This window comes from Melospiza melodia, chromosome 27, assembly GCF_035770615.1.
Source record: "Melospiza melodia melodia isolate bMelMel2 chromosome 27, bMelMel2.pri, whole genome shotgun sequence".
NCBI lineage: Eukaryota > Metazoa > Chordata > Aves > Passeriformes > Passerellidae > Melospiza > Melospiza melodia.
This window is the reverse complement of record NC_086220.1, coordinates 8,720,757-8,853,836: the sequence shown is the minus strand read 5'-3', so window position 1 is coordinate 8,853,836 and position 133,080 is coordinate 8,720,757. Positions and strand designations below refer to the sequence as shown.

Here is a 133,080-nt window from a genome sequence, read left to right as displayed (position 1 = left end):
CAGCTCTGCCACCTGCTCCCAAATCCTTCAAAATTGGCTAAAAATTCAATTTATTTCACACTTCTGCTCAAAGGAATGGATCCATTTGGGAAGCAGATCCTTGATTTTGGGTCCCTTGCATAAAACGTGGAATTTTTGGATATTCCCACTTACGTTGAGCCCAGATCCTCTCAAATCCCAATTTCCCTTCAGATTTTGGTTTAAAAAACCCATTTATTGCATTCTACTCAAATAAATGAATCCCATCAGGAAGCAAATCCCTGATTTTGGTTTCCCTGCATCAAATATGGAATTTTTTTTGGTATTTCCACCTACCTCGAGCTCGGATGCTCCCAAATCCCAATTTCCTTTCAAAATTGGGTGAAAAACCCCATTTATTTCACTCTTCTACTCATAGAAATCAATCCCATTGGGAATCAGATCCCTGATTTTGGTTCCCTTGCACAAAAAAATGGAATTTTTATGGATATTCCCACTTACCTTGAGGCTTGAGAGGAGCCCGGATGCTCCCAAATCCCCTTCAAATCTGGGTTAAAAAAAATCCATTTATTGCACCCATCTGCTCAAAGAAATGAATCCATTTGAGGAACAGATCCCTGATTTTGGTTTCCTTGAACAAAACACAAAATTTTTTTGGATATTCCCACCTGCCTTGAGCCAAGATGCTCCCAAATTCCAATTTCCTTTCAAAATTGGGTTAAAACCTCATTTATTTCACCCCTCTGCTGAAATAAATGAATCAATTTGAGGAGCAGATCCTTGATTTTGGTTCCCTTGCAACAAAAAAAATTGGAATTTTTGGACATTCCCACCTACCTGGATGCTTGGGAAGAGCCCAGAGGCTCCCAAATCCCAATTTCCCTTCAAAATTGGGTTAAAAAACCATTTATTTCACACTTCTACTCAAATAAATGGATGCATTTGGGAAGCAGATCCTTGATTTTGGTTCCCTTGCATAAAAAATTGGAATTTTTGGACATTCCCACCTACCTGCAACCCGGATACTCCTAAATCCCAATTTCCCTTCAAAATGGGGTCAAAAAATCCATTTATTTCAACCTTCTACTCAAATAAATGAATCCCATTGGGAAACAAATCCCTGATTTTGGCTTCCTGGTATAAAAAATGGAAATTTTGGACATTCCCACCTACCTGGAGCCTGGATACTCCTAAATCCCAAATCCCCTTCAAAATGGGGTCAAAAAATCCATTTATTTCACTCTTCTACTCAAATAAATGAAACCCATGAGGAAACAAATCCCTGATTTTGGTTTCCTTGCACAAAAAATGGAATTTTTGGACATTCCCACCTACCTCAAGCCCGGCTGCTCCTTCCCTTTGCCACGGAGCAAACAACGCTTTGAAATTTATTTTATTTTTTTTTTTTTTGCTTTTCTCCCACCAAACCCTCAGGATCAGGGGCTGGGGCTGGGAAAATTGGGAGCAAAGGCACGAAATGGAGGAGCTGCCATGGAGAAGAATGGAAAGGAGCAGATTCCAGGGGGAAATCCAGGTGACAGCAGCAGGGACAGAGGCTCCATTGTCGCCTCCTCCTTGTCCCTTTGTTCGGGATTTTTTTTTTTTTTTTTTTGCTCCCAGCCCTCGCCTTTTGTGCTCCTTTCAACCCACAGCAGCTAATCCCACTCTTTAAAGAAAAAAAAAATAAAAATAAATGAAAAGAAATCAGGATTTAAATCGGGAATTTCATGCTGAGTAAAACCCCCATAATAACAATAATAGTAGCAGTAATAATAATAATAATTTAATTATTTTCATTAAGAAAATGAATTTTTTTCAATTTTTTCTAGGAAAATTGAATTTTTAAAAAATTTTTAATGGGGAAAAAATAAAAATAGAGGGATTGGGAGGAGGAGAGGTGCAGAGCAGGCAGCTGAGCAGGGATGGGTTGGGAAAGTCCTTTGTGGTTGCATCTGCTGCCGGTCAATTAACAGCGAGCGCTGATTAAAGGCAGCAGCTGCTGGGCTAAATCAGCAACTGGCAGGACAAGAAGGACTCGAGCTCTCCCGAAAAGGGGTCACCATTTATTCCTTTCAAACGTTACAGCTTTTGTTTGGTGGTTTGGTTGGGTTTTTTAAAGTGATTTTTTTTGTCCTTTCTTATTTTTTTTTTTGTATTTTTTTTACAAGTTAGAAAATTGCAAATCAAGCGTTTATTTTTTTTTTTTTTGGCCATTAAAAAAATTATTTACAGAGAAAAAAAAAAAGAAATAAAGAAATAAACAAGGTTGGCTTCACATTTTACAGCTGGTAGGGCCCCCTGTGACCACCCCACACCCTAAAATTATCCCTTAAAGCAGAATTAAACACAGCGCACTTACAAGCTTTATGGTTTTAAGCCAATAGAAGACATTATAAAAAAACTAACCAGATTAGCTTTTGGAAACCATCGATTTCTAGAGAAAAAAAAAAAAAAGGAAAAAAAAAAAAGGAAAAAAAAAAAAAAAAAAAGCACGAAATACTCGAAATGAAAAGCCAGAACCGGGAATGTGAACTGAGAAACAAAGAGAAAAATAAAAAATAATGAAAAAATAAATCAAAAATCCCATGGAACAGTCAGTGGGAGCGGGGGGAGAGGGGACAGTCTGGAGGCTGCAGGGATCCAGAGCAGGATTTGGGTTCTTAAACTGTAACTCCAGGGGCGTCCGGGACAGATCTTCCTCCCCACTTGGTTGATTTTGTTGTTATTGTCGGGGTTTTTTTCCATTTCCCAAAGAATTCGGCTCAAACTACTCCAAGTGGCGGCGGCGGTGGGAATCCAAACCAGCTTTGACTAACGGGAACGGGGAGAGAAAGAGAAAAACCCAGCGAGGGAGGGCGGGGAGGGAGTGCGGGGCGTGCGGTCAGTCCGGGACGGCCCCGGAGAGCCCGGGGAGAACGGGGGCGGTGAGAGAGCCCCCGGGGAGAACGATCCGGGTTGGTGTGAGAGCCCCCGGTAAGAACGGAGGGCGGTGAGAGAGCCCCCGGTGGTGACGATCCGGGACCCGGGTTGGTGTGAGAGCCCCCGGTGATGGAGATCCGGGATCCGGGTTGGTGTGAGAGCCCCCGGTAAGAACGGAGGGCGGTGAGAGAGCCCCCGGTGATGGAGATCCGGGACCCGGGTCGGTGTGAGAGCCCCCGGTGGTGACGATCCGGGTTGCTCGGGCAGGGTCCTGGGCAGTGTGAGAGTCCCCGGTAAGAACGGAGGGCGGTGAGAGAGCCCCCGGTGATGGAGATCCGGGACCCGGGTTGGTGTGAGAGCCCCCGGTGATGGAGATCCGGGATCCGGATTGATGTGAGAGCCCCCGGTGATGGAGATCCGGGACCCGGATCGGCGTGAGAGCCCCCGGTGATGGAGATCCGGGACCCGGATTGATGTGAGAGCCCCCGGTGGTGACGATCCGGGTTGCTCGGGCAGGGTCCTGGGCAGTGTGAGAGTCCCCGGTAAGAACGGAGGGCGGTGAGAGAGCCCCCGGTGATGGAGATCCAGGACCCGGGTTGGTGTGAGAGCCCCCGGTGATGGAGATCCGGGACCCGGGCTGGTGTGAGAGCCCCCGGTAAGAACGATCCAGGCTGCTCGGGGATGGTCTAAGAGCCCCCGGTGAGGACGGAGGGTGGCGTGAGAGCCCCCGGTGAGGACGATCCGGGCTCCGGGCTGCTCGGGGGGGATCAGGGGCGATGTGAGAGCCCCCGGTGAGGGTCCTGGGCAGTGTCCGGTGAGAGTCCCCGGGCTGCTCGGAGAGGCTTGGGGTCGATGTGAGAGCCCCCGGTGATGGCGATCAACGATCCGGGCTGCTCGGGGAGGGTCCTGGGCAGTGTGAGAGTCCCCGGTGAGGACGGAGGGCGGTGCTAGAGCTCCCGGTGAGGGCGATCCGGGGATCCGGGCTGCTCGGGGGGAGATCGGAGTCGGTGTGAGAGCCCCTGGTGAGGACGATCCAGGCGGCTCGGGGAGGGTCGAGGACGGTGAGAGCCCCCGGTGAGGGCGATCAGTGATACGGGGCTGCTCAGGGAGGGTCGAGGGTGGTGTGAGAGCCCCCGGTGAGGGCGACCCGGGCTGCTCGGGGAGGATCGAGGGCAGTGTGAGAGTCCCCAGGCTGCTCGGAAAAGGGTCGAGGGTGATCCAGGCTGCTCAGGGAGGGTTGAGGACGGTGAGAGCGATCCGGGGATCCGGGCTGCTCGGGGAGGGTCGGTGTGAGAGCCCCCGGTAAGAACGATCCGGGCTGTTCGGGGAGGGTCGAGGGTGATCCGGGCTGCTCGGGGAGGGTCAGGGCGGTGAGAGTCCCCAGTGATGACAATCCGGGGATCCGGGCTGCTCGGGGAGGGTCGAGGACGATCCGGGCTGCTCGGGGAGGGTCACGGTCGGTGTCAGAGTCCCCGGGCTGCTCGGGGGTGTCCCCGCTGAGGACGATGCCCGAGCGGTCTCTACTCCTCCTTCTGCTCCTCCGGGCTCGCCGCGGGCTCCGACCCCGCTCCTTTCGAGGGCTCCTCGGCTTTGGCGGTGTCTCCGTGGCTCTCCCCTCCCTGCTGCTGCTGCTGCTGCTGTTTCTCCTCCTCCTCCTCCCGGCTGCCCGCGGCTTCTCCGCCCTCCTGCCCCTCCTCGGGGGGCGCCGAGGGCTGCAGCCCCCCGGGCGGGCTCTCCTCGCTGCCGCCCCGCTCCTCGGTGGGCGACGAGCCCGAGGAGTCCCCGGCCTCCTTCTTGTTCTTGCGGAAGGAGATCCCGCTCAGCTTGAAGGGTTTCTTGAAGGAGAATTTCTTCTTCTTTTTAGGGGCGTCCTCCTTGGGGGTCGCGGCCCCTTCTTCGCCCTCGGCGGGCTCGGCGGCGGCCGGGGCGGGCTCGATGCTGTCGGCGCCCCCCGTTTCGCCCTCGATCTCCTCCTTGGGGGGTTCCGCCGAGCCGTTCCCGTTCTGGGGGGCAGCCTCGACCCCCGCCTTGGGCGTCATGTCCCCGTTGGAGATGACATGGCCGTTCTCCTGCGGGGGGGGAGCGCGTCAGGCACCGCCGGGACCCCCGAGCCCCCTCCCCAAATGCCCCGCACGCCACAAAGGGAAAACGGGGGGCACCGAGCCCGGGGGGGATCCAATGGGGGGCACCGAGTGCGGGGGGATTCGCCGGGGAAAACGAGGAGAATCCACCGGGAATGGGGGCACCGAGCACAGGGGAATCCACCAGGAATGGGGGGAACCGAGCACGGGGGGGATCCCCCGGGAGAAAGGAGACGGGGACGGGGGCACCGAGCACGGGGACACGGGGGGTTTGCAGCCGGTGGAAACGGGGAGCACGGGGCACAGAGCGGGGCTCCCCCGAGGAAAGGAGCCACAAAAAGGGGGTGCAAAGACCCCGCGTTGGGGTCTCACGGGGGGATCCGCTCGGTGTGGGGGGGGGGGGGGGCCCAGCTCGCCACCACCGGGCGGCGCCCGCGCTCCACTCGCGGTACCGGGGCGCGGCGGCGGACGGGACCCGCCCGGTGCCGGGGGGAGCCCGGGGCGCGGCGCGGGCGGTGCCGCATCCCCCGGTACCCGCGGGGCTGCGGAGTCCCCCCGAGGGGCTGCGGGGATCCCCCGGCTCCATCACGGCTCCATCGCCGCGCCCTCCCCGCCGCGCTTTGTCCGCGCCGCCGCCCGTCCCGGCGGAGCGCACGGAGCCCCCCGGCGCCCCCGGTACGCACCTGCCCGTTGGCCTTGGCGGCGTCGGGGTCGCCGCCCGCCGCCTTGGAGCCCTGGCTGCCCATGGTGCGGCCTCGGGGAGCTGCCGGCCCCGCCGCGGCGGCTGCGCTGGGCGGGAGTGGGGCGAGCCCCCCGCCGGCCGCTGATAAGGCGAGGGGCGGGGGCGGGACGGGGCCGAGCCCGCCCCGGGGGCGGGGGGAGAGCGACGGAGCCGCCGCCCCGCCCGCACCGGGGGGTTCCGGCCCGAGCCGAGCCCCCTCCCCGCGTGTGCGGCCCCGGGGGTCGGGGCGGGTGGGGTGCGGTGGGGCGGGGGTACCCCCGTGTCTGGGCGGGGTCTCACGGCAGCTCCGTCACCCCCGCGGTGCTGCTCGCCCATCGCTGACAGCTTTGGGGTTCAATTCACCCCATCCCTGTCACCCTCGGGGTGCTGCTCCCCCCAGGCCCAGAACCCCTGGGTGCCCCTGCCCCAATCACCGACACCCTCGCAGTGCCCGTGCCCCCAGCCCTGTCACCCTTGGGGTGCTGCCCTGTCACCTTTGGGGTGCTCTCACCCTGTCTCTGTCACCATTAGGGTGCTGCTCACCCATCCCTGTCACCCTTGGGTGCTCTCACCCCATCCCTGTCACCCTCGGGGTGCTCTCACCCCATCCCTGTCACCCCTTAGGGTGCTCTCACCCAGGCCTGTCACTTTTGGGGTGCTGCTCACCCCATTCCTCTCACATTTGGGGTGCTGCTTGCCCATCCCTGTCACCCTTGGGGTGCTGCCCTGTCACCCTTGGGGTGCTCTCACCCCATTCCTGTCACCTTTGGGGCGCTGCTCACCCTGTCCCTGTCACCCCTGGGGTGCTGCTGACCCATCCCTGTCACATTCGGGGTGCTGCTCACCCCATCCCTGACAGCGTTGGGGTCCTGTTCACCCCATCCCTATCACACTTGGGGTGCTCTCACCGCATCTCTGTCACACTTGGGGTGCTCTCACCCCATCCGCGTCACCTTTGGGGTGCTCTCACCCCATCCCTGTCACCCCTTGGGGTCCTTTTCACCCCATCCCTGTCACCCCTGGGGTCCTTTTCACCCCATCCCTATCACCCTTGGGCTGCTCTCACCGCATCTGTCACACTTGGGGTGCTCTCACCCCATCCGCGTCACCTTTGGGGTGCTGTCACCCCATCCCTGTCACCCCTGGGACGGTCCCACGGTGCCACTTGGCCCCCTCCTGTCCCCCCCAGGACTGTCTTGGTGCTGTCACCCCACGGTTCTGTCACCCCAGGGTGTCTCATCCCAGGTTTTTGCTCATTCCAGGGTCCCGCTCATCCCAGCCCCATCATCCCCGGGGTGTCCTGCTGTGGGGACAGGCTGTGTCACCCTGTGTCACTGCCCTGAGCAGCCTGGCACACGCACAGCGAGGTTTTCCCCCTCTGGGTGATTCCTCCTCTCTGATTTCCCGGAACAGGAGAGCTGAGGGGAAAGGAAAATGGAATAAAACTCGCGGGCTGTTTGCACTGGATCCCTGCCAGGACCCAGCAGTGCCACTCACTCCCCGCAGCACCCAGCCCGTGCTGCATTCACTGAGAGCTCCCAAAAATCCCTTTTTTCCCCATTCCCATCCACCAACACTCCCTGAGGACACCCCCCGAGTTCCAAACCCCGAGCTCTGCACTTTTCCTGCCCTTTGCCCTGCTCCCACCAGGGCTGGCAGCACCCGCTGTCCCCTGTGCCCAGCTGTGCCACCAGCCCCGCAGCATCCAAGGCCAGGCTGAGAGGGGAAAACAATGTCCCGCTGTGTGTGCAGCACCAACAAGGTCATGTTTTGTCTCTGGCCTCCCTCCCTCCCTCCCTGCGCGCTGCTCACGCCCGGCAGAGCCAAATTGCTGTTAATTAAAACAGGCGGCATCCTCCTGATTGACTTTTGGGTGCCAGTTGATAAAGAGCCCTTGGCGGGCTGCCGGGCTGGCCCTGAGGGCTCCGAGTGTCCCCACGGCAGCGGGGCAGGGTGTTCCCTGCTGGGAACAGAGCTCGGGGATGTTCCTGGCTCGGGGAGAGCGGGGCGTTGTGGGCACACGGTGTTTGTTCACAATCACAGCCCCGGGCCGGTGTTCCTGGGGGAGGGAAAAGGGCTGGGGAGAGCTTGCTGCTGTACAGGAGCTGTTCAGCCTTGGGAGATACCCACGGTGAATTCACACTTCTCTTCCCACCTTTATTTCATTATGGAATGCAAACAGGCCTTGTGCTGCTGTGCCATCCCATCCCATCCCATCCCATCCCATCCCATCCCATCCCATCCCATCCCATCCCATCCCATCCCATCCCATCCCATCCCATCCCATCCCATCCCATCCCTATTCCATTGTGTTCTACTCCATCCAATTCTGCCCCATTCCCATTTCATCTTGTCCCATAACGCCCTGCCCCATCCCATCCTGTCCTCTCTCATCCCACACCCTTCCCATCCCATCCCATCCTGTTTGGTGCCATTCCCATCCCATCCTGTACCATCCCCCCTTATTCTCTCCTATTCCCATTTTATCCCATCCTATTCCATTCCAATTCCATTCCATCCCACCCCATCCAATTCTCTTCCATTCCCATTTCATCTTGTCCCATATCATCCTGCCATCCCATCCCATCCCATCCCATCCCATCCCATCCCATCCCATCCCATCCCATCCCATCCCATCCCATCCCATCCCATCCCATCCCATCCCATCCCATCCCATCCCATCCCTGCCCCATTCCCATCCCATCCCATCCTGTGGATCCTCTCCTGTGAGGGCTGTGGTTATAAATAACCAATTCCCGGTGGATCCTCCCCTTCCAGGGCACATCTTTGTCCGTCTGTCCTTCCCTGCTCCTCCCTGCCCGGATCTGCTGCCCCTGGAGCTCCGGGGGTGGCCCTGGCTGTCCCCAGGCACATCCATGGCTGCTTTCCCTGCTCCTGCCTTTTCCATCTTCCAGCTTTCCCAGTCTTCCCAGCTCCCAGTTTTCCCAGCTCCCAGTTTTCCCTGCTCCCAGCTTTTCCATCTTCCAGCTTTCCCAGTTTTTCCATCTCCTAATTTTTCCATCTCCCAGCTTTTTCAGCTTTCCCAGCTCCCAGTTTTCCAGTTTTCCCAGCTCCCACCTTTCTCAGCTCCCACCTTTCCCAATTCCCAGTTTTTCCCAGCTCCCAGCTTTCCTAGCTCCCAATTTTCCCAGCTTTCCCAGCTCCCACCTTTCCCAATTCCCAGCTTTCCCAGCTCTCAGCTTTCCCAATTCCCAGTTTTCCCAGCTCCCAGCTTTTCCAGCCCCCTGCTTTTCCCATTTCCCAGCTCCCAGCTTTCCCAATTCCCAGTTTTTCCCAGCTCCCAGTTTTCCCTGCTCCCAGCTTTTCCAGCTCCCACCTTTCCCAATTTCCAGTTTTCTCAGCTCCCAGTTTTCCCAGCTTTCCCAGCTCCCTGCTTTCCCAGCTCCCTGCTTTTCCCATTTTCCCAGCTCCCACCTTTCCCAATGCCCAGTTTTCCCACCTTCCCCAGCTCCCAGTTTTCCCTGGTCCCAGCTTTTCCTGCTCCAAATTTTTCTATCTCCCACCTTCTCCAGCACCCACCTTTCCCACCTTTCCCAGCTCCCAGTTTTCCCAGCTCTCAGCTTTCCCAGCTTTTACAATTTTCCCAGCTCCCAGCTTTCCCAATTCCCAGTTTTTCCCAGTTCCCACCTTTTCCAGCTCCCAGTTTTCCCACCTTTTCCAGCTCCCAGTTTTCCCAGCTTTCCCAATTTTCCCAGCTCCCAGCTTTCCCGATTCCCAGTTCTCCCAGTTTTCCCACCCTGAACCAGCACCGCCGACCCCTCCAAGTGCAAACCAGCGCCCACCAGTCCCACGCTGGGTCCCACCCCTGCCCCGCTGCCTCCTCCAGGGACCCGGGGATGCTCCAAACCCATCAGGAGCTCGGGAATTTGCAGACAGACAGACAGACAGACAGACGGACGGACGGACAGATTAGGGTCTGCCCGCTCCTCCGGCAGATGGACAGGCAGACAAATCTCTGCTGCTCCTCTCGGATGTTGTTTTCCACTTTCCAGACCTACTTAGAGCGCGGCTGATCATTAATTTATGGGGCGCGGGGGAGCTGCAGGGGCAGAGCTGGGAGCTCCGAGGAGGGACGAACCTGCCCCGAATTCCCCCGCTCCTTAACGAGCAATTAGGGTAATTAATTATTCACGATCCAGGCTCATCCTCGGCGGGATTTTATCCCGAGTTAAAGGAGCCCGGCCGGGGCGAGCGGCAGCGCTGGGAATGAAAGCAGAGGGATTTCCACGTTGATTTATAAATAGCGAGGGAAATGAACTAATTAGAGAGAATTCCAGCAGGGGAGAGCTGGGCTGGAGGGATGGGGGAGGATTCTGCCAGCAGGGCAGGGATGGGGACAGCCCAGACTTGATTTAGGGTTTGGGGGGTTCTCCTGCAGGGTCTGGGGGCTGCAGTGATGGGGACAGCCCTTGGGGACAGCCAAAGATGCTTTAGGGTCTGGGGGCTGCTCCTATGGAGTCTGGGGGCTGCAGTGATGGGGCAGTCCTTGGGGACAGCCCAGAGTTGATTTAGGGTCTGGGGGCTGCTCCTGTAGGGTCGGGGGGTTTTCTTGTTGGATTTGGGGGCTGCAGTGATGGGGACAGCCCTTGGGAACAGCCCAGAGCTGATTTAGGGTCTGGGGGCTGCTCCTGTAGGGTCTGGGGGCTGCAATGATGGAGACAGCCCTTGGGGATAGCCCAGAGCTGGTTTAGGGTCTGGGGGCTGCTCCTGTAGGGTCTGGGGGCTGCAATGATGGAGACAGCCCTTGGGGATAGCCCAGAGCTGGTTTAGGGTCTGGGGGCTGCCTCTGTAGGGTCTGGGGGCTGCAGTGATGGGGACATCCCTTGGAGACAGCCCAGAGCTGATTTGGGGTCTGGGGGCCACCCTTATGGGGTCTGGGAGATACCCCTGTGGGGTCTGGGGGTTCTCCTGTAGGGTCTGGGGCCTGTCCCTTCCATCCTGCAGCACTTTGGCCCTCGCAGGACGTGGAAATTCCCCTGGGATGTTCCGGATGTGCATCCCATGGGGTTCAGCGTGAAGGGGCTGAGCTCCCTCAGCTTCAGCAGGAAAATCCTCAGGGGCTGGGGGATTCCTGGTGGGAACAGCAGGAGGAGCAGGGATCTGTGACCTGAGCCAAGCAGGGAATTTCTGATCTGGGCCAAGCAGGGATCTCTGATCTGGGCCAAGAAGGGAATTTCTGATCTGGGCCAAGCAGGGATCTTTGATCTGAGCCAAGCAGGGATCTCTGTCCTGTTCCAAGCAGGGATCTCTGCCTTGTTCCAAGCAGGAATCTCTGCCCTGGGCCAAGCAGGGATCTCTGTCCTGTTCCAAGCAGGGATCTCTGTCCTGTTCCAAGCAGAATCTCTGCCCTGGGTCAAGCAGGAATCTCTGATCTGAGCCAAGCAGGGATCTCTGTCCTGTTCCAAGCAGGGATCTCTGCCTTGTTCCAAGCAGGAATCTCTGCCCTGGGCCAAGCAGGAGCTCTGGGCACAGCTCCTGAGCTCTGATGTGCACCTGGGAAAATCCTCCTGGGGCAAGCCCAGCTCTCCTGGGAATCCAGCAGGGTTCCCAAATCCTTCCTGCCCCGGGCAGGGCTCCAGCCCGGGAGGCCGTGCAGAGGCTCTGCCTTCCCATGGAAACCATGCAAGGGCCCCTTCTTGTGTTTGCCAGAGCCCCAGCCGTGTCTGGTTGTGCAGGTCCCATGGCAACCAGCGCCTCCTCAAACTGCCCTGCTCTCCTGGGCTGCTTCTCTCTCCTGTGGGATCATCCCATGGGATCAGCCCTGCTCCTCTGGGCTGCTTCTGCCTCCTGTGGGATCGTCCCATGGGATCAGCCCTGCTCCTCTGGGCTGCTTCTCTCTCCTGTGGGATCATCCCATGGGATCAGCCCTGCTCTCCTGGGCTGCTTCTGCCTCCTGTGGGATCGTCCCATGGGATCAGCCCTGCTCCTCTGGGCTGCTTCTGCCTCCTGTGGGATCATCCCATGGGATCAGCCCTGCTCTCCTGGAGGTGAGCTCTCCCCTCGCCTTATCCTGCTCCTGCTGGAGGTGCTGGGAGTGACAGAGCAGGGAAAGAGAGAGGAATCTACTCTGTGTCTTATCTCGGAGCCCATCTGCTCCTCCCTGGAGTCAGGAGTTGGGATTTTTGTAAACAGAGCCCGGTCCCCAAACTCAGAATTGGGATTTTTGTAAACAGAGCCCAGCCCCAAACTCAGAACTGGGATTTTTGCAAAGAGAGCCCGGTCCCAAACTCAGAATTGGGATTTTTGCAAAGAGAGCCCGGCCCCAAACTCAGAATTGGGATTTTTGCAAATAGAGCCCAGCTCCAAACCCAGAATTGGGATTTTGGCAAACACAGCCAGGTCCCAAACTGAGAATTGGGATTTTGGCAAACACAGCCAGGTGCCAAACCCAGAACTGGGATTTTTGCCAACAGAACCAAGCCCCAAACCCAGAATTGGGATTTTTGCAAACAGAGCCCAACCCCAAACCCCAAACCCCTCCAGGCTCCCCCTCAGGCCAGACTGTGCACCCCAAGTGACAATGGGGACACCGTGTGACACTCTGGGGCATTTTGGGGATCAACACCCCCACACTTTCCTTTCCCAGCCCGCAGATCCCTCTGGCACAGCACAGGAACCCCCCAAGGCCCTGGCCCTGCGCTCATCCCCCGTCCCTTATCTCCCTCTCCCGGCTGATAAGCGCTGCCTGACCCTGAGCTCTGCGGAGAGCCGGGAGTGTTCACCCAGGGGGCTGGGAGGGCACCGGGCAGGGACAGCGTCCCGAGCATCCTTCCTGCCCACGGGGGAGTTGAGAACGGGAGCGGAGGCCAGGCCCGCTCCAAGCGCGGCTTTTCCCGGGCTGTTTCCTGGCCCCCGCACGCCATGGAGGGACAGGGCAGGGCAGGAGGGGTGGGTGTGATTTGGGATCCCGATATTGCAGCCAGCCCCACAGATCCCATGGATCACACAGACCCTGCAGACCCCACAGATATCACAGACCCATGGGTTCCATAGATCCCACAGATCCGAGAGACCCCATGGACCCCACGAGTCCCACAGACTGCACAGACCCCAGAGATCCCACAGACCCCACAGGTCCCATGGACCCCACAGATCCAGCAGACCCCACATAATCCATTGGCCCCACAAGTCCCACGGACCCCACAGGTCCAACAGATCCCAGAGATCCCACAGGTCCTGGAGACCCCACATATCCCACAGACCCTATTGACCTCACAGGTCCCACAGATCCCACAGACCCCCACTGATCCCACAGGTCTCATAGACCCCACAGACCCCAGAGATCTCACAGGTCCCAGAGATCCCACAGACGCCATGGACACTCCAGACCCCACAGGTCCCACAGGTCCAACAGACCCCACAGGTCCCATGGATCCCAGAAACCCCCAGAGATCCCACAGGTTGCACAAACCCTACAGACACCACAGGTCCCACGGCCCCACAGACCACAGAGATGCCACAGGTCCCACAAACCCCACAGACCCCACAAACTCCACAGGTCCCACAAATCCAACAAACCCCACAGGCCTCACAGACTCTACAGACCCCACAGATCCCATGGACCCCACAGGTCCCATGGACTCCAGAGACCCCATGAACCCCACAGACCCCGCAAGTCTGACAGATCCCACAGACCCTACAATCCCCACAGACCCCAGGGACCCCAGAGACCCCACGGGCCCCACAGACTCCGTAGGTCCCATGGATCCCACAGGTCCCACAGGCCCATGGACTCCACAGACCCCAGAAACCCCCAGAGATCCCACAGGCCGCACAGACCCTACAGACCCCACAGGTCCCACAGAGACCCCATTGACCCCATTGACCCCACAAACCCCACAGACCCCTCAGACGCCCCTCCCGCCCCTTTTGCCCGGTGCCGGTGGCCGCCATGGGCCGGGGGTGGGCCTGGAACCGGGCACTGAGGGACAGGGAACGGGGCAGGGACCGGGACCGGGCACTGAGGGACAGGGAATGGGGCAGGGACTGGGACTGGGCACTGAGGGACAGGGAACGGGGCAGGGCCCAGAACCGGGCACTGAGGGACAGGGAATGGGGCAGGGACTGGGACTGGGCACTGAGGGACAGGGAATGGGGCAGGGACTGGAACCGGGCACTGAGGGACAGGGAACGGGGTAGGGACCGGGCACTGAGGGACAGGGAACGGGGCAGGGACAGGGAATGGGACAGGGACTGGGCACTGAGGGACAGGGAATGGGGCAGGGACCGGGCACTGAGGGACAGGGAACGGGGCAGGGACCGGGCACTGAGGGACAGGGAATGGGGCAGGGACCGGGCACTGAGGGACAGGGATCGGGGCAGGGACCGGGCACTGAGGGACAGGGAACGGGGCAGGGACCGGGACCGGGCACTGAGGGACAGGGAACGGGGCAGGGACCGGGCACTGAGGGACAGGGAACGGGGCAGGGACTGGAACCGGGCACTGAGGGACAGGGAACGGGGCAGGGACCGGGCACTGAGGGACAGGGAATGGGGCAGGGACCGGGACCGGGCACTGAGGGACAGGGAATGGGGCAGGGACCGGGACCGGGCACTGAGGGACAGGGAACGGGGCAGGGCCCAGAACCGGGCACTGAGGGACAGAGAACGGGGCAGGGACCGGGACCGGGCAGGGCACTGAGGGACAGGGATCGGGGCAGGGACCGGGCACTGAGGGACAGGGATCGGGGCAGGGACCGGGACCGGGCAGGGCACTGAGGGACAGGGATCGGGGCAGGGACCGGGCACTGAGGGACAGGGATCGGGGCAGGGACCGGGCACTGAGGGACAGGGATCGGGGCAGGGACTGGGACTGGGCACTGAGGGACAGGGAACGGGACAGGGACCGGGCACTGAGGGACAGGGAACGGGACAGGGACCGGGCACTGAGGGACAGGGAACGGGGCAGGGACCGGGAATGGGGCAGGGACCGGGCACTGAGGGACAGGGAACAGGGCAGGGACCGGGACCGGGCACTGAGGGACAGGGATCGGGGCAGGGACCGGGCACTGAGGGACAGGGAACGGGGCAGGGACCGGGACCGGGCACTGAGGGACAGGGAACGGGGCAGGGACCGGGAATGGGGCAGGGACCGGGCACTGAGGGACAGGGAACAGGGCAGGGACCGGGACCGGGCACTGAGGGACAGGGATCGGGGCAGGGACCGGGCACTGAGGGACAGGGAACGGGGCAGGGACCGGGACCGGGCACTGAGGGACAGGGAATGGGGCAGGGACCGGGCAGGGACCGGGCCCGCTCTGCCTCCCCCGGGAGCCCCGCCGTGTGAGGGCCCCTTTCTCCCCGGTCTCAATGCGGGTTTTTGTTGCGCTGCCGGGGCCGATAGCGCCGAGCGGGGCCAGACAATAGGAGCCATTGTTCCCTTTCAGCCACATCTGACGGGCCCGGGCGCGGGGAAGAGGCCGCTGTGTGCCCGCCATGAGGGGGGAAGGGACAGCACGACGGACAGGGACGCACAGACCGACCCTGGGTGTCAGCAGAGGGATGCTGGAGCCTAAAATCACCTCGATGTGGGTTGGAAAGGAGTTTGAGGAGCGTTTGGTGGGTGGGATTTTGTTTGTGGTGCTGGGAAATCATCCCCGAGAGCCGCGGAGTTCCCACCCCGCTCATCCTGGTGGAATATTAATTATCAAATTAAACCTGCGACACCGACACCACCAACGCTCCCCTTGCTGCTCCCTCTCCCCCAGGTCCTGAGGGAAATCCAGGGAAAAACCTCACCCCGAAATCCCAAAAACCCCGCACGGGTGGAGTTCGGGGGCTGGAGAGGAGCCGTGAGCGGAGCCCGGGCTGGGGAATCCCGGCCGTGCCAGGGCTGGCTGCAACTTCCCACCAGAAATCCCCTCCTTCCCTCCATGCCGGGCTGTCCCCGGCCGGCATTGCTCCATCGCCGCCCTCACAATTCCCCCTTGGCCTCCGAGAGCTCAGGGGGTGTTTTGGGGGGCGCTTTGCCCTCCCAGCCGTGCCCTGTGAGCTCCATCCCCCTGCGAGGGGGGCACGGAGGGGGTCCCAGCCCCCCCATTCCCGCTCGGCTTTCGGGGTCGGGGGGTCCCCACCGGTGCCCCCCGGCTCTGGGGGAGCCCCCGAGGGGTCTCCAGGAGGGTTTGGGGTCTCTCGGGCCGGGCTGGGGGCAGCGGGGCCGTCCCCGCCCCCACGGCTCGCTGGGATGCAGCGGCGGATGCAGCTCGGCCGTAACCATGGCAACGGCAGCGCGGGGGGATGCGGGGGGTGGGAGGGGATGCGGGAGAGCCGGGGGGGACCGGGGGGACCGGGGGGAACCGGGGGGACCGGGGGGAACCGGGGGGACCGGGGGGAACCGGGGGGAACCGGGCAGAGCGGGGCGGCAGCGCTGCCATCGCACCCAGGGCCGGCTCGGCCGCCTCTGGGGTCACCCCACATCTGGATTTGCTCACATCTGGATCCGGCTTTTCCCGGGTCTGGATTCACCCATTTTTGGATTCATCCACGTCTGGTTTAACCCAGGTCTGGCTTTTCCCGGGTATGGGCTCGCCCAGGTCTGGTTTTGCTCCCCATCTGGGTTCCCCCCACATCTGGGGTCACCCCACATCAGGTTCGTCCCCCCACATCAGGTTCGTCCCCCATCTGACCTTTCCCAGGTCTGGTTTTGGCTCTCCCCAGCTCTGGGCTCACCCCACATTTCTGTCCCCCACAGGTCTCCCTTCACCCCACATGTGTCACCCCCCCAAACCCTCCTTGTCCCCTCTCCGTGTCCCCCCGGGCGGGTTCCCCGCCCTCCGCAGCGCCCACACGGGGTGTGCCCCCATCGTGCCCCCATTGTGCCCCTTTCCGGGGTCCGGGGGGGTTCAGAGGGCACAGAGGGCACCCATGGGTGCCCCCAAAGCCGCCAAAGCTGTTTGCTTTGGCGCGGCCGCGCTCGGGCTCCTCGCTCCCTTTGACCCGCAGGACTCTGAACCTCGGGGTGCTGCCCTGAACCTCGGGGTGCTGCCCTGAAAATCGGGGTGCTGCCCCCCTTAACGCCCCCAACACCACGGGAGCTGCAGAGACCCCTCCCCACAATCTGGAACAGCATCCCCGAGGGGATCGCGCTCCTCCCCGCTTTGGGGACACCACGGGGACGCTGGGGGTGGCAGCGCCAGCCCCGCGCTGCCCACCTGCCCGCCCCCCCTTGCCCGTGCCAGCCCCAGCGCCGCCAGCCCCGGCCGCGTTTGGCAGCGCAGCGGCTCAGCTGGAGAAAAGCCTGCGGCGCTGGAGTGACCCACTAACCTTCTTCTGCTGAAAAATGCATGAAATGCAGGCGGGGGCTGCACACGCAGCGCGGCGGGCACGGCAGGGTGGGCACCGGGGCGGGCACGGGCGGGGGCTCGGGTGGGCACCGGGGTTGGAACGGCGGGGTGGGCACCGGGGTGGGCACCGGGGTTGGAACGGGAGGGGGCTCCGTGGGCACCGGCGACTCGGGTGGGGCACCGGGCTTGGCACGGGGGAGCCCCTTAGGGAACGGAAGGAGGGAAAGGGGGGTGCGATGCTCTGGCTGCCCAAAATTCGCAGCAAATTTTGGGGTGAGGTTTTTCCCCCTGGGGCTGGCGGGGTTTGAGTTGAATTTGGCGGGGGTGGCACGGCGCCGCTGGCAGCACCATGTGGGCACGGCATGGCAGAGCGAAACCCCCCCCCCCCCGGAATGTCAGCAGAGAGCTCCAGGGACACCCCAAAGCGCCATCCCAGCTCCTCGGTGCCAGGGAGGGTGGCACGGCAGGGTGGCACGGCCCTGGCACAGCCATCCCAGCCCTGACCTCGTTTCTCTGCGGCTCCTCCTCGCCTCCAACACGCCCGGAGCAGATGGCAGCGAGCCGGGAGGGGCAGCGGGGGGGACACCGAGCCCCCCGTGTGCCCCCCCGGGCTGGCAAGGGTTAACATGAATTGAATTCGGGTTTCTTTGCGTGGCCGATCGCGCCTGGAGACGCGCGGGGATTTTTGGCCGCTCCGGCTGCGGCCGAGCCACCCCCGGGGCTGTGTCCGACCCCGGCGTCCCCTCCGAGAGGCACAAACACCCCCGGCCCCGGCTGGGAAGGGAGGAGGATTTGCAGGATTAAAGTTTCGCCTTTGTTCCTGCGGTCACAGCCCTGTCTGGAGAAGGAGGAACAACCTCGGGAAGCGGCAGCAGCGCAAGCTGGATGGAGTAAACAACTCCGGATCCGCGTTTCCCATCCTTCTCCCTCCCAAATTCCCAGCCTGGCCTCCGAGTGCTGCTGCTGCCGGCGCCCGGACAGGCTCAGAAATGAGGAAATCGCAGCGCGGGGGTTTCCGGGGCGTTTCGGAAATCCCTGGGGCTTCCTGCGGGGTCTCAGCCCTGGGAGCTCCGCGCTCCTGCCCGGACACCCCCAGCCCCACGCGTGTCCCCCCCTTCCCCAGCCAGGTGGCAGCGCCAGCAGCGTCTCCACTCCCCCCCACGGCTAATTAACACGAGATGACGCTGAATAATTAACCGTCCCGCCTCGTTAGAGCCCGGATGCGCATCCTGGGAGCAGCAGGCGGCCGAGCCCCGTTATCAGCGCACGGCGACCGCGTCCCACCCGTGCCAAGCACCGGGCACCGCTGTCACCCCCCCCCCCCCCCCCAGCCCTGTCACTGTCCCCATCCCACGGCCCTTGCGACACTGCCAGCAGCGATAACGAGATTGGCTCCTAATCCACTTATTCCTGGCTGGAGCAGCCGCTCCCAACACCCGCAGGGCGCTGGGAGGGGGAAAACCAGAGACCGGGAGGGGCGAAAACCCGGCTGGGACCGGTTCGGGAGGGGCGAAAACCCGGCTGGGACCGGGAGGGGTGAAAACCCGGCTGGACCCGGTTCGGGAGGGGTGAAAACCCGGCTGGACCCGGCTCGGGAGGGGCGAAAACCCGGCTGGACCCGGTTCGGGAGGGGTGAAAACCCGGCTGGTCCCGGTTCGGGAGGGGTGAAAACCCAGCTGGTCCCGGCTCGGGAGGGGCGAAAACCCGGCTGGTCCCGGCTCGGGAGGGGCTGGGGGCGCACACGGAGCGCGGAACCCTCGGGGATGGCGCCACCATCAGCAGCGCGGCCCTGGGGAGCAGCAGGATGCGCAAATCTTGGGAGGGAGATAAGAGCCCGGCGCAGCCCTCAGCCGGGGGCAGGGGAAGGTCACCCCAAGGCGGTGACACCCAGCTCGGCGGGAGGAAGGAAAAGGAAAAAATTTTCACTTCCCTGTTGGCGGGTCCCGTCCTGCCGCTGTCACCGCGGCTGAGTCACCGCTTCGGTCACCGTGTCCCCCCCGTGTGAGCGGTTTGGGGGGCTCAGCGCCGGAATGTCCTGCCCTGAGCGGCCCTGGGGGTCTCAGCTCCCCAAAATCTGCGCGCCGGGAGGGCGGGGATGCTCTGGGAAAGCTCCCGCTCGTTCCCAGCGACCTGCGAGGCACCCCCGAGCGGGGATTGGAAACTGGGGCAGCGGGGGAGCCCCAAAAAATGATTGGGATTGGGAATTGCAGCTCCCCGGGGTAAACCCGGGGACAAATCCGTGCTTTTCCCGGTGAGCTGGGAGGAAGCTGAGGGAGGAACGGGGACAGGTCCCACGTTGGAGCTTTGGGGTTCCAGAAGGGCTCAGGGACCTGGGACAGCGTTGGGGACACAACATCGAGGCCTCGCATCCCCCCGTGTGGGGCTCGGGAGGGATGGAGAAGCCGGGAGCGCTGAGCCGGCGGGCAGGAAGCGGGGCCGGGGCAGGAAGGCGGCTCCGGGCCGGGCGGAAAAGCGGAGGAAGAGCGGAGGAAATGCGGAGGGGGGACCAGGGGCGGGAGGATCCATCTGGCCCCGGGCCGGAGCCGCCATCTGGTCCCCAGGAGCTATTGAGGGGAGCCGGGGCGCTGCGGGCGCTGTCCCCGCTGTCCCGCAGGGGTTTGGTGGCCTCGGGTCCCCTCCAGCTCCTGGGGCTCGTTTGAGCGAGGAGATGAGGACGTGGGTGTGATTGTTAATGAGGATGTGTGGATGCTAATTAAGGGTTTGTAATTACGGCAGGATGGGTTCGTGGCCTGCCCAGGTTTTACCCAGCCCGGCTCGGTGCAGCAGCTCCAAAATTTGGGTGTCCCAAGGAGACCCCGCGGCTCTGGGGGATGCTCAGGGGTCCCCTGACGGGATCAGCTCTGGGGTATTTTCCCCTCCCTGATGCTTTTCCCCCACCTTTGTCTCACCCCAAACCTGCTGCAGCGTGAGTAAATGAATCCCTAATTAACCACGTCGGGGATTTGGCTTTATTAATGTAAAATATATTTATTAGCGAGGAATGAAAGCTGCCAGTCTCTGGGTGCAGGGTGGCACAGTTCAGGTGGCATCACCTGGAGTTTTGGGGGATGTTCCTGTCCTTTCCCACCTTCTTGTCCCCATCAGGAGCCGCTGGGTGCTGGATTTGGCAGTGAAGCAGCCAGGGATGGGCTGGGGGGTTTGGGAGGTCCCCAGTGAGGGGGTTGAGCTGCAGGATCCCCCAGAAATGCGGGGTGCAGCAGCCCAGGATCACCCAGAATCCAGCAATCCTCCATCCGTGCCGAGCTGGGCTGGGAGCAGGCTGGAATTGGTGCTCGGAGCTCCCGGGAATTGGGATAAGGGTGGGAACCGCGGCTTCCCAGGAATGCTGGGACGGGATTTTAGGGGAAAACAAACATTTCTCATCAGCTGCATCCGCTGCGAAGCGGGAGGGGATTCCCGGGGGCAGCAGGAGGGTGAAGCTTTCCCATTTTTGGAGGGAATTTCTGCCGGGAATTTTGCTCCAGCGCGGCCGCTGCCCTTGGGGACACCCCAGGCTGGCTCCTGGCAGATGTGACCTCCCTGCTGGGACCCCAGCCTGGGGTGGCATCGGCCGCAATTCCCGCGCTTTGATGCCACCTCCTCCTCCCCAGGGATCCTCGCTACCTGCGGCAAACCCGCCCGGGGCATCTGGCTGCTAATCCCGGGATTAGCGGGGCGGGAGCGGCAGATGGAGCCGGGACCCCCCTGACCGTGGGGACAGCCCGCGACCCCCGGGGTGACCGCGGCAGCGGAGCCGCCTCCGTGGTGTGCCGGGGGAGTTCCCAGCGGGATCCCCCTCTCATCCCGGGGCATCATCCCCGCCCCGGGAAAGCCCCGGTTCACGGGAAATGAGGCGGTGACGGCCCCCGGTGACAGCGCTGCGCGGCGTTTCTGGGAAAGCCGAGAATCCCCGTGCGCAGCCAGAAATACCCGCGGCGCGCTCGGGGTGGGAAGGAGGGAAGGCGAGGAGGAAATGGCCGCGTGTCTCCATCCTGCGCCCCCTCCCCAAATCCAGCTCCTTCGTTCTCGGGAATGAAGAGAGGGGAATAAGGAGATGCCCCCAGGGTTGTGTCGGGGGGCTCTGCCCCCCAATTCCCAGCCTGGCCCCCCGTCCCGTCCTGTGCCCCACGGCTGCGTGCTAACCCCAGGGTCCCCGCTCAATGGGAGGAAGGAAATCCTCATCCTTGGGAAAGGCTGGACACGGCCGTTTCCTCCCGCCGTGCCCCGACATCGCCGGGGTGGAAATCCCGGCCGGACACCGGGCTCGGTGCTGCTGGGGTCACACGGGAAACGGGGACAGGCGGGGGGGCCGCTCTGCGCCCCCAAACCCGCAGCACCTGCCGGGGGGTTCAGCAGCGGAGCCGCTCGGTGTCCCCGGGAATGGGGGATCCCGCTCGGTGCCGGTCCCGGTGCGGGGTGAGGGTGAGGAAAGGCGCAATCCCACGGAGGGCGAGGCCGAGTCTGGCTCCCCTCCAGCCTTCGCCGTTCCCGCTGCTCCTTCCTCCTCCTCGCCCTTTGCCCGCTGACGGCAGCGCTGAGAAACGGCGGCGGCTCCGCTCCGGTGGCCCCCGGTACCGCCCTGTCCCCGCCGTGTCCCCGCTGTGTCCCCGCCGTGTCCCCGCCGTCCCTCGGGGCTCTGCCGGGCACCCACACCCCCGTTCCCCTCCCCGGGCCACGGACGATGCTGCTCCCGGTCCCGGTCCCGGTTCCCCGGACCCGTTCCGATGCTCGTTCTCCGCTTTCAGCGGCAAAAATTCCCCCGGCGTGGTCGGGGCTGAATCGGGAGCTGTGTCGGAGGCGGGACCGGGACCAGAACCAGGATCGGGATGAGAATCGGGACCGGGACGGGAACCGGGATCGGAATCCGGATTGGGATGGGGGTGGGAATCGGTACCGGGACCTGGATGAGGACCGGGACGGGGACCGGGACCAGGATCAGGACCGGGATCAGGATCGGGATCGGGATCAGGATCGGGACCGGGACCGGGACACGCGCTCCTGGCGCCCCCTGGCGGCCGCGTGGCCCTGCCGGAACAAAGGCCGGAGCCGGGACCCCCCCCCGAGCCCCCCGAGACCCCTTTGGGACCCCCAGAACCCCTTTGGGACCCCCGGGACCCCTTCTGGGACCCCTCGGGACCCTCTCAGGGCAGGGGGAGCCCGGAGCCCCCGCAGCGGGGACGGTCCCCGGGCCGCGGCTCTCGGGGATGCGCTGCGCCCCTTCCTCCTCATCCCCCTCCTCTTCCTCCTCCCTTCCTCCCCCTCGTTCTCTTCCTCCTCCTCCTCCTTCCCCGATCCTGACGGGCCGGAGGAGCATGGGGAGAGCACCCAAACGGCGGTAAAGGAGCAAAGGGGGCGCTGGGGGTCCCCCAAACCCCCTCAGCTCTCACCGTGTCCCCTCACCCACAGGGACCTCTCAAACCAAGGCACTGCAGCAGTTGGGGCTCAGCGGTTTGAAAATAAACATCTCAGAGAAATTACATCACCTTTCCTTACACAGGGCATGGGGAGGGGGCACATGGGGACCCCCAAAAGGACAGGATGAGGGTTCACCCCCTCCTAAAGGAACTCATTTGGGAGCTTTAACACACCTGTAACTCTCACCTTCCTCCTCCCTCTCCACCATTAAAAAAAATCCCCTCCTCACACCCAAACCTTCTGTCAGAGGCCAATCCAAACAACAAACACACAAACAACTTGTTGGGAGTAAAAAAATATGTTTTTTTCTTTTTTCCTTTTAATTACATCAGTTATCAAAGAAAACGACAACAAAAAAAAAAAAGCAGTGGTAACAAAAATACAAAGCTCTGAGGGTTTCTCGTTTTTTTGTTTGTTCTGTAATAGGCTGAGAGAGAGCATCAGTGCAATTGTTTTAATTTAACTTCTGCTCTGAGTCCCTGCTGGCAGCATAGGAGTAGGCTTTGCCCAGCACCAGGCGGTCCCGCAGCAGCTTGAAGAAGGCGTAGTAATTGCTGAAGAGGATCAGAGCCAGGGAGATCGTCTGGTGCCACTTCTCCGAGGAAATCAGCGAGTAGAGCTGGTAGAAGATGACAGCTCCTTCCAGCAGGATCAGGATGTTGAGGATTCGCAGCGGTTTGCTGAAAAAGAACTGTGGGAGAGCGGGGTGAGGCACCGGGCGGGAGGGGAAAGCTCTGGCTGAGGATGGCTCTGGCTCTGGACGGTGCTTGAGATGCCACCCTGGGCACTGCCACCCCCAGCTCGGCCAGCCTGAGGTGGCCAGGCCAGCAGGAAGGAGCAGGGAGGGCCCTGCTGGGGGATCCCTGTGCCAGGAGGGACAGGGGGCCTTACGTGGAATCTGAAGTGCGACACGTCCGAGGGCACGGCCACGTTGTAGTGACCCACGGCCTTGTAGACGTTCTTGCTGTGCTTCACCAGCACCCCCTGAGGCCACATGCACTCCTCAGTCCACCTGCAGGGCACAAGAGATGCTTTAATCCCACCTGTAGTGACCAAGAGATGCTTTAATCCCACCTGCAGGGCACAAGAGATTGTTTAATCCCACTTGCAGGGGACAGGAGATGCCTTAATCCACCTGCAAGGGGACAAGAGATTCCTTAATCCATCTGCAGGGGAAAAGAGATTCTTTAATTCCACCTGCAAGGGACAAGAGATTCCTTAATCCATCTGCAGGGGAAAAGAGATTCTTTAATTCCACCTGCAAGGGGACAAGAGATTCCTTAATCCATCTGCAGGGGAAAAGAGATTCTTTAATTCCACCTGCAAGGGACCAAGAAATTCCTTAATTCCACCTGCAAGGGACCAAAAGATTCCTTCATTCACCTGCAGGGAACAAGAAATTCCTTAATCCCACCTGTAGGGAATAAGAAATTCCTTAATCCACGTGCAGGGGACAAGAGATTCTTTAATCCCACCTGCAAGGGACCAAGAAATTCCTTAATTTCACCTACAGGGACCAAGAGATTTTTCAATCCCACCTGCAGGGAACCAACAGATTCCTTAATCCACCTGCAAGGAGCAAGAAATTCCTTAATCCACCTGCAAGGAACAAGAAATTCCTTAATCCCACCTGCAAGGGACCAAGAAATTCCTTAACTCCACCTGCCAAGGGACCAAGAAATTCCTTAATCCACCTGCAAGGGGACAAGAAATTCCTTAACTCCACCTGCCAAGGGACCAAGAAATTCCTTAATCCTACCTGCAAGGAACAAGAAATTCCTTAAATCCCATCTGCAGGGGGCAGGACATGCCTTAATGCCACCTGTAGGGACCAACAGATTCCTTAATCCACCTGCAGGGAACAAGTAATTCCTTCATCCCACCTGCATGGGGGCTCTGCTGCCTCCCTGCCAGCAGTGAGGAGAATGGGAATCGTGCTCCCATTTGGAATTGTCACCATGGCAGTGACAACCTGCAGGCAGCTGTGGCAAGGAGCAGCAGGCACCGTGCCAGAAACCAGCCCTGCCTGGCAGGGACAGTGCCCAGAGTGTTTGTGCTGCTGGATGTGTCAGCCAACACCTCTGCTCTCACTTTTCCCTGGTGAAAAAAAATTCAGGCTGAGCTCCCCACCCACCCACCCACCCACCCTCTGCATCCCTGTTTTACCTATTAATTAGCATGTATTAATTAGCATTTCTTAAGGAGCGCTGTCACCAGGATAATCCCAATTTCTCCAAATTTGAGTTTTGGAGCTCGTCGCTCCAAAATAATCCAAATTTCTCCAAATTTAATTTTTGGAGCTCGTCGCTCCAAAATAATCCAAATTTCTCCAAATTTAATTTTTGGAGCCTGCTGCTCCATGATAATCCAAATTTCTCCAAATTTAGTTTCTGAGCTCATCACTCCAAAATAATCCAAACTTCTCCAAATTTAATTTTTGGAGCTCATTGCTGCAGGATAATCCAAACTTCTCCAAATTTAATTTTTGGAGCTCATTGCTGCAGGATAATCCAAATTTCTCCACCTATTTTTCCCAATCTCCCACATTTCTCCAGGTCAAGGATGCAGCCTCAAGGAGGGGTTGAGAATTCATCACTCTACAAGGAATTCCCTCTGCATCCCTGCGGTGTCATCCCTGTTTTCCAGACTCAAGAAATGCTCAACAATTTGCCCCAAAATTCAGAAATTTGGGATATTTTGGTATCATTTAGTGTTGGAACTGAAGGTCGCAGCTTTTTAACATTGTTATTTTATTTTTGGCTCTTTAGGATGGGAAGAAACAACACATTTTTAGGGTATTTGTTGATTTTTGTTTTGATGGCACTGAGGTCAATGGGCTGAGCCCAAATTCAGCTTTCCCACTCCTTGTTTGCCACACACAAAACTCATCCCAAGCTTTTCCAAACTTCCTCTGGATCCTGTGAACCTCAGGAGAATCGATAAAAAAATCCCCATTTCCCAGTGAAACCTGAGCTGGGAGGGGAACTCAGGCACATCTCAGCAAAGGGAGAACTGCAGGAGAGAATTCCTTACTGGTGCTGCAGCACGTTGGAGCAGAGGGCAGGATCCACCTTCTGCCAGCAGCCCAGGTGTGCTGCAGCCTTGTGGAGCAGGTCACAGTAGCGGGCAGGGAGCAGGTACTGCATGAGGATCACCGAGGTGCTGATGGACACCAGCAGGAAGAGCTCGCAGGACCAGCGCTTGTCGTAGTACTGCGTGTTCTGGGGGGACACAGTGGGACACTGGGGGACACTCTGGACAGCCTCAGCTGCCCAAGGTGTCACCACACAAAGCACTCAGGTAGGTGGAACGTGGGCTGTGCGGAGCTGTTGGTACAGCGTGGAAAGGAAGAGCCCGCGTGGGATGGGGGATGGAGAATTCCTGCAAAATATTTGTGCCATCAGCACCAACACCTGGGAGGCAGCTCCTGATGCTCAGCTGATGGAGCACCAGCACCTCAGGGCACAGGGACTCACCCCATTCAGCACCAGACATTCAGAATTCAGGAAGGACTCTGGCCTCTCATTGTGCCACAACCACCACAAGCAAGGACTGTGACCCCTCATTGTGCCACAAGCAAGGACTGTGACCCCTCATTGTGCCACAACCACAAGGAAGGACTCTGGCCCCTCATTGTGCCACAACCACCACAAGCAAGCACTGTGGCCCCTCACTGTGCCACAACCACCCACAAGGAAGGACTGTGGCCCCTCATTGTGCCACAGTCACCACAATCAAGCACTGTGACCCCTCATTGGCCACAATGACCATAATCAAGGACCGTGGCCCCTCACTGTGCCACAACCACCACAACCAAGGACTGTCCTCCCTCATTGTGCCACAACCACCACAAGCAAGGACTGTGGCCCCTCATTGTCCCACAATGACCACAAGGAAGGACTGTGACCCCTCATTGTCCCACAACCACCACAAGGAAGGACTGTGGCCCCTCATTGTGCCCCTGTGTCACCATAAGGAAGGACTGTGACCCCTCATTGTCCCACAATGACCACAAGGAAGGACTGTGACCCCTCATTGTCCCACAACCACCACAAGGAAGGACTGTGGCCCCTCATTGTGCCCCTGTGTCACCATAAGGAAGAACTGTGACCCCTCATTGTCCCACAATGACCACAATCAAGCACTGTGGCCCCTCACTGTGCCACAACCACCACAACCAATGACTGTGGCCCCTCATTGTGCCCCTGTGTCACCACAAGGAAGGACTGTGACCCCTCATTGTCCCACAATGACCACAATCAAGCACTGTGGCCCCTCACTGTGCCCCAGGGTCACCTCCCAGCCAGGCCTCACCTTGACAAACCACACAGGCACGAAGGCCACGTAGTAGGCACTGAGCATGGAGCTCACCAGCACCTCCTTCATGCGCCAGTTGAAGTCCATCTTCAGGAACTCCACCTCGTTGCGGATCAGGTCCGGGGACAGGCAGCAGGCGTGGCTGGGCATGGCCTCCATGCCGTACATCTGCCTCGTGTGCTGCTTCCAGGTCTCCTTGAGCACTGTCAGGTAGTCCCTGCCCCGGGCTGTCACCTCCCCCGTGTCCCTGGGGCCAATGTTGGTGACCTGGGTGAAGAGCCCGGCCTTGCGAAAGTCACAGTTCAGCTGGAGGAAGGGGATGTACATCCCAAACCTGGAAAGGCACAGAGCTCTGGGATCACCATCCTCAGTTCCCCTGTGGGGTTCTGGAAAGCACAGAGCTCAGGAGCTGGAAATGCACAGAACTCAGTATGTGCCTTCCATCCCACTGGGATCACCATCCCAAATCCTTGTGGGGTTCTGGATAGCACAGAGCTCAGGATCTGCATCCCATCCCACTGGGATCCCATCCCAAATTCCTGTGGCATTCTAAAAAGCACAGAGCTCAGGATCTGCATCCCATCCCATCCCATCCCACTGGGATCACCATCCCCAGTTCCCCTGTGGGGTTCTGGAAAGCACAGAGCTCAGGACGTGCATCCCATCCCATCCCATCCCATCCCATCCCATCCCATCCCATCCCATCCCATCCCATCCCATCCCATCCCATCCCATCCCATCCCATCCCATCCCATCCCATCCCATCCCATCCCATCCCATCCCATCCCACTGGGATCACCATCCCCAATTCCCCTGCAGGGTTCTGGAAAGCACAGAGCTCAGAATCCGCCTCCCATCCCACTGGGATCACCATCCCAAATCCCTGTGGGGTTCTGGAAAGGCACAGAGCTCAGGATCTGCAACCCATCCCACTGGGATCCCATCCCAAATTCCCCTGTGAGGTTCTGGAAAGCAAAGAGCTCTGGAGCTGCTTCCAATCCCACTGGGATCCCATCCCAAATCCCTGTGGGGTTTTGGAAAGGCACAGAGCTTAGGATCTGCATCCCATCCCATCCCATCCCATCCCATCCCATCCCATCCCATCCCACTGGGATCCCATCCCCAATTCCCCTGTGGAGTTCTGAGCTGGATGAGTTCAAGGCTTGGAGCAACCTGGGATAGTGGAAGGTGCCCCTGCTACTGCTGAATAATCCCAAACCAGTCTGGGATTTCATAATTCCAAAGGGAAACTCCCAAAAAGAGCTCTGAGCTCAAACATAGGCAGCAAATCTCTGGGGATATCTCCCCTTCCAGCAAATCCCTGTGGATGTTTCCCCCTGCAGCAAATCTTTGGGATGTTTCCTCCTGCAGCGAATCTCTGGATGTTTCCTCCTGCATCTACCAGGGAGGAGGGATCCATTTCCACTCCCAACATTTCCTTCTGATAAGTAACAAAACCCAGGAGCTGTTTGAACCCCTCCACCTGGCAGAGGAGCCCAGGAACAAAGGGAAAAAACGAAGCCCTGAGTTGTGCCAGCACCATGGGAAAAGCACACAACCCTTTCAGCGAGTAATAATTAATGCTGACACCAAGCTGAAAGAGAGGTGAGTGTCACAGATGTGTCCTGCCACCATGGAATGTGGAGAGGTGCAGGATAAACTCTGTGTCCACGGGCAGGGACACCTTCCACAAGCCCAGGCTGCTCCAAGAACCCCACATTGCTGCAGGGAGCCTCCCCCCTGGATTTTTGGGGGGGATCCCCCATCCCTGAGGCAGGGATACTCACGGGTAGCACAGGAACAGGAGGTTGAGGAAGGAGTAGGTCCTGAAGAGGTGGATGATGGAGCGACACAAGCTCCAGCCCGTGCCCGTGAGCACGGCGAAGCGAGTGAGCACCAGCAAGATGGAGCGTGGCAGGGACACCTTGCCACTCTGGGAAGCCTGTGGGACACAGGGGACATCAGGGCACAGCTGGGCACTGCCTCTTCTTAAGGAGAAAATGCTGTGTAAAATCATGGCTAGGAAGGAAATGGCAGTGCCCAGCTGGCAGCAGGACAGGGAGGGTTTCTGTGGAATTTGGGCTCTTCAAAACCTCTGGAATCTGGGAGTGAGGAGAGATTCCAGGTAAGGTCTGGAGGGTTTCTGTGGAATTTGGGCTCTCCAAAACCACTCTGGAATTTGGGAGTGAGGAGGGATTCCAGGTAAGCTCTGGAGGGTTTCTGTGGAATCTGGGCTCTCCAAAACCTCTCTGGAATCTGGGAGTGAGGAGAGATTCCAGGTAAGGTCTGGAGGGTTTCTGTGGAATCTGGGCTCTCCAAAACCTCTGGAATCTGGGCTGCATTGCTCAGGGAGTGAGGAGAGATTCCAGGTAAGGTCTGGAGGGTTTCTGTGGAATTTGGGCTCTCCAAAACCTCTCTGGAATCTGGGAGTGAAGAGGGATTCCAGGTAAGGTCTGGAGGGTTTCTGTGGAATCTGGGCTCTCCAAAACCTCTCTGGAATCTGGGAGTGAGGAGAGATTCCAGGTAAGGACTGGTAGTCACCAGTGCCCAGCACACTCTCCTGGCACTGCTCCCCATGGGATGATTCCAGTGAGCATCCCTGGGGAAAGCTGGAGTGATGGAGAGAGCAGGAAAAGAGGCAAAAGGAAGGAGAGAATCAGTCACTACAGTCTGGCTGAGACAGAAATTCAGAGACAGACCCAGCAGGTCTGGGGAGCTCAGTTCTGTTCTCTGCTCCTCCCACTGGAAACCTCACCTGAGATTCTGACTTGGGAATACCACAGAGGTGTTTAGGGGAGGATGGAGGGGTTTGGAATGGCAAAAGGGACCCAGAGCTTTCCAGATCTCTGCCTTTACCTCCTTGACGACAGCACCGATGAGGCGCCGTGCCAGGACGATGGTTGTCACCGTCAGCACGTTGAAGTCAATGAGGTGAAAGTTCTGAGGGGACAAAACCAAAATTACTCCATTTCCACCAGGAACACACAGAAATAGTCCCAAATTATTCTCCTTGGGGAATCTCTCTTCCAAGAGAATGCCAAAAAGACAACAAGAGCCCAAAATGTGGGAAACGGAGTGAAGGGTCAGCTGAAGTTTTTATCAAACATTATCTCTAAAACTTTAGGTTTTGTGACCTAAAAGACAGCCTGGGAGCTCCAGCTGCCCTTTGGTGCTTACCAGGGAGGTGTGAGAGGGAGGGTGGGAGGGAGGGTACCACCACACTGTCTTGTAGATGTTGATGTAGTGGACGAAGAGGGCGACGAGGTGGCAGAAGAAGAGCTGCAGCTCGAACAGGACGCTCCTCTCCATGGGCAGCTCGGGGATCTTGCAGTGCCGCAGGGGGACGACGGTCTGGGCTGCCAGAGGGGGGCTGGACAGGCCTGTCCCCGAGCCACTCCTGCCAGGGGGAGCCAAGAGTGAGCAGGGGGATGTCCTCCACAGCTCTGAGACTGATGGGGAAACTCGAGCTGTCAGTGGTTGGCAGAAATTACAAATTTCAATCAGATGCGAGCAGGGGTTTGCCCACACAAAATTCCCGGATCCATGAGGGAGAAATAGTTGGACCCAGGACATTTGATATCAAATCCCCTGTGATGTTCAGAGCCAGGGCTGAGCAGGGAATGCCCTCCAGCTCTGAGATTGATGGGGAATTGATTGAGCTATTGGTGGCTGGCACAAATCACAGATTTCAATCAGATGTGAGCAGGGATTTACCCACACAAAACAAGATTTGGGACATTTGATATCAAATCCCCTGAGTTGTTCAGACCCAGGGGTGAGCAGGGGAATGTCCTCCAGCTCCCCCTCACAAATCTGAAATTGATGGGGAAACTCAAGTTATCAGTGGCTGGCACAAATCACAGATTTCACTGAGATGTGAGCAGGGTTTGCCCACACAAAGCAATATTTGGGATATTAAATCCCCTGAGTACTTCAGAGGGCTGAGCAGGGGGATGTCCTCCAGCTCCCCTCACAGCTCTGAGATCAATGGGGAAACTTGAGTTATCACTGTTTGGCACAAATCACAAATTTCACTCAGATGTGAGCAGGGATTTGCCCACACAAAGCAACATTTGGACCCAGGATATTTGATATTAAATCCCCTGTGCTGTTCAGACCCAGGGTTGTGTTGTGCTACTCAGTGGCTCTCTTAATTAATTGGAAGCTTTCAGAGCTCAAGTTGGTGTTTACATATCTAAGAGTGCTTGAACATGAAAGGCAGAGCAATTACACACAAGCCCTTGTTCATTCTTCACCTTCTGTTCACCTGAGGAGGAAAAACGAGTTTAGCCAGAGGAGCCTCTTCGTGTGTGAGCAGGCACAGGATGCCAGACTGATCCTCTGCATCAAAGGGAATTAATATCTCCCAGATTGAGCTGCAATCTCTAAATAAAAACAGGCAAAGGAATCTGGGCGTGGGCCTCAAAGGAACTGCAGAGCACAAAGTGTCCCTGTAAACTCCCAGATTGAATTGGGGATGCAGGGGGATGCAGGGGGATCAGGCCATGGTTTAAAAGAGATGGAGAACACAAAACAAGGCCATGAGTGAGGGGAAAGCTGAGGAGTCTCCCTGAAATGCCCAGATTCCCAAAGTCATGGACTGATAAACCAGGGAATCACAGAGTGCTTTGGGCTGGAGGGGACATCAGGGATCACCCAGGCCACGGGCAGGGACAGCTTCCCCTGTCCCTGGTGGCTCCAAGCCCCATCCAGGTCAGAGAATGGGATGGGCTTTAGGATCAGGGAATGGGATGAGATTTATGGCTGGGGAATGGGATAAATGTTAAGGTCAGAGAATGGGACAAGCTTTAAGATCAAGAAATGGGATGAGCTTTAAAATCAAGGAATGGGATCAGCTTTAAAATCAGGGAATGGGATGAGATTTAAGGGAATGGGACAAGTTTTAAAATCAGGGAATGGGATGAGCATTAGGGCTGGGGAATGGGATGATATTTAAGGTCAGGGAATGGGACAAGTTTTAAAATCAGGGAACGGGATGAGCTTTAAGACCATGGAATGGGATGAGTTTTAAGGCTGGGGAATGGGATGAGCTTTATGGTCAGAGAATGGAATGAGTTTTAAGGCTGGGGAATGGGACGAGCTTCAAGATTAGGGAACAGGATGAGCTTTAAGATCAGGCAATGGGATCAGTTTTAAAGTTGGGAAATGGGACAAGCTTTAAGGTCAGGGAATGGGACAAGCTTTAAGACCAAAGAATGGGAGAAGTTTTAAGATCAAGGAACGGAATGGTCAGAGAATGGGATGAGCTTTAAGATCAGGGGATGGGATGAGCTTTAAGACCAGAGAACAAGACAAGTTTTAAGATCAAGGAAGGGGATGGTCAGAGAATGGGATGAGCTTTAAGCTCAAGGAACAGGATGAGCTTTAAGGTCCGAGAATGGGATGAGTTTTATGATCAGGGAATGGGATGAGCTTTAAGATGAAGAAATGGGACGAGGTTTAAGGCTGGGGAATGGGATGAGCTTTAAGCTCAAGGAATGGGACAAGCTTGAAGGTCAGAGAACAGGAAAAGCTTTAAGGTCAGAGAATGGGACAAGCTTTAAGATCAAGGAATGGGATGGTCAGAGAATGGGACAAGCTTTAAGATCAGGGAATGGGATGAGTTTTAAGGTCAGAGAACAGGACAAACTTTAAGGTCAGGGAATGGGATGAGCTCTGAGATCAGGGAGAAGGACAAGATTTAAACTCAAGGAATGGGATGAGCTTTAAGGTCAGAGAACGGGATGAGCTTTAAGGTTGGGAAATGGGACAAGCTTTAAGATTAGGGAATGGGACGAGGTTTAAGACCAGAGAACGGGACAAATTTTAAGATCCAGGAACAGGATGGTCAGAGAATGGGACAAGCTTTAAGGTCAGGGAATGGGATGAGCTTTAAATACAGAGAACAGAACGGGATGACCTTTAAGGTTGGGAAATGGGTCGAGCTATAAGGTCAGAGAACCGGACAAGCTTTAAGATCAGGGAATGGGAAGAGCTTTAAGACCAGAGAACAAGACAAGGTTTAAGATCAAGGAAGGGGATGGTCAGAGAATGGGATGAGCTTTAAGCTCAAGGAATAGGATGAGCATTAAGGTCAGGGAATGGGATGAGCTTTAAGGTCAGGGAATGGGATGAGCTTTAAGAACAGGGAATGGGAGGAGCTTTAGGCTTGGAAAATGGGACAAGCTTTAAGATCAGGGAATGGGATGAGCTCTGAGATCAGGGAGAAGGACAAGACCTAAACTCAAGGAATGGGAGTAGCTTTAAGGTTGGGGAATGGGAATAGCTTTAAGGTCAGGGAATGGGAATAGCCTTAAGGTCAGGGAATAGGAATAGCTTTAAGGTCAGGGAATGGGAAAAGCTTTAAGGTCGGGGAATGGGAAGAGCTTTAAGGTCAGGGAGTGGGAAGAGCTTTAAGGTCAGGGAATGGGAAGAGCTTTAAGGTCGGGGAATGAGAAGAGCTTTAAGGTCGGGGAATGGGAAGAGCTTTAAGGTCGGGGAATGGGAAGAGCTTTAAGCCTGAGGACTGGGACAAGGTTTAAGAGCAAGGCCCATGAGGAGGAGCAGCCCCAGCCCCAGCCCCGCCCCGAGCCGTACCTGGTGCGGGAGCGCACGCCGGTGACCGAGGAGCCCGAGGAGTGCGCGGCAGCCCCGGCAGCCCCGGGCTCGCACAGCGGGGTCCGGCAGTAGGAGCTCCTGTTGGGACCCCGGCGTCCCCCGGCCATGCCCGGGACTCAGGGGGGTCCTGGCTGCTCACTGCGGGCTGGGCTCAGCCCCCACCACTGCAGGGACACACCAGAGGGATTAATTAGCAGGGATTCATTAGCGTTCCTTGTGGAGCCTCGCTGTCACCACCCCGCCAATCCCGATTTCTCCAGATTCGATTTTCGGAGCTCGTCGCTCCATGACAATCCAAATTTCTACAAATTCAATCCTTAGAGCTCATCACTTCCATGATAATCCAAATTTCTCCAAATTCAATTTCTGGAGCTCAATGCTCCAAGTTAATCCAAATTTCTCCGCCTAGTTTGTCCCTGTCTCCCACATTTTTCCAGGTCAAGGATGCAAAATCAGGAGCTCCAGCCTTGCTGAGGTGCTGAGATTTGTCACTGTACAAGGAATTCCATCTGCACCCCTGTGGTGGAATCATCAGGGTGTGTGGTCATCCCTGTTTCCCATATTAATGAGCATGTATTAATTAGCATTTCTTATGGAGCATTCCAGGCCTTGCTGTCACCAGGACAATCCCAATTTCTCCAAATTTAATTTCTGGAGCTCGTCACTCCAGGATAATCTAAATTTAATTCGTGGAGCCTGTCACTCCAGGATAATCCAAATTTTTCTGCCTATTTTTTCCTTTGTCTCCCATATTTCCCCAAGACAAGGATGCAACCTCAAGCCTTGCTGAGGTGGAGTTCATCATTTTACAGGGAATTCCATCTGCACCCCTGTGGTGGAATCATCAGGGTGTGTGGTCATCCCTGGTTTCCATATTAATTAGCATGTATTAATTAGCATTTCTTAAGGAGCACTGTCACCAGGATAATTCCAATTTCTCCAAATTTAATTTTTGGAGCTCGTCACTCCAAAATAATCCAAATTTCTCCAAATTTAATTTTTGGAGCTCGTCACTCCAGGATAATCCAAATTTCTCCAAATTTAGTTTCTGAGCTCATCGCTCCAGGATAACCCAAATTTCTCCAAATTTAATTTTTGGAGCTCATTGCTGCAGGATAATCCAAATTTCTCCACCTATTTTTCCCAATCTCCCACATTTCTCCAGGTCAAGGATGCAGCCTCAAGGAGGGGTTGAGAATTCATCACTCTACAAGGAATTCCCTCTGCATCCCTGTGGTGTCATCCCTGTTTTCCAGACTCAAGAAATGCTCAACAATTTTCCCCCAAAATTCAGAAATTTGGGATATTTTGGTATCATTCAGTGTTGGAACTGAAGGTCACAGCTTTTTAACATTGTTATTTTATTTTTGGCTCTTTAGGATGGGAAGAAACAACACATTTTTAGGGTATTTGTTGATTTTTTGTTTTGATGGCACTGAGGTCAATGGGGTGAGCCCAAATTCAGCTTTCCCAGTCCTTGTTTGCCACACACAAAACTCATCCCAAGCTTTTCCAAACTTCCTCTGGATCCTGTGAACCTCAGGAGAATCGATAAAAAAATCCCCATTTCCCAGTGAAACCTGAGCTGGGAGGGGAACTCAGGCACATTCCTGCTCCTGCTGGATCATTTCCAGCTTTGGAATTTGCAGCTGGAGCCACAAAATGGGGAGCCAGAAGCTCTGAGGGAGAAATTTGGGGGATCTGAGGAGAGTGGAAGCTGTGAGGGCAAACAATGAGGGGAATTTGGGGTTCAGGAAGGAGCCAGGAGGGAAATTTGAAATGTGGGGGCTGTAAAGGGAAATTTGGGGGTAAAATTTGAGGTCTGGGGGAGCAGCTGGGGCTGTGCAAGGGAGATTTGGGGGCACAAATAGGGGTGCAGGGGAACACTGGGGATCCCAGGAGCTGTGAGGGAGAAATCTGGGGGCACAAATGGGGGTGCAGGAGAACATTGGGAGCTCTATGGGAGAGATTTGGGGGCACAGGTAGGGCTGCACAACACTGGGAGCCACAGGAGCATCTCTGAGAGAGAAATTTGGGGACACAAATGTGGCTGCAGGAGAACGCTGAGGACCCCAGGAGCTGTGAGGGAGAAATTTGGGGGCTCTGAGGAGAGCACTGAGGGAGCTGTGAGGGAGAAATTGGGGGTACAAGTGGGGCTGCAGGAGAACAATGGGGACCCCAGGAGCTCTGAGAGAGAAATCTGGGGGGACCGGTGAGGCTGCAGGAGAGCACTGGGACCTCTGGGGGAGAAATTTGGGGGCACAAGCGGGGCAGCAGGAGAACTCTGGGGACCCCAGGAGCTCTGAGGGAGAAATCTGGGGGCACACGTGGGGCTGCACAAAAGCTCCGAGGGGCCCTGGCGCTCTGAGGGCACACCGGGACCCACAGCGGCTCTGAAAACCCCACCGGGCTGCTCCGGACCCGCCCGGGAGCGCCACGGAAAGCTCCGGGAGGGCTCCCTGAGCCCGCGGGGCTCTGAGGGGCTCCGGGCGAGGCCGCAGCGCGGGAGCCGCCCCCATCCCCGCGGCGGGGCGGGGCGAACCGCGGGGCTCTCCCGCGCTCCGCCCGCCGCCCGTGCCGCTCCCCGCCGGCTGCCGGGCGGGTTCCCCTCCTCAGCCCGTTCCGCCCGTTCCCTCCCCGGCCGCGCTGCCCCCGGCCCGGCCTCCCTCACCCATCGCCGGCCGCCGCTCCGCCTGCGCCGGGCACAATATGGCGGGCGGGGCGCGACGGCGGCCGGCGTGGGACAAGCTGGTGCGGGGCGCGAACGCGCGGAATGCCACGCCCCCTTCGTGTGGCCACGCCCATCGGGCAGCGCGGTGTCACCTCCCGGTGTCGCCTCCCGGTGTCACCTCCGGGTGTCACCGATGGGAACGGCGGCAATCGCAGCCGCCAGATGTCCCGGCAACCCGTTATGGCAAGGGATGAGTAATCCTGGCACCTGCGCGGCTCCACCTCCGCTCCTGGAGGGGTTTCAGCATCTCTGCAATTTTGGGTTTTTTACCCCAATTATTTGTTGGGATTTGTGGGGTTGGTGGTTCAGCACTGATGGTTTCACAAAGATGAGAGGCAGCCCTGCTGAAGGTGGAGGAAAATCAGCCCTGGAATGAATGGACTTGCACAAAGATAAAGTTTGCTGGATTTTTGGTATTTCTTTTTTTAGCTGGAGCGCCCAGCCCTGGAGGTGTCCAAGGAATGACTGGTCACAGAGCTTGGAGGGCTCTTCCAACTTATATTGATTCTGTACAAAAGCATAAAAAATCAGGAGTGGCCACACACCTGATGTTTAAGAGAATCCTCTAAAGGTACCAGGGTATCCCTAAAAACCCAGTCAGGCCAAAAAATGCATCTGGAACATGATGGATGAACCTTTTTTGGTCCAAAATCAGTGGTAAAATTCCAAATTCAGCGGTAAAATGAACACCTCCATTGGGAAACAGTTTATATTTCAGTTTTCCAACAGGCAGCTGGAGATCCAGGGGAGTTCCCAGGATCCAAGGGAGGCTCTGGTGTTCTCCAACACTCCCAAAAAAAAACCTGGCAGATTCCCATTTTCCACTCACAGCAAACAGAGCTTGAACCGATCCTCTGGAATCAGCTCCCTCTTGGCAAAAGGAGCAAAAGGAGCGTGGAAAAACATTCCCATGGGAACATATGGAGGGCTCAGCTGAGCTGTGCTCACAGCAGGGAGATTCCTGAGGGGAAAAATGAGGGAAAAACATCTCGATGCCAGCTGGGAGCCCCATGGACACTGCCCAGCCCGCAGGAATTCCTCCCCCTCACCACCCACGGCTCATCTGAGGGGCTGGAGGTTGATCCATGGCCGAGAAATTCCCTGATCCATGAGGGAGGAATTACCTGATCTATGGAGGAGAAATTCCCTGATCCATGAGGGTGAATTTCCTTATCCATGAGGGAGGAATTCCTTGATCCATGAGGGAGAAACTCCCAGATCCATGGAGGAGAAATTCCATGATCCATGAGGGAGAAATTCCCTGATCCATGGAGGAAAAATTCCCTTATCCATGGAGGAATTCCCTTATCCATGGAAGAATTTCCCTGATCCATGGAGGAGAAATTCCTTGATCTATGAGGGAGGAATTCCCTGATCCATACAGGAGGAATTCCCTTATCCATGGAGGAGAATTGCCTGATCCATGAGGGAGGAATTCCTTGATACGTGAAGGAGAAATTCCTTGATCCATGGAGGAGGAATTCCCTGATTCATGAGGGTGAATTTCCCTGATCTGTAAGGGAGAAATTACCAGATCCATGGAGAAGAAATTTCCTGATCCATGAGGGAAGAATTCCTTGATCCATGGGGGAATTCCCTTATCCATGGAGGAAAAATTCCCTGATCCATGAGGGAGAAATTCCCTCATCCATGGAGGAGAAATTCCCTGATTCATGGAGGAAAAATTCCCTGATCCATGAGGGAGAATTTCCCTGATCCATGAGGGAGAAATTCCCTCATCCATGGAGGAGAAATTCCCTGATCCATGAGGGAGAATTTCCCTGATCCATGAGGGAGAAATTCCCTCATCCATGGAGGAGAAATTCCCTGATTCATGGAGGAAAAATTCCTTCATCCATGAGGGAGGAATTCCTTGATCTGTGAGGGAGGAATTCCCAGATCCATGAGGGAGGAATTCCCTGATCCATGAAGGAGAAATTCCCTGATCCATCAGGGAGAAATTCCCTCATCCATGGAGGAGAAATTCCCTTATCCACAGTGGAGAAACTCCCTGATTCTTGGAGGAATTCCCTGATCCATGAGGGAGAAATTCCCTGATCCATGGAGGATGAATTCCCTGAGAAATTTTCCTTCCCAAAGCTCCAGCTGGAGCCTTCCCTGCTCTCCTCCTCCTCCTCCAGGGTCTCTCCACGCTGCTGGAACCCCCCCTGATCCCAAATTTTCTTTGGGAGAGCAGCAGGAGGGGTTAAGGAGGTAAAAATGCACATTTTTTTCCTTGGCTCTGCTGGTGGCAGATGCTCTCATCTAAAATTCAAATTTGTTCGGATCTGGACAGGGAATCCAGCTGTACTCTCCAGCTCTGCTGATCCAAGCTGGAATTTTGGGGGTAAAATATCAAACCACTGTGCTTTCAGTGAGGCAGGGAGATAAAAAAAATCCCAGAAAAGCTGTGAAATTCCCATTCCTGGAGTGCTGGGATAGTGGAAGTGGCCCTGCCATGGGACTGGAGCAGCTTTGAGGTCCCTCCCACCCCAGAGCATTCTCTAAATTCATGATTCCATAAAATAAAGCTCGGAGCCACTGGTTTTATTGAAATAATGCAAACAGAAAATGGAAAGCAGGGGTAAGGAAGGGGCAGGGGATGAGGCTCCTTCCAGAAAAAGCTGCTGGGGACACCTCTGGAATTCCAGCTGGAGCGTTTTCCTTGGATTCACTCCTCACAAAGGACAAAATGCAGCTTTGGGCCAGCTCAGAGCAAGGCCAGGCTGGGGTTTTACACCCCAGGGCTGCACTGGAGGCACTGGAGCTGTTCCCACCCAGGGAAAAGGTGAAATGAAATTTCACCATGAAATTTTCTAAAAAAATCCCTTTGCCACGATTTTTCTCCTGAGGAGCTGAGAAACCTCAGAAAAAAATATAAACAATAATTATCTGATTGCTTAGAATGTAGTCTGGAGGTTACCAACAAGTGCATCTTTGATTAGTTCCATGTTAATTTTTTTTAATTAATGATCAATCTCAGCCAGCTGTGTCAGACTCTGGTCAGTCACGAGTTTTTATTATTATTCATGTTTAATCTTCTGATGTCTCTTTTTCTTTAGCATAGTTTTAATATATAATTTTTTAAAAATATAATATCATAAAATAATAAATCAGCCTTCTGAAAACATGGAGTCAAATTCCAATTTCTCACCTCACAAACACCACAACAGCCTGGGAATGCTGAGCCATGGAGCAGGGGGGTGTTCCCAGCCTGACAAAACCAGGATTTTATTGGGAAACACTTCTAGAGATGTGAACAGAGCCAAGAACAATGGGGGGATTCTCTCTGGAATGGGGTCTTGCCCAAAATCCTACAAAAATAACAAGATGTGGATGGGAAAACAGGGAGAGGAAAAAATCCCTGGCACTTGGGAGCAGAATTCCAAAAAAAATCCCAAAATTTGGGAAGCACAGAACCTTCCAGATTTCTCTGTGATTCCATGAAATTCCTGCATCCCCAAAGCACAAATCCCATCCCCAAAATCCCTTAAAATCCCCCAAAAACTCAGCTCAGGAGCCTCCTCCACTCTGTGACCTCAGGGAAGCAGCTTCTCCCTTTTTATTTTTTGGTGTGGATCCAAGGAAAAAAAAAATGGAATTTGGCAGCTCAGATGGTGCCACCCCCACGCTGGGAACTCAACAAGGGGTTGTAAAAAAATCCCCCAAAACTCAAAACTCACCCAGCTGGTGCTGGCCCTGCTCTTCCTCCTCCTCCTGTTGAGTCACAGCCCCAAATTCCTGCAAATCAAAGGAAAAAAATTGTGAGGATCCTCATAAAGGGACGCAAAAAAATTAATTAAAAATAAAATAAAAAAAGGGAAAAGAAAGAGAGAGATTCCTGCATGCAATTACACATGAAGGAAAAACATGCAACTTCAGCTGAGCTATGGACATTTCACAGGAAACAGCAATTCTGGGGGGGCTAAAAATTGAGATTTTCAAACAACTGAGCAGAATTTGGGTTTGGTTTTTTTTTTTTGTTGTTTTGGCAGTAGCAGGACTAGCTTGGATTCATGTTCATTTTACATCTTTTATCCTTTCAAAATGCAGGATATTTAAAGATCCCTTTTGGCCCACATTCCATCCCAGTGCATCTGCCAAGGGCACATTATTAAAAGTTATTGCTAATTTATGCCACGTGGGTTGGTTTAAATCTTTATATTTAAAACATTTTTTTTCTTTTTTTCCTTTTTTTTGGGTTTTTTTTTCCCCTTTTACATGAAATTACCATCTGAAGGGTCGGCTGGGTAAGAAGTTTACGTCACAGGTTTATGGAAAAGAGAAATGTGCTGGATTAAAATCAGACATTTAGGGTTTTACCTTTTGGGCTTTGCGGTGCCTGTTTTACACATCCTGAATTCTCCTGCTGATAATTTTCCTTTAAAAGGGGGGGCATAGGCTGAGCTTTTCATCACATTATGCCCTGAAAGCTGACTCCAAACCAGTGTTGAAAATTCAGTTATTTGCATTTTAATAACAATCTACAAATACAACTTTTGTGTGTGTTTTTTTTTTTTTTTAATTATTTTTAAATATTCCCCTCCGTTCATGCGCTGCAGTTTTTGGTTTTTTTTTTTGTGATTTTTTTTTTTTCCCTAAAATTTTATTTTTCACCCCCGAGCAGTTTAATCCTCTTCCCCTTAACATTCCAAATTCATCTGCTGGATGGGAAATAACAAACCAATGAAGCATTGATTTTTTTTTTTAAATAGAAATATTTTTTTTAATTAAATATCTCTACATGCACACCCTCTCACAAAGGATTTAAGGAGCAGCTGCAGCACTGTTCACCAACAAAAAAATTTCATTTTTTAAGGGTCTTTTCCAAGGAAAAGCAGCAAAGGGGGGGTTACAGAAAGGAAATTCCTAGGAATTCTCAGCATTCCTACTTAAACCAGCCTCTGGAATATTCTCTGAGGCCACCTGAAATCTGAATCATCAAGCAAAGAACCATCAAATGCTTCCCCAAATTCAGATTTCTGGCTCCAAAACTGCTTTCAGCAACTTCCAGGGGGTGAAAAACAAATTTTTTTTTGGTATTTTTCATATTTTTTAAAGTAAATTTAAGCTCAACAAGCTCGAAAAATTTTTGTTTTGTCATGAGCATTACCAAAAAACCACCATTTTTTAGAAATGCCTCCACAATTTTAAATAAATAATAATAATAATAAAATAATAATAATAATAAAAAAAGACAAATTAAGTTTAGCATGGATTTAGAGTTGTTTGAAAAAAAAAAAAAAGAAAGCCTCCAAAAACAAATGACAATTCATCACATTTACTTTGATTAAAAAAGGACTAAACTTTATTGACAGATTGAGACAGACATTTTGACACGTTTTGAGCTACCTAGTTAGGCAGACTTTACACAAAATGTTGCATTTTTCTCTTCCAGAACAGAGTGGGAGGACAGTGTAACAAATCCAATTAGGACTTTATCTTTATGTACAAAGTGAAATTTGGGTTGTTTTTTGTCTGTTTTTTTTTTTTAATTTTGTTTTTTTTTTTGTTTTACAGCTGCAGTGTCCCTTTTTATGCAAAGCTCGTGCTGAGATACACTTGAAGAAGTGGCTGGGACTGCTTGAAAATGAGATTTTTTTTAGAGTGAGGTTGAAATTTGCATCATTTTCTGCCTCAATGGGCTACAAAAAAATCAGAATTTTACAGGTCTACACATGGAATATTCTTTATATCAAACACTGGGTAATCAGAGCCATATTTTGTTTTTTTTTCCCTCAAAAATTGTTAATTTAGAATTAAACTAAAACCCCTTTCCACTGGAAAAATATTCCCAAGCATATCTCAACACTGCAGGGGGGGCTAGATTTCAAAATCCACATAAGAAAAGTCAATTTTTTACCAACCTAATTTTTCTTTTTAAGTCAATTCTCTTTAGAAAATGCTATTTAATTTGTTTGGAGGATCCTTTGGGTTAAAATTTAAACTTCAAGATTCACCAGCAATCTCCTTTTAAAGGTTTGGCATCTGAAGTTATTTTTTGGTTTTTTTTTTTTTGTATTTTGTTTTTTAAATGGTGGCAGCCACTACTGTTACATTATGATTTTAATTCTTAAAAAATAACCCTGAATTTTGAAATGTAGCCTACTTTGGGATTCTGCAACTACAACCTTTATGGGTTTCCTTTAAAACAAACTTTAAAAGTTTTAACAAAACCTTAATTTCAGCACTAAGCAAAGCATGTCACTTTTGGAAACTAACATTTTTTTTTTAACTCGCTTTTTAGGATATTTTTTTTGTCTTTTTTTTCCTTATAAAAGGTACAGTTTGTTTTTTTGTTTTTTTTTTAACCTAAACACGACAAAGAAAGAAAAGCCATCTACACACTGAAAGAAGAAAAAAAAAAATTAAAAATAATAAAAATTAAAAAAGTTGTTGTGGTTTTTTTTTTCTTTCCCCTTCTAAATCTATTTAAAAATTCATCAAGAAATCACTACGTACAGAAGCCAAAATGCAGGGTGAGGATGGAGTGGGAGGAAAAAAAGGGCCGGGAAGAAAAACAGGGAGACAATTACTTGTCTGCTGTGGGTAAAGCAACGGGAATCCTGGGAGATACAAGAACCAGAAACAAGAGTTTGCTCCTAAATTGGGGTTTTTGGCCCCGTTTTTGGGGGTCAGTAGCGGCCATAGGGGTGCTCTCTGTAGCCCCCCTTGACTGGCCGGGCTGGGGGCGCCTTCAGGGAGGGCCGGGTTCCATTCCAGTCATCTTGGCCTGTGGGGAGAAGGAGAGAGAGAGAGAAAAGGTCAGGGTTGGGTGGAGGGAGGTGGGGAAGGGGTGGGAATGGGGTGGGAGATGGAGGAGGAAGGTGGGGATGGGGGAGAATGGCTGATCAAAATGGCTCCTCAAAACGGGACCCACAAAACAGCTCCTGATCCCCAAAACCAGCTCCTGATTCCTCAAAATGGCTCCTCAAAACAGGACCCACAAAACAGCTCCTGATCCCCAAAGCCAGCTCCTGATTCCTCACCTCAAAACAGCTCTCCAAAACCAGCTCCTGATCCCTCAAAATAGCTCCTCAGAAACAGCTCCTGATCCCCCAAAACCAGCTCCTGATTCCTCAAAATGGCTCCTCAAAACAGCTCTCCAAAACCAGCTCCTGATCATCAAAAACAGCTCCCCCAAAACAGGTCCAGGTCCCCAAAAACAGCTCCTGATCCCCCCAAAACAGGTGCCTAAAACCAGCTCCTGATCCCCAAAACCAGCTCCTGATTCCTCAAAACCAGCTCCTCAAAACAGGTCCTGGTCCTCAAAATCAGCTCCCCCAAAACAGGTCCAGATCCCCAAAATCAGGTCTCCAAAAACAGCTCCTGATCCCCAAAACCAGCTCCTGATTCCTCAAAATGGCTCCTCAAAATAGCTCCTGATCCCCCCAAAACAGCTCCTCAAAACAGGTCCTGATTCCCCCCAAAACAGCTCCTCAAAACAGGTCCTGATTCCCCCCAAAACAGCTCCTCAAAAACAGCTCCTGATCCCCCAAAACCAGCTCCTGATTCCTCAAAATGGCTCCTCAAAACAGCTCTCCAAAACCAGCTCCTGATCATCAAAAACAGCTCCCCCAAAACAGGTCCTAATCCTCCAAAAACAGCTCCCTAAAACCAGCTCCTCATCCCCCAAAAACAGGTGCCTAAAACCAGCTCCTGATCCCCCAAAACCAGCTCCTGATTCCTCAAAACCAGCTCCTCAAAACAGCTCCCCCAAACCAGCTCCTGATTCCTCAAAATAGCTCCTCAAAACAGCTCTCCAAAACCAGCTCCTGATCATCAAAAACAGCTCCCCCAAAACAGGTCCAGATCCCCAAAATCAGGTCCCCAAAAACAGCTCCTGATCCCTCAAAACAGCTCCTCAAAAACAGCTCCTGATCCCCCCAAACCAGCTCCTGATTCCTCAAAATGGCTCCTCAAAACAGCTCCTGATCCCTCAAAACAGCTCCTGATCCCCCAAAACAGCTCCTGATCCCCCAAAATAGCTCCTCAAAACAGGACCCACAAAACAGCTCCTGATCCCCCAAAACCAGCTCCTGATTCCTCAAAATGGCTCCTCAAAACAGCTCTCCAAAACCAGCTCCTGATCATCAAAAACAGCTCCCCCAAAACAGGTCCAGATCTCCAAAACCAGGTCCCCAAAACCAGCTCCTGATCCCTCAAAACACCTTCCCAAAACCAGCTCCCCATTCCCCAAAATCCAGCAAAACATCTTGACCAAAACAGCTCCTGATCCCCCCAAATCCAGCAAAACAGATGCCCCAAAACAGCTCCTGATCCCCCAAACACTTCCTGATCCCCCAAACACCTCCTGATCCTGTGGCTGTTCCAGCCACATGGAACTCCACACCTTTGGCAATCTGGGATGTCACCTGGGCTGGAAATCTGGGGTCTCCTCCCAAATTCCCTGTGTGAGGAGCAGCAACGGTTCTGGATGTGCCCAAACCCTGCCCAGCAACAACAAAACTCCAGAGCCAGTCCCAGAGCAGCCCTGGGGACAGGGAAATGAACTCTGGCCAGCCCAGAGCAGCTCTGGGGACAGGGGACAATGGTTCCCTCTCTCTCTGTCACATCCAGATGCCATCCCCAGCCTGGACATGGGAACTGCCCCCAAAAATAAATAAATGGGGACAGGGGACAATGGTTTCCTCTCTCTCTGTCACATCCAGATGCCATCTCCAGCCTGGGAATTCCCTCAAAAATAAATGGGGACAGGGGACAATGTCTCCCCCTTCTCATGGCCACAGCCAGATGCCATTCCCAGCCTGGAGATGGGAACTCTGCCCCCAAAAATAAATAAATGGGGACAATGGTTCCCTCTCTCTCTGTCACATCCAAATGCCATCCCCAGCCTGGAGATGGGAATTGCCCCCAAAAATAAATAAATGGGGACAGGGGACAATGGTTCCCACTCAGTGCCACATCCAGATGCCATTCCCAGCCTGGGAATTCCCTCAAAAATAAATGGGGACAGGGGACAATGTCTCCCCCTCCTCATGGCCACAGCCAGATGCCACTCCCAGCCTGGAGATGGGAACTGCCCCCAAAAATAAATCAAGGCAGCAGGAGGCAGGGAGGGACCTCTGGAATGTCTTCCCAAGGAATTCCTTGGTTTATTGTGCTTTTTTTTTGGTGAATTTTATCCCAGCTCGTTCCTCCCCTCACTTTTACCCTCCCAATTCTCTCCCTATGGGTGGGGAGTGACAGCAGGGCGTGGTGGCCCTTTGGGGTTAAATCACCAAATTTTGGCTCAGCCCAGCTTAAATTGGGAGTTTTACATAATTGAGATTAGCTAAGCTTTGCTTACTGAGTCAAACTGGCTCCAGAGAGCCAAGGAGAGGCTCCCTCGTGACATTTAAATGCAATTTTTGAGCAGATTCACAGAGTCAGGGTTTGTGAGGATAAAGGAAGCAGATGGAACCACATAAAACCCAGCCCGTGAAAATCAGACTGCAGCACAAGTGCTGTGGGTGGAAATCCAGACCTCCTGAAATATTCTAAACCTACAAGGAAATTTAAACATTTCCAAAGATAAAAAATGGATTTTTTTAAAAAGAAAAAAATCTTGATTTTGAGAAAATAAAGCTTGAGAAGAACCTAAACCCACAGAAAAGTTGTTCAAACCTAAATAAAAACACCCCTCAATTTTTTATATCCAGACATTGGAAAACAGCAAAACTGACCACAAGCAATTCCCAACCCCTCCCTGATCCCAAAATTCCCAGACATACCATAAGCTTCATAGGTTTCCTGTGCCTCCCCATGTCCATAATCATAATATTCTGTATCCCTGCAAAAACAACGAGGTGGTTACACACAGGGAAATCCCATTCCCACACTGCCACCAAAAAAACAGGGAAAGAGAAAATGCTCTGAGCCCTGGATCCCAGCAGAACTCTGCAGCTCCACTGGCTTCAAGTGGGATTAAAAAAGGGGGGAAAAGGGGGAAAAAAGGGGAAAAATAGGGGAAAAAAAGAGGAAAAAGGCCATGCAAGATTGCTTTGGGAAGAGGGAATCCAATTCACCCTTGGCCCCGGCTGTAGCAGCTCAGGAATGTTTCCACTGGTTTCAAATGGGATTTAAAAAAAAGGGAAAAGAGGGAAAAAAGGGAAAAAACGGGGAAAAGGCCATGCAGGATTGCTTTGGGAACAGGGGATCCAACTCACCCTTGGCCCTGGCTGTAACAGCTCAGGAATGTTTTCATTGGCTTCAAATGGGATTTAAAAATAGGGAGAAGAGGGGGGGAAAGGGGAAAAGAGGGGAAAAAAGGGAAAAGAGGAGGAGAAAAAGGGAAAAGAAGGGAAAAAGGCCATGCAGGATCCCTTTGGGAAAAGGGAATCCCACTCACTCTTGGCCCCGGCTGTAGCAGCTCAGGAATGTTTCCATTGGCTTGGAACGGGATTTGAAAAAAGGGAAAAGAGAGGGAAAAAGGGGGAAAAAGGGAAAAGAGGGGAAAAAAGGGGGAAAAAGGGAAAAAAAGGCCACGCAGGATTGCTTTGGGAAAAGGGAATCCCACTCACCCTTGGCCCTGGCTGTAGTAGCCCTCGTAGCCCTCATAGCTCTGCTCTGCGTACGTGTCATCGTAGCCCTGTGAGCACAGGGACAGAAAAGTGTCACAACCCCAACACCGTCCCAGTGGTCCCTGGTGATCCCAGAACCAGGAGTCAGTGGGATCTCAACACCATCCCAATGGTCCCTGGTGATCCCAGAACCATCCTAAAGGTTTCTGGTGATCCCAGAACCATCCCAGTGGTCCCTGGTGATCCCAACACCACCTCACTGATCCCAACATTATCACACTGATCCCTGGTGATCCCAACACTATTCCCACTGATCCCTGGTGATCCCAACACCATCACACTCCCCCCTGGTGATCCCTGGTGCTTCCAGGCCTATCCCACTGATCCCTGGTGATCCCAGAAATACCCCACTGATCCCTGGTGACCCCAGCCCCATCCCACTGATCCCTGGTGATCCCAGCACCATCCCACTGGTCCCTGGTGATCCCACTGATCCCTGCACCATCCCACTGATCCCTGATGGTCCCAACATCATTCCCACTGATTCCTGGTGATCCCAGCCCCATCCCACTGATCCCTGGTGATCCCACTGATCCCTGGTGATCCCAGCACCATCCCACTGATCCCTGGTGATCCCACTGATCCCAGCACCATCCCACTGATCCCTGGTGATCCCACTGATCCCAGCACCACCCCATTGATCCCTGGTGACCCCACTGATCCTTGGTGATCCCAACCCCATCCCACTGACCCCTGGTGATCCCAGCACCACCCCGCTGATCCCACTGATCCCCACCCCCCCACCGCCGCCATTAACCCCTGAATGCCCACAATGAACCCCTGCTCACGTATTCCTCGTAGCTCTCTGGCACGGGGGGCGGGGGCAGGGGTATCCTCTGGATGCCAGCTGCCCGTGCCCGGGGGGCGGGGGCTCCCCTCACGGCCGGGGGCGGGGGCACCCCCCGGGCCATGGCAGCGCCCCGGGCCAGGGCCCCGCGCACGGGGGCGCCCCGCACCAGGGCACCCCTGGGAGGAGGAGGAGGAGGGGGCCCGACCCCACGGCCCCTGCGGAGACACAGAGAGGTTGGGCAGGAGCTGCTGCTGCTCTGGGGACACCCGGCGTGGGATGTGTCATTGTCATGTTCTCTGGAGAGTCCCAGCATGGGATGTGTCATTGTCATGTTTCCTGGAGAGTCCCAGCGTGGGATGTGTCATTGTCATGTTCTCTGGAGAGTCCCAGCATGGGATGTGTCATTGTCATGTTCTCTGGAGAGTCCCAGCATGGGATGTGTCATTGTCATGTTCTCTGGAGAGTCCCAGCATGGGATGTGTCATTGTCATGTTCTCTGGAGAGTCCCAGCATGGGATGTGTCATTGTCATGTTCTCTGGAGAGTCCCAGCATGGGATGTGTCATTGTCATGTTCTCTGGAGAGTCCCAGCATGGGGATGTGGCACTGTCACATCTTCTGGAGAGCCCCAGGATGGGCATGTGTCACTGTCATGTTTTCCAGGATGGAACCATGGGATGGAACCATGGATGGAAACCATTGATGGAACCATGGATGGAGCCATGGATGGGAACCATTGATGGAACCACTGATGAACCTATTGATGGAACCATGGATGGAACCAAGGACGGAACCATGGATGGAACCACAGATGGAACCATTGATGGAACCATGATAGAACCATGGATGGAACCATGGATGGAAACCATTGATGGAACCATTGATAGAACCATGGATGGAACCATGGATAAAAGCATTGATGAAACCACTTATGAAACTATTGATGGAACTATTGATGGAAACCATGGATGGAACCACAGATGGAACCACTTATGAAACTACTGATGGAACCATTGATGGAACCATGCACAAAACCATTGAAGAAACCATGGATGGAAGCATTGATGAAACCACTGATGAAATTATTGATGGAACCACTGATGGAACCACTGCTTAAACCCAGCCCAAACCCCCCCCAGCGTTGGATGCCACCCCAAACACGATGCCCTGAGCCAGAAGGCCAAAGCCAGGCCTGGCCAAGCAGCAGTTTAACCCCTGTGAGAGCCCAGCTGAGGGTGAGGGCAGCATGCCCAGGCTGGCATCTTGGGAATACCTTGGCACAGGGGGAGGGGGAGGTGGGGCTGCCCCCCGGCCCCGCCCGGGGACGCCTCGGCCGCGGTTGGGCTCCGGGACCCCGTTGAGATAGGAGAGCTCCAGGAACTGCTCCTGGCAGATATCATCCATCATGTCCTGAAAGGAGGATAAAAATGAGGGTAAATAAGGAGATAAAGGAACAGCTCTGGGATATCACAGCCTGGGATGCAACGACTGCATGAGCCTCAGGAAAATCTGCTTTTAGTGGGATTGGCTGCAGCTTTCTCCAAGGGTCCAGCCCTGCAGCTCCAGGTGGTGTTCCCAGAATGCCAGGAGGATTTATGGGGACAGCCCAGGCAGCTCTGAGCCCACAGCTCCTGTTAAAGGGGCAGAGAGCCCACGGAAGGGGACCCTGCAGTGCTCCCACTCCCAAAGGAAAGGGTGGGATGCAGATATCCCTTCCCAAACCCAAGGGGGGTTTCAAATTCTGAGGGGTGCAGAGTGTGCCGGGCAGATCCCTGCAGATCCCTTCCCTGGGGACCAAGGGCCAGAGGAGATCATCCAGAACCATCCCAGTGATCCCAGAACCATCCCAGTGATTCCTAATCCATCCCAGAGGTCCCTGGAGATCCCAAAATCATCCTAGTGATTGCCAGTGACCCCATCACCATCCCAGAGCTCCCTGGAGATTCCAAAACCATCCCAGTGATCCCAGGACCATCCCAGCAATCCCAAAACCATCCCAGAGCTCCTTGGAGATCCCAGAACCGTCTCAGAGCTCCCTGGAGATCCCAGCATCACCCCAGTGATTTCTGAACCATTCCAGTGATCCCTGGAGATCCCAGCACCATCCCAGTGGCTCCCAGTGATCCCAGCACCATTTCAGTGCTCCCTGGAGATCCCAAAACTATCCCAGTGATCCCAAAACCATCCCAGAGCTCCCTGGACATCCCAAAATCCTCCCAGTGGTCCCTGAACCATCCCAGAGTTTCCTGGAGATCCCAGAACCATCTCAGTGATCCCTGGAGACCCCCAAACCATCCCAGTGGTCCCTGAACCATCCCAGAGCTTCCTGGAGATCCCAAAACCATCCCAGAGCTCCCTGGAGATCCCAAAACCATCCCAGTGGTCCCTGAACCATCCCAGTGATCCCTGGAGATCCCAGAACCATCCCAGTGATCCCTGGAGATCCCAAAACCATCCCAGTGGTCCCGGAACCATCCCAGAGCTCCCTGAAGATCCCGGTGATGATCTCCCAGCCGAAGCGCGAACCTCCCCATTCCCCCCCCCCCTGAATTTAACACTCAATTTGAATTTTTAATTTGAATTTTGATTTTGGAAGAAGCTCCCTGAAGGAGCAGGGAACTCACAGGGACCAGGAACTTCTTGACCTCCTCCATGGCGTGGGCCATGAGGGCGTAGGCCTCGCAGGGGGGCCCGAAGACCTCGATGAACACGTGCAGGTCCATGTGCAGGTGCGCGTACTTGGGGTCGCCGCCCTTGCGCAGCTCCTCCTCCTGCAAAACCCCACAAATTCATTAAAAATGGAATTCGGAAGGAGGTTTTTAATTTTAGAGGAATTAGGAATGAGAATTTATAGGAAACCATTTTAGATGGTTTTGTACATCTGTGTGCAAACACTGAGATTTACTGATATTTGGGATATCCCCCTTTGCGCAGCTCCTCCTCCTGCAAAACCCCACAAAATTATTAAAAATGGAATTTGGAAAGAGGTTTTTAATTTTAGAGGAATTAGGAATGAGAATGGATAGGAAACCATTTTAGATGGTTTTGTATATCTGTGTGCAAACATTGAGATATATTTGTATTTGGGATTCCTCCTTTGCGCAGCTCCTCCTCCTGCAAAACCCCACAAATTTATAAAAAATGGAATTTGGAAAGAGGTTTTTAATTTTAGAGGAATTAGGAATGAGAATTTATAGGAAACCATTTTAGATGGTTTTGTATATCTGTGTGCAAACATTGAGATATAAATATATTTGGGATTCCTCCTTTGCGCAGCTCCTCCTCCTGCAAAACCCCACAAATTCATTAAAAATGGAATTTGTAAGGAGGTTTTTAATTTTAGAGGAATTAGGGAACCATTTTATATGGTTTTGTATCTCTGTGTGCAAACACTCAGATTGGGATCCCTCCCTTTGTGGAGCTCCTCCTCCTGCAAAACCCCACAAATTCATAAAAAATGGAATTTGGAAAGAGGTTTTTAATTTTATAGGAATTTGGAATGAGAATTGATGGAAACCATTTTAGATGGTTTTGTACATCTGTGTGTAAACATGGAGATAAAATTTTTATTTTTAAATTTTATTTATTAAAGAATGTTTTTTAAAAATTATTTTTATTTTTAAATTTTATTTATTTAAAACAATTTTATTTTTAAATTTTAATTTTTATTAATTAAGATATTTTTATTTTTATTAATATTATTTTTATTAATTTTATTAATTTCTATGTTTTAATTTTAAAATTAGGTTTTATTATTTTTTAATTTTATTTGGGATCCTCCCCTTTGCAGAGCTTTTCCTCCTGCAAAAACCCAGCAGAGTTATAAAAAATGGAGTTTGTAAATAGTTTTTAAATTTTATAGGAAGCTTGCATGGTTTTGTACATCTGTGTGTAAACACTGAGGCAAGATTTTTAATTTTTAATTTTATTATTTATTTTTAATGACGTATTTTTATTCTTTTTATTTTATTATTTTATATTTATTTTATATTATTTTATTTTTTACTTATTTAATTTTATTCATCTTTTTTTTTTTTTTTCAAGATACCTTGAAGATATTTCTCTTTTTCAGGCTGTTTTGCAGTTATTTAAGAAGCTACAATCTGAAAGTATAAAACCTTTTTGTGCTGCTCAAGTAAAATCAGAATTAAGCTACACCTCTGTTCAAAACAAGCAGGAAAAAATAAAAATAATATTTTTCCCATTTTTAAAAAATATTTTTTTGCTGTTTGAAAACCTCTCCTGGTACTTTGTTACCCAAAATTATTCAAATTTTGGTGACCAAAAATTACCAGGAACACATTGCTCCAACATCCCCACTGAACCAGAAGATTTAAAGATTTCAGAGCAGCTAAAAAAGGGATTTTTATCTTTTTATAGACAGGAAAAATATCATTTTAATGAATGGCTCTTGAGGAGAAGAATCCTTATTTTATCAAATTTTTAATTAATCTTTAATTGAAGTTTTTTCTAGTTTAATTTTCAATAAAACGCTTGGAGAGCTGTTAATTCTCACCAAAATAAATGGAATTTTATTTTTTATTTTTATTTTTTTTTATTTTTCCTCACCTTGGCTTTGTCCCTCATGGAGCCTTTCCCCAGCACAGAGATTTTAGCACCAGTTTCTTCCTGAAGTCTCTTAATGGTGTTGCCTTGGGGTCCCAAAATCTTCCCAACAAAGTTGAACTAAAAATTAAGGAAAAAACAACAAAAATAAATCAGCTCCAAAAATGTTTCTGAATGTTCTGTTGGTTGACAAAAAAAAAAAAAAAAAAAAAAAATCACATTCCCACAGGAAAATTGAAGTTTTGAAAGGAAAATTGAAATTTCAAATGGAAAATTCAAGAGGGAAATTCAAGTTTCAAAAGGAAAAATTCAGTTTCCAAAGGAAAATTCAAGTTTCAAGAGGGAAGTTGAAATTTTAAAAGGAAAATCTAAGTTTCAGAAGAAAATTCAAGTTTCCAAAGGCAAATCCAAGTTTCCAAAGGCAAATCCAGCTTTGAAAGGAAAATTCAAGTTGTTTCCAAAGGAAAATCCAAGTTTCTAAAGGAAAATATAGGATTCCCAAGGAAAAATTAAATTTAGAAAAGAAAATTCAAGCTTTGAAAGGAAAATTCAGGTTTCAATAGGAAAATTCAAGTTTCAAGAGGAAAATCCAAGTTTTAAAAGGAAAAATTAAGCTTTGAACGGAAAATTCAAGCTTCCAAAAGAAAATCCAAGTTTCAAAAGGAAAATTAAACTTTGAAAAGAAAATTCAAGTTGTTTCCAAAGGAAAATTCAAGTTTCAAGAGGAAAATTCAGGTTTTTAATCTTTCTTTTAATGAAAAAGCCAAATGTTCTAGCAGAAAAAAAACAAGTTAAATTAAGTTGTTCAACCACAACATCTGCAGCAGCTTTCCAGCAAATCTTTAATTATTAAAGATTTTAATAATTATTAATCATTAAATTAAATGTAAAATAAATATAAAAAAAGCTCCACCCATGGAATTGTCTGTTCCAGCAACCCAAGATCCCAATGTGCATCACCACTCATCCCAAAATATTCCAAAAATTCAATATATTACAAATAAAAACCCAAACAACTCCTTATTTTTCCAAAGAAACCTCTTGAATTTTGGTTGAAAATGAAGATTTAACTCCTGCTGCCACAAAATTTGACAGAAAAGAAGAAAATCTCAGAGATTTGGTTGATTTTTTTCTGGCCTCACCTTGGGGTATTGTTTGACAGGGATCAGAACTCGTTCCTTCAGCTTCATATTCTTGTGGGAAAATAAATCCAGGTAGTTCTCCTCCTCCTCCTTCTTTGTTGTCTCTCCTTTCTGAATTTTTTCAATTTCTAAATAAAAATAAACCAATATAAATGATAAAATTAATATTCATAATAATATAAAATTAGAATAACATTAAAATATTATAATGGTAAATATAAATATAAAGATAGGATTATAAAATTTATAAAAATAATATAAATAATGATATAAAAACAAAATGAATATATTATTATAGATAGAAATTATAGTATTGTAAATAATCATGCATAATCAATAATATACATTATAATTAGTAATACAAATATAATAATATAATAAATATAAATAAATAGAAATAATGATCTAAAAATTTGCTGCTTTTAATTTTCCTTAAACAAACATCAGATCACAGATGGAATCACAAGGACAGAACCCTGCAAATACCACAAGGAAATTCCTCTGCCTTCCCCTAAACCCACAAAGAAACCACCCCAAAATACATTAAAATTTCTTTTTTTTTGCTAAATCAGGACAAAAATCAGGAAGAATTTGATGAAAAGAAAACAAAATTTAAAAAGCAGCAGCAGAGGAATTCCAAACTTTGGCAATTCCAGGCTCTGGGAACTTTGAGAATTCCAAGATTTGGGAATTTCAGGCTTTGGGAATTACAAACCTTGGGAATTTCAGGCACTGAGAATTCCAAGATCTGGGAATTCCAGGCTCTGGGAATTCCAAGTTTGGGAATTCCAAATTTTGGGAAATCCAAGTTTGAGAATGCCAAGCTTTGGGAATTCCAGGCTCTGGGAATTCCAAATTTGAGAATGCCAAGCTTTGGGAATTCCAAGTTTTGGGAATTTTAAATTTTGGGAATTCCAAGTTTTGGGAAATCCAAGTTTGAGAATGCCAAGCTTTGGGAATTCCAGGCTCTGGGAATTCCAAGTTTTGGGAATTCTAAATTTTGGGAATTCCAAAATTTGGGAAATCCAAGTTTGAGAATTCCAGGCTCTGGGAATTCCAAATTTTGGGAAATCCAACTTTGAGAATGCCAAGCTTTGGGAATTCCAAGTTTTGGGAATTCTAAATTTTGGGAAATCCAAGTTTGAGAATGCCAAGCTTTGGGAATTCCAGGCTCTGGGAATTCCAAATTTTGGGAATTCCAGGCTCTGAGAATTCCAAGCTTTGCGAATTCCAAATTTTGGGAAATCCAAGCTTTGGGAATTCCAGGCTCTGGGAATTCCAAATTTTGGGAATTCCAAGTTTGGGAATTCCAGGCTCTGGGAAGGAAAGGTGAGATTTGGGATGGGGCACAGAGGGAGAAACTCCTGGGATGGCAACGGGAACGGGAATGGGCACTGAGGTGGGAATGGGCATGGGCACGGAGGGGAGAATTCCACTGAGGTGGAATGGGAGTGGTCACAGCTCTGGGAATGGCCACAGAGGAGGGAACAGGAATGGCCACAGCTCTGGGAATGGTCACTGAAGTGGGAATGGCCACAAAGGTGGGAACAGGAATGACCACAAAAGTGAGAATGGCCACTGAGGTGGAACAGGAGTGGCCACTGAGGGGGGAACGGGAATGGCCACAGCAGCAGGAATGGCCACAAAGGTGGGAAGGGGAATGGCCACTGAGGTGGGAATGGCCACAAAGGTGGGAAGAGGAATGGCCATTGAGGTGGGAAGGGGCATGGCCACAGCTCTGGGAAGAGGAATAGTCACAGCACCAGGAATGGGAATGGCCACAAAGGTAGGAAGGGGAATGGCCACTGAGGTGGGAATGGAAGTGGCCACAGGTTTGGGAATGGCCACTGAGGTGGGAATGGGAATGGCCACAGAGGTGGGACAGGAGCGGCCACTGAGGTGGGAACGGCCACAAAGATGGGAATAGGAATGACCACAAAGGTGAGAATGGGCACTGAGGTGGGAATGGACACAGCTCTGGGAACAGGAGTGGCCACTGAAGTGGGAATGGCCACTGAGGTGGAATAGGAGTGGTCACAGCTCTGGGAACGGCCACTGAGGTGGGAATGGGAATGGCCACAGCTCTGGAAATGGCCACAGAGGTGGAACAGGAGTGGCCACTGAGGTGGGAATGGCCACAGCAGCAGGAATGGCCACAGATGTGGGAAGGGATATGGCCACAGCTCTGGGAATGGCCACAAAGGAGGGAATAGAAACGGCCACAGGGGTGGGAATGGCAATGGCCACAGCAGCAGGAATGGGAATGGTCACTGAGGTGGAACAGGAGCGGCCACTGAGGTGGGAATGGCCACAGCAGAAGGAATGGCCACAGATGTGGGAATAGGAATGGCCACAGCTCTGGGAATGGCCACAAAGGTGGGAATAGGAATGGCCACAGAGGTGGGAATTGCCACTGAGGGAATGGGCATGGCCACAGCAGCAGCAATGGGAATGGCCCCTGAGGCGGGAACAGGACTGGCCACAATTCTGGGAAGGGGAATGGCCACAAAACCGGGAAGGGGAACAGCCCCTGAGGTGGGAATGGCCACTGAGGGAACGGGCATGGCCACGGCAGCAGGAACAGGAATGGCCCCACAGCTCTGGGAACGGCCCCTGAGGTGGGAACAGGACTGGCCACAGCTCTGGGAATGGGAATGGCCACAACACCAGGAAGGGGAATGGCCCCTGAGGTGGGAACAGGAGTGGCCACAGCAGTGCCAGCTGTTGAGAACGTCGCCACGGTTGAACAAAACAAAAACTGAAAAGCGCAAACTGAAATGGTTTCAGAATGACCCAGCCTGAGACAGCAGGGGACAGTGTGAGGTGGCAGTGTGGGGACAGGATTTCCATGTGGAAGGACAGGGATGGAGGGAATCTCCATCAGGAGCCTGCACTGCACTGAAGGAGCTCCAGGGTGAGCCCTGTGCCCTCAGGGACCTCAGCCCAGCCTGGATCCAGCAGGGAATTCCTGGGGGATCCCCCAGCCCCTCCCCGCTCCCGTTCCCAACCATCCTGGAATGACACAGCTCACACACCCCTGGGAAATCCAGCCTGGAGCATGAAATAAACCCGGCTAAAATTCCCAAAAATTCCCCAAAATCCCAAATCCCACAGCTGGGATATCTCCTTTTTCCCAAAGGGAAAGCAGAGAGAGCTGGGCCCTTCACACCTCCCCTGCTCTTTCAAAAAGGATTTTCTTGCTCCTATGGAAAAGGAAGGTCACACAGACACTTAATTAAATTACTAATACTCTTATTAATTATAGCAATGATAGCAATAATATTATTAACAATAAAATAGTAAGAATAAAATAAAAATAATATCAATTAAACAATAATGATAATAATGGTAATGATAATAGCAATAGTAATAATAAGAATAATTTTAAAAGCAGGGGAAAAATAAATAATTTTTAAAAGCAGCGGTGGAAATAATAATAATGATGATGGTAATGGTAATAATAATAATAGGTAGAAAAAATTAAGCACTGGTAGAAATAATGATAATGATGATAATAATAATAGGAAAAAATAACTAAAAAAAATCACGGATGGAGATGAAATCTGAACAGATCCTTGCATGGCAAGCAGACAGAGATTGGGAATTTTTGAACTGATTCCCGTTTTTGAGGGGGGGAAGGGGAAGGGGAAGGGGAAGGGGAAGGGGAAGGGGAAAGGAAAGGAAAGGAAAGGAAAGGAAAGGAAAGGAAAGGAAAGGAAAGGAAAGGAAAGGAAAGGAAAGGAAAGGAAAGGAAAGGAAAGGAAAGGAAAGGAAAGGAAAGGAAAGGAAAGGAAAGCTCAGCTCGGCTGGGCACAGAACAAAGGCTGCCATTTCCATTTCCATTTCCATTCCAGCCCTGCATTTCCAGCAGGGAAAATTCCCCGCGCGGCTCTCTCAGGTTCTATTTTAGCTCCTCTGTCCCCAGGGCTGCAAGGGCTGCCCTGATTTCGCCTCTTGCTCTTCCCGACAGCTGCTTGCAGGGATTTTTGATGGGAATCACGTTTCCAACAGCCTGGTGTGCCGGCTGCGTTTAACCCTTGTGGGGAAAGGAGAGGAGATGTCCCCAGAGCAGGGCAGGTCCAAAGGGATGCCCAGGACTGTCACTGCCACCCTGGATCTGCAATGCTTCTACTCCCTCCAAACATCACAATTACCATAATTATCAGCATATTTACTATGACCGTCACGTTTTATTTCAATTATTAAACGTTTCTCTCACAGGTTTTCAATTATTAAATGGTTCTCTCACTGCCACCCTGGATCTGCAAGGAGCTCGGGGATGGGGGGTGAAGAATTTGGCATCAATGCTTCTACTCCCTCCCAACATCATAATTACCATTATTACGAACATATTTACTATTACCATCATGTTTTGTTTCAATTATCAAACGCTTCTCTCAGGGATTTTCAATTATTAAATTGTTCTCTCACTGCCACGCTGGATCAGCAAGGAGCTCGGGGAGGGGGGGTGAAGAATTTGGCTCTAAACATCACAATTACCATAATTATCAGCATTTTTACTATTCCCATCACGTTTTATTTCAATTATCAAACGTTTCTCTCACAGGTTTTCGATTATTAAACGGTTCTCTCACTGCCACCCTGGATCTGCAGGGAGCTCGGGGATGGGGGGTGAAGAACCGGGCATCGCTTGTTTCTCCATCCGAACATCACAATTACCATAATTATCAGCATTTTTACTATTCCCATCACGTTTTATTTCAATTATCAAACGTTTCTCTCACAGGTTTTCAATTATTAAACGGTTCTCTCACTGCCACCCTGGATCTGATGATCACCCATCATCTGGGGTGATGAAGAATTGGGCATCACTTCTTTCTACTCCCTGCCGACATCACAATTATTATTTATCAGCGTATTTATCGTTACCATCACGTTTATTTTCAATTATTAAACGCTTCCCTCAAGGGTTTTGATTCTCTTCATTCTCCCATCTGCCTGAGGCCATACCACAAGCGCTAACACAATATAATCCAGCAGAACCACCAATAAAACACACGCAAAACTCGCGGCTCTGCGGATTAAGCTGCGATTACACAGGGAAATATCTCATTTTAACAGGGAAATTTCTCATTTTAACAGGGAAATATTTCAAGGAAATATCTCATTTTAACAGGGAAATTTCTCATTTTAACACGGAAATATTTCAAGGAAACATCTCATTTTAACAGGGAAATAGCTCATTTTAACAAGGAAATATTTCATGTTAACGGGGAAATATCTCATTTTAACAGGGAAATCGCTCATTTTAACAGGGAGATATATGATTTTAACAAGGAAATGTAAGATTTTAACAAGGAAATATCTCATTTTAACAAGGAAAGATCTCATTTTAACAAGGAAAGATCTCATTTTAACAAGGAAAGATCTCATTTTAACAGGGAAATAGCTCATTTAACCCCGGAGCCAGAACGGCCATGGGGCCCCGCCCGTGCCCGGCGCCGGTACCTGCGGTCAGCAGCTGCATGGCGTGCGTGAAGGACGGGTCCAGGCTGTCCTTCTCAGCCATCAGCTCGGGTAGATATTTGTTCTCGGGCTCCATCTTCCCGGCGCCTGCGGCCCCACCGGACGGCGGCTGCGCTCCGCTGGCGGCCCCGCGGGCCCCTCCGCCACGGGGCGCTCGGCGCGGCGGCGGCGCGCGGCCACCGGGGCCCTGTCCCCGCGATAAGCGACCGGCGGGGTCGTCGCGACGCTGCATGAGGCGGTGGCGGGGAGGGGAAGCGGCGGCCGGGCCGGGCCGGGCCGGGCCGGGGACGGCGGCGGCGGCGGGAGCGCAGCGGCCACACCGCCCGCGCAGCGCCCGGGCCGGAAGTGCCGCTGCCGCGCCGGAAGCTCCGCCCCCTCCCGGTGTCGGTGTCTCTGTGTGTGTGTGAGGGGGATCCGCGGCGGGAGCGCCCCGCGCATGCGCCGCGTGCCCCGGCGGGAATGGCGCGGAGCCGGGAGCGGCGGCGTGAGGGGAGCTGTTGAAAAGGGGGGTGATGGACGCAGGGAATCGTGGATGCGGGAAGAGAATAATTCATCCAGTCCGCGCGGCGCTGCTGTTGGAATCCCTCAACCGCGCCTCTATGCGCGGGGACTCCATCGCCTCTCCAAGCAGCCCCTCCCAGTGTCTGGTCGCTCGGAGGGCGAAAAAAATCTCGATTATTCTGTGAATCTGCCCTGTCTCAGCTTGAGGCCGTTTCCTCTCACTCTTCACACAGTAGAAGAGATCGGCCCTGCCTCAGCACAAGCTCCTGGCATTTTGTGCCTGGTTTTGCACGTGGTTTTGGCAGGTGCTTGTGGAGAGCAATGAGGTTTCCCTTAAGCCTCCTCTTAAGACTAAACCCAGCTCCCCCAGCCGCTCCTCACAAGGCATTTTCTTCGATCTTTCACCTTTGAGGGGCCCAAAACTGTACTAGAGTCCAGTTATTATATTTATATATATAATCTTTATCCATAGAATCATAAAATCAAAGTTGTGAGAGAGCCGACGACAGCATGGGGAGTGAGTGCGGGCGGGATTCGAACCCGCGGCCACACGGGATCCCCCGAGTGCAGGACTCGAACCCTCAGCTCTGACTGCACTGCGCCCCGGCGGTACCGCGCATGCGCGCTCCGCATTCCCGCCAGGCGGCGGCGCTGAGGGGCGGGAAGGGGCTGAGGGGGAACCGGGACCAGGCCATGGGGACCGAGATTTGGCCTGCCCGGGTCGCAGCGCTGCCCTGAGGTACAGGGGTAGTGCTGCTGTGAGGGCTCAGTGTGGTCCCTCGGTCTCCAGATCCCGGTTCCCAGATCCCGGTCCCGCCACAGGCTCAGGGAAGCGGAAGCCGTGGGAATCCACCGGGCGGACCGAACCACTGACGGCAGTGGGGAGGAGCCGGCTGTACCACTGCACTGGCGGGGGGGGGGATGCTGGCGTGGAAGGCTCCGTGTGCACGTGCGGCCAGAAGGCCGGTCCAAGTGTGGGAAGGCTGCGGGGGGGTCCGGGATGTACCAAGAGACGAGTCGCCCCCGGGCTATACCAGTGCCCAAGGGGGGGAAGAGGCCTGTACCATGGGATATGAGGGGGAATTGCTATAAAAGCAGCGGGATGGAAGGATGCGTGCAGAGGGGGGCACCACCCGCTAGAACGGGTTGCTCAAGGTATTATCTAACCTGGCTGCGAACAATTCCAGGCTCGGGGCATTCCACGCCCTGTGCCAGTGCCTCGCCACGCTCACAGAGAGGAACTTCCTCCCAGTACCTAACCTCTATTGTTGCCTGTCTTATCACTGCAGCTCGTGACGAAGGATTTCCCTGGAGGCCCCTCCAGACACTGCAAAGTGCTGCGAGTTCCTCACGCAGCCCTCCGTTCTCACTTCCCCACCCCTCTCTCCACGCCTGCAATGGTCGCGCCCAGCGCGCTGCCCCGGGGCGTGTGGGGGCGGACCGTACCACTGTGGCGGCCGTGGGTGTGAGGGGCGGGCCGTACCACGGCGCGGCGGGCGGGAGGGGGGGGCGCGGCCTGTGCGCGAGGAGCCGTGTGGCGGCGCGCGGGCTCTCGGTGTCTCCGGCCGGACCGGGCCCAGCGCAGCCCCAGCCCCGTCACGGGCCCCGCCGCCCGCCCGCGACCCTGCCCGACCCCGCCCGGCCCCCGGCCCGCTCAATGCCCACGGTGAGGCGGCAGCCCAGGCGCTTCGGGGGGATCGGGGCAGGCCGGAGGCCCCGGGGAACGGGGAGGGGAATCCCGGGTGTGTTTGGAGGGGATTCCCCGCTCTGAGGGGGCCTCGCTGGCCTGGAGAGTCTCCTCAAGGCCTTGCGGGTGCTTTGGAGGGGTTTTGTGCTCTGGGGAGGGTTTTAGGGCTGCGGGAAGCTGAGGCGTTGGTTTGGGGTGGGCTTGAGGGTGCAGGAGGCTCCCTGAGGGCTCCAGGGCTCCTTTGGAGGGGGATTTGGGGCTCCACAACGCTTGAGGGTGCAGGAGGCTCCCTGAGGGCTCCAGGGGGATTTGGAGGGGATTTGGGGCTCCACGAGGCTCTGCCCTGGCACTCGGGGACTCCTTCCTGTTGTAGAGGAAATTCCCGGCCTGTGGGGTTTGTTTGGGGGGGCTTTGAGGGCTCCCTGTGTGCCAGGGGGGGATTTGGGCGCAGCTCAGACCTTGGGGTCCCTCCTGAGCTTTGGGGGTCCAGAGGTTGGGGACCTTGGCCCTGAGCTGCAGTTTTGGGGTTCCCATTTCCTTGCAGGGCTGTTTTAGGGGGTCCTCCCTCACCTGTGGGGTTTGGGGGGGCTCAGTGTCCACCCCCAGCGTTGTGGGGTCCCCCAGGTCCCCCCCTTGCAGCCGGTTTTGGGGAGACGATCAGGAAAGGGGGGCATTTCCTGGGGGATAGAAACAGGGTTGGATTTGGGGTTTGTACCTGGTTTTGGGGGGAAGTTTTACACGGGTTTGGGGGGAGTTTGCGCCTGGTTTTGGGGGGCATTTGTACCTGATTTTTGAGGGGGTTGCACTTGGTTTTGGGGGCAATTTTTACATGGTTTTGGGGGCAATTTTTACATGGTTTTGGGGGCAATTTTTACATGGTTTTGGGGGGGAGTTTGTGCCTGGTTTTTGAGGGGTTTGCACCTGGTTTTAGGAGGAATTTGCACCTGGATTTGGGGGCATTTGTACCTGATTTTTGAGGGGGTTGCACTTGCTTTTGGGGGCAATTTTTACATGGTTTTGGGGGGAAATTTGTGCCTGGTTTTTGAGGAGTTTGCACCTGGTTTTGGAGGCAATTTGCACCTGGTTTCTGGGGGGAATTTGCACCTGGTTTTGGCGGTAATTTATACCCGGTTTTGGGTGGAATTTGTGCCTAGTTTTAGGAGGAATTTGTACCTGGTTTTTGAAAGGGTTACGCCTCGTTTTGGGGGGAATTTCTACCTGATTTTAGAGAGGGTTGTACCTGACTTTGGGAGGAATTTGCACCTGGTTTTGGGGGGAATTTATACCTGGTTTTTGAAGGGGTTGCACCTGGTTTTTGGGGGCAATTTTTACATGGTTTTGGGGGGAATTTGTGCCTACTTTTGAGGGGGTTCCACCTGGCTTTGGGGATAATTTATACCTGGTTTTGGGGGAGAATTTATGCCCGGTTTTGGGGGGAATTTCTACCTGATTTTTGAGGGGGTTGTACCTAACTTTGTGGGGAATTTGCACCTGGTTTTGGGGGGAATTTTATCTCGTTTCTATTTTATTTTTATCTGGTATTGGGGGACATTTGTATCAGTATTTTGAGGAGAGCGCTGTTACCGATTCCTGTGTACATGAAGAACAAGTTTGATAAAACCTGGGGGATTTTTTTTGGGGGTGAGAAAGGAAAACCTCGAGGCGACCTATAAAGGACGAAGGGATTTTTCTGCATTTTCTCCCGGGGGCACTGTGTGTGTGCTCTCTGCCGGTTTCGGGGTGAGGAGGAGGAGGAGGAAGGCAGAAATTTGGCTTTGGAAAGCTCCTGTAGAAATGGAAACTCGCCTCGAAACTCCCCGAATGAAGCAGGCAGGGGCTGACTCAGAGCTGCAGTTAGGATTTGAAGGAGAGGAGAAAGAAAAAAATTAAATAAAAAAATAAAATAAATAAAGATAAACCCACCACTAGCAGCAGCCAGAAAACTCTGTCTCCTCATGACTCAACTTGGATTTAATCAACTCAGCTGGAGGGAAGGTAGGAGTGAGGAATGTGGGTCTGGTTGTGATTTTTAATTCAAAATAAAACAAAAAAAAAAAAAAAAAAAACCAAAAAAACCTAAAAAAACCAAACTGTTGAAGTTCAGAGAGGTGAATTCCCTGCAGAGATGCATCCTCCTCTTCCTCAGTGCAGGGCAGAGCTCAGGGTGCTCCTGCCTGCACTTTGTCCCCTCTGGAATTGCAGGGCTGTTCCCTGTGGAGCAGGGCCAGCAGGGAATTCCGGGGGGAGAGGGAACTCCAGGGTGAGAGGGAATTTTCAGGAGGAATTTTCAGGGTGAGAGGGAATTCCAGGGTTAGAGGGAATTCCAGAATGAGAGGGAATTTTGGGATGAGTGGGAATTTTCAGAATGAATTTTCAGGGTGAGAGGGAATTTCAGGATGAGAGGGAATTTTGGGATGAGAGAGAATTTTCAGGGTGAATTTCCAGGGTGAGAGGGAATTCCAGGATGAGAAGGACACCTCCACATCCTGCTCTCCCTTTTCCTTTCCTGCCCCCCTCCACCCTGAGAAATGTCACCCCTCAGTCCTGAACATTTTTCCAGCCCTGAACACAAAAATAAACCCTTCACCCTTCACAGCCACCTCGAGGTTTCCTTTTCCACCCAAAAAACACTGACAGAAATTTGGATGTGGGAAAGAATTCCCAGTGAGGTGATGAGGGGTGGAATTAATTCCCAAGTCCTCTGGAGTCACCTGGAACTGTTCTAATCCAAATTATGTTTGTGGGTTGTGTATTTGGGGAGGAAAACCCCATTTTTGAAAACCCCATTTTTAGGGGCACGGGGGCGTTGCTGATTCTTGTGTGGCTGGGGAAGAAGTTTGATAAATCTGGGGATTTTTTGAGGTGGGGAAAAGGGAGTGAAGGGTTTTTTGGGGTGCCATTTCTGAGGCTGAAAAATAAACACAAAAATAAACCCTTCACCCTTTACAGCCACCTCGAGGTTTCCTTTTCCACCCCAAAAACACTGACAGAAATTTGGAGGTGAGGGAAGGAAGAATTCCCAGTGAGGTGATGAAGGATGGGATTCCCAGAGAAGCTGTGGAATTAATTCCCAAGTCCACTGGAGTCACCTGGAACTGTTGCTAGAATTCCAAATTACTTTTGTGGGTTGTGTATTTTGGGAGGAAAACCCCATTTTTAGGGGCACAGGGGCGTTGCTGATTCTTGTGTGGGTGGGAAAAGGGAAACCTCGAGGTGATGTGTGAGGGGTGAAGGGTTTTTTGGGGTGCCATTTCTGAGGCTGGACGGGGCAGGAAGGGAAGGCAAAGGGTGGCCAGGATGTGGTGTGGGTGCTGTGGGTGCCTCTGGTTCCTGTGGCAGCTCCTGAGAACATTGGAAATGATGAAATGAAACAATGGAGCTCGCTCTTTCAAATGAGAAATCGCAAATCCCCTCAGCGTCTGTGCCCCGCTATCATCTCCCCTCTCCGTGCTGGTTCTGGGTGTGAAATCTCCTTTCCCAGCCCTCAGAGCTCCCGGCTTGGCTCTGCTGTTACTCGGAGCTTTTTGTTACCTCTGGTTTCTCTAAGAAACTTCATCTCTGTGCTGAAAACCCCGAGGATGGGGCCGAGCCCGGGAACAATTGGGACTTTGTGGAGGGCAGGGACATTTATCAGGCAGCCCCAGGCTCGGCTGTCAGCCCGATGGAAACTCGAATCGGGGTGGGAGTGACTCAGCTCTGCACTTTGTGTGTTCGCTGCTGGTTTCTGGAGTCGCTTTTCAAGTGCTGCTCCGCTCGTTAATGGCTTTTGCTGCTGGGTTTGATATTTCGTGTGAGGATGTTTAGGCAGGGCCTTGTTTTCAAAGCCCAGCTTAGACAGCTCAGCCCTCTGATTTTTAGGAAAAATACTTCTTGATGTTGCAAACAAATTGCTGCAAGTTGTTTTGATTTCACTTGGATGTAATCCGTGGTTTAAACAGGATTGTGGCTCAAGTTTTAATTTTTTTTAGCAGCAAAGCCTTTTGCTTTTGACTTCAAACACGTTAAACAACTTGGACTTCAAACACTTTTAGCAACTTTCAACTTTTAGCAACTTTCAGCTTTTTGGGTATGGAATGCAAATACCATTGAAACACGGTAATAAGTGATGGGTGGGGAAGGTGTTTTGTGTTTTTTTTTAAGAATAATCCCAGTGTCAGAGCAGCACTAACAGGGAAGAACTGTGGCAGTGCCCAGCTGTTCCCAGGGTGATTTTTCCATCCATTCCCGGTCAGGAATTCAGCCCAGCTCTGGCAGCTTTGCCTCAGCCCTGTCCCCTCCATGAGGTGACAATTGTCACCATTTCCTGAGTGTCACTCGAGGCTTTCTTGTTCCTGCTGGGGCAGATCCGTATCCACACTTATTGCTGAGAGTTATTTTTGATTTCACTTGAATCAGACAGGATTGTAGCTCAAGTTTTAGACAGGATTGGAGCTCAAGTTTTAATTATTTTTTTTTAGCAGAGCCTTTTGCTTTTGACTTCAAACACTTTAAACAACTCGGGCTTCAAACACTTTTAGCAACTTTCAACTTTTTGGGTATGGAATGCAAATACCATTCAAACATGTCCTTTAAAAACTAAAGTGATGGGTGGAGAAGGTGTTTTTATAAAGAATAATCCCAATGTCAGAGCAGCATCAACAGGGAAGAGCATGAAGCATTTCCTGGAGGAGCTGTGGCAGTGTCCAGCTATTCCCAGGATGAATTTCCCAGGATGAATTTCCCAGGTTGATTTTCCCATCCAGGTGAATTTCCCAGGGTGATTTTCCCATTCAGGATGAATTTCCCAGGGTGATTTCCCATCCAGGTGGATTTCCCAGCTGATTTCCCATCCAGGTGGATTTCCCAGGGTGATTTTCCCATTCAGGATGAATTTCCCAGTTGATTTCCCATCCAGGATGAATTTCCCAGCTGATTTCCCATCCAGGTGGATTTCCCAGGGTGATTTTCCCATCCAAGTTAAATTTCCCAGCTGATTTTCCCATCCAGGTTAAATTTCCCATCCAGGATGAATTTCCCAGCTGATTTTCCCATTCAAGATGAATTTCCCAGCTGATTTTCCCATCCAGGATGAATTTCCCAGCTGATTTTCCCATCCGGGTTAAATTTCCCTGGGTGATTTTCCCATCCAGGATGAATTTCCCAGCTGATTTCCCACTCAGGGATCCAGCCCAGCTCTGGCACCTTTGCCTCAGCCCTGTCCCCTCCATGAGGTGACAATTGTCACCATTTCCTGAATGGCAGCTGACAATTGTCACCATTTCCCGAGTGTCACTCGAGGCTTCTGTGAGGCTTTCTTGTTCCTGCTGGGGCAGATCCGTATCTGCAGAGGAAACGAGTGAGTCAGCCCCGGACTGGGAGGGACTGGGAGGGACTGGGAGGGGGTGGACAGGGTGGATCAGTGACATTTTTTGACCTCACCCCTCTGCAGGCACGTGGCAGTCTGAGCAAGCTTCCTTCAGCCCGGAGTTCACCCTGAACCATTCAATTCCAGCTGTTTTTTTTCTCCTTGAGAGGATATTTTAGAATATTTTTTTTTTTTTTTTTTTTTTTTTTTTTGTTTCTGGCCGATTTCATGTGTGAAGTTGCAGAGATTTCAGGGAAAAGGAAAATCCAGCAGCTCAGGAATTCAATGTGGATCCTCCCTTAGGGGAACAGAATGATTTGGGATTGCCTGAGGCCCTCAGAGGAACAAAATGATTTGGGATTGCCCATCCTTCCTTAGAGGAATGAAATTACTTGGGATTGCTCATTCTCCTCTAGAGGAACAAAATGATTTGGGATTGCCCATCCTCCCTTAGAGGAATGAAATTACTTGGGATTGCTCATTCTCCTCTAGAGGAACAAAATGATTTGGGATTGCCCATCCTCCTTCAGAGGAACAGAATGACTTGGGATCCTTTAGAAGAATGAAATGATTTGGGATTGCCCATCCTCCTTCAGAGGAACAGAATGATTTGGGATTTCTCATTCTCTCTTAGAGGAGCAGAATGATTTGGGATTTCTCATTCTCTCTTAGAGGAACAGAATGATTTGGGATTGCCTGAGGCCCTCAGAGGAACAAAATGATTTGGGATTGCCCTTCCTCCTTTAGAGGGATGAAATGATTTGGGATTGCCCATCCTCCCTCAGAGAAACAGAATGATTTGGGATTGCTCGTTGTCCCTTAGAGGAACAAAATTATTTGGGATTGCTCATCCTCAGAGGAACAGAATGATTTAGGATTGCTTGTCTTCCCTCAGAGGAACAGAATGAATGATTTGGGATTGCCTGAGGCCCTCCCCAGGCTCCCTTGAATTCTCAATAACAAATTAGCAGCCGTGCTGTGCATCCTGTGCCCGGGGACGCTGGAAAGGCGATCCCGGTGGTTCCCTTTGCAGGGGGATCCTGTTCTGCAATCCCTGCATTCCCTGCATTCCCTGCATTCCCTGCAGGCTGCAGCTGTTCTGGGCTGTTCCTCGTGGTGGAACTGGGAATTCCTCACGTTGTCATTCCCTGGGTTTCCTTTCCCCTCACGCTGTCATTCCCTGGGTTTCCTTCCTCACCAATGTCATTCCCTGGGTTTCCTTTCCCCTCACGTTTTCATTCCCTGGGTTTCCTTTCCCCTCACGTTTTCATTCCCTGGGTTTCCTCATGTTGTCATTCCCTGGGTTTCCTTTCCCCTCATGTTTTCATTCCCTGGGTTTCCTTTCCCCTCATGTTTTCATTCCCTGGGTTTCCTCACGTTTTCATTCCCTGGGTTTCCTTTCCCCTCACGTTGTCATTCCCTGGGTTTCCTCACGTTTTCATTCCCTGGGTTTCCTTTCCCCTCATGTTTTCATTCCCTGGGTTTCCTCACATTTTCATTCCCTGGGTTTCCTCATGTTTTCATTCCCTGGGTTTCCTCACACTGTCATTCCCTGGGTTTCCTTTCCCCTCACGTTTTCTTTCCCTGGGTTTCCTTTCTCCTGGCTCTGCTGCAATCTCACATTTAGGAATCCTAAACTGGAGATTGTGGATTTTTGGGGTTTCACTCCCAGCCATCTCCAGCAATAATTAATGTCTCTCCTGATCAGTTGTCACCTTGATTAATTAATTTATGCTGCTTAATGCCTGCCCTTCCCAGAGCTTTCCAGCTCGGTTTTGAGAAGAAATTCCTCTCAGATTTACCTCGGTCGGGCTGGGAGTGAGGGGAGGGATCTGAGAGTGTGTTCAGCTAAAAAATCCCAAAATCCTTCCCACCTGGATGGGGCAGGGGGCACCTGGATGGGGCAGATGGCAGCTGGATTGATCAGATGGGTCCTGGATGGGGCTGGGGGCACCTGAATTGATCAGATAACAGCTGGATGGGGCAGGGGGCACCTGGATGGGCAGGTGGGACCAGGATGGGGCAGGTAACAGCTGGATTGATCAAGTGGGCCCCTGGATTGATCAGATCCCACCTGGATTGATCAGATAACAGTTGAATTGATCAGGGGGCCCCTGGGTTGATCAGATCATATCTGGATTGACCAGATCACACTGGACTGATCTTGTCACACTTGGATTGATCAGATGGCCCCTGGATTGGTCAGGTCACACCAGGATTGATAGATAACAGCTGGACTGATCAGATAACGGTTGAATTGATCAGGGGGCCCCTGGGTTGATCAGATCACACCTGGATTGATCAGGTGGGACCTGGATTGATCAGGTAAAAGCTGGATTGATCAGGGGGCACCTGGATTGATCAGATGGCACCTGGATTGATCAGGTGGCACTTGGATGGGGCCCCTGGATTGATCAGGTCACTCCTGGATTGATCAGATAACAGTTGAATTGATCAGGGGGCACCTGGATTGATCAAGTAGGATCTGGATGGGGCAGGTGGCGCCTGAATTGATCAGGTGGGACCTGGATTGATCAGATCACAGCTAGATTGATCAGGTGGCACCTGGATGGGGCAGGAGGCCCCTGGATTGATCAGATAACAGCTGGATTGGGGAGGTAACAGCCGGATTGATAAGGTGGCACCTGGATTGATCAGATCCCACCTGGATTGATCAGATCCCACCTGGATTGATCAGATAACAGTTGAATTGATCAGGGGGCCCCTGGATTGATCAGGTGGGACTTGGATTGATCAGATAACAGCTAGTTTGATCAGATCACACCTGGACTGATCAATTCTCACATGGATTGATCAGATAACAACTGGATTGATCAGCTCACACCAGGATTGATCAGAATTTCCCAATTCACCAGGAGCTGCATCCAGGTCCATCCTGGCAGCCCCAGCTGTGTGTCCCTCCCCAGCTGTTTGTCCCTCCCCAGCTGTTTGTCCTGCCCTGCTGCCTCTCTGCTTTCCCTCCCTTTCCCAGCCCAGCCTCATCATTTTGGGTTCCTCTCCATTCCTTATCTCACTTTCTGATTAGAAAATCTGAACAGAAAATTAACACAAGTTCCTTACCTGCAAAGCCACCACACACCTGGTTACGATTTATCCTCATTGCTTCTGTTGTGGTTTTGTATTCAAATTTTCTTGGTGACACAGGGATGGAGAATTTTTCAAATATTTGCTTAGAAAAATCAAAATTGTAAACAAAATTTTTAATTTTCTTAATTAGAATCATGATTTTTCTATTTGAACTCAATATCTGTCAGCAACCCAAACTTTTTAAATTAGCAATGTGTGCTACTGGAAATAACTTTATTCAGCCTTAAATACAGTGTTTTATTGAAACCACATTTTTAATCACTCCTGAGCTGGGAGCTAATTAAATATTTCAGGAATATTCCTGTGGGAAGGGGAGCTGGTGTCACTCCTGGAAGCTGCTGGCTCCTTGCACACATGGAAATGAAATATTCCAATTTTAACCATTTGGAAAATTGTTTGTACAACTGCCTTTTGAAATAATCGGGGTGAAATTCCCTCTTCTATTTAAAAATGGCCCTGATTTGATACAAATTCCAGGGCAAAAATCAAGGATGGAACAAAGAGCTCTTAATGATTATTTGAACTTGGGTTTATTCCCAATATTTATGATTAAGCCTATCAGGACTTTGATTTTTTGGGGTTTTTTTTAATGATTATTTTAATTTGAATTTATTCACAATATTTATGATTAGACCTATCCGAACTTGGATTTATTTGGTTATTTTTTAATGATAATTTTAATTTAACTTTCTCTGGCTGTGATCACTGCTGGGAGCACAACCCACCAACCCTTTTCCCTGTGTTTTCCCCTTTGCAGGTGTTCTGTTGGAGGATCCTTGGCACATTTATGGCGATTCTGAGCGTCAGGGCAGACTTCTGCCAGGCCCAGCACAGCACCCTGGCTGCCAAGTGAGCTCACAGGGGGCTCCCCAACCTCTTTGTGCTGCCACAATTCCCCATTTTTTTTATTTTTTTTTTTTTGATTATTTTCCCCCCTCCAAGACTCCTGGAGCCGGCTCAGATTTATGGGATTTCTCCTGGCCCTTGGCAGCAGATTCCTGGCCCAGGGAAACACCAAACCCCTGCCCTCACCTCACCAGTGCCTCCATGCAGGACAGGCTGCCCTGCCTGTGCTCTGCTCTGGGAATTTGGGGAGCCTGAAGGAAACCACCCTGCCAGCAACTGAGGATTTGGAAGCAAACCTGCTTTTTCTAGGAACAAACCCATCAAAGCAAGCTCTGATCAATCCCAGGAATTATTCGTGCTCTTTTTTGATGTTTTCTGCTGTGAAACGTTTCCAAGGTCATTGATTTTTTTTGTTTTGTTTTGTTTTATTTTGCCCCCCCCCCCTTTATTTTGATTTTTTTATTATTATTTTTTGGAGGTTTTACTTTTATTTTTTGGCCCCTCACACGATTTTTTTGCCATTATGAACCGTCCAGCCCCCGTGGAAATTACTTATGAAAATCTGCGTTTCCTGATCACTCACAACCCAACCAATGCAACCCTCAGCAAGTTCATCGAGGTAAGGAGCCCAAAAAATCCCCAAATTCCTCAAAATTCCTGGCCAGGAATCTGCTGACCTGTCCTTCTTCATCTCTGGAAGGAAATTCAAGGATTTATTCTCAATTCCTGCATTTTTTGGCTTGGATGAGCTTCAATTTTGAAATACAAACCTTGCCACCAAGGATTCGCTCCTTGGACAAAAATGAGTCCAAAAATTCCCAAATTCCTCAAAATTCCTGGCCAGGAATCTGCTGAACACTCCTCCTTCATCTCTGGAAGAAATTTAGAATTTTTTTGTCTTTTATTTTTCACGTTCTCTTCACAATATGAGAATCAATGCTGATTTTTTTCTCAATTCCTGAATTTTTTTGGGATACAAACCTTGCCACCAAGGATTTATTCCTTGGACAAAAATGAGTCAAAAAATTCCCAAATTCCTCAAAATTTCTGGCCAGGAATTTGCTGACCAGTCCTTCCAAACCTCTGCAAGGAAATTCAAGGATTTATTCTCAATTCCTGCATTTTTTGGCTTGGATGGGCTTCAATTTTGGGATACAAACCTTGCCACCAAGGATTTGCTCCTGGGACAATAATGAGTCCAAAAATTCCCAAATTCCTGAAAATTCCTGGCCAGGAATTGCTGACCAGTCCTTCCTCACATCTGCAAGGAAATTTAAGGTTTTTTTGTCTTTATTTTTCACATTTTCCCCACAGTATCATCTAGGATTCCAACACCCCAATTATTGAGAGTTTTTATTTAGAATTTTCTCTTTTTCCATCACTCTTCAGTGGATATTCCTGCTAATTCTGAGGTGCAATTCCACCCCAAACAGCAGAGAAAATTCTGATTTTTGAGCCTTCAGAGTGAGCTGGAGCAGCTTTTGTTTGATCCTCTGGTTCTTTATCTGGCACTGAGTGCTACTTTTAGTGCATTACCAGGAAGCTGGAGCGTGGTGGGGTGTGTGTTCTGTTCCTCCAAATGTCAACACTGGCTGGAGCAAACAGTCCCAGCTTCTATTTAAAGAGGAGAAGAAGCTGCATGGAGCATTTAAACAGCTATTTTAGTACTTTTATAATTGCAATTTTCCTCTCATAATTCCAATTTTCTCCCCCTCAGAAACGTTTCTCTTTTTTCCTGTCCCTCACAAATTTTATCTGTTGCTCCTTCCGTGTCCACTCACTTTGGTGCCCTAAAAGTGTGGAAAATGTTGATTTTTATAGCTGATAAAAAGAGATTTTTTCATTATTCAGTGCCTCAGGTATTTTATTTTCTCTTCAGGAGGTGAAGAAGTACAGGGTGACATTTTTACCCCTCAGAAACATTTCTTATTTTTTCTGTCTCTTAAATTTCCTCACAAATTTTATCCTTCCACGTGCACTCACTTTGGTGCCCTGAAAAAGTGGAAAATACTGATTTTTCTAGTTGATAAAAAGAGATTTCTCCTCATTCAGTGTTCAGGTGTTTTATTTCTCTTCAAGGAGTACAGGGTGACATTTTTCCCCCTCAGAAACATTTCTTATTTTTTCTGTCTCTTAAATTTCCTCACAAATTTTATCCTTCCACGTGCACTCACTTTGGTGCCCTGAAAAAGTGGAAAATGTTGATTTTTCTAGCTGATAAAAAGAGATTTCTCATTATTCAGTGTTTTATTTTCTCTTCAAGGAGCTGAAGAAATATGGGGTGACAACCTTGGTGCGAGTTTGTGATGCCACTTACGATCAAGCTCCAATCGAGAAAGAAGGAATCCAAGTTCTAGTGAGTTGCCTTTAAAACTGGCTAAAAATGTGAATTTTCACCTCTAGAACTTGTGGGGATCTCTCTTCAGTGCTGGGGGATGGTCCAGCATGGCCAAAAAAATGTAGCACCAGGTAAAGGTGGGTTTAAAAAACTCAATGGATTTTTGTGTGGTTTTGGATTTGTTGAGATATTTTTGTGTGTGTTTTTTAGGGATTATTTTGGTGATATTTGGTGCTCAGCCCTGTGGTTGAAGCTTGGTTTGGTCCTTGTCTCTGACCTGACAGCATTTTTTTGTTTTCTTAGCATGTGGATAAAATTCCCTCTCATTGCTGTTACAGAAAGTGCCACGTTTGGGCCTGTGGGTGACAAATTGCCACGAATTTCTGTGGCAGGAGGGAACCATGGAATCCTGGAATGTTTTGGGTTGGAATTCTTAAATCTCATCCACACCATGGCCAGGGACACTCCCAATATCCAGATTGATCCAGCCTGGCCTTGAATTCTCTTGGAGCAGCCACAAATTCTGTGGGAAATCCATTCCCAAAACCCCCTGCTCATCCTCAGAGGGAAGAATTCCTCCCAAAATCCCTTCCTGACCACTGAGTTGCCACAAATTTCTGTGCCAGGAGGGAATCATGGAATCCTGGAATGTTTTGGGTTGGAATCCTTAAAATTCATCCACACCTTGGCCAGAGTGTGGATGAACTATCCCAATATCCAGATTAATCCAACCTGGCCTTGAATTCTCTTGGAGCAGCCACAGATTCTGTGGAAAATCCACCCCAAAAACCCCAGGGGCAGCCACAAATTCTGTGAAAAATTCATCCCAAAAACCCTTCCTGACCCCTGAGTTGCCACAAATTTCTGTGCAAGGAGGGAATCATGGAATCCTGGAATGTTTTGGGTTGGAATTCTTGAAGTTCATCCACTCCATGGCCTGGGGGACACTCCCAATATCCAGATTAATCCAATCTGGCCTTGAATTCTCTTGGAGCAGCCACAAATTCTCTGGGAAATCCATCCCAAAAACCCCATGGGCAGCCAAAAATTCTGTGGAATACCCATCCCAAAAACCCCTCCTCATTTTCAGAGGGAAGAATTCCTCCCAAAATCCCCTCCTGACCCTGAGTGGGGCTCAGCAGGTGGAATTCCTGCCCTGCTCACTCCCATTTCATTGTGCAATGGTGTCTGCCTGACCCAGGGAGGTTTTTTTAAGAGGTGTGTGCTCACCCTGAGCTTCCAGGCTGTGTTTTTCCAGGCAATACTTGGGAATTATTAGAGTAACTGATAAAATCAGTTTATTTTGTTGGAGTGAGTAATAACAGCCTGGTGTTGTATTGCACCTCAGCCTTCCTGCAGCTTTTCGTGGCTCAGCTGCAGGAAAACTCCTGCAGTTTTCCATGAGGGGAAAATAAAATTATTGTGGCTTGTCAATGAAAATTCCACATCCAGGTGAGTCAGGTTGCTTGGCTTCTACAGGAAAAATGCAGTTTTCCATGAGGAGAAAAAATTTTTATCCTGGCATATCAAATTCCAGATCCAGGTCAGCCAGGTTTTGTGGCTTCCATAGGAAAACTCCTGCAGTTTTTCATGAGGGGAAAATAAAATTATTGTGGCTTGTCAATGAAAATTCCACATCCAGGTGAGTCAGGTTGCTTGGCTTCTACAGGAAAAATGCAGTTTTCCATGAGGAGAAAAAATTTTTATCCTGGCATATCAAATTCCAGATCCAGGTCAGCCAGGTTTTGTGGCTTCCATAGGAAAACTCCTGCAGTTTTTCATGAGGGGAAAATAAAATTATTGTGGCTTATCAATGAAAATTCCACATCCAGGTGAGTCAGGTTTCTTGGCTTCTGCAGGAAAAATGCAGTTTTCCATGAGGAAAAGAAAATTTTATCCTGGCATGTCAGTGAAAATTCCATGTGCAGGTCAGCCAGGTTTTGTGGCTTCCACAGGGAAACTCCTGCAGTTTTTCATGAGGGAAAAATAAATTTATTGTGGCTTATCAATGAAAATTCCACATCCAGGTGAGTCACGTTTCTTGGCTTCTGCAGGAAAAATGCATTTTTCCATGAGGAGAAAATAATTTTTTTTTCATGGAGAAGAAAATTTTTATCCTGGAATATTAAGTTCCACATCCAGGTCAGTCAGATTTCTTGGTTTCCACAGGAAAAATACAGTTTTCCATGAGGAAAAGAAAATTTTATCCTGGCATGTCAGTGAAAATTCCATGTGCAGGTCAGCCAGGTTTTGTGGCTTCCACAGGGAAACCCCTACAGTTTTCCATGCAGAAAAATACCCCAAAAACATGGAAAACTCCTGCAGTTTTCCATGAGGAGAAAATAATTTTATTGTGGCATATCAGTGCAAATTCCACGTGCAGGCCAGATTTCCTGGCTTCCAGCCCTGCTGAGCTTTTATTCCAGTTCCAGGCATCCACGTGGTTGGAAAAGTCCCTCCTTGCAGGGCTGCCCTCTGGAATTGTGATTTTCCTCCTTCCAGAGGACACTGGGACACTCCTCAGGGCTGGGAGGATTAAATGAAATTAAATTAAATTTGTGCTGTGCAATCCCTCTGAGCCCTGGGTTAAGCTGGGGCTTGGGAGAGAATTCCTGTTCCAGAGGGGAAATTCCTCCCAGGGCAGACAGGGATGGAATTCCCACCTTCTCCAGGCCTTGGAGTTTGTATTTCTAAAATAATTCAAGTTTTTTGCTTCTCAGGAAGCTTTAAAACCTCGATTTTGAACAGAAAGCTGCACTTTGAGGAAGCTTTGCTTAAAAACAAAACTGGAAATGGGGTTTGCTGCAGCGCTGCCCTGGTGTGGAGAGCAAAATCTCCTTTTTGAAGATATTTCAGCCTAAAAAGCTTCAGGACGCTGCTCCAGGAGGGAGATAAATCCAGCTCCTTTTCCCCATGAATTCCTGCTTTTTATTTTCCAGCCAGAATCGTCCTCTTGCTGCTCTGAAATGGGATTGAGTAACCCCCAGCTGAGAAAATAACACCTCACTATTTCAGGCTAATATTTGCCTGTGAAAAATAACATTCAACATTAAAATCACAGCCTGGGGCAAGATTAGTGCCTCGTTTAGCACCATTTAATGGCTATTTTAGCACTGCTGAGGTCAAAAATGTGGTGGAAGCCCTGAAAATGGAAATGTTTTGGCAAACCTGGGTCATGGGTAAAATGTGGTGGCTCCAGAGTTTTTATTTCGATGGCAGAAAAGAGGGAATGAGCTGTTCCTGAGGCAATTCCCCGCAGGGATTGATTTAATTCCTTGGGCTGCACAAAATCAGGAAAACCAGGAAATTTTGGGGTTTTTTTTCTGAGGATTTTTGACTTCTAGAGGGGCTGTGGTGGCTTTGTTCATCTTCAATATTTTCTTTTTTTTCTGAGGGGATTTTTGGCACATTTTGGCTTCCAAAGGTGGCTTTGTTCATCTTCAGTATTTCTTTTTTCCCGAGGGGATTTTTTGCCTTCCACAGGTGGCTTTGTTCATCTTCAGTATTTTTATTTTTTCCTGAGAGGATTTTTGGCTTCCAGAAGGGCTGTGGTGACTTTGTTCATCTAAAATTTATTTTTTCTGAGGGGATTTTGGGCACTTTTTGCCTTCCACAGGTGGCATTGTTCATTTTCAGTATTTTCTTTTTCCTGAGGGGATTTTTGGCACTTTTTGCCTTCCACAGGTGTCTTTATTAATCTTCATGATCCAAGGGATATTTCCTTGTCTTTTTCTCACTCTTTAATTTATTGAATCAGATTTTTTACCCTTTTTTGCCCCCCAAGAGCCACCATGAGGATGGCACAGGGAGATGGGAATTCCTTGGAGTTCCTAAATCCAAGATTTTTGAGGAAAAACTTCTTTATCACCTCAAACTTCTGTCACTTCACCACCTGTGTTGCTGTTGTGCCATCCCCAAAAAAAAGGGAAAAAATTATAAATTCCTTTCCTGCCTCTCCCATTTGTGCAATCCTGGTTTTTAATCACTGCGCACTTCATAATTTGGTTTTATTCCCCTGTCCAACAGCAACCCAGAGGTGGCAGAGCTCAGAATAAGGAAAATTTCCTGCAAAACTTTGCTGCAATTCCATCCCTGATACCAGAATTATTTTATCGGTGCTGGGATTGATTCAGGAGTTGTGTGGATAGGAAGGAAAAGGTTGAATTTCAATTAAACACAGAAAATCCTTTTTTAAAAGCGGCATCCTGCTGTCTATCCCTCTCTTCCTGGGACAGGGGGTGCCACAGACCTGAAATAACCCAGCAGCACTGTGGGATCGGCTGGAAAACCCCATAAAAACCTTTTATTAGAAAGAACAAATTCTGATTTGTAGTTTTATTCCTGTGGCCTTTCCCTTTGCTGTGTTGTCCCAGATATTTTTAATTTTCCAAGTACTTTAACAAAGGATTTCTCTGCACTCTTCAGGCTCGGTGAATTAATCCCATATAAAATTATTTTGGTATTTTGGGGTTTTTTTTACTGAGTTCCCACCTCACAGCACATTTAAAGTGCTCTAGAAAAGAGATTTTTATTTTTAGTCCTAAAGAGGGGAGAGGTCTCTTTTTAAAACAATTTTCTTCCATTTTCAGAAGTTGTGGAATAATCCAGGACCCTGCCATGAGTTTTGCTGCTAAAATACATCACAGTCATCTAAAGAAAAGTGATAAATAATTATAAAATACTATTTTATAATTACTAAATACTATTTTTATTCCCTTTACATCCTTTTCCAGCACTCCCAACATCTAAATTATAAACTGTGGGATGTTGTGCTTGGGCCCGAAAGGAAAGATGTGAAATTCCAGGAAAGTTCTGTGAGGAAAAATGGAAGCTGCTTCCATGGCAAAAATATAAATTTTTGATTATTGATATTTAATGTAGCCTGGATTTAATGGTGGCTATCCATTCAACAGCAAAAAATGTGAATTTCTGCCATTATTTGAGCACCTTTCTGCCCGCCCAGCTAGATAATGGTTGTTAAACATTCAGTGGTGCATTTTATCCACCAAACCTGAAAAATACCCCAAAATTGTGTTTATTATCCTTTTTTTGGTGTTTATTATCCTTTTTGTTTGTACTAAATGCAGGATTGGTGGGTTTAAAGGATTTTCTCCCCTCAGGACTGGCTGTTTGATGATGGAGCACCAGCCCCCCAGCTAGATAATGGTTGTTAAACATTCAATGGTGCATTTTATCTACCAAACCTGAAAAATACCCCAAAATTGTGTTTATTATCCTTTTTTTTTGTGTTTATTATCCTCTTTTTTTTGTATTAAATGCAAGATTTGTGGGTTTAAAGGATTTTCTCCCCTCAGGACTGGCCGTTTGATGATGGAGCACCAGCCTCCCAGCCAGATAATGGTTGTTAAACATTCAGTGGTGCATTTTATCCACCAAACCTGAAAAATACCCAAAAATTGTGTTTATTATCCTTTTTTTTTTGTGTTTATTATCCTTTTTTTTGTACTAAATGCAGAATTGGTGGGTTTAAATGATTTTCTCCCCTCAGGACTGGCCGTTTGATGATGGAGCACCGCCCCCCCAGCCAGATAATGGTTGTTAAACGTTCAATTTTGCATTTTATCCACCTGCAAACCTGAAAAATACCCCAAAATTGTGTTTATTATCCTTTTTTTTTGTGTTTATTATCCTCTTTTTTTTTGTATTAAATGCAAGATTTGTGGGTTTAAAGGATTTTCTCCCCTCAGGACTGGCCGTTTGATGATGGAGCACCAAACCCCCAGCCAGATTTTTGCATTTTATCCACCTGCAAACCTGAAAAATACCCCAAAATTGTGTTTATTATCCTTTTTTTTTTTTAATTAAATGCAGAATTGGTGGGTTTAAAGGATTTTCTCCCCTCAGGACTGGCCGTTTGATGATGGAGCACCACCCCCCAGCCAGATCGTGGAGGATTGGCTGAACCTTTTGAAAAGCAAATTTCGGGAGGAGCCCGGGTGCTGCGTGGCTGTGCACTGTGTGGCAGGGCTGGGAAGGTCAGTGCCTGCAAATTGGCTTAAAATATAATAAATTTAATGAAAATCTTAATAAAATAGAATTTATTTTATTATTAAATTTATTATTAATTGGCATTTTTAATTTAGTATATTAAATAATAAGTGTAAATACCAAAATTATTGTAATTATTAAGAATTACGTGTTAATAAACCAATATTATTAATTTAATAATTAATATTAAAGCAACTAATTGTTTGATTGTATTAAATTTAAATTAGATTTCTAAATTGAAATAATTAAATAAATTACTCTGTAGTAAATATGTTATTAATAAATTTAAACACTAAATTAATATATTATTAAGAATTTTGTATCACTGAATCAATATAATTAATATAATAATAGTAAATCAACAAATTTTTTAATTGTATTAAATAATAAAGTTAAATACTAAATTAATATAATTTTTAACAATTCTATGTGAATAAATCAATATAATTAATTTAATGATTCATAGTAAATCAACTAATTAGTTAGTTATATTAAATGTATTAGTTAAATAAATAAATTTGTGTTGAATTTATTAATAAATTTAAATACGGAACTAATATATTATTAACAATTTTATATTAATCAATATAATTAATATAATAATAGTAAGTCAAAGAATTATTTAATTATATTAAGTTAAATTTATTAGTTAAAATAAATAAACAATTCCATATTAAGTTTATTAATAAATCTCAGTACTGAACAAATGTAATTATTAACAATTTTATATTAAGGAATTAATATAATTAATATAATAATAGTAAATCAACTAATAATTATATTAAATAGTAAATATAAATACTAAATATAATTATTAATACTTATATGTCAATAAATCAATATAATTAATATAATGATTAATAGTAAATCCACTAATTGATTAATTATATTAAATAATAAATTTAAATATGAAATCAATATAATTATTATTAAATTTTCTGTTAATAAATTAATATCATTTATATAATAATTCAGATAATTATTTAACTATATTAAATAATAAATTTAATAAATATAATAATAGATTTCATGTATTTGGTAGGAAGGTGTTTAACAAACTTTCTTTGCTTTTTCCCAAATAACTTAAACCAACATCAAATTTGTGTCATGCAAACAACAGGCACTTAATGCAGGTTAAAAATATTAATTAATTCATTAATTTAATAATTAATTATGACATTAATATATGTATACAGCATATTCATACATTATATGAATTAATTTATTTATTTTATAACTGATTAAAAACCTTGGAGGACCCTTGTGTCAATCATGAATTGTGTCAATCAGAGTGTTGTGAATTGATCAAATTCCCCCTTGGAGAATGAATAATTGCATTTATTCAGGTATTATTTTTAATTTATTCAGGTATTTATAATTTTAGAATTATAATATAAATTTTATAATAGTCAGGTATTTATAATTTATTCAGGTATTATTTATAATTATTGTATTTATTCAGGTGCAGGGTAACAATAGGAGTTATTCCTCCTGAATTTTGCTATTTTACCCACAGGAATTGGCCAATTCTGGCACCTCTTTAATTCTTCACACCACCCTTAGAGGTGACCCTTGCACTGTGGGGTGGAGAAATTTCAATTTATTTGGGGATTCCTGGGTGTTAAAACCCCATTTTTTTACCTGTAAGTGACTTCTGAAATGAAGATCCCACAGCAGAAAATTCTGCTTCTCGCTGCTCCTTGACAGAATTAGTTAAAAAAGAAAAATATAGAAATATCTCTAAAGCCATAGCTCAGTGTCTGCACTGCTCACTCCACACTCAGAAGCATTTAGGAGATGTCAAAAGCCAGAAAATGAGGTTAAAGTGAGATAAAACCCAGAATTATTCTCACACCCCAACCACTAAAGAGCTGCTATTGATTTTTATTTCCTTTGCCAGCAGAATCCTTCAAAAAAAAGTCATTTTACATTGGGCAAAACACCTTTGTGTGGGAAACACTGAGGGAAAAAACCCTTCAGTGCTTGTTTGGGGAGAGGAATTGGATGAAATGTGAAGGATTCCATTTATTATTTCTTTATTATTTATTATTTCTGTGCTTCTCCCTTAAATATTGATTTGTTCCTGCAGGGCTCCCGTTCTGGTGGCGCTCGCTCTCATTGAATGTGGAATGAAGTATGAGGATGCAGTTCAGTTTATAAGGCAGTAAGTGGAAATTCTTCTTTTTTTTTTCCTCCCCAGGAATCTTTTATTCTGTGCTTTTTCACCTGCCTGAACCTGTTAAGGAAGAGATTTAAGGTTTTTTAATGAGTTTTATCCTAAAATAAAGAATGTCTCATTAAAATTTGGGTTTAAATGTGAAGAAAAAGCTCAAATATTTTGAATTTTGTGAGGTGAAAATCTGCCTGCAGTGAGCAAAATGGTGCTTTTTTTTTACCATTGATGTCCACCTTTTTTGTGGGTTTTTTTAGGAAAAGGAGGGGAGCTTTCAATAATATTTATTTAATATATTTTGAATACTATTAAATATAAAACTATTATTAAAATAATTATTAATTAAAATTGAAACTACTCTGCCTGAAGTGAGCAAAAATGTGGGTTTTTCCCATTGATATCCATCTTTTTTGTGGTTTTTTAGGAAAAGGAGGGGAGCTTTCAATACATTTTGAATATCATTAAATATAAAATATTATTAAAATAATTAAAATTAAAACTGCTCTGCCTGAAGTGAACATAAAGGTGCTTTTTTTTTTTTTTCCATTGATATCTACATTTTTTTGTGGTTTATTTTTTAGGAAAAGGAGGGGAGCTTTCAATTCCAAACAGCTGCTTTATCTGGAGAAATACCGGCCCAAGATGAGATTACGCTTCAAAGATGCCAACGGTCACTGCTGTGTTCAATAAATAAACACAAAAACCAAAATATTGATCTCAAAAGGAAGGCAGAAGTGAGCGGGGGGCTCTTCTCTGGACTCTTGGCACCTGGAAATGTGAATCTGGAATCAAAAAAAAAAAAAGAAAAAAAAATGTCATTAAATTAGTGGTGGAGTCAGTGCTCCTCAACCTCTGTCCTTAAAAAAAAAAAAGGGTGATGATGATTGAGAGGAAAAAAACCCCAAAATTAGAAAATTATATAATAATAATAATAAAAAAGCCAATTAAGAGAAACATTTCAGTGAAGGATTGTTTTCTCCTTAAGCTGCAACCTGCAAGGAGAAAAGCAGTTTCTGAACCTTCTGTATTTTTAACTTTTTAAGAAAAGAAATAAAGTCAACTTTATGTCTAAGGAAAAGCAGCAGAGCATTGCCTTGTGCAGAAAGGATTTTCTCGAGGTGAGAAAAGCACCCCCAGCCAGGAATGTGAATTCCTGAGATGTGAATTCCTTTTTAAACTCTTTAAAAAAAGGAAATTTTTTTGTTTTTAACCAGGGACACGAGGAGGAGCTGGCTGGGAACAGCCTGACAGCCTTAAGCCCCTTTTTGGGCACATCCCAGGGATTTTGGGGGATGTTTCCCATGGAATTCTGACTCCTGGGGGGCTTGAACAGGACCCTCACTGCCTAAACCCTGTGGTGAATCTGTTTTTTGGGAGTGTGTGTGATTCTCTGTGTGTGTCACTCTGATTTTTACCCAAAGAATTCGGCTGAAATGTTAATTTTAGACAGAAAATCCATCCTGCCACACAAGACTGATGTTCCAAAGTGTCCTGGGTGAGCGAGGGGCGATTCAGACAAGGGTTTAAAAATAATTTCTCTGTCAGAAAGATGGAAAAGGCTTTTTTATTTTGATTTTTTTTTTTTTTTTTGCTGCTGTCCACATTCCCAGCCTTGCTGAGCACAGGGAATTGGGATTTTGAGGGAAGTCTCACTTGGTGTGAGGGGGAATTTTCTCAGCTGAGCCTCCAGTTCTTTTTTATTGGGGTTTTTTGGATTTCCACCCCAAAATCCTGACACAATTCATCAGCAAACCCTAAAAATTTGGGTTTTGTGGAGCTGTTGGGGTGCGAATTGAAGGATTCCAGAAGCCATTTTGGCCAGGCTGCTCCTACCAAACACGTTTTTGATTTTGGCTGTTCCAGGTGCGATCTTGCACCTTTTCCTGGATAATTTTCCATCATATTCATATTTTTTCCCATAATAACCATCTTTTTTCCATAATATCCGTATTTGGAAGGGTTTGGATCCACCTTGCTGAGCACAGGGAATTGGGATTTTGAGGGAAGGCCTCACTTGGTGTGAGGGGGAATTTTCTCAGCTGAGCCTCTGATTGCCTTCTTATTTGTTTTAGGGGTTTTTGGGAGGGAGGATCCAAATTCCCACCCCAGAATCCTGACACCCTTCATCAGCAAACCCTAAAAATTTGGATTTAGTGGGGCTGTTGGGGTGCAAATTGAAGGATTTCAGGAGCCATTTTGGCTAGGCTGCTCCTACCAAACATGTTTTTGATTTTGGCTGTTCCAGGTGCGATCTTGCACCTTTTCCTGGATAATTTTCCATCATATTCATATTTTTTCCCATAATATCCATCTTTTTTCCATAATATCCATATTTGGAAGGGTTTGGATCCACCTTGCTGAGCACAGGGAATTGGGATTTTGAGGGAAGGCCTCACTTGGTGTGAGGGGGAATTTTCTCAGCTGAGCCTCTGATTGCCTTCTTATTTGTTTTAGGGGTTTTTGGGAGGGAGAATCGCAATTTCCACCCCAAAATCCTAATACCCTTCATCAGCAAACCCTAAAAATTTGGATTTTGTGGGGCTGCCAGTGAATAAATTAAGGGACTTAGGAGCAGGCCACGCTGTTCCTACCAGACACATTTTTGTAGTGCCCTGCCCCAGGAGTGATCTTGCACATTCTGGTGGGTAAATTTCCATTATATCCATATTTTTATCCATAATATCCATATTTTTCCCATAATATCCGTATTTTTTCCACAGTACCCAGCCTTGGAAGGGTTTGGATCCAGGTTTCAGGCCCTATTCCCTCAGGATACTTTGAAATTTCGGATTTTTGGGCTGTACCTGCAGCAGGTTTCGTCCCCATCCCTTCCTCATCCTCCTTTCCCAGGATTTCTCCTTTTCCCAAACTCCCTCAGGAGCCTTTCCAGAACACAGAAAATGAATTTTAGGAATCCCAACCTTGGCAGAGATTTTATAAATTGACCCAGAAAATGTCAGTGTTTGTCAAAGCCCCTCAGGGGAGCTCCCCCAAACCCTCCCTGCCTCCAGGTTGTGCTGAATCCCCTCCTCCCTGTGGAATATTTTGATTTTTCCATGGATCAAGGAGAGCTGGGAGTGTTTTTTGGGGTGGGTGCTGCCCTGGGGAGGGAGGGAAATGGTGCTGAAATCACAATTCTGCCCTTTGCCTTCCCCTCCCACCCTCAGAGCATGAGGAGTCAATAAAAATGGACCTTTCTGCAAAGGAAAAAATGGAATTTTTAGCCAAAGGTATCCTGGTTTTTAAACCAATTTGATAAATTCTGGAATTCAGATTAGAGGGGAGGGTGCTGAGCTGAATGCAAACCCCAAATCCTCCTGAAGAACAATGAAATAAACCAAATTTTAAATGCTCCATGTACAACTTCACATTCTTCCCGCTGCTCCCCTCATTCCCCTCCTTGATTTGTGATGTCCTAATTATCATATCCAGCCTTAATTAGCGGGGGAAATGCAGATTGTCCCGGTGTCCCCAGGAGCTGGGGGTGTCACTGAGCCCGAGGCACAGCTCCTGGCTCAGCTCTTGAACCTGGTGCAATAAAGTTCTTGCAGTAAAATCTCTTTTTTTCTCTGCCTCTCGATGCATTTATTGCAGCTCATTCATGGTCAATAATCACCTTTAATTTGGTTTAATTATCTCCAAGAGTTGGTGCCCCGTGGTTTGGAGTTGCTGCTGAGAAAAGCTGATTTTAACAGGGCAAACGGAACAATTCTTTTATCTCTAAAATTTCTTTTAAAATTCTTTTAAAATTGTTTTCTTTTAAAATTCTTTAAAGTTTCTTTAAAAATTCTTTTATCTCTTAAAAAAAATAAAGTGGAAACTTACCTCGAACCAACCCAAACAACAGCTCTGACCTTTCCCAGGAGCTGTTGCCAAAACTTTTCTGGACAAAGCTTGACCTGGCAGCACCTGAATGGGGGAATTGTTTTGGGGTAAAAATAGGGGAATTTTGGGGTCCTGAACACCAATATTTTCTCCTTTTTTAGCACTGGAATGCTGTTTTTCAATTTAATTAATTTAAATAATTTCAGGTGCTTTTTTTTCCTGGATTTTTTTTTTTCACAGAAGTGGAGCTGTTTAATTTATTTAAATTAATTTCAGGTGTTTCTTTTCCCTGACAACGATCAGCTCTGCTCTGCTGCCATCGGAGAAATCTCTTCTTTGCAAATGGGTTTTGGATTTCCAACATTTATCAGATTTTTCCCATCCCAGAACAAATTTTTTGTCCCTGTTGGCTGTGAGAGAATAAAACCTCAGCAGGATTGATCCCAGCCCATGGGGAAGTTTTTTTTTTTTTCCCTTGATTGCTGTTTAATTAACAACAATTCACGCATTTGGAATGGCCCAGAGGGGATTTTTTTTTTTTTTCCAGCTCTCTGTGCTTTATTCCCGAGTCTGGGATGGGTTGATCCCTCAGAATTCCCTGAAATTTCAGAAAATTCACTTTGGGAAGCGGCCCTGGGTAATCCACAGACACAGAAGGGTCAGGGACAAATCTGGGACATTTCAGGCAGCGGGGAGAGAACAAAATTTCATCCGAAGGGGTTTTTATTTCTTTTTTTTTTTGAATTCCATAGAGAAACTGATAATGAAGCTCCCTGCTTCCCAAAGCGTTGCCATGGCAACAATCGGGATGCAGGGATGGATGGGAAGTGTCACCCTCGGGGGGGGGGAGTGGGGACAGCTGCTGCCTTTGGGGCACCTGGGATGGGGGTTCAGGTGGAAAAATGGGGTTAAAAAGTGAAATAATGGGGTTACAGGGGGAATAATGGGGTTACAGAGGGAATAATGGGGTTACAGGGGGAATAATGGGGTTACCGGGGGGATAATGGGGTTAAAGATGGAATAAAGTGGTGACAGATGGAATAATGAGGTTGCAGGTGAAGCAGAGATGGAATAAAAGGGTTTCAGGTGGAATTAAGGGGTTACAGATGGAATAATTGGGATACAGGTGGAATAAAGGGGTTACAGGGGGAATTAAGGGGTTACAGGTGGGACAATGGGGTTCCAGGGGGAATTAAGAATTTTAGGTGGAATAATGGGGTTCCAGGTGGATAAAATTGGGTTACAGATAGAATTAAGGGGTAACAGACGGAATAATGAGGTTACAGATGGGATAATGGGGTTCCAGGTGGAATAATAGGATTGCAGGTGGGAGAAAGGGATTAAAGGTGGAATTAAGGTGTTCCAGGGGGAGTAATGGGGTTAAAGGTGGAAAAATGGAGATACAGGTGGAATTAAGGGGTAACAGATGGAATAATGGGGTTACAGATGGGATAATGGGGTTACAGGTGGAAAAAAAATGGGTTCCAGGTGGAATTAAGGGGTAACAGATGGAATAATGGGGTTACAGATTGAATAAAGGGGTCACAGGTGGGATAATGGGGTTACAGGGGGAATAAAGGGATTAAAGGTGGAATAATGGGGATACAAGTGGGATAATGGGGTTCCAGGTGGAATAACATGGTTACAGGTGGAATAATGAAGTTGCAGGTGGAATAATGGGGTCATAGGGGGAATGAAGGGGTTAAAGGTGGAATTAAGGGGGTACAGGTGGAATAATAGGGTTACAGGTGGAATTTTTAGGTGGAAAAATGGGGTTCCAGGTAGAATTAAGGGGTTCCATGTGGAATGACGGGGCTCCAGATGGAATGAAAGGGTTTTAGAGATGGAATTAAGGGGTTACAGATGGGATAATGGGGTTCCAGGTGGAAAAATCGGGTTACAAGTGGAATTAAGGGAATGCAACAGTGAGGTTACAGATTGAATAAAGGGGTTCCAGCTGGGATAAGGTCGTTCCAGGTGGAATAAAGGGGGTTCCAGGTGGAATAAGGGGGTTCCAGGTGGAATAAAGGGGGTTCCAGGCAGAATAACGGGGTTCCAGGTGGGATAAAGGGGGTTCCAGGTGGAACAAAGGATTCCAGCTGGGATGAAGGGTCCCAGCTGAAGGACACCTTGCAGGGGAGCAGTGCCGATCCCAGCTCCTGCTCCATCCAGGGAGGAAGAGCCTCCCTGTGCTTCCCCCACCCCACAACACCCCCTGAGCTCTCTGATATTCCAGATTTTTATTTGTTGATTTTTTCCCCCCCACTCCTGAGAGGAGCTTTGGGATCAAACTCAGCACTTTAAACCGTTCTGTGAACCAGAGCCAGGTCCAGGAATCCAGGAGGATGAGGATCCAGTGGGATCCCATCCCAAATCCCAGCTGCGAGTGGCACCGTGCCACTCTGGGCTGTCACACAGTGCCACCGATGGGGACAAGGCAGGGGCCACTCGGAGCAGGTGAAACATCCAGGAACAGCTTTTTTCCCTGGGAATGGCTGTCAGGAAGCAGCAGGAGATGGAAAGGAGCCAGCCTGGAGCTGCTCAGGGCTGGAGCCAGGCCCGGGAGGCTCCCTGAGAGGGGCAGCAGCTTCTCCCTGGCTCTCGCTTTTCCAGCTTTTCCTCCTGTTAAAAACGCTGGAAAATTCCCTCCAAAGGCTGAAATTGCAGAGTTTGGAAGGGCTGAAGATCTCCTCTTTGCCTGCTTGCTGTGGGGTGAAAGATAGAAAATAAATCCGGGAATCAGAGCAGGGGAAACCCCTCCAGGATCAGAAATTGGGAATGTCCTGAGGGGTGTGATGGGTTTTCCTGGTTATCCCCCAGCCTGGCAGCATCCCTGCCCTCGTGTCCTTGATTGTCAGGGCTGGAATGGGGATCTGGGAGAAGCTCCTGGATCTCCTGCAGAGGCAGGAGCTGTCACAGAGCCAGGGGCTGGAGGCAGAGCAGATGGCGACCTGGTTTCCCAGGGTGGGAATCTTGGGAGCAGGATTTGGGATTCATCCCAGCCAGCTCAGCCCCTGCCTTTTGGAAAAACAAATCCTCACAGGCCTCAATTTGTAACCCTTAGGTCGGGGTTTGTGGCTTTGGGTGTGGGCACGTTGATCCATCAGGTGTTAAATCTCCAGGTGTTCCCAGAAAAACTCCTGGGAAAATGGCCCTTCCCTGGCCAGGCCCCTGTTCCACATCCCAGACCCTAAATCTGTATTCCAGACCCAAATGTCACATTCCAGACCCCAATTCCACCTTCCAGATCCCAATTCCATGGTCCAGCCTGGTCCTGGGATCCCAGAGCATTCTGTACTGGATCCAGAGCAGCCTGATCCTAACTCCCAGAGCAGCCTGACCATGGATCCAGAGCAGCCTGTCCTAAATCCCAGAGCAGCCTGTCCTAAATCCCAGAGCAGCCTGGTCCTGGATCCCAGAGCGTCCTTGTCCTGGGGTCTGGAGCATCTCTGATCCTGGAGGGCAGGGCATCCCTGCCCTTGGGTCAAGGCCATCTTTGTCCTGAAGTCCGGAGCATTCTTGACCCTGGGATCTGGAGCATCTCTGACCCTGGATCCCAGAGCAGCCTCGTCCTGGAGTCTGGAGCATCCTGGACCACAGGACATCCCTTTCCTGGGGTTAAAAACATCCTTGTCCTGGAATCCAGAGCAGCCTGACCATGGACTCCAGAGCATCCCTGATCCTGGTGCCCAGAACATCCTTGTCCCGGGCTCTGGAACATCCCTGACCCTGGATCCCACAGCGTCCTTGTCCTGGGATCCAGAGCACTTTTTTTGGGGTGCAGAGCCTGCCCATGGTTCCCACAGCAGCTGAGCCGTGCTGGGGGCAGCTGGGTGCCATCAGGAGCCTTTCCCAGAGCAGCAGCTGTCCCAGAGGAGCAGTACATTCCCAGAGGAGCATTCCCAGAGCAGCAGTGCATTCCCTGGCAGCAGCTGTCCCAGAGGAACAGTGAATTCCCAGACCAATGAATTCCTGGGAGGAGCAGTGCATTCCCAGAGCAGCATTCCCAGGACTAGCAGTGCATTCCCAGAGGAGCATTCCCAGAGCAGTGCATTTCCAGAGCGGCAGTGCATTCCCAGAGAAGCATTCCCAGAGGAGCAGTGCATTCCCAGAGCAGCATTCCCAGAGCAGCAGTGCATTCCCAGAGCAGCAGCGCATTCCCAGACCAATGAATTCCCGGAGGAGCAGTGAATTCCCAGAGCAGCATTCCCAGGACTAGCAGTGCATTCCCAGAGGAGCATTCCCAGAGCAGCAGTGCATTCCCAGAGCAGCAGTGCATTCCCAGAGCGGCAGTGCATTCCCAGAGCGGCATTCCCAGGACTAGCAGTGCATTCCCGGAGCAGCATTCCCAGAGCAGCATTCCCAGAGCGGCAGTGCATTCCCAGAGCGGCAGGGCATTCCCAGAGCGGCAGTGCATTCCCAGAGCGGCAGTGCATTCCCAGAGCAGCAGTGCATTCCCAGAGCAGCAGTGCATTCCCAGAGCAGCCTCCCCGCGGCAGAGGGCAGCAGCAGCCCGGGCACGGCGGGCGGCCGGAGACTTTGCCGCGGCTTTGGGGGCTCTGGGCCGCGGGATGGGCACCCCGGGATGGGGTTTGGGTTCCCAAGGGGGGATTTGTGGCAGGGGGAAACGCAGGGCCTGCAGCAGAACAGGGGCTGAGCTTCCCTGGGCTCGGATCTGTCCCCTCGTGTCCTAGGAGAGGTGTGGGCACAGCAGGATGTGATTCCTTTCCTTCCCTTTTCCTTCCCCTTCCCTTTTCTCCTTCTCCTTTTCCCCTTCCTTGTCATTTCCTTCTCTTTCCCTTTTCCCCTTGTCCTTTCCTTTTCTCCTTCTCTTTTCCTTCTCCCTTTCCTTTTCTCCTTCTCTTTTCCCTTTCCTTTCCCTTCCCTTCTCTTTTCCCTTTCCTTCTTCCTTTCCTTTCCTTTCCTTTCCTTTCCTTTCCTTTCCTTTCCTTTCCTTTCCTTTCCTTTCCTTTCCTTTCCTTTCCCTTTTTCCTTTCCTTTCCTTTCCTTTCCCTTTTTCCTTTCCCTTTTTCCTTTCCCCTTTCCTTTCCCTTTTTCCTTTCCCTTTTTCCTTTCCTTTCCTTTCCTTTCCTTTCCTTTCCTTTCCTTTCCTTTCCTTTCCTTTCCTTTCCTTTCCTTTCCCTTCTTTATAACCCAAAACTCCATAAAAGCAGAGCCAGAATTACCTCGTTCTCCTCGGGAAACGATTCCAGGTTTTATCTGCGGATAATAAAAGGCGATGATTGTTCCGTGTAGTTAAATATATATTTATTTTAATATATATTATTTAATCTTTATGGATCTGTGCCGTTCTGGCAGCCTCCCTGGGATTGGGAGAAGGATTTTGGGGCAAATTTGGGGTTGTGATAAGGAGCTGGAGACCCTTCCCAATCTGGCAGGAAAAAGGAGATGGGGAGAAGGATTTGGGGGGAATTTGGGGCTGTAATAATGAGCTGGAAACTTTCCCATTTTTACTCATCACGGCAGGAGAAAGGGAATAGAGAGAAGGGTTTTGGGGCTGTGATAAGGAGCTGGAGACCTTCCCAGCTTTCCTGGGATAAAGTTTAAGGAGTGGGAAGGATCCCGGCGTGGCCGCACCCACTTCGGAGCCGCGGCGCTGCTCTAATCCCAGGTAATTGGATTTACAGGCAGCGCTGGATCCAATTACAGGGCCCTAATTAGCGGCCCGCGGTTACAAGTGCGCTCGCAGCAGTCGGGATTAATTCTTCCAGGATCCACAGGCGGCCGCTGAGGCTGGATCCGAGCGGAATGAGGAAAATCCAGCACGGGGAGGAGGAGGCACAGGCACTGCCAGGGGTGATGGGCACAGCCCTGGAGCTCCAGGATCCTGCTGGATCCTCCCTGTAGTGATGTGGAATTGGTGGAGCAAATCCAGAGGAGGCCGTGGGGATGCTCCAGGAATGTTCCCCTAGGAAGGAGAAGGATCCAGGGAGAGCTGGAGAGGGACTGGGAGCAAGGGATGGAGGGACGGGACACGGGGAATGGCTCCAAACTGGGAAAGGGGAGATCGGGGTGGGATACTGGGGAGGAATTCCTGGAAAAGCTGCGGCTGCCCCATCCCTGGAGGTGGCCAAGGCCAGCTTGGGATGGTGGGAGGTGTCTCCGTCCATGGAAGGAGATGGGTTTTAGGATCCTTTACAACCCATTTAGGATCCTTTCCAAACCATTCCACACCTCTGTTATGAAGCCCTGGAATTCCCAGGGATCCCCATGGATATTCCCATACAAGGACTCACCAGACCCCCATGTGGGGCACCCCCTTTTCCGCCCTTCCCAGCCCCTCTCCAGCATTTCCCATCTTTTCTGGGCGTGTTTATTCCTCATCCCTCCCTGCTGGATTGAGCCATTCCCAAGAAAAGGCTAAATTTGGGAATTGCTTTATTCCATGGCAATCCTTGGCTGTGGAGCTGCTGCAGCTCCAGGTCTCTGCCCTATAGCAGTGCTGGGATTCATCCTCTGGGAAAAAAAAATAAAATTACAAAGTTACAAAAGGTCAAGGAATTTTCATCGTTTCAGCATTCCCTGGGGTTTTGCTGCATCCCAAGGGGCAGCAGAGCTCTGGGATTCCCTGCCAGGCATCAGTTGCCCCATTTCTGGGTCAGGAAAAGGGAATTGTCCAAAAATCCTGGAGTTCCTGGCCTGGAAAAGCAGTGGGATCACTTCTCTGTGTGCAGCTCCTCATTAGGATGCTCCCGAGCATCCTCCAGCTCCCAGCTCGGGACATGAATCCAGCACAAGCCAGAGGCTTATCCAAACAGGGAATCTTCCTCGGTGGTTTCCAAACTAAACTTGATAAATCCTTCATAAAAAGAAGAAGAGATTTCATAAAAGAAGAAGGGATTTCATCTCCAAAGGGTCCGCGAGGAGCTGGGGAGGGATAACAGCTCTGGAGCTGCACGTCTTCATCTGATCCCGGATTCTCCTCCAAGCCGCACATTCCCTCCTGCTCCCAATGGATTTTTTCCAGCCCGGGGATGTCCCCAAGGCCCTGCCCCTGGTTTTGGTGTCCCACAGGAGCTGGGATTTGCTGCTGGATCTTGGGGGTGTGTGGGAAGCGCTGATGGACTTTAGCTCGTCCTTAATTAATTAACATAATTAATCAAGCCTGTGGATGATCTAATTATAGACGAGGCTGGGTTTGATTTCCCCTTTTGATTAATTGGCATTATTTACACAGTCACGGGAAACGTCTGCTGGGCAAAGGGCACAGCCCCAGGGACAGGAGGTGGCACTCTGGGGACATCGCCAAGTGCCACCACCCCACTCTGAGCTCCAGGCAGGGATAAAAGGCGCTGGAAAATCCCTCTGGAATGAGGGATGGGGTTTTTTGGGAGGTGCCAATGGGACGAGGAGGGCGGAGATGCAAGAGGGATCTCAGGATCCTTCCTGGGATCATCCCACCATTGCGACAAGTGGGGACATCTGCAAGTGTCCCTGCCCACCCCGAGCCCTCTATTCCCAGATTTGGGAGTGTCAGGATGGGAAAAGCGCCGAATTTGGTGACAGGGACATTCCTTGGCTGCTCTGGGGAAGCTCCAGCAGATCCTCAATCCGCATCTCCGGCCTCTCCATCCTTTTATTCCCAACCCTCTCTGCCTTCCTCTCCCTCCCCGAGCCCCCCCAGCTCCTCAGGCAGGGCTTTGATCTCCGGCAAGCCCCTTCCTCTCCCTCGGAACCCTCTGGAATTCTCATTAAAATGGATGAGCTCCCTTTGATCGCCGCCCGTGCTCGCAGGACCTTTCCCGGCTCAGCTCTTCCCTTTCATCCCTACTCCAGGAGCTGCTCCCCATTCCCGGGAAATCTGGGGGATCCCAGGCTTTGGGGAGCCCACAGGGTCCTGCTGGATCCCTGGGAGCTCGGCAGGGAAAAGCTGGAGGGGATTTGGGGAGCTCGGAGGTGGTGCTGGAACTCCGGGGAAAACGGGAAAGGGGAAGATGAAAACGATCCTGGGGAGAAAAAAAAGGAAAAGGTTGGGGAGGAAAAGGAGGAGGAGGCCAAGGGCGGCTGCTCCACCAGGGCGAAGCTCGTCAGGCCTTTGGCTGGGTTGGATAAATCAGGAATAATTAATTAATTGATTAATTAATCATCTTCCTGTTCCCATCCCTGGATTTGGGGTCTGGGTGCTCCCTGCTCTGAGAGGGAGCTGAGATGGGAATGGGGCTGGGAATTGGGGAGATGGGGGTGAGGGTGCAGGGACACAGGGGTGCAGGACACGGGGATTTGGGGGTGCGGGGAACGGGAATGAGGGGTGCAGCTCCCAGGGTTTGCAGATGCAGGGATGTGGGATGTGGGTGACATTCCTTTGTCCCACCTCGGCCTTTTGTCCCATCATTGTCCCTCCAGGGTCCCCTTATCCCACCAGGGTCCTTTGTCCCATCATTGTCCCACCATTGCCTCAATATTGTCCCAGTATAATCCCAATATCATCCCACCATTGTGCCTCCATTGTCTCAATATTGTCCCAATATTGTTCCATCATTGTCCCATCATTATCTCTTGTCCCATCACTGTCCCACCATTGTCCTTCGATTGTCCCAATATTGTCCCATCATTATCCCACCATTGTCCCTTGTCCCACCATTGTCCCTTGTCCCATCATTGTCCGTCCATCCCATTACCTTCCATTGTCCCATCATGGTCCTGATATTGTCCCAATATTGTCCCATCATTGTCCCAATATTGTCCCATCATTGTCCCTCTGTCCCATCATTGTCCCTACCCAATATTGTCCCATCATAGTCCCAATAATGTCCCACCATTGTCCCTTGTCCCAGCACGGTCCCTTGTCGCCTCATTGTCCCGATATTGTCCCATCATTATGTCTTGTCCCATCATTGTCCCTCCATCCCATCATGGTCCCTTGTCCCTTCATTGTCCCTCTGTCCCATCACGGTCCCTTGTCCCGATATTGTCCCATCATTATCTCTTGTCCCATCATTGTCCCACCATGGTCCTAGTAATGTCCCATCATTGTCCCCGTGTCCCAGCATGGTCCCTCGTCCCCTCATTGTCCCACCATTGTCCCTTGTCCCCTCATTGTCCCATCGTTCTCCCTCCATCCCACCACGATCCCAGTAATGTCCCATCCTTGTCCCCTTGTCCCATCAGCGTCCATTATCCCACCACTGTCCCCTCACTGTCCCTCTGTCCCATCACGGCCCCTTTTCCCCTCATTGTCCCACGATTGTCCCACCGTTGTCCCTCTGTCCCAGCGCGGTCCCCTGTCCCCTCATTGTCCCCTCATTGTCCCGGTGTTGTCCGTCTGTCCCAGCTCGGTCCCTTGTCCCCTCATTGTCCCACCATTGTCCCTTGTCCCCTCATTGTCCCATCGTTTTCCCTCCATCCCACCACGATCCCAGTAATGTCCCATCATTGTCCCTCTGTCCCAGCGCGATCCCCTGTCCCCTCATTGTCCCCTCATGGTCCCACCGTTGTCCGTCTGTCCCAGCTCGGTCCCTTGTCCCCTCATTGTCCCACCATTGTCCCTTGTCCCCTCATTTTCCCATCGCTTTCCCTCCACCCCACCAGGATCCCAGTAATGTCCCATCATTGTCCCTCTGTCCCAGCGCGGTCCCCTGTCCCCTCATTGTTCTCTCATTGTCCCATCATTGTCCCTCTGCCCCAGCGCGGTCCCTTGTCCCCTCATTGTCCCGGTGTTGTCCGTCGGTCCCATCACGGTCCCCTGTCCCCTCATTGTCCCCTCATTGTCCCACCGTTGTCCGTCTGTCCCATCACGGTCCCCTGTCCCCTCATTGTCCCCTCATTGTCCCGGTGTTGTCCGTCTGTCCCAGCGCGGTCCCGGCTGGCAGAGCCCGCGCCGAGCCCTTAATAAGCCGTGATTCACACCCCGCGCTTAATTAGCGATTCAGTTAACGGTTTGTAATTCAGGCACGACCCTGATTGCATCCGAACGCTGCTTTATTTCTTCTCTGCCGCTCGCATTCTGAGCACTAATTACGCCTCTTTGGATGCTAATTGCTTCCCAGCCCTCTGCCGCTGTCTTTCCTCGGCAACATTTATTTTTCATGCGTCCGTGTGTTTAAACTGAGAGAGAGGAGCCGGGAGGGAGTGGGAGGAGGGAACGCTCCGAGGCTCCTGAGGGATCAAACGTGCCCGGGAAGGTGGGCTGGGGAGGGAGGAGCGTGGGAAAGAGAGGGATGCCTCCTCCTCATCCTCCTCCTCCTCCTCATCATCATCATCATCCTCCTCCTCCTCTGCTCCCAACCCCTCTGTGCCCCGCGGGATGGGAGGGATTGATCAGGGATTGATTGGCTTCTTTTGGGACATCCCGGAGTGGGAAGGGTTAATTCCATAGGGATGGAGGCCTGGGGGATCGGGAGGGGACCCTGGATTAGGGGTGAAATCCTGGGGAGATGAGGATGGGGAGCAGGATTAGGGATAAAACTTTGGGGGGATCAGGATGGAGTGCAGGATTAAGGATGGAGCCCTTGGGGATCAGAATGGGGTGCTGGATTAAGGATGGAATTTTGGGGGATCAGAATGGGGTGCAGGATTAAGGATGGAGCCCTTGGGGATCAGGATGGGGCGCTGGATTGGGGATGAAATTTTGGGGGATCAAAACGGGGTGCTGGATTGGGGATGAAATTTTGGGGGATCAGAATGGGGCGCAGGATTAGGGATGAAATTTTGGGGGATCAAAACGGGGTGCTGGATTAGGGTTGAAACCTGGGGAATTAAGGACCGGGTGTTGGATTAAGGATGAAACTTTGGAGGGGTAAAGATGGGGTGCAGGATTAGGGATGAAACTTTGGGGGAATCAGAATGGGGTGCTGGGTTAGGGAAGAAACCTTGGGGGGATCAGGATGAAGTGCTGGATTAGGGATGGAATTCTGGGGAAATCAGGATGGGGTGTTGGATTGGGGATGGAATTTTGGGGAAATCAGGATGGGGTGCTGGATTAGGGATGGAATTTTGGGGGGAATCGGGATGGGGTGCTGGGTTGGGGAAGAAACCTTGGGGAGCTCAATCTGGGGTGCAGGGTTAGGGATGAAATCAAGATAGGGTGGAGGATTAAGGAGGAAACTTTGGGGGGGCATCAGGATGAGGTGCTGGATTAGGGATGAAGACCTGGGGTATCAGGTTGTGGTGTTGGATTGGGGACAAAACCCTGATGAGCTCAAATTTTGGTGCAGGATTTGGGATGAAACCCTGGGGAAATAAAATTGTGATGCAGGAATAGGAATGAGGCCTTGGGGAGCCCGGCCTGGGGTGCTGGATGAGAGATGAAATCTGGGGGGATCAGGATGGGGTGCTGGATTTGGGATGAACCTTTGGGGAGATCAGGGTGGGGTGCTGGATTTGGGATGAAGCCCTGGAGACGGTTCAGATTTTGGGTCTGGATTTGGGGTGAAGCCCTGGAGACTCAGGCTGGGAAATTCCAGGGATATATCAGGGGATATTTCAGGGAAATTCAGGGATATTCCAGGGAAAATCAGGGAAATTCTAGGGAAAATCAGGGAAATTCTAGAGACATTCAGAGATATTCCAGGGAAATTCAGGTATATTTCTGGGTGCTGAGGATTGTGACTACCCCTGGGTGTCCCACTGCCCCCAGCCCCACAAAATCCGGGACGATGAAGGCACAAATCCATATTTTCCTGCCTTTTCCAGCATTTCAGCCCCTGGCATGGCCTGAGAGGATGGGGTGGCCAATGCCAGTCCTGAGGTGCCCATTCCTGGGCCAAACCCTCTGGAATTTGCATTTTCCTGGCAGTTCAGTGAATGGTTAATGGTGAGAGGCCACAGGAGGGGAAAAGATCTCATGAATATTCAACAGCCAGGAGGATGCAGCCAGGGATGGCTTTGAGTGACAGCTGTCAATCACTCGGCCCTGGGCACCCCTGAGGGGAGGACGTGCCTGGCACGGGGATGGGGGGGGGTTGGGTCCTGGAATGGGGATTTAGGGGGTCCTAGCACTGGGATTTGGGGGATCTTGGCTGAGGGGTTTGGGAGATCCTCAAATTGGAGTTTGGGGGGTCCAGGCACTGGGATTTGGAGGGTCCTGGCATGGGGGTTTGGGGTGTTGGTATGAGAATTTGGGGGGGTCCTGGCAATGGGGTTTGGGATCTGGGCACAGGGGATCCTGGCACTGAGGTTTTTGGGATCCTGGAGCAGGGATTTGGGGGATCCAGGCATTGGGATTTCGGGGGTCCTGGTGCTGGGATTTGGGGGGTCCTGGAATGGAGATTTGGGCGGTCCTGGCACTGAGCTTTTAGGGGTCTTGGCACTGGGATTTGGGGGATCCTGGCACGGGAGTTTCAGGTTCTGGCAAGGGGATTTGGGGGGGTCCTAGCACAGGGATTTGGGGGATCCTGGAAGGGGAGTTTGTGGGATCCTGGCTTGGGGATTTGGGATGCTGGTACGAGAATCTGGGGGAGTCCTGGCAGTGGAGTTTGGGATCGGAGCACTGGGATTTGGCGGATTTTGGCTTGGGGATTTGGGGTCCTGGCACAGGGGGTCCTGGAATGGGGGTTTGGGATCCGGGCACTGGGATTTGAGGGGGTCTTGGCGCAGGGATTTGGGGAATCCGGGTACTGGCATCTGGGGAGACTTGGCACAGGGATTTGGGATCTGAGCACTGGCATTTGGGGGATCCTGGCTCGGAGATTTGAGGGGTCCTGGCACTGATGTTTTAGGGGCCCTGGCACGGGGATTTGGGGGATCCTGGCCTTGGAGATTTGGGGTCTTGGCACGGAGATTTGGGTGGTGCAGAAAGCAGCACCAACCTTCCAGCGCCGAGATTTGGGATTTAGGATCTCCATGAGAAGCCGAGCACAATCCAGGAAGGTTTAAAATCCAGGATGGATGCGGGAGATGGGACCAGCAGCCATTAATTAGCGCCTGCGCTGCGGGCCATTAACGCTGAGCTTTATTAATCCGCTCTTTCCCAGCTCATTCCCGGCTTTCCTAGGACCGAGCTCGGGCTCATCCCGCCGTGTTCAGGGCTGGAATTGGAGCCGGAGCGCACCTGCGAGGCTCCCGCTGCTCTCCATTGACGCAATCCTGTTTATTTATTTAAAATATTTGGCAGCGGCCGAGGGAGCCCGGGAAGGAGAAAATCCCATTTGCATCGGATTCCTGCGGAACGGCCCCGCCACCCTGGCGGGCTCGGGCCAATTAAAAATCCATCAGGAGCGAGGAAAACAAACTCCTGGATGCACGGGAAAAGTTAATAATGGAGGAGGCATCTGCAGAGGGAGAGGGGAGCTTGAGGAGGGCAGGGAAGGGAGGAGAGAGGAATTAATGGGCAGGAAAAATGAGGGGAGAAGTTGGGAGGGGAATCGTGGAATGGTTTGGGGTGGGAAGGGATATAAAGCTCCCGTGCCACTCCTGGCAAAATTTCAGCCCCCCCCGAGTCTGATCCCAAAATTCTGGGATTTCTGGAGCCTGATCCCAAAATCTCCAGAGCCCAATCCCAAAATCTTGAGATCACCAGAGCCTGATCCCAATACTTCCAAAGTCTGATCCCAAAATCTCCAGAGCCTGATCCCAAAACCCTGAGATCCCCAGAGCCTGATCCCAAAGTTCTGGGAGCTCCAGAGCCTGATCCCAAAATTTCAGCATCCCCAGAGCCGAATCCCAAAATCTCCAGAGCCTGATCCCAAAAGTCTGGGATCTCCAGAGCCTGATCCCCAAATCCTGATGTCTTCAGAGCCTGATCCCAAAACCCTGAGATCTGCAGAGCCTGATCCCAAAATCCCCAGAACCTGATTCCAAAACTCTGGGGTCTCCAGAGCCTGATCCCAAAATCTTGGGATCCCCAAGGTCGGATCCTAAAACTCTGGGATCCCCAGAGCCTGATTGCAAAACCTCTAGATCCCGATCCCAAAATCTTGGGATCCCCAGAGCCTGACCCCAAAACCCTGAGATCCCCAGAGCCTGATCATGAAATCTCCAGAGCCCAATCCCAAAATCTTGGGATCTCCAGAGCCTGATCCCAAAATCCCAGCATTTCCAGAGCCTGATCCTAAAATCTTGGCATCCCCAGAGCCTGATCCCAAAATTCTGAGATCCCCAGAGCCTGATCCCAAAATCTGCAGAACCTGTTCCCAAAACTGTGGGATCTCCAGAGCCCAATCCTAAAATTTCATCATCCCCAGAGCCTTATTCCAAAATCCCTGGATCTCCAGAGCCTGATCCCAAAATCCCCAAAATCTGATCCCAAAATCTCCAGAGCCTGATTCCAAAATCCCAGGAACCCCAGAGCCCAATCCCAAAATTCCAGGATCTCCAGACCCTGATCCCAAAATCTCCAGAACCCAACCCCAAAATCTTGCGATCCCCAGAGCCTGATCCCCAAATCCCCAGAGTCTGATCCCAAAATCTCCCAATCCCAAACCCCTGGGATCCCCGGGATTCCCACCAGGCACGTTTGGCAGGAAGGGAGAGATAAATTAGACTCAGTTTTAACAAAGCCGGGCTCGTTTTCAATCAAGGCCAGAGCGATTTTTCTCCGGCCTCTCCATGCGGAGCGGATTTCCCTTGAAAAATGGGGGAATTTTCATCTCCCACGGCTGGAAATGAATTAATTCCTGCCAGCCGTGGTGTTTAACGGGGATAAAAACCCCATTAATTCTGCCCCAGACAGTTCCCTCCAGGCTGGATTATCCCAAATCCTCCCCTCAGTGAAACCCCGGGAGAGGAGGGGATGGGGAATCTCCATCTGTCCCTTTTCTGTCCCTGTGAGGGGAAATTTGGGGTGGATCCAAACCCCCAAATTTGGGTGGGGAAAATGTGGGATTTGGGGTGGATCCAGAACCCAAATTTGGTGGGGGAAATGTGGGATTTGGGGCTGGATTTGGTGGATTGAAAACCAAAATTGGGTGAGGGAAATGTGGGATTTGGGGTGGATCCAAAATGCAAATTTGGTGGGAAAAATGTGGGATTTGGGGCTGGATATAGAACCAAAATTTGAGGGGGGGAAAATGTGGGATCTGGGGGTGAATCCGTGGTTTGGTGGGTCCAAAACCCAAACCCCCAAATTTGATGGGGAAAATGTGGGATTTGGAGTGGACCCAGACCCTAAATTTGGGGGGGGGGAAATGTGGGATTGGGGGTGGATCCAAAATCCAAATTTGGGTGGGAAAATGTGGGATTTGGGGCTGGGTCCAACCCCCATATTTGGGTGGGAAAATGTTGGATTTGGGGCTGGATCCGTGTTTTGGTGGGTTCAAACCCCAAAAAACCCAAATTTGGTGGGAATATGTGGGATTTGGGGCTGGATCCAAAACCCCATTTTGGGTGGGAAAAGGTGGGATTTGGGGGTGGATCCAAACCCTAAATTTGGGTGGGAAAATGTGAGATTGGGGTGGATCCAAACCCCAAATTCAGTGGGGGAATGTGGGACTTGGGGCTGGATCCAAAGCCCAAATTTGGAGGTGAAAATGTGGGATTTGGGGCTGGATCCAACTCCCAAATTTAGTGGGGGAAAACGGATTTGGAAGTGAATCCAAAATCCAAATTTGTGTGGGAAAAATGTGGGATTTGGGGCTGGATTTGTTGGATCTAACAAATTAAATTTGATGGGGGTCAATGTGGGATTTGAGGGTGGATTCCAACCCCCAAATTCATGTGGGGAAAATGTGAGATTTGTATCTTTTAAACTTTAAAAACCACCCCGAAACCTCTTTTATTTTTATTTTTATTTAAAATATTTTTAAAATCTCCTCTGCCCCCCTGAGGTGGGGGCTCCTCACCCCCGACCCCCCCTCAAGGCGCTGCTGCTGCCGGGAAAGGTTCCTTTAATTAGGGCTAATTTGGTGCCTCATTAATGGCAGGGCCTTGATTAGAGGGAAGGAAAGTTCAGCTGAGGGGAAGATGAAAGGAGGAGGCGGTTGGGGAAGGGGGTTTGGGGATTTTTTGGGGGGGAGTTTTGGGGATTTTTTTTGGTGTTTTGGGGTTTTTCTAGGGGTTTTATTGGAGAGTTGTTTTGGTGGGTTTTTTTGAGAGGGGTTTGGGGTTTTTTGGTTTTATTTTGTTTTTTTTTTTCTTTTTTTTGAGAGGGGTTTTCTTGGGGTTTTTTGGGGGTGTTTTGCATTTGTTTTTTTTTTTTCTTGGAGGGTTTTTTTTTGGGGTTGGTGGCCAGGGTGATAGGATGTGCTACCAGGTCACTCCTTTGGGATCCATTTCCATCAGGATATTTGGGATAAAGGGGCTCTTCTCATGCTTAACCCATTGGGGTTGGAGGCAGGACTCCATTAAAAAACCCTGATAGAAATAGGGTAAAAACCCTGATAAAAGGGATTTTATAGGGTAAAACCCCTGAAAAAAATAGGGTAAAACCTCTGATAAAAACCCCAATAAAAGGGGTTTTATAGGGTAAAACCCATGATAAAAACAGGGTAAAATCCCTGATAAAAATAGGGTTATACCCCTAATAAAACCCCAATAAAAGGGGTTTTATAGGGTAAAACCCAGGAAAAAAGGGATTTTATAGGATAAAATCCCTGATAAAAATAGAGTAAAACCTCTGATAAAAACCCTGATAAAAGGGGCTTTATAGGACAAAACCCCTGATAAAAATAGGGTAAAACCTCTGATAAAAACCCCAATAAAAGGGGCTTTATAGGGTAAAACCCATGATAAAAACAGGGTAAAACCTCTGATGAAAACCCCAATACAAGGCACTTTATAGGGTAAAACCCATGATAAAAACAGGGTAAAATCCCTGATAAAAATAGGGTTATACCCCTAATAAAACCCCAATAAAAGGGGTTTTATAGGGTAAAACCCAGGATAAAAGGGATGTTATAGGGTAAAACCCCTGATAAAAATAATATAAAACCCTTGATAAAACCTTGATAAAAAGGGGTTTTGTAGGGTAAAACCCCTGATAAAAACAGGGTAAAACACCTGCTATAACCCCAACAAAAGGGGTTTGCCCTATAAACCCCTGATAAAAATAGAGTAAAATCCCTGACAAAAACCCCAATAAAAGGGGTTTTATAGGGTAAAACCCATTACAAAAATAGGGTAAAACCTCTGATAAAAACAGGATTAAATGCCTGATAAAAATGAGGTAAAACCCTTGCTAAAAACCCCAATAAAAGGAGTTTTATAGGGTACAACCCCTGATAAAAATGGGGTAAAACGCCTGAGAAAACCCCAATAAAAGGAGTTTTATGTGGTAAAACCCCATTAAACCCAGGAGATCCCTCAGGGATGTTGATCCTGGGGCTGGGAAGGGGAACAATCCCAATAATCCCAACAATCCTGCTGCTGCCAGGTGTGGGGACAGCGGGGATGGGAGAGGTGCCCGTTGTCACCTCTGTCACCTCTGTCACCGGGCGGGCTCGGAAATGCCGCAGGAGTAAAGGTGGATGTTTAATTAAATCTCATTTTCCCCCTCCGTCATCCCCTCCTCTTGGCCCGGTGTCCATCCAGAAGTTTGGAGTGCCAGCTCCAAACTTGGGAGTAAAATAGAAAATAAAATAAAAATTTAAAAAAAAAATCATAAATTCTCCAAAAGTTTATAAAATAATAAAATAAAAGAACCCCCAAAAGTTTATAAAAACATAAAATAAAATGAAATGAAATCCCCAAAGGTTTATAAAAATATCAAATAAAATAACCCCTAAAATAAATAGTTTATAAAGTTATGAAATAAAAGTTTATAAAATTATGAAATAAAATACCCCCTGAAAGTTTATAAAAATATAAAATAAAATCCCCAGAAATTTATAAAGTTATAAAATAAAATAAACATCTAAAGTTTTATTTAAATAAAATAAACTCCAAAAGTTTGTAAAAATATAAATATGCTATCTTTCTGCTTAGTAAAAATATATTTTTGTTTTGAGGTGGGTTTATCCTTTGCTCTAATAAGCCATAAAACCCCCTCTTAATAACTAACACACCCTCTGCCTCCTTGGTTATCCAGTAATGACTCGGCAATTCTTTTCTTCTAGATCAAAACTTGCTTCCATCTCCCATGGATCCCATCCCATCCCACCCCATCCCATCCCATCCCATCCCATCCCATCCCATCCCATCCCATCCCATCCCATCCCATCCCATGGATCCCATCCCATCCCATGGATCCCATCCACCCCATCCCATCCCATCCCATCCCATCCCATCCCATCCCATCCCATCCCATCCCATCCCATCCCATCCCATCCCATCCCATCCCATCCATCCCATCCATCCCATCCCATCCCATCCCATCCCATCCCATCCCATCCCATCCCATCCCATCCCATCCCATCCCATCCCATCCCATCCCATCCATCCCATCCCATCCCATCCATCCCATCCCATTCCCATCCCATCCCTGCCCCATTCCCATTCCCACCCCATCCCATCCCATCCCATCCCATCCCATCCCATCCCATCCCATCCCATCCCATCCCATCCCATCCCATCCCATCCCATCCCATCCCATTCCATTCTCCCTTTTTCATCCCCCTCATCCCATTCCCACCCATTATTCCCCCACCCCATCCCCGCCATTCCCTGAATTCTGGACATTTTCTGCCCCCCAGGAATTTGCGGGCTCCGCCCCAGCCCCATCACCCTGGAATCCCAAAACCTCCCCTGGAATTTTCTCGGCCCCTCAAGGCTTTGTCCCAAATAACCCCCGGCAGCAATTCCCACCCTTTTTCCCTGGAATGACTCGGCACTTGGAGCCAAGGAGGCCTTTTTAAAGCAGGAAATAACCCATAAATCCAAATATTTCAGAACACAATTGCCTTTTTCCCCCCCAAACCGTCCGACCTCATAAATATGCATTTTCCCATTTTCACTTCCTACAAATCTATTATTGTTTTTGCCGGCTGCGGGAGGCCGCGGTTGGCATCGGGAGTGCGTAATTTATCATTAAAATGTAATTTATAACGTCGAGAGCGGAGCATAATAAAGTCTGGATGAGGTGATGGATGGTTGGGAAGCATGTGTTTAAAGGGAGTCGTGTTTACATCCTTGTAGGTCTGCGCGGGAAAGGGAATGGGATGGCTGGGAAATAATTACCGAGGGTTTTTTTTTAATTAAAAAAAAAAAAAAACAAAAAAAAAAACCAAAAAAAACCCCAAACCATGTTTTATTGTGGGCTCCTGCTGGTGCTCTCTTCCCTGGAGAGCACCTGGGAGAAGTGGGGGAGGGCTTGGGGGTGGAATTGTTGGGGTTTTGGGGGGGATTTTGGGGTGTGGGGGAGAAGGGAGAGGGTCCAGGGATGAGGATCCAGGGGAGGGAGAGGATCCAGGGAAAGGTGAAGATCCAGGGAGAGATGGGGATCCAGAAAAGGGAGAGGATCTGGGGATGAGGATCCAGGGAAGGATGGGGATTCAGGGAGGGTGAAGATCCAGGGAAAGGGGGAGATCCAGGGAGGGAGAGGATCTGGGGAGGGAGAAGATCCAGGGAAATGTGAGGATCCAGGAAAGGGATGAGGATCCAGGGAAGGGAGAGGATCCAGGAAAGGATGGGGATTCAGGGAGGAAGAAGATGCAGGGAAAGGAGGAGATCCATGGAGGGAGAGGATCCAGGGAAAGGTGAAGATCCAGGGAGGGATGGGGATCCAGAAAAGGGAGAGGATCCAGGAAAGGATGGGGATTCAGGGAGGAAGGAGATCCAGGGAAAGGAGGAGATCCAGGGAGGGATGGGGATCCAGAAAAGGGAGAGGATCTGGGGATGAGGATCCAGGGAAGGATGGGGATTCAGGGAGGGAGAGGGTCCAAGATGGGAGAAGATCCAGGGAAAGGGGGAGATCCAGGGAGGGAGAAGATCCAGGAAAGGGATGAGGATCCAGGGAAGGGAGAGGATCCAGGGAAAGGCGAGCACCCAGGGAAAACGAGATCCCAGGGCAGAGAGGGCACCAAGGGAAGGGAGAATCCCGGCAAGGAAGAACATCCAAGGAAGGGAGAAGAGAACCCAGAGAAGGGAGAGCGTCCTAGGAAGGGAAAGTAGCCTGGAAAAGGTGAGAACATCCAGGGGACATCCAGGAAAGAGAGAACATCCAGGGGAGGGAAAGTAGACTGGAAAAGGTCAGGAGCCAGGAGAGGAGACACATTCATGGCACTCATGGAAGGAAGAACATCCAGGGAAAAGAGAGAATCCAGGGAATGTGAACACCCAGGGAAAGAGGAGGATCCAGGAAAGGGAGCACCAGCATTTGGCAGCAGCTCAGATTTTTATGGAAACCAGGAAAACCGTCCTTTATAAACCCCTGGACATTTCTCCTGCTCATTGCTCCCTCTGTGTCCTCTTCAGTAAAAAATCAACCCCGGGCATGTGGGGGCAGAATGTGCCAGGTGAGTCTCTCTGCTTTCTCTTCCCTAAAAATCCAATCAGCTCCTCCGGGGATGCAGCAGCAGGATGGGCCCATCCATGAGGGCGCTGAAAGAAGAAATTTGAGAATTCTGTGAGAAACATCCCCTGCAAACAGGCTCAGGGTGGGATTTTTTGGGGTCGGGGTCCCTGTGGGTCCCCTTCTAAATGGGAATATCCACCGGGATGCTGCTCCCCATGGGCCGGGGCATCCCCTGGGCGCTGCCTTTGGCAATTCCAGGCTCTCCATGGGCGGCTCGGGAATCCCGCGGGGCCCAGCTGATCCCGCCGGGATCCTGGCGGCATTCCCGAGCCCAATCCGCCCCATTGTTTTCCATCCGTCTGCCTTCAAATTGCTCCTAAATAACACAGTTTATCTTTGGCTGATTGAGTCGGAGAATTTTGCAATTACCCGCAAACAAGGACATTCAGCAGCCCATGTTATTTGCATTTTTAAGGACCGAGGATTGATTTTATTTTTTTTTTCTCCATCCCTCTCCACGGGATTTTAGCTAATGATGTTTTGGGTTGGAAATGAGGATTTCAAACATTTCAAACGTGATCACCTGCGTGGCTCCTCTTCCCCAGACCCCAAAACTCCCTCCAGCCCCATCCCATGAGTCCTCAGACAGCTGGGGGAGAAATTTAATAATAAATTGTGCTCTTTTTTTGGGGAGAAAATTTAATCCTAAATTCTACTCTGTTTCCCCATTATTTCCAGCTCTAAACTGCATTTAGGAGGGAAGAGCATCCCTGGAGCATCTTTGGAGCCAGCAGCAAACCCAGCACGGGTGGAACCGGTCCCAGTTTCCCTCTGGCGCACTCAGCCAGGGGTCAGCGGCCGCGTTTGGGCTTTTATTCATTTTTTTTATCCTTTTTTCTTCCCTTTTTTTCTTCCCTTTTTTGCTCCATTAGGCCGGGCCCTTTTCTGCTCCTCCAGGCCCCTTTTTCTGCTCCAATTCCCTCCCCTCATTGATCACCTTGTCCAAACTTCTGCGGGGCCGAGGCGGCGAGGAAGAGGAGCAGAGAAAATTTTAATTACAGCCTGCGCTGGCTGCCGGGGGTCCCAGAGCTGGATAAATTATTAATTACAGCGCTGCTAATGCACTGAGCGCTCTCCCCTGCGAAACACCTGCGGGGGGAGAGGGGGAATCGCGGGGAAAACGCCTGGAACAGACCCAGCCCTGCCCCAATTCTGAGTTTTCAGGAGTTTTCACCAAGTTCCCGGTGAGAGGAAAAGCGAAATTGTCTTTCCAAAGTGTGGGGAAGGACGGAAGCTTGATGAGAAGGTCTCACGGATGTGTGTGCTTGGCAGGAAGAAATCAGGATTTCAGACATTTCGAATTGAAATCAGGATTTCAGACATTTCGAATTGAAATCAGGATTTCATGCATTTCACATTGAAATCAGGATTTAATGCATTTTCAATTGAAATCAGGATTTCAGCATTTCACATTGAAATCAGGATTTCAAGTTTTTCGAATTGAAATCAGGATTTCAAACGTTTCGAATTGAAATCAGGATTTCAGACATTTCAACTTGAAGTCAGGATTTCAGACATCTCACATTGAAATCAGGATTTCATGCATTTTCAATTGAAATCAGGATTTCAGACATTTCACATTGAAATCAGGATTTCATGCATTTTCAATTGAAATCAGGATTTCAGACATTTCACATTGAAATCAGGATTTCATGCATTTTCAATTGAAATCAGGATTTCAGACATTTCACATTGAAATCAGGATTTCAAGTTTTTCGAATTGAAATCAGGATTTCAAACGTTTCGAATTGAAATCAGGATTTCAGACATTTCAACTTGAAGTCAGGATTTCAGACATCTCAAATTGAAATCAGGATTTCATGCATTTTCAATTGAAATCAGGATTTCAGACATTTCACATTGAAATCAGGATTTCATGCATTTTCAATTGAAATCAGGATTTCAGACATTTCACATTGAAATCAGGATTTCAAGTTTTTCGAATTGAAATCAGGATTTCAAGCGTTTTGAATTGAAATCAGGATTGCAAACATTGCGAATTGAAATCAGGATTTCAAACATTTAAAATTGAAATCAGGATTTCAGCATTTCACATTGAAATCAGGATTTCAAGCGTTTCGAATTGAAGTCAGGATTTCAGACATTTCGAATTGAAATCAGGATTTCAGACATTTTACAATTGAAATCAGGATTTCAAACATTTCACATTGAAATCAGGATTTCAAACATTTCAATTGAAATCAGGATTTCAAACATTTGAAACCTGATCCTCTCCCTCACAGCCCAAACCTCCCTCCAGTCCCACCCCTTGAGTCCTCAGGGCTGCTGGGGGAGAAAATTTAATCCTAAATTCTGCTCTTTTTCTTTTTTTTTTTTTTTTTTTTGGCTGTTTCCCTACTGTTAATGTGGGGAACGTAGAATCTGAAAATCTGAAATGTAGAATCTGAAATGTAGACTCTGAAAAGGAAAATCCATGGGATGGGATCAATGGGATGGGGTGGGATGAAAAAGGGATAAAATGGGGGAATGTTTTGGGATGGGGTGGGATGAAAAAGGGATAAAATGGGGGAATGTTTTGGGATGGGATGGGATGGGATGGGATAAAAAAGGGAGATAAAAAGAGGGAATGTCATGGGATGGGGGTAGGATGGAGGGACCCAAAGGGGGAATATGACAGGGGGACGAGTTATGGGAATGTTATGGGATTTATGGGATTTTACGGCGGGATATTGGGGCGTGCCACGAGAGGGATGAGGTGGGATCGACGGCGAGTGCAAAGAGGGGATCTGACGAGGGATAGGATGGGGGGGATGAGACGGGAGAACGGGGATGTGATGGGGGGGATGCCGTGTGTGGGGATTTTATGGGATGCAACGCAGAGCCAGCACACCCCACAATTTGGAGCAGAGTGAGCAGCAGGACGCACCCATGGGGACATCGCTGCCACCTCGGTGCCAGGGAGGGGACACTGCTGCCACCTCGGTGGTGCCGCAGGGACAAGGGAGGGCTCGGGGCCCCTCCGCCCCCCGTGCTGCTGCTTTTGTGTGCGCGCCATCCATTACCGGAGCGGGCATCGCCTCCCCGGCCTTCAGCAAAAATGGCTTTTTCAAGGTGAACATCAGCTTTCTGCCAGAGCCAGGGCTTTTGGGAGCTTTTCAAAGAGCTGCCTTCATTCGGCAGCTGCGCTCCCTCAGCGGGATCGGGGAGAGAAAATCCCCGGCAGGAGGAGGAGGAGGGGGATAAGGGGAAAAAAACCAGGCAGGGAATGAGAGGAGATGGAAAAGGGGAAATAATCCAGCCAGGGGGATAAGAGGAGAGGGAAAAGGGGAAAAACCCAGCCAGGGGAATGAGAGGGGCAGGAGGAGGGGGAAAACAGGAAAAAGCCAGGCAGGGGAATGAGAGGAGGGGAAAATTCCAGCCAGGGGAATGAGGGGAGAGGGGCAGGAAGAGGAGGAAAAGAGGAAAAACCCAGCCAGGGGAATGAGAGGAGAGGGAAAAGGGGAAAAACCCAGCCAGGGGAATGAGAGGAGAGGGAAAAGGGGAAAAACCCAGGCAGGGGAATGAGAGGGGAGGGAAAAGGGGAAAAACCCAGCCAGGGGAATGAGAGGGGCAGGAGGAGGGGGAAAACAGGAAAAACCCAGGCAGGGGAATGAAAGGAGAGGGAAAAGGGGAAATAATCCGGCCAAGGGAGTGAGAGGAGAGGGGCAGGAGGAGCAGGGGGAAAAGGGGAAAAACCCAGGGAGGGGAAAGGGAAGAGAGGGAAAAGGGGAAAAACCCAGCCAGGGGAATGAGAGGAAGGGGAAGAGGGGAAAATCCCAGCCAGGGAAGGAGAGGAGAGGAGCAGGAGCAGGGAAGGCCCTTGGGTGCATCCTTGGGGATGTCCCGTGCTGGGCAGGGAGGCCGCACACGATGCAAGGAGGAGAATTTTGGAGAGAGGGAAGGAGGGAGTGGAATCACTGCTGGGTAGCGACAAGGACAGAGCCAGTCGGTGGCCAAGAGGCTGCTCTGGTGGCCCAGAGGGAGCTTTCGGGGTGAGCGAGAGGTGAGAACGAAAGGCGGAGATCAAAAGGGCAGCGGGCGCAGGAGGAGGAGGAAAAACCGGCAGGGAGGAAGAGCTGGGAAAGGAGGAAGAGCTGGGAAAGGAGGAAGAGCTGGGAAGGAAGGGCTGGGAAGGAAGGAAGGGCTGGGAAGGGAGGAAGAGGTGGCAGGGAGGAAGAGCTGGGAAGGGAGGAAGAGTCGGCAGGGATGAAGAGCAGCCAGGGAGGAAAGGCTGGGAAGGGAGGAAGAGTCGGCAGGGATGAAAAACTGGCAGGGAGGAAGAGCAGGCAGAGAGGAAGAGCAGGCAAGGGGGAAGAGCTGGGAGGGAGGAAGAGGTGGCAGGGAGGAAGAGCAGCCAGGGAGGAAGAGGTGGCCGGGAGGAAGAGCAGCCAGGGAGGAAGAGCTGGGAAGGGAAGAAGAGCAGGCAGGGAGGAAAAGCTGGGAGGGAGGAAGAGCAGCCAGGGATGAAGAGCCGGCAGGGATGAAGAGCGGCAGTGAGGAAGGGCTGACGCTGGCCGTGCCATCGGTGCCACCTCCCCGGTGCCCCGCGGGCCGTGCCCATCCCGTGCCCGCTCCCAGCGCAGCCGCCGCCCGCGGGCAGGGGCAGGAGCAGCCCGAGCCTTTCTGCACTTTCCGCATGAGCGGCGCCTCGGCTCACGCACCAGCGCCCCATTATCGCCCGCATGGGCGGCCAAGCGAGCCCAGCCCGCCCCGGGGTGCCCCACACCCACCCCAGCCCCTCTTGTGCCCCCTGGGGGTGTCGGTGCCAGGGTGGGGCTCGGATCCTGCCCTGGCAGCTTCCGTAGAGGTTTCGCTTCAGGACCCCAGAGCAGAACGCGAAATTTTCGGGTGGTTTGGGATGCTGTGGAAGGGAAGGGTTGGTGGCAGCTGGGATTTCTGCAGGAGATGCAAAACTGGGGTGAGGGAGGAAAATCCCTGAGTGGGAGCATCAGGAATTGCCTGGGGATGGGGTCTGTGAACCCCTCAAGGATTGGGGTGGCCCAGAGCCGAGCAGGAACAGGGGACAGGCTGTTCTGTGGGGTTTAGGGAGAGCAGCACGTGGGGACAGGCTATTCTGTGGGGTTTAGGGACAAAGGGAGAGGATGAGCTGAATTCCAGGACGGGAGCAGTTGTGGGAGCTGGGATCCAGCACCAACACGGCCCCTGCAGTATGACCCCAGCATCACCCCAGCATCACCCCTGCATTGTCCCAGCAGTGTCCCAGCATCACCTCACACCACCCCAGTATGATCCCAGCCCTGTCCCTGTATGATTCCACCATCCCAGTATGATCCCAGCCCTGTCCCAGTATGATTCCACCGTCCCAGTATGATCCCAGCACTGTCCCAGTATGATTCCATCATCCCAGTATGATCCCAGCACCATCCCAGTATGATTCCACCGTCCCAGTATGATTCCAGCATCATCCCAGCATCGCTTCAACATTACCAGCACCAACCAGCATTATCCCAGTATGATACCAGCGCCACCCCAGCCCTACCCCAGCATCCCAGTGCCATCCCAGTATCATCCCAGCACCTTCCCAGTATGATTCCAGCATCCCAGCATCACCCAGCACCAATCAGCATCATCCCAGCACCATCCCAGTATGATTCCAGCATTGCAGCATCATCCCAGTGCCATCCCAGCATCACCCAGTATCACCCAGCATCATCCCTGTAGGATCCCAGCATCATCCCAGCACCATCCCAGTATGATTCCAGCATCCCAGCATCATCCCAGTGCCATCCCAGTATCACCCAGTATCACCCAGCATCATCCCTGTAGGATCCCAGCATCCCAGCATCATCACAGCACCACCCCAGCATCCCAGTGCTGTCTCAGCGCCATCCCAGTGCCATCCCAGTGCCATCCCAGTATCACCCAGCATCATCCCAGTAGGATCCCAGCATCCCAGTGCCACCCCAGTGCCATCCCAGCGCCATCCCATCACTATCCCAGCGCCATCCCAGTGCCATCCCAGCATCACCCAGTATCACCCAGCATCATCCCAGTAGGATCCCAGCATCCCAGCGCCATCCCAGCGCCATCCCAGTGCCATCCCAGCGCCATCCCAGTACCATCCCAGCATCACCCAGTATCACCCAGCATCATCCCAGTAGGATCCCAGCATCCCAGCGCCATCCCAGTGCCATCCCAGTGCCATCCCAGTATCACCCATCCCCACCCCAGCACCCCAGGCCGGAGCCCCGTTCCCTGCCGAGCCGGGAGCAGCGGCAGCACCTGGCTGCTCCGTTTCGGGCTATATTTAGGAGGAATGTAGGGCAGGCTGGAGCATCCCAGGCCATGCACGGAGCGCGGCATGTGAGGGCCGGGCCGGGCGCAGGGGGGCCCGAGGGGGCCGCTGCCCATCCGTGTGTGCCGGCACGCTCCGGCTCCGGCCAGCTGGCCCAGGGCTCGGGAGGTTCCTCCCCAAAGATTTCTGTCGTGGATGAGCGGTAACAGGGCTGCGAAACACCCGGAATGAGCCGCAAATCTCCGGGGGTACGCGGTGCCCCCCATCCCTGCTGCTCCTCCTTCCTGCTGCTGCTCCAGGGTTTGTCATTCCAGCTCGGTCACGCTGATCTCCTCTCTCAGCAGAGGCCTTTGTTCTGCTGCTCCCGAGAGGTTTGATTCCCATTGTTGTCATTAGCATAGGAGGACAATGAAAGGTGAAGGGAGAAAATGGCTCCTGCCCTCCAATTCCCTGGATCTCTGCAAGAGGGAGGTGCCAGCCTCGGGTCAGGATGGATTTGGCACTGAGAGGGTGCTGGGGATCCCAACTCAGCCAGGGGAGCAGGAGGTGCCACTCTGCCAGCCTCAATCCTGAGTGCTCCACATGGGCACACTGCCCTCGGCTGGGCATGGTGGGAGCCCTTGGCTGGGCATGGTGGGAGCCCTTGGCTGGGCATGGTGGGAGCCCTTGGCTGCATCCCAGCAGCTCCCGGGGCTCTGGGAAGCTGCTCCGGCCTTGTCTGCATCCCTGTGCTCATCCCATTCTTTGTGCTCCTTCTCGTCTCTGTGCCCATCCCATCCCCATTACCCATCCCATTCCCTGGCCTCACCCCATTCCCTGTGCCCATCCCTGTTTCCTGTGTTCATCCCATTCTTTGAGCTCATTCATCTTATTCTTGTGTCCACCCCATTCCCTGTGTTCATCCCGTTCCTTGTGCTCATTCTTATCCTTGTGCCCATCCCATCCCCATTCCCCATCCCCATTCCCTGTCCTCACCCCATTCCTTGTGCCCATCCCTTTTTCCTGTGCTCATCCCATTCCCTCTGCTCATCCCATTCCTGCCCCCACCCCATTCCCTGTGCTCGTTCTCATCCCTGTGCCCATCCCATCCCCATTCCCTGTCCTCACCCCAATCCTTGTGCCCATCCTTTTTCCTGTGCCCATCCCATTCTTTGTGCTCATTCTCGTCTCTGTGTCCATCCCATCCCCATTACCCATCCCATTCCCTGTGCCCTTCCCCATCCCTGTGCCCATCCCTATTTCCTGTGTCCATCCCATTCCCTGTGCCCATCCCTGTGTCCATCCCATTCCCTGTGCCCATCCCTGTGCCCATCCCATTCCCTGTGCCCATCCCTGTGTCCATCCCCATCCCTGTGCCCATCCCTATTTCCTGTGTCCATCCCATTTTTTTGGGGCTCATTCTTATCCTTGTGCCCATTCCAATTCCCTGTGCCCATCCCTGTGCAATCCCCATCCCTGTGCCCATCCCGATTCCCTGTGCCCATCCCATTTTTGCCCTCATTCTTATCCCTGTCCTCACCCCATTCCCTGTGCCCATCCCCTTTCCCTGTGCCCATCCCTGCCCTCATCCTGTTCCCTGTGCCCATTCCCTGTGCCCATCCCATTCCCCGTGCCCATCCCCTGTGCCCATCCCTGTTCCCATTCCCATCCCTGTGCCCACACCAGCACCTCCCCCCTTCCTTTTTTTTTGGGAGCTTCTGGCTGCTTCAAAGAGCTCCAGCCTTGAAATCCCGAAATTCCAGCGAGGGATTTCCCCCCTCCCGCCGCCCTCCAGCCCCGCGGGCCCGGCCGGGGCGGAGCGGCCGCCGCAGATGGAGCCGATCGGGGCATTAAATTTAAAGAGCTGATTAAGTGCAATGAAAACCGTGTCAGCTCCTTGTCAGGCAGGAGAATGCGCCAGGGCTGCGGATTAGAGGCTGAGTGACGGCCGGGGATTGCAGGGAGACAGGAGATCCATCAGCCGGGGAGATCAGAGGGAAACATTCCCGATCCTGGCATTTCTGATCCTGGCTTTCCCCATCCTGGCTTTCCCCATCCTGGAATTCCCATTCCTGGCACTCCCCGGTCTCTGTCCCTGCCCTTTGTCACAGGTGTGGTGGCGCCAGGCTGAGCTGGCAGCATGAATGGAAAGAGGGGAGAGCCAGAGGTTCTCCAAAGAGTCGTTCCTGCTCCTTGCCCAGCCCAAAAATGCCCCCAAAAATCCCTTTATGACATTCACCTGCCCATGTTCCCCCAGGCCCTGACCCGCAGAGATGAGGGGACAAATGTGACAATGGGGACACGTGGGGGTGGTGACAGAGGAAGCCCAGGTGAGGTGGATTCACATTTCCACCTCTCCACTTTTCCATCTTTCTCCCCATTTCCATTTCTCCCCATTTCCACCTCCTCCCCCTGTTTCCATCTCTACACGTTTCCACCTCTCTCCACACTTCCATCTCTCCTTGTTTCCATCTCTCCCCATTTCTCTCTCTCCCCATTTCTATCTCTCCACTTTTCCATCTCTCCTCATTTCCCAGTTCCATCTGTCCACTTTTCCACCTCTCCACATTTCCATCTCTCCCCATTTCCACCTCTCTACTTTTCCATCTCCCCATTCCACCTCTCCGTTTCCACCTCTCCCCATTTCCATCTCTCATTGTTTCCATCTCTCCTCGTTTCCATCTCTCCTCATTTCCATCTCTCTCCATCTCCATCTCTCTCCACTTTTCCATCTCTCCCATTTCCATCTCTCCTCATTTCCACCTCTCTGTTTCCATCTCTCCACTTTTCCATCTCTCCACTTTTCCACTTCTCCCAGCTTCCACCTCTCTACATTTCCACCTCTCCCCATTTCCATTTTCCCGCCTGGCTGCTCCTTCCCCCACCGAATTCACCCCCAAATCTGTCCCAGATTCCCAGGGAAGGCTCCAATGATGCCCAGCTTGTGGTGCCAACACTCCCCACACCCAAACAGCCGAGCTGGGCTTGGATTTGGTGACAAACCCGCGGGGATCGGCCCACGCCGAGCTCTCCCTCCAATCCAGGGGCTCCTCCAGAGCCTGGCAGCGCTCCTGGATCGTCACCACTTCACACGTCCCTGGAATTCTCAGCTGGGAAAACGGGGATGGGCTCGGGGCCCTCCCACCCATCCCATGGAAATGCAGATCCCGGGAAGTGCAGCTCTTTCCCTGCTCTATTCCACATCTGGAACATCTGGGGAAGCCGAGGTTGGGGTGGTGGCTCAGCCCTTTGCTGGTGGATTCGTGGATTTGTTCCTCATGGAGCCCCTGGGGCTGACCTGCCCTGAATCCGGGTATTATTTATAACAGAAATAATAAATAATAAAAAAACCCAACCTCTCTGCTCTTCACGGGGGCTCCAGCCCTTTCCCTCTCTTTCCCTCGGTTAATTAATTTAATGGCTTTTTGATTGCGGAGGGATTTAGCTGGGAGCTATGGAATCTATATATAGAGATCCAGAGGGGGCTATAGATAGCACAGCAAAGTGAGAACAGCCCCCACTCCCCTGGAATTGGTTTCCTGACACAAAATCCCCTGGAATTGGGGAGTTTGTGTCAGGAAAATTCATCCACAAACACCAGAGGTTTGTGTCCAAAAAGGAGACAGAGGAGTCCTGGAACTTTATTCCAATCAAGGCAGAGGCCATGGGGCATTCCTCTGGGATTTCTCACATTTTTTGGAGGATGCAGCCTCCTTTTTATCCCAATTTCCCAGCTGCATTTCCCTTCTCTCTTTGCCCATTTCTGAGGTACTTGAGAGGTTCAGACTCCCTGATGCTCCTGATCCCAAAGATTTCCCAAAGATTCCCCTCTAATGTAAAACCCTCCCTTTTAATTTTCAATTCTTATGGAATTTAGGGGTTTTTCTCCCATTTCTGAGGAACTTGAGAGATTCAGACTTCCCAAAACACCTGATCCCAAAGATTCCCCCCTAATGTACAACCCTCCCTTTTAATATTTAATTCCTACGGAATTTAGGGGTTTTTCCCCATTGGCTGAGGTACAGACTCCCCAATATGCCTGATCCCAAAGATTCCCCTCTAATGTACAACCATCCCTTTTAATTTCTAAATTCTTACAGAATTTAGGGGTTTTCCCCCATTTCTGAGGTACTTGAGGGGTTCGGGCTCCCCGATACTCCTGATCCCAAAGATTTCCTGAAGATTTCCCTCTAATGTATAACCTTCATTTTTAATTTTGAATTCTTATGGAATTTAGGGATTTTCCCCTTTTTCTGACATACTTGAGAGGTTCAGACTACCCAGAATGTCTGATCCCAAAGACTCCCATCTAATGTACAACCTTCCCCTCTAATTTTTAATTCCTATGGAATTTAAGGGTTTTCCCCCATTTCTGAGGTACTTGAGAGGTTCAGACTCCCTGATGCACCTAATCCCAAAGATTCCCCCTCTAATGTATAACCTTCATTTTAAATTTTTAATTCCTATGGAATTTAGGGCTTTTTCCCCATTGGCTGAGGTACAGACTCCCCGATAGGCCTGAACCCAAAGATTCCCCTCTAATGTACAACCCTCCCTTTTAATTCTTAATTCTTATGGAATTTAGGGGGTTTTCCCCCATTGGCTGAGGTACAGACTCCCCGATACGCCTGATCCCAAAGATTCCCCTCTAATGTACAACTCTCCCTTTAATTTTTAATTCTTATGGAATTTAGGGCTTTTTCCCCATGGGCTGAGGTACAGACTCCCCGACACGCCTGATCGCGAAGATTTCCCTCTAATGTACAACGTTCATTTTTAATTATTGATTCTTACGGAATTCAGGGATTTCTCTTCCCAACAATTCGCACCCCCGGGGCGGGCGGGGGGTGCCGGGGCCATCCCGGAGCGCTGGCCCTGGATCTCGCCGGGATCTCCGCAGGCAGCGAGGCGCAGATTGGCTTTGACAATCCCGGCCCGGGAGCCGCGTCCTGGCGGATGCAAATTATCCGGCAGCTCCCGGGAAAAACGCGCTGTGACAGCCCGTGCTGGGGGTGGGGAGAGGGGCTGTGACACCCTGTCACATCCCTGTCACATCCCTGTCACAGCCCCTGTCACAGCCCCTGCCAGCCGCAGCTGTGCTGTCCCCACGTCCCCGGCACAAAGAGAGGGGGGACACGGGCGTGGGGGACCCCAAAGGAGAGGGAAGGAGGTGACAAAAGGGGGTTTGGCCAAAGGATGGAGGTGGCAGCGGGTCCAGGGACAGTGAGGGTGGTGAGGAGATTGTGTGCATGGCTGGGCAGGCTGGGGAGAGACACAGAGCATCCCAGTGCATCCCAGTGCATTCCAGAGCATCCCAGTGCATCCCAGTGCATCCCCAGAACATCCCAGTGCATCCCAGAACATCCCAGTGCATCCCAGTGCATTCCAGAGCATCCCAGAGCATCCCAGTTCACCCCAGAACATCCCAGTGCATCCCAGTGCATCCCAGTTCATTCTATTGCATCCCAGTCCATCCCAAAGCATCCCAGTTCATCCCAGAACATCCCAGTGCATCCCAGTGCATCCCAGTTCATCCCAGAGCATCCCAGTGCATCCCAGTGCATTCCAGAACATCCCAGAACATCCCAGTGCATCCCAGTGCATCCCAGTTCATCCCAAAGCATCCCAGTGCATCCCAGTGCATCCCAGTTCATCCTAGTGCATCCCAGAACATCCCAGTTCATTCTAGTGCATTCCAGTTCATCCCAAAGCATCCCAGTGCATCCCAGTTCATCCCAAAGCATCCCAGTGCATTCAGTTCATCCCAGAACATCCCAGTTCATTCTAGTGCATTCCAGTTCATCCAAAGCATCCCAGTGCATCCCAGTTCATCCCAAAGCATCCCAGTGCATTCCAGTTCATCCCAGGACATCCCAGTTCATTCCAGTGCATCCCAGTTCATCCCAAAGCATCCCAGTGCATTCCAGAGCATCCCAGTGCATCCCAGTTCATCCCAGTTCATCCCATCCATCCAGAACACCCCAGTTCATCCCAGAACATCCCAGTTCATCCCAGTGCATCCCAGTTCATCCCCATCCATCCCAGTGCACCCCATTTCATTCCAGTGCATCCCAGTACACCCCAGAGCATCCCAGAGCATCCCAGTTCATCCCAGTTCATCCCAGTACACCCCAGTTCATCCCAGAGCATCCCAGTTCATCCCAGTACACCCCAGTTCACGCCAGGATTGCATTTTGCCCCATGGGGCCAGGCTGAGTGAGGAATTAAGCTCAGGGCTTGTCGGGAATGGGCCGGGAGCTGATAACAGAGATAAGGATCTGGAACCGGGATCACTTTCCCTCCTAATTCCTGGGATCACTTTCCTGATCTGATTCCAGGATCACTTTCCTGATCTGATTCTGGGATCACTTTCCTGATCTGATTCACCAGGTACTGGGCAGGTGGATCTGCAAGAAAAAAAAAATCTGTTCCCAGCTGAGATTCAATTCACACTCAGAAAATAAATAAATCACTCCTGGCCTCGATCCTCCCAGGGATGTCCCCAAGTCGGTGACATTGGGATCAGACACCTCAGCCTTCCCCAGGCTGTTCTGGACCCAAAAATCCACTGTTCCCATGAAGAAATTCAGGTTTTGAGGCCGCCCCCTGCCCCATCCCCAGGCTGACACATTTTTCCTGGCCCCACAAATCTGAAGGTTTGGCGAATTCCCGGGCTCAAGGATGCAAATCCTGAGGAGGAGAGCGAGGAGGGGGAGAAGCTGTTCCGAGCCAATCCCTCTTGGAGGTGGCATTTAAGCAGATGGAGGAGTGGAGTGGAGTGGAGTGGAGCTGTCTGAGGAGGATGTGATGGAAATGTGAATATGGAGAGGAGGCTCTGGCTGCTGGCTGGGAGCTGGGATCTCCCTGGAACAACATCCTCCCCCGGCCAGCTCCTCCTGCCCGCCCTTCGGAAAGGCAGGAGCTGATTTTAGGGACTTTAAAGCGTTTTTTGTGGCGTTCTCTGAGGTATTTTTTGGGAGGTGAATGGGGCTGGAGCAGCCTTTGGAGAGCAGACAGGAAAGGTGGCACAGAGGTGATGCCAATTCCATGCCAGGGCAGCAGAACCACCCTGGTGTCTGCATCACGCTCAGGAGCTGATTTTAGGGAACATGAAAGGGTTTTTGTGGGGTTCTCTTCATTTTTTGAGAGGTGGAAAGGCTGCCCTGGTGATCCCTGGAGCAGACAGTGAGGGTGGCACAGGGGTGATGCCAATTCCACGCCAGGAATTGCCAGGACAGCAGAACCACCCTGGTGGCTGCTGCACCACACTCAGGACGGGCTCCCGTGCCAAACCCTCCACTCTCCAAGCCCGGATCCTCATTCCTGAGGGTTTGTAATTAATATTTATCCATCAGCAGCACTAATTAGGCCTCTCAAGGATGCTCCTGGCCTGCGTTGGAGCCGATGAAATGCGGGTGATGAGCGAGAGGAGCCACGGGCTGGCTCGGGATGTGCTTCGCCTCCAGATCAATCCAGGGCTGGGTGAAAATTTTCCATCACGTTTTCCTCACGTTCTGCTTCTCCTGCTGCCCATCTCAGGGATGGGGACACACAGTGGGAGTTGTGATTTTCCCCTGCAGGTGTTCCCCCGTGTTTCTGTGTCCTGGGGATGTGGCAGGGCAGGAATGAGGGAGGATTCCTCCGGATCGCTCTCCGTGCTGCTTCCCATCTGCTGGATTATTTCAGCATTTAATTATTTACTGCAGGCTGTGTGGGCAGCTGTACAGAGGCAGTTATTGCTTAATTGAGCTACTTGACTCCAGTGCTGCCAAAATAGGAACGGGAACGGCAAAAAGGATCCCCCCTTCCTTGTAGGGCAGCAGGGACAGCACAATCCCCTGGGAAAATCTGGGTTTGTAGGGGAAATTTGGGGTGATGACGCCTTCATCCCATTGCAGCCCTCACTTCCCGACTCCAAACCTGGCCCTGAGGGAGAGGGAAGCCTGGGATGAACTGGGATGGTCTGGGATGAACTGGGATGAGATGGGATGCACTGGGATGAGATGGGATGCACTGGGATGTACTGGGATGCTCTGGGATGCACTGGAAAGCTCTGGATGCTCTGGGAAGCTCTGGGATGCACTGGGAAGCTCTGGCATGAACTGGGATGCTCTGGGATGAACTGGGAAGCTCTGGGATGCACTGGGAAGCTCTGGCATGAACTGGGATGCTCTGGGATGAACTGGGATGAAATGGGATGAACTGGGATGCACTGGATGAACTGGGATATACTGGGATGCTCTAGGATGAACTGGAATGCTCTGGGATGCTCTGGAATGCACTGGGATGCTCTGGGATGAACTGGGATGCTCTGGGAGGAACTGGGAAGCTCTGGCATGCACTGGGATGCTCTGGGATGAACTGGGATGCTCTGGGATGAACTGGGATGAACTGGGATGCTCTGGCGTGCACTGGGATGCTCTGGCATGAACTGGGAAGCTCTGGGATGAACTGGGAAGCTCTGGGATGCTCTGGGATGAACTGGGATGCTCTGGGATGAACTGGGATGAACTGGGATGCTCTGGCATGCACTGGGATGCTCTGGCATGCACTGGGATGCTCTGGGATGAACTGGGAAGCTCTGGGATGCACTGGGATGCTCTAGGATGAACTGGAATTCTCTGGGATGCACTGGGATGAACTGGGATGCACTGGGAAGCTCTGGGATGCTTTAGGATGAACTGGGATGTACTGGGATGAACTGGGAAGCTCTGGGATGCACTGGGATGCTCTGGGATGCACTGGGATGCTCTGGGATGAACTGGGAAGCTCTGTGTCCCTCCCCAGCCCGCCTGGCCATGCACGGAGCTCCTCAGCCCCAGGCTGCCCCCGCCCCTCCCAGCTCCGTGCCCTCCCCATCTGTCCCCGAGCCCGGTGTCCCCAGGAGCGCCCCGGCTCCATCCATCTCCATTTCCCCGGGAACGCCGAGCTCCGTGGATGAGAGCTCGGGATAATTGATGCCATCATGGGATGCAGCAGGATGCAGACTGGCACCGAGCAAACATCTGCCTGCTGCTCCTCGGGGAGCCCGGGGGGGCAGGAGGGAGAGGGGACGATCCCGCTTCCCTCTGGAGGGCTGTGGGAAGGGGGATGGAGTGGGGAAAACCCCAGGATAATTTTGGGATGTGATGGGTGCAGCCTCTGGGGTGCGGGATTTGGGGTGGGGTCTGGGGGGTCCTCACATCCCCCTGAGGATGCACAAGGGGTGAGGGACACTGAGCTGCCACCGCCCTGGGAATTTGGGGTGTCACACAGCCCCATGGTTTGTGTCCCAACCCATCGCCAGGCTCAAATCTGGAAAAGGGAATGTCACCGAGCCCGGCTGGCCCTGTCCCCTCCCGCCGGGATGGCATCCAGGGAAGGACAAGGAGGATTTATTGGGATATTGCAGCTTAATTACTCCTTAATTGGGATTTTAGGGATTGGGAGTGGGAAATCAAACCAGGGAAGGGAAGGGAAGGGAAGGGAAGGGAAGGGAAGGGAAGGGAAGGGAAGGGAAGGGAAGGGAAGGGAAGGGAAGGGAAGGGAAGGGAAGGGAAGGGAAGGGAAGGGAAGGGAAGGGAAGGGAAGGGAAGGGAAGGGAAGGGAAGGGAAGGGAAGGGAAGGGAAGGGAAGGGAAGGGAAGGGAAGGGAAGGGAAGGGAAGGAATTGGGAAAAAAGGAAGGGAAGGGGGAAAACAGGAAGGAAAGAGAGAGAGAATGGAGAAGGAATGGGGAAAACGGGAGGGGACAGGAAATAAAGGAAGGGAAGGGAACGGAAAGGGGAAAATAAGAAGGGAAGGGGAAAAAAGGAAGGGAAGGGAAAGGGAAAAAAGGAAGGAAATGGAAAGAGAATGGGGAAGGAATGGGGAAAACAGGAAGGGAAGGGAAAGAAAGGAAGGGAAGGGAAAAAGAGGAAGGCAAGGGAAAAAAAGGAAGGGAGTGAAAGAGAATGGAAAGAATGGGGGGGAAAGGAAGGGAAAGAGAGAACAGGAAGGAAAGGGAAAGGGAAAAAAGGAAGGAAAGGGAAAGGAAATGGGTAAGGAATAGGTAAAACAGAAAGGGATGGAAAATAAAGGAAGGAAAGGGAAAAGGGAAAAAAAAAAAAAGAAGGGAAAGGAAAAAAAAGGGAGAAGGGAAGGGTGTAGTGGAGCAGCTCCAGCGCTGTTCTGGCCCCGGGAGCTCAGCCGGAGTTTCCCAGCCCCAGGATCTCCGAATCCCCATCGGGAAGGGACGGCGGGTTTGTGTCGCTGCCAGCTCCTGCTCGGCGCTCCCGAGCGGCAGCTTGTGCTGCTAATTGTCTGTTAATTGTAATGGAGCTGTAGTCGGGGGTGCTTTAATTAGCGCCGTGCCTCATCCGGGGAGCGGCTCAGCGGAGCTCCTGCGGCACTCGGGGATGGAGATGGGGAGGAACTGGCGCGGAAAGTGCGAGGAATTCTCAGGGAAAAAGCGTTGGGATCAGCAAGGGTGTTGGATTTTTATGACCTAGGGATGGGGCAACAGGGAGGCGTTTAAAAAACTTGGATTTTTGAAATAAAAAAAGGAGCTGGGATGGCTGGATCCATGCGGGAGATTCTCTCCCAGCATCCCCAAAAACAGTTGTCAGGGAAAAATGTTGGGATGAGCGAGGGTGGTGGATTCGGATTAGGCTTTTCTTACCCAGAGATGGAGCACCAGAGAGATGTTGTAAAAACTTTGATTTTTAGAATAGAAAAGGAGCTGGGATGGGTGGATCCATGCAGGAGAGTCTCTTCCAACATCCCCAAAACAATTATCAGGGAAAAGCGTTGGGATGAGCGAGGGTGGTGGATTAGGCCTTTTTCTGACCTAGAGATGGGACAACAGAAAGGCGTTTTAAAAACTTGGATTTTTGGAATAAAAAATGAGCTGGGATGGCTGGATCTGCACAGGAAAGTCTCTCCCAGCATCCCCAAAATCAGTTGTCAGGGAAAAGCGTTGGGATGAGCAAGGGTGTTGGATTAGGCTTTTTATGACCCAGTGATGGGACAACAGAGAGGCATTTTAAAAACTTTGATTTTTGGAATAAAAAAATGAGCTGGGATGGCAGGAAATTCTCTCCCAGCATCCCCAAAACCAGTTGTCAGTGCTGCTTGGTGCTTCCCCTGTATTTTCCCACCCGTAAAACTCCCGATAACTGCAATTATCCCGTTTTTTATCTTTACGGCCCTGGAGGTATTGGATCCATATCGGAGCGCCAGAGGACGTGAAAAAAGCTCCTAAAGCCGAGAGGAGATCACTCACGGCGCTTTGATTAAGCATCCTCAGCTCACCCAGGTGGAATTTACGGCCCTTAAAACGTGTTTCACCCAGAGCCAGCAGCTGGATCCTTTGGAGAATGAGGGATTGGAGTCATGGGGAGTGGGGACACCCCCAGGGACCCCCAAAAATCCCCTCAGGATTCGGTTCTGGGAGGGTGGGAAGAGATTTGGTTGTGCTGGGGTGGAGGGAGGTGGCGATGAGTGACAGAGGAGGATTGCAGGAGCTGGGGTTTGGTTCCTGCTGGGGGCAGGATCCAGGAGTGTCCCTTCTCTATTTATCCAGGGAAGTTTCATGCCCCTCATCCATTCCCTGTGCTGATAATTGTGTTTGATTTTTAAAATAAATATTGCATTTTTGGGGTATTTTTAGGGCTGATGTCCAACCCTTTTCTTGCCGTTACTCCATTTCTGGAATGCTCAGTGTCCCTTTTCCATTTATCCCAAGGATGTTTAATGGTCCAAATCCGTTCCCTCTGCTGATCCAAGTGCTTGATTTTTAAAATAAAAAAGGAATTTTTGGGGGTGTTTTTAGGGCTGATGTCCAAACCTTTTCTTGCTGGAACCCTCAGTGTACCTTTTACATTTATCCCAGGGATGTTTTATGCTCCTCATCCATTCCCTGTGCTGATCCAAGTGTTTGATTTTTAAAATAAAAAATTGCATTTTTGGGGTGTTTTTAGGGCTGATGTCCAACCCTTTTCTTGCTGTTACTCCATTTCTGGAATGCTCAGTGTCCCTTTTCCATTTATCTCGAGGATGTTTTATTTTCCTCGTCCATTCCCTGCGCTGATGCAGGGTTTGATTTTTAAAATAAAAAAGGCGTTTTTGGGATGGTTTTGGGGCTGATGTCCAAGCCCTATCTTTCTGGAATGCTCACTGAACCTTTTCCATTTCTCAAGGGATGTTTTACGCTCCTCATCCCTTCCCCGTGCTGATCCAGGTGTTTGTGATCCCTCCAGGGTTATGATGTGTATTAAAATAAAAAAAAAAGTCAATAGGAAAGGGCCAGCGGGGATGGCAGCTCCATCCATCACCGTCACCAGGGCCAGGGATTATCCTGGGAAAAGGAGCCTGGAGCTGCTCAGCTCCTCCTGGGAAGGGGGGTTTGGTCACCCCATGGTCATCCATCACCTGCAGGGATGGATTTGGGATTTGGGATTTGTGGGGAGGATGGGACGAGGCCTTGGGAGGGATTTGGGATTTTTGGGGAGGATGGGATGAGGCCTTGGGAAGGATTTGGGATTTGTTGGGAGGATTGGACAAGGCCTTGGGAGGGATTTGGGATTTGTGAGGAGGATGGGACAAGGCCTTGGGATGGATTTGGGATTTGTGGGGAGGATGGGACAAGGGCTTGGGAGGGATTTGGGATTTGGGATTTTTGGGGAGGATGGGATGAGGCCTTGGGAGGGATTTGGGATTTGGGATTTGTGGGGAGGATGGGACGAGGCCTTGGGAGGGATTTTGGATTTGTGGGGAGGATGGGACAAGGCCTTGGGAGGGATTTGGGATTTGTGAGGAGGATGGGATGAGGCCTTGGGATGGATTTGGGATTTGTGGGGAGGATGGGACAAGGCCTTGGGAGGGATTTGGGATTTGGGATTTTTGGGGAGGATGGGATGAGGCCTTGGGAGGGATTTGGGATTTGGGATTTGTGGGGAGGATGGGACGAGGCCTTGGGAGGGATTTGGGATTTGTGGGGAGGATGGGACGAGGCCTTGGGAAGGATTTGGGATTTGTGAGGAGGATGGGATGAGGCCTTGGGAGGGATTTGGGATTTGGGATTTGTGGGGAGGATGGGAGGAGGCCTCGGGAGGGATTTGGGATTTGTGATTTGTGGGGAGGATGGGACAAGGCCTTGGGAGGGATTTGGGATTTGTGAGGAGATTGGGACAAAGCCTTGGGAGAGATTGGGGATTTGTGGGAAGGATGGGACAAGGCCTTGGGAGGGATTTGGGATTTGTGGGGAGGATGGGACAAGGCCTTGGGAGGGATTTGGGATTTGGGATTTGTGGGGAGGATGGGATGGGACGAGGCCTTGGGAGGGATTTGGGATTTGTGGGGAGGATGGGACGAGGCCTTGGGATGGATTTGGGATTTGGGATCGGGGACAGCACGGGAGGGGCTCACACCCCACTGCAACCCCAATGGCGCTGGCCTGGGAGGGGCTGGGGGACAGTGAGGAGGGTGGGAGTGTGGGGTATTGATGGGTATTGGGGGTATTGATGGATATCGATGGGTATTGATGGGTATTGGTGGATATTGATGGGTATTGGTGGGTATTGGTGGGTATTGGTGGATATTGATGGGTATTGGTGGGTATTGGTGGGTATTGGTGGATATTGGGAAATATTGGTGAGTATTGGGAGATATTGGTGGGTATTGGTGGATATTGATGGGTACTGGTGGGTGTTGGTGGATGTTGGTGGACATTGGTGGATATTGGTGGTTATTGATGATTATTGATGGGTATTGGGGGATATTGGTGGGTATCGATGATAATTGATGGATATTGGTGAGTATTGGTGGGTATTGGTGGATATTGATGGGTATCCATGGCTATTGATGATTATTGATGGATATTGATGGTTATTGATGGATATTGATGATTATTGATGGATATCCATGGATACTGATGGTTGTTGATGAATATTGATGGATATTGATGGATATTGATAGATATTGATGGCTATTGATGGATATCCATGGATACTGATCAATATAAACGGATATCAATGGATATCGATGGATATCAATGGGTATCAATAGATATCAATGGATACCGACGGTTATTGGTGGATATTGATGGTTATTGATGGATACTGATGGATATCCATGGTTATTGATGTATATCAATGGATATCAATGGATACTGATGAATATCAATGGATATCAATGGACATCAATGGATATCAATAGATATCAAATATTGATGGATATCGATGGATATCAATGGATATCAATGGATATCAATGGATATCAATAGATGGGACACTGGGACTCAGGACCAGGCCCAGATGACTCCCCCAGCCCCCAGGTGCTGAGGGTGGGGGGCTGCTGCCTCCTCTCCTGCGTGCCCAGGTAGGAGAATTCAGGAATTTTCCTGTTTTATCCAACAGAAAGGCGGCATTGCCAAAGATCTGATGCCACTTTTGATATACCCCAGAGCTTGGTGGCTCTGACTTTGCCACTCCCCACCCGGTTTTGGTTGCTGCCTCCTTTTAGGATGAGAAGGGAGGGAGGATGAGGAAAATCAGAAAAGGTGGTGCCTGGCACCTCTGGTTTATCCCAAATCCCACCCCGGAGAGGCTGGAATGTGCTTTCCTGGTGGGGAAAGAGCCACCCCTGCTGCGCTCCGGGGGTGGGGACTGTCACTTAACAGCGCTTAATGAGCACTTCCAGCGTTATGGAAATTCGCTCTTCACCCCGAGGAATCGGAACAAGAGCGGGCGCCTTCCTTTTTTCCCTTTTTTCTTTTTTATTTTTTTTTTTTTTTTTTCCTTTTCCCCTTTAATCTCACCACGGATCTCTCTTTTCTTTTCTCCTCTCTGCTCCCTTTCATTTAGCAGCAGAGCAGGCAGGAGATCACGATTCCAGTGGGGACCTGCTCATTCCAAAGTCAGGCACCACCCGGATACCTGAGACCTCACACGAGGCCTTTCCCTCTGTCCTGACCCTTCAAATCCCACCCCAACCCCATCAACGTCTGGGCACGAACATCAGGAAACGCTGGAGAAGCTTCTGGACCCTCAGCATCCTCAGCTCCAGGAAAAATCCTGCATGTCCCATCCCTGGAAATGCCCAAGATCTGCTTGGATGGGGCTTGGTGATACCTGGGATGGTGAAAGGTGAAACCAGACGGATTGTAAGGCCTCTCCCAACCTAAAATTATCCCTGAAGAGCCCCAAAATCTCATCCATCAGCCCTAAAACCACCCCATTTTGGAGAAATCAGTGGCAATTTTTTGTTTTTTTCATAACGAGCCATTTTGGGGTGGTTTTAGGGTTGATGTCCAACCCTCAGCGTCCCTTTTCCATTTATCCCAAGGATGTTTAATGCTCCTCATCGTGCTGGATCAACCCTTTGGAAAAACACTTGGAATTTTGCACATCCTCCTCCTGGAAGTACTTTTAGCTCCTTCCCTTTGTAATTATTGGGATGAGCAGGCAGCTCCAAGACCTGCGAGGAAATGTGTCAGTCACTGAATGATTTCCTTGAGGTTTTTAATCTTTTTTTTTCCCCCTTTTCCCCTCCTCCCCTTCAAATGAAAGTTGGCTAATGGCTCGTTATGAAAAAAATAATTGCCACTGATTTCTCCAAATTGCAGAAAATGTATTAATGACGCTTTTTTTTTTTCTTCTTTTTTTTTTTTTTTTTTTTTTTTTTTTTTTTTTTTTTCCCCGAGACAGAAATAACGCAATTTGCATTTAAATGCGGCCGATCTTTGGGTGTTTTCTTACAGCCACATAAAAATACGGAGCGATTTCAGCGCAGGTGCCGGGGGGTGGGGACAGAGGGTGGCATCAGCTCGGGGTGGTGGCACTGCCAGCCCCGGTGCCACCGGGATTTTGGGATTGCGGCAGGAATTCACCTGGGAATCTCCCAATCCATCTCTGTGCTGCCAGAAGGGAGCTGCTTCTCTTCATTAATAACTTTATCCATAATTTTATTGCTGCTTTATTAGCCAGACCCCCCCCAGGGAAGGGTAAAACCGCTGATTTATGGAGTGGGACACGAATCCCTTGGGATGGGGAAGCTCCAGGAGCAGCCCCATAATACAGAGTGAGGATTTTGGGGTTTCTTGGTATCTGTGGGTGAGCAGGAGAGGGGGTTTGGGGTCACCAGGCCCCTTTCCTGCCTTTTTGTCCCTTTTTGGAGGGGTGACATGGGAGCAGTGCAGGGATTTGGGATCATTCCCTGCATTCCGCTCCTCCGTGATTTAATTCCCCGATCAGGCAGAAAATCGCTGGGTTTTAGGAGATCAGGACGGGCTCAGAACTGTGGAAATTGGGCTTTTCCCTGGATTTGGCAGGGCTGAGGAGCTGAGGGTGGAATCCCCTCCCCTGGCAGTTCCAGTGGGAAATGAAGAGCTGAACGATGAGGATGAATCCTCGCCCTAATCTTCCTCTTGTGCCCAGCTGGGTGGGGAAACTGAGGCACGGGCCCTTGGGGAGGATTTGGGGGTTTAAGAGGAGATTTCCCTGCTGTTCAGGCTCTCCCTGTCCCCTGGGATTCCTCCCTCCCACCCCTTCTTGTGGGATGCACGCTTTTATCTGGAAAAGGGAAATATTTGCTTTATCCGTGGAAAAAGAATTTGCTTTTCCCCATCACTGCTTGTGCCCTTTCCTGGGGAATGATTTCCTGGGAATTCCCGACTCTGCCTTGAAAGGAAAAGCAGAAAGGAGAAATTCCAGGCGGGATTTGCCTGGCTGGGAGTTGGTGACCCCCTTCCCCTTCCATCCAGGGAGGTTCCCATGGATCTGCTCCATCCCAGAGGGAGCAGATTCGGGGTGCAGGATGCTGGGAAATGCTGGGAATTTTGAGATGGGGGAGGTTTGGTTCACCCTGTTGTGGTTGATGTGCAGCTCCATAAAAAGCAAACTGCTGCCCTAAAAGCTGAAGGGAGGAGGAAAAACATTCCCTGCTTCGTTCCCTGCCCCTCTCCTGCCTGGAGCTTTCCAACAGCTTTTTCTCTTCTCCCTCCTCATCCTCCTCCTGGGGTTGCAAAACCTATGGAGATTCCAAAAAAAAAGAGGCCAAAAAATCCCTCTTGGAGTTGGTTTTGGGATCGTTCCTGAGCTTTCTAAAGGGGTCAGGGCTCATCCTGGGTGTTCCTGTTTATGGAGAGGAGGATCAGGACGCTCCAACCCACGAAGTGTTTCCATGGTGTGCACGATATTCCCTGGAAAGAGGATCAGGATGCAATTCCAAGGGGTTTTTTTGGATGCAATTCCAAGGTTTTATTTTGGATGCAATTCCAAGGTTTTTTTGGAGCCTCCGTGCCCTCAGCGTGTCCCTGTGGCAAGGGGGGACCTCTCCAGCCTCTCTCCCCTCCCCAGGTTCTCCCTCCCTTCTCTCCCCTTGTGTTTTCCTTGCAAACAGCCTCGCCTTTGAAATTCAAATGCTGCCGTGGCCCTTTCCTCACCCTCCGCAGGAATATCTCCCTTTTCATCTGAAAATAATTAACAAATGAACAAAACTCCTGTGTGAAATTAAAATTCATGCCCAGAGGTGACCTTTGAAGCCCAGCACTGCTGCTGGCTTGGGTTGGGTTTTTATATTTTCCCTTCTCTCTTTTTTTAAAATTTTTTTTTTTTATTTCTCACGCTCTCTGCAGCTCCAGAGGGCTCCTTTCCACCTCGTTTTTTTTTTTTTAATTGCCGTAAATTGCATTTCTCCAGGGATTCTCCAGCCATGGATGTCCACATCAGCTCCAAGATCTGCCCCAGGATGGGGAGCTGCTCCCACAGGGCTCTTGTGGGAATTTTTTGGGATCAATCAATCCTTAAATCCCACACCACGGGGTCGGGGTCAGCTGCCACGGGAGGTTAATTGTGTGTAATTAATTACAGAGAGATTTGCACTGGAGCCCTGCCCTGAGCAGGGAATGTCCCGTGGGGGTGGAGATGTCTCATCTCTGTCCTTGGATCCTCAAGGATTTGCTGGGATTCACTTTGGGATCTTCTTGTCTGCTGGGATGGATGGATGGATGGATGGATGGATGGATGGATGGATGGATGGATGGATGGATGGATGGATGGATGGATGGATGATGGATGGATGGATGGATGGATGGATGGATGGATGGATGGATGGATGATGGATGGATGATGGATGGATGGATGGATGGATGGATGGATGGATGGATGGATGGATGGATGGATGGATGGATGATGGATGGATGGATGGATGGATGGATGGATGGATGGATGGATGGATGGATGGATGGATGGAGAGATGGACAGATCCATGGATGGACAAAGGGATGGACAAATCCATGGAGGGATCCATGGATGGATGGATGGACAAAGGAATGGATGAATCCATGGAAAGATTGATGGATGGATGGATGGATGGATGGATGGATGGATGGATGGATGGATGGATGGATGGATGGATGGAGGGATGGCTCTGGGGAGCAGGGATGGAGAAGGGATGGAGCAAAGAAGCAGCAGGGATTGAGCAGAGATGGAGCAGACAAGGAGCAGGGATGGAGCAGACATGGAGCAGACAAGGAGCAGAGATGGAGCAGACAAGGAGCAGGGATGGAGCAGGGATGGAGCAGACAAGGAGCAGAGATGGAGCAGACAAGGAGCAGACAAGGAGCAGGGATGGAGCAGGGATGGAGCAGACATGGAGCAGACAAGGAGCAGGGATGGAGCAGGGATGGAGCAGGGATGGAGCAGGAATGGAGCAGGAATGGAGCAGGGATGGAGCAGACATGGAGCAGGAATGGAGCAGGGATGGAGCAGACATGGAGCAGACAAGGAGCAGGGATGGAGCAGGGATGGAGCAGACATGGAGCAGACAAGGAGCAGGGATGGAGCAGGGATGGAGCAGGGATGGAGCAGACAAGGAGCAGGGATGGAGCAGGGATGGAGCAGACATGGAGCAGGGATGGAGCAGGGATGGAGCAGACAAGGAGCAGGGATGGAGCAGACAAGGAGCAGGGATGGAGCAGGAATGGAGCAGACAAGGAGCAGACAAGGAGCAGAGATGGAGCAGACATGGAGCAGACAAGGAGCAGACATGGAGCAGACAAGGAGCAGGGATGGAGCAGGGATGGAGCAGGGATGGAGCAGGGATGGAGCAGGGATGGAGCAGACAAGGAGCAGGGATGGAGCAGGGATGGAGCAGGGATGGAGCAGGGATGGAGCAGGGATGGAGCAGGGATGGAACAGGGATGGAGCAGGGATGGAGCAGGGATGGAGCAGGGATGGAGCAGGGATGGAGCAGGGATGGAGCAGACAAGGAGCAGGGATGGAACAGGGATGGAGCAGGGATGGAGCAGGGATGGAGCAGATCCCGGCCCCCCCGCGGAGGCAGAGCCGCTCTGTAATTAAGCCAAGTGGGAAAGGTTGCCATGGCACCAGGAGCACAGAACCGGAGCTGCACCTTTGTGGCTGCTCGGGAGCCTCGGGGCGTTTCCAGCCCCTGCGCCCGGCGCTCCAGGAACCCGCCGGGCACGGGGCACCCTGTGCCAGCCCCCGGGCCCTGCCCTGTGTGGCTGGAGGGGCAGAGGCGCTGCCATGTGCCAGCGGGGCCGTGCTTGGCTGATCCTGCGGGATCTGAGCTTGTCCCGGCGGCTTCCATCCCGCTGTGCCCCGTGCCCGCCTCCCTGCCCGTGCCCGCTGGGTGCAGGTGGCACTTTGGGGGGTTCTCTGAGACTTAGGAGGCTCCTCCAGCACCCTAAACGTGCCGCCTGCTGGGCCCCCCACATCCCAGGAGGAGGAGGAGGAGGAGGAGGAGGAGGAGGAGGAGGAGGAGGAGGCTCCATCACATCCCGTTGTCCTGGCAACAGGCGAGGATGCTGCGGAGCCGGGCCTGGCCTGTCCCCTCCGGCTGCGGGATTGTCCCCCCAGCTCTGCTTTTCCCAGCCAGGGAAAGCCGGGATGTGCTGATTGTCACCCTCAAACCGCACTCGGGACTGCGGTGTTTGGGGACATCCGTGTCCCTTTGTCCCGCCCAGCTGAGGAGCAAAGCAGAGCCTGTGACAAAGCAGGGCAGAGCCATTCCCATGCCCGCGGTTTATTTTCCTCCCCCTGTCCCACATTCCGAGCCCGCTCCTTGCCCTTTCTCTGGCCTTGCACTCCTGTTGTGTTTCTGCCGCGCCAGAAATAGCCCGGGAGGTGCTAAAATAGAATTAAGGATATGTAAATGCTGTTTGTGCTCGCCCTGTTGCCTCCTTCCCTTCAGCAGCAAGGATGATTTTCCTGCCAGCCTCAGCCCGGGGAGGCGTTTGGGATCGGGGAATGCCGGGACACGGAGACTTGCCCGGGGGTGGGATGGGTTTGTGAACTCCCCTTGGCACCATTGACCCTTTTCCCTGAAGCTGCTCTAAATCTTGGGGTTTTTTACCCAAATTTGGCCAAGAACCGTCACCGGCTCCCTTTGGTTACCCCGAGGCTGGGGGAGGTTCTGAATTCAGGATCTTCCCAGCAGGAATTTGGGGGGGAATTGGGTTCTGAATTCAGGATCTTCCTGGCAGGAATTTGGGGGGAATCAGGCTCTGAACTCTGGATCTTCCCAGCAGGAATTTGGGGGGGAATTGGGTTCTGAACTCAGCATCTTCCTGGCAGGAATCTGGGGGGATCTTCCTGGCAGGAATCTGGGGAAGATCAGGTCCTGTATTCAGGATCTTCCCAGAAGGAATTTGGTAGGATATTCCCAGCAGGAATTTGTGGGGGATCAAGCTCTGCACTCAGGATCTTCCTGGCAGAAATTTGTGGGGATCAGACTCTGCACTCAGGATATTCCCAACAGGAATTGGAGGGGGATCAGGCTCTGCACTCAGAATCTTCCTGGTAGGAATTTGGGGAGGAATCAGGTTCTGCACTCAGCATCTTCCCAGCAGGAATTTGGGGAAGATCAGGCTCTGCACTCAGGATATTCCCAGCAGGAATTTGGGGGGATCTTCCTGACAGGAATTTGTGGGGGGATCAGGTTCTGTTCTCAGCATTCTCCACTCAGTTTTTGGGGGGCCATCAAGCTCTGCACTTGGCATTTTCCTGGCAGGAATTTGGGGGGATATTCCCGGCAGGAATTTGGGGAAGATCAGGCTCTGCACTCAGGATATTCCCAGCAGGAATCTGGGGGGGATCAGGCTCTGAACCCAGAACCTTCTTGGCAGGAATTTGGGGGGGATCGGGCCCTGCCCCGAGACACGAGCAGGGTTTTGGCCGAGGCAGAAGCTCCGCATCTCCCTCGCTGCCTCCTGGCTCGGCGAGGCAGGGATAACTCGGGAGCGCTGCCATGAATCTCCGCTGCTCCCGCGGCTGCCGAGGGGAAGGAATTAAGGGGAAGGAATTAAAGCACTTTGAGGAGCTGGCAGAGATCCCTCCGGGAGCCCTGCGGCGGCTTCTTCAAACCCATCCTCCCCTCAGAAGTTACAACGGGCGGCCCCGCTCCTCTCTCATCCCCGGCTCCATGGGGGCGTTATCCCATCCCTGAGACCCTACAGAACCCTAAATTCCTGTCAGAACCTCCTGTCCCCCTTCTCCCGGCCTGCTGGGGTGGCTGGCAGGGCTGGGGGCCGTGGGTGTGAGCTCTGCCAGCCGGCACAGATGCCGGGTTCGCTCACACGACAGCTCTGCTTTTCCCCTCTCCAGATTTTTGCCCTAGAAAAGTAGGGCACAGCCACGGCTGCCCACGTCCTCCTCATCCTCCCTCCCCATCCCTGGCATCTGCTGCTCCTCGTGCTGGGGATGGGATGGGATTTGTGGGGTTGGATTTGGGATGAGACCGAAAAGTGGCTCCTCCTCATCCTCCCCATCCCTGGCATCTGCTGCTCCTCCTGCTGGGAATTGGATTTGTGGGGTTGGATTTGGGATGAGACCCAAAAGTGGCTCCTCCTCATCCCCTCCTGGATCCCTGGCATCTTGTGCTGGGGATGGGATGGGATTTTGGGGCATTGGATTTGGGATCAGACCCCAAAAGTGGCTCCTCCTCATCCCCCCCTGGATCCCTAGCATCTTGTGCTGAGGATGGGATGGGATTTGTGGGGTTGGATTTGGGATGAGACCCAAAAGCTGCTCCTCCTCATCCT

General features: G+C 50.9%; 4 protein-coding genes across 10 annotated transcripts; 1 reads left to right on the top strand and 3 right to left on the bottom strand.

Annotated features, from left to right (window-relative positions):
• Nucleotides 1–2,027: 2,027 nt before the first annotated feature.
• Nucleotides 2,028–5,762, bottom strand: MARCKSL1 (MARCKS like 1). Its single transcript, XM_063177308.1, has 2 exons — nucleotides 5,663–5,762; nucleotides 2,028–4,967 (listed from the first exon to the last, which is right to left on the bottom strand). The coding sequence occupies exons 1-2, from the start codon at nucleotides 5,723–5,725 to the stop codon at nucleotides 4,419–4,421; spliced, it is 612 nt and encodes a 203-aa protein (XP_063033378.1). The 5' UTR covers nucleotides 5,726–5,762; the 3' UTR covers nucleotides 2,028–4,418.
• A 16,935-nt stretch (nucleotides 5,763–22,697) lies between these two features.
• On the bottom strand, nucleotides 22,698–39,789 carry TMEM39B (transmembrane protein 39B). 3 transcript variants are annotated; one of them, XM_063177296.1, is made up of 9 exons: nucleotides 39,768–39,789; nucleotides 33,333–33,517; nucleotides 29,913–30,132; nucleotides 29,592–29,675; nucleotides 28,523–28,677; nucleotides 26,733–27,069; nucleotides 25,452–25,639; nucleotides 23,310–23,430; nucleotides 22,698–23,109 (listed from the first exon to the last, which is right to left on the bottom strand). In XM_063177296.1, exons 2-9 carry the CDS (start codon nucleotides 33,458–33,460, stop codon nucleotides 22,873–22,875), a joined length of 1,470 nt encoding a protein of 489 aa, XP_063033366.1. In that variant the 5' UTR covers nucleotides 33,461–33,517; nucleotides 39,768–39,789; the 3' UTR covers nucleotides 22,698–22,872. The 3 variants fall into 3 exon arrangements, with proteins under 3 accessions (XP_063033366.1, XP_063033367.1, XP_063033365.1); XM_063177297.1 differs by lacking the exons at nucleotides 33,333–33,517; nucleotides 39,768–39,789 and adding an exon at nucleotides 31,003–31,759; XM_063177295.1 differs by lacking the exons at nucleotides 33,333–33,517; nucleotides 39,768–39,789 and having other exon boundaries at nucleotides 29,913–31,107.
• KHDRBS1 (KH RNA binding domain containing, signal transduction associated 1) lies at nucleotides 38,617–58,883 on the bottom strand. Of its 3 annotated transcripts, XR_010030678.1 has the most exons (11): nucleotides 58,634–58,883; nucleotides 53,165–53,292; nucleotides 52,026–52,142; nucleotides 50,081–50,227; nucleotides 48,730–48,866; nucleotides 47,456–47,672; nucleotides 46,608–46,675; nucleotides 45,819–45,877; nucleotides 42,621–42,817; nucleotides 39,768–39,825; nucleotides 38,617–39,398 (listed from the first exon to the last, which is right to left on the bottom strand). XR_010030678.1 is itself a non-coding variant. In XM_063177301.1 (9 exons), the coding sequence occupies exons 1-9, from the start codon at nucleotides 58,881–58,883 to the stop codon at nucleotides 42,720–42,722; spliced, it is 1,221 nt and encodes a 406-aa protein (XP_063033371.1). In that variant the 3' UTR covers nucleotides 41,365–42,719. The 3 variants fall into 3 exon arrangements, 1 of the variants encoding a protein (XP_063033371.1); XR_010030677.1 differs by having other exon boundaries at nucleotides 38,617–39,825; XM_063177301.1 differs by lacking the exons at nucleotides 38,617–39,398; nucleotides 39,768–39,825 and having other exon boundaries at nucleotides 41,365–42,817.
• A 1,849-nt stretch (nucleotides 58,884–60,732) lies between these two features.
• PTP4A2 (protein tyrosine phosphatase 4A2) lies at nucleotides 60,733–84,217 on the top strand. Of its 3 annotated transcripts, XM_063177228.1 has the most exons (8): nucleotides 60,733–60,818; nucleotides 70,049–70,140; nucleotides 70,234–70,533; nucleotides 70,674–70,756; nucleotides 72,401–72,493; nucleotides 78,341–78,471; nucleotides 80,574–80,648; nucleotides 81,239–84,217. In XM_063177228.1, exons 3-8 carry the CDS (start codon nucleotides 70,257–70,259, stop codon nucleotides 81,345–81,347), a joined length of 768 nt encoding a protein of 255 aa, XP_063033298.1. In that variant the 5' UTR covers nucleotides 60,733–60,818; nucleotides 70,049–70,140; nucleotides 70,234–70,256; the 3' UTR covers nucleotides 81,348–84,217. The 3 variants fall into 3 exon arrangements, with proteins under 3 accessions (XP_063033298.1, XP_063033301.1, XP_063033299.1); XM_063177231.1 differs by having other exon boundaries at nucleotides 70,049–70,756; XM_063177229.1 differs by lacking the exons at nucleotides 78,341–78,471; nucleotides 80,574–80,648; nucleotides 81,239–84,217 and adding an exon at nucleotides 77,791–77,859 and having other exon boundaries at nucleotides 70,049–70,533.
• The last annotated feature ends 48,863 nt before the right edge of the window (nucleotides 84,218–133,080 follow it).

Bases quoted from the DNA above. Each gene is read 5' to 3' on its own strand.
- MARCKSL1 (XM_063177308.1), bottom strand. From the start codon at position 5,725: ATGGGCAGCCAGGGCTCCAAGGCGGCGGGCGGCGACCCCGACGCCGCC. The intron at 4,968-5,662 runs GTGCGTACCGGG...CCCCCCCCGCAG, and splicing joins CCGCCAAGGCCAACGGGCAG to GAGAACGGCCATGTCATCTC.
- TMEM39B (XM_063177295.1), bottom strand. From the start codon at position 30,308: ATGTCCTGGGTCCAACTATTTCTCCCTCATGGATCCGGGAATTTTGTG. The intron at 28,678-29,591 runs GTAAAGGCAGAG...TGTGTCCCACAG, and splicing joins TCGGTGCTGTCGTCAAGGAG to GCTTCCCAGAGTGGCAAGGT. The intron at 25,640-26,732 runs GTGAGGCCTGGC...GTGTCCCCCCAG, and splicing joins TGCCTGTGTGGTTTGTCAAG to AACACGCAGTACTACGACAA.
- KHDRBS1 (XM_063177301.1), bottom strand. From the start codon at position 58,883: ATGCAGCGTCGCGACGACCCCGCCGGTCGCTTATCGCGGGGACAGGGC. The intron at 52,143-53,164 runs GTGAGGCCAGAA...CTTAATTTTTAG, and splicing joins CTGTCAAACAATACCCCAAG to TTCAACTTTGTTGGGAAGAT. The intron at 50,228-52,025 runs GTGAGGAAAAAT...GGGGTTTTGCAG, and splicing joins CCATGAGGGACAAAGCCAAG to GAGGAGGAGCTGCGCAAGGG.
- PTP4A2 (XM_063177228.1), top strand. From the start codon at position 70,257: ATGGGATTTCTCCTGGCCCTTGGCAGCAGATTCCTGGCCCAGGGAAAC. The intron at 70,534-70,673 runs GTCATTGATTTT...TGAACCGTCCAG, and splicing joins TGCTGTGAAACGTTTCCAAG to CCCCCGTGGAAATTACTTAT. The intron at 72,494-78,340 runs GTGAGTTGCCTT...TTCTCCCCTCAG, and splicing joins AAGAAGGAATCCAAGTTCTA to GACTGGCCGTTTGATGATGG.